Source organism: Arvicola amphibius, chromosome 8, assembly GCF_903992535.2.
Source record: "Arvicola amphibius chromosome 8, mArvAmp1.2, whole genome shotgun sequence".
Classification (NCBI taxonomy): domain Eukaryota; kingdom Metazoa; phylum Chordata; class Mammalia; order Rodentia; family Cricetidae; genus Arvicola; species Arvicola amphibius.
In genome coordinates, this window is record NC_052054.1 from 64,162,820 (window position 1) to 64,306,998 (window position 144,179).

Below are 144,179 nucleotides of genomic sequence, written 5' to 3' on the forward strand. Positions count from 1 at the left end.
TAAAGACAAATCCAGATAAAAAGACCTCTGAAAGGGTCACAGTGTTGAATAAATATATGTAGGCTTGAAAGAGAGAAAAAAGAGTATATCAAGCTGTTTTTCCCAAACAGGGACTTTGTGAAAGAACTTTCAGTGTTTAACCAGAAATTCCTATTTTATGAGTCCTTCCTGAATCACTGTTGCAAGTCTCAATGTGGATCATCAAATAAAATCTACTGACATAATTTCTAAAGCATTAACGTAAAAACATAAACAGAATGCTCAGGAAGTCCTGGGACCAAATTTCCTGAAAATGGCATCCTCCAAAGAGCCTTAATTTCCACAAATATGAATGATGTCAATAAACTACATTAACTGTTCTCATATATACTTATCAACTAAATTTAATAACATGGGAATCAGGTGCAGAGCTTCAGGGAAGAAAATGTCTAAAATTCTTCCAGAGGTGAAAAACCACTTGGGAAAAAGGAAAGCATGAGTGAACAAGTAGCTTCTCCTTTGACTTCAGAAATAAAAGCAGGTGAGATTATAATGTGCTGATCTGAATAGCACTTCATCACACACACTGCACAGGCTCTGAGTAGGACAAAGATGTTCACTTTGATTTTCCTCTTCCTTCTCCTGAATATTCCACTTCTTATGCCCAGGTTCATTTATCCCACGTGCTTTTGGAGAATGAAGCAGAATAATGACAAAGATGCAGACTTGGTAAAAGATTGTACCTTCATCCTTACAAGTGTGCAGTGGCCTGTGGAGAGAGATTACTTCAACAACATTCTGAATATGCAGTAAGTTTCTTTCTACTGATGTAAATGTCATGATGAATATTTCATGGGTTATCAGAAGATGAGAATCAGAGCAATGCTTTAGCTCTTTTGTTCTTTTATTCCAATATGCATACTAAAAAACCTCCCCCCCATTCTTTTAGAGCCCCAATGCTATTTTTTACTTTTAATTTGTCCAGATAATGTTCTATTATTCTTCCTGTTTTCCTTCCACTTATAAGGCAGGAAACTAAGTGAAAATGGATCTCTATAACTTCTTCCATCACAGATAGCCTTCCTTTTGACAGGTTCTTCAGAAGAGTAGTCAGTGATATGTTGCCAAAAGAAACCCCATACTTCTCAATAAGTATCATAATAAATGGATGCAATAAATTGCTGTCAAGTAGAATCTGTGATGACTCTTTGGTCACCATGCAGCTTCAAATGCATATGCCAGAACTATTAATATTTGTGGAACCCATAGCTCCTGAGGTTTTATAAATAGATATTCATTTATTCTCTCAGATTCTCTGCATGTGGTCACACTGTGTCTTCTAATGCTGCATAAAGAATCGTAGTAGGAGACTTGCCCTCTGTGAACTTCTTAAGTGTTACAGTTTCTCTATACTTCATTTATATACATCTGTGACCATTGGCCTTTATTTTCTAAGTATGTTTCTCCATTCTCTATTTAGAATAAAGAAGGAATACACAGAGTATAAATGATATGTTTGCTTTCTTCGAAATATTAGGCTATTGCTAATTGTGGTGACTGCTTACTTTCCTTGCCACTTGCCTGAGTGAAAGCTGTGGCATGCGATACCTGGCAACACTTGAAAACAGTTATCTGTTATCTCTTCTTTGGCATTATTAAGAAGAACATGTCTCTCGCCTTTATGTAAAAACTGTTTATTCTCTGACATACTCTCACATTTACCACTTTATGTTTCTCTTTCAATAATTTTACTAATAATAGCTATACATTTTTTCAATTTGGACACTTAACACATTTTAATTTTGTGAATTATTGATAGTTATTTTGAAACAGCTTATTAGATCACTATCCCACTCTTACTGCTCAAGACATCGATGTTTCCTCATGGTTAGTGTGCAGGAGTTAGTGTTTGAGTTTCATAAGTTATATTCTCAAATTCCTGTTGAATTGGTGTAGGAGGGTCATCTATCTATGTGTTACTTTTATTGGTTAATCAAGAAAATGCTTTGGCCTTTTGATAGTTCAGCCCTTAGGTGGGTGGAGTAGACAGAACAGAATTCTGGGAGGAAGAATGCTGAGTCAGGCAGACAGCATGAAGCTCCAGCCCAAGATGGACATGGGTTAGAATTTTCCCAGTAAGCCACGACCCCGTGGTGATACACAGATTACTAGATATGGGTTAAATCAAGATGTGAGAGTTAGCCAAGAAGAGGCTAGATATAATGGGCCAAACAGTGTTTAAATGAATACAGTTTCTGTGTAATTATTTCTGGTGTAAACTAGCCGGGGAGCTGGGCAGCGGGAAGCAGCCCACTGCTCCTTCTACAATTGGCGCCCAATGTGTTTCTAGAAATTTCAATAACAATTCTATTTCCATATGGTATTCAAGAATATTCGAAGATTTTTTTAAATATTTATATTTATTTTTAAATTTTTAAAAATATCTATACTTATACATAAAGATACCACAGTGGTGAATTTATAATTGGAAAATTGATTATATTTAACTCTAAGTAAATCATTCAGAATGAAAGCATATGTTTGAATTTACTGTTTATTTGTCAGATAATATTTAATTTTAAGAAGACATAGGTGTTATTATTATTCCCTTAAACATAAACACAAGATGATATTGTTCACTACTAACTAGTTGACCATTTGTATTATCAAAATTCATAAATATTTTCCATATATTATACACTTAAACTCTTCTATTTCACAAAAATGCAATAGTGGCACAAATAAATCTCACTGCAATTGCCAGATGCACCTAGTTCTCAATTGCATGCTAGTGTTGTATGTTTTTAATTGGAAATGTAGACTAATGAGGCTCTCTACAATTTATGTTGGTCAGATATATCAAGTGTGATTGCATTGAAGACACCCATATAGGCAAAAAATAGGTGAACATTACTGGAATACATTCTTAATCTCTGCATTTATAAAATGAAACAGGTATATCACTGCACATTTGAGGTCAGTCCCATCTAAAGCCAAGAGTTATTCAAAACCATGGAATCCATTTCCCAAGTATGGCATAAATGAATATTTTTCATGTCCATACACACAGATGCATGTATTTATCAAGTGTACTCTGGTACTTAAATTTATTTAAAAATAAATCTTTTTTTAAAAGCCTCTTTCTTTTGCCTGCAGTATATAAAACAGAGAGAAAAATAACGATGAAGTACAGGAAGGGATATTCTAACTGTATTGCCCACCACATATAATGAATTATAAGTTCAGGAGCCAAATGTTGCTCCCGGAAGACTACTGTACACTCACCAATAATTCTTTGAATACCTTATCCAGATCAGTTTGATAAAAATTAACAGAATTATGGCTAACACATCACATGTATTATTTATATTACTCAATAAGTTCAAAAAGAAAATATTATCAGATTTACCATTTGGTCAATCTTTTGCCTTGTACTAACCTTCTGAGCAAGTACTCAGAAACCAGAGATGGACAGCCCTCTCAGGGAAAGATGCAAATAGTTCGTCGTATTCATGGGAGATGCACTCTCAGGAAATTTTAAAGCTTTTACAAGCTTCCAGCAACTTCTGTCATCCCAACATCACAATACAGGACATTTGTTTCAATCACTGAGGGAGGTTAGGAATAGTGTCCATTATAGGATAATCCTTCTGACTTCAAATGATCATCTGTATGTCTCTGTTCATAAAAAACACTTCCCTTTTATAGAAAACCAACTACAAACTACCAATTTGTTCTGGCCTTGGCTTTTTCCATTGATGATGTCAGCAGGAACCATGGTCTTTTACCAAATATATCTCTCGTATTTGAATTATTATTAGCAGGGTCAGTGTAATACTGTGTCAAAATAACACAGTCTCATTCATTTTTTTTCTTAACAAAATCATGAAACTTCCCCTAATTTTCTGAAATGATTGTTTCAGGTGTAAATTGGTGCATATAGGACCTTACTGGGCAACATTTTTCATAATTGGTTTAGTCATCTCCCTCTAAATCAATCTGAGTCATTTTGGGTGTTTGTAAGAAATCCTGTCTTCATTTGTAACATTCTGAGATGCTATGAAGAGTGTGAGAAGCAGAATGGCCTCACATTTATGTCACATGGTGTAGTTTAAGGGTACTATTCAGACACTTGATGAGGCTTGTGCTTTTCCTTTTGTGATATAGAGATTAGGATAAAAGTAACAGGTAAGGAAATTTTCTAGAACACTTGTCAGATGAGTATTTTTAAGTTCTTAGGAATGCATGGTACCACATGCTGCTCCATGCTTCCTAGGTTATTCAGCTTACCAATGCAGTGATCATGGTCAATTTCCCTATCTGTATCAGATGGTCCAAAAGATACTTCTCTATCTCTGTCCATGATCTCTTTGATGGTTCACTTAAACTGGAACTGATATTGTGCTGGCCAGCTCAGGATATTCCTTCTATTGACTACTCAGCATTGTCTGTAGATCTCTGTCAATACTAATCACTATACTCATTTACAGACCAACTGAAAACAACCAGTTTGCATTGGCCTTAGCTTTTTCCATCAATGAAATCAACAGGAACCCTGATCTTTTACCAAATATATCATTAGTTTTTCAATTCCCACAAGGTGGTTGTAAGAATATGTCACAATTACACCGTCGCTTGTATTTTTCTGAAGAAAATAATAATGATATTCTTCCTAATTATATCTGTAATGAAGATACTACATGTATAGTGTTGCTTACAGGACCAAACTGGGAAACATCTGCAATGGTTGGGACACTCATAAATCTCTACATATCTCAACAGGTAAGATTTTGTGTTGTGAGCTTGCAAGAAATACTGTATCTGTTGTTATAATTCCTACAAGCAAGAAGATTGTGAAGAGGATACTAGATTCATGCTTTTGTTAAACAGTGTAGTTCAAGGTTACTATTCAGAGACTTGTTGGGGATTTCCTTTTTTCAAATTGAGATGAGGGAAGAAGTAACAAGTAAGGTGTTTTTTAAGAAACTCTTTGCTGAAAGTGTGTTTGCCAGTTCTTGTGAGAGCATGCTACCTCACACTGCTCCCTGTGTCCTAGTTACTTCAGCTTACCTATGGACCTTTCCATCCCTTCCTGAGCAATCGTGAACAGTTTCCCTTTCTGTATCAGATGGCTCCCAAGGACACATCACTAGCCTTGGGCATGGTCTCTTTGATGCTTCACTTTAACTGGAACTGGATTGGAGTGGCCATCTCAGACAATGATCAGGGTACCCAATTTCTCTCACATTTGAGGAGAGAGATGGAACAAAACAAAATATGCTTTGCCTTTTTGAATATGATCCCAGTTGAGATGCATTTATTCAGGGCAAGAGCTGAAGTGTATTATAACCAAATAATGACATCATCCACAAATGTAGTTATCATTTATGGTGACACAGACAGCACTCTAGCTGTGGGCTTTAAAAGGTGGAAATCTCTAGGTATACAGAGACTATGGATCGCTACCTCACAGTGGGATGATACTACAATTAAGGCAGACTTTACACTTAATTCAACCTATGGGACACTAGCTTTTGCACACCATCATGCTGAAATTTCTCATTTTAAAAGTTTTGTTCAGACATTGAACCCTCTCAAATACTCAAATGAATACCTGGCAAGACTGGAGTGGATGAAGTTAAACTGTGACATCTCTGCTTCTAAATGTAAGACCCTGAAGAATTGCATATCCAATACCTCAGTGCAATGGTTAAAGGTACAAAGTTTAGACATGGCCTTTAGCGATAACAGTTATGACATATATAATGCTGTATATACTGTGGCCCATGCCCTTCATGAGATGATTCTTCAAGTATATAACCAACCAATGGATAATGGGAAAGAATATTATGATCACTGCTTGAAGGTAGTGTTTCTTTTTTCAGATGAAATCTGATGTTATTAATGTCATATTCTTTAAGCATCCGTCAAATGCCTCAATTCCCTGGATTAGGAAATATTTTATAAAATAAGAAAGATTACTGGAATTTTGTACTGGTAAAGATGTAAAGCTATTAGGTATACATTATAATGCAAAACAATAGAGTAGAGGACTCAATTTATCAGAGGAGATGACTGATTTTGTTACAGAGCAATTGAATTTTATCACACCTGTTCTAATATTGTAAATATAACAGTTCTTCGTCATTAATCCCGTCCATCATGAAAAGATGAATTCTTCTTCATTATGCCAAATATGTGGTAATCAGTATATTAGATAGTTTTCACAACTGTTATCACCTGCTTCATTGCCACTGTAGGCTCTGGAGCCCTCATTTCACATTCTGAGTGAGAGTAATTATGTAGCAAATATGCTATTTTTCAGGTAGGACACACATGTGTATCCCTGTTGTAAATGAATGATTCTAACTGGGTATGGGTTTATGCTCGTGTGTTTCTTTGTATCTGTGTGTGTATCAGTTGTGCTGTGTATATATGTGTTTGTGTCTATCTGAATATCCATCTGTCTGTCTGTAGAATTAAGCATAAGTTTGTCTGGTGTATATCTTTCAGGATGGGTATTTGTTCCTGTGACTATTGTCTTGTGTATATCTGTCTGTTGTGTTTTTATTACACATATCTATATATCTGTTTCTCTCTCTCTCTCTGTGTGTGTGTGTGTGTGTATGTGTGTGTGTGAATCTGTCTTTTGATGTGAGTATAAATCTGTCTATGTAAGTGTCTCTATGTGGGTATTTCTATCTGTGCATGTCTCCCTGTGAGTATTTGTTCATGAATGTATGCATGTGTGTTTGTGGGGAGGGCTGTGTATGTGTTTTGCAATTTTCTCTTGGTCTTTGAATGCATATGTCTATATGTGTGTGACTTTATTTTCCTGTGTGTGTCTTGACACATATGAGCATATAAAATGTATATAGCTTTATTGTTTATGTCTATATGGATATGAGCCTCTGTCTCTCTCTGTCTCTCTCTCTCTCCCTCTGTATTTTTCATATCAGTGCTTGGTGACTGCAGATTTGTCTGTATTTCTGTTCTGTAGTTTCCTCTGAATAGATTTAAATTTAATTCTAGGAATATTCTGGTAATTTTATTAGTCCATTTGAATTATTGATATTTCTTCTCTGGACACCTTCATTAATATTAACTTCAAGATGAAATCAGAGTGCATTTTCTGACTTCAAGAAAGGGCTCATACACTATAAAATGGTGTGTCTCTTTTAGCTGAACTCCTTTCTGAGGAAAACCCACTTCATTAATCCTGTTGGGGAGAGAGTGAATATGAACCAGAAAGAAAAATTGCAGGAAGAGTATGATATTTTCCAGATTTGGAATTTCCCATATGGTGTTGGACTTAAGGTAAAGATAGGAGAGTTTAGCACATATTTTCCACATAATCAACAGCTGCATTTATATGAAGACATGATAGAGCAGTCAACAGGAAGAAGACAGGTGGGTCTGACCTAACTGTACTCATTTCCATTACAAAGTAGTAACACTATCAAAGGGGTTTATTTGTGTTGTCTTTTAAGTACTGATCACATAATATTAGAAAAGAACTTTCCAATGACATATTTTACTTAAAATTTGAATTATAAAGGTAAAGAAATGAAATTGAAGGCTGCAGGAGTGAAACCCATTTACAGAGAGGCACTTTATAGACAACATCAAATTCCTTCATGTACTCTTCTAAAATGGGAGGGTATTGGTGATGCAATTCAAGCAGTCAGAGACAATATTTCCAAGCAAAATTACTATATCTAACATAGTCATCCTTTATAATGAAAAGAAGTTGTAAGATCTTCTTATACTTAAAAATTTGACTACAGCCGGGCGGTGGTGGCGCATGCCTTTAATCCCAGCACTCGGGAGACAGAGGCAGGTGGATCTCTGTGAGTTCGAGACCAGCCTGGTCTACAAGAGCTAGTTCCAGGACAGGCTCCAAAGCCACAGAGAAACTCTGTCTCGAAAAAACAAAAAAACCCAAAAAAACAAAAAAAAACAAAAACAAAAACAAAAAAATTTGACTACATCTGGAATTTATTAAAACCCAAAATTTATGTTCTCTGGGATTGTGAATTGTAGGCCGATTTTTTTTTGCTTTATATCTAATAGTCACTTATGAATAAATACATATCATATTTGTCTTCCTGGGTCTGGGTTACTTCACTAGAGAACCTAGATAGCATAAAGGACACTAAGAGAGACATACATGGGTCTAATTACATGGGAGATAGAAAAAGATAATAACTCCTGAGAAAACTGAGAGTGAGGGGATTATGGGAGAGAGTAGAAGGGGAAGAGAGGAAGGAAGTAGAGAGGAGAAAAATACCTAGCTCAATAAAAGCAAACAAACAAACAACCTCCCCAAAACAAAAAAAAAAAAACAAAAGTAGAGAACATAATTGTGAAATATTTTTTATTTTACTTAAAGTAGAAAGATAAACTTATGATCCAGATCTTTGAGATAAGAAGACATGCCTTATATCATGTGGTGCATGTCTTTATTCCCAGCACTCACTGGCCAGAGAAAGGTGGCTCTCTGAGTTTGAGGCCATACTCTTCTACAGAGCAAGTTCCAGGACAGCCAGGGCTAGAAAGAGAAATCATGTCTCTAAAACAAAACCAGAAACTTAGGGAAAGATGGAAAAGGAAGTCTTGCCTTTAAATGACATCTTTTTATTTGAGAAAAGACATATATCTTATCTACGTCTTCAGGTGGGAAGACACAACTTTAACCTACATCTTGTGATCTTTATAACCATCCTCTAAAATGGGCTACACACTCTGCTGGAAGCCTATATAAGGAAATAATAAAAGGAAACTTGTGCTTTTGTTTGCTTACTCTCACCTTGCTAGCAAGTCCATTCCTTCACTGTCATTAGAACCTACATCTTTGGGACTCATGTGTTCATTGAAGATCAGCTGAGACATCAGCATCATATACTGAGAAGTGTCCATATTCTTACCTAGTAGTTGTTGAATTAATTAGACCACATCTTAAAGACATCCTAATAAATTGATATATATATATATATATATATATATATATATATATATATATATATATGTGTGTGTGTGTGTGTGTGTGTGTGTGTGTGTGTGTGTGTGTGTGTGTGGAGTGAGAAAGAATTATAGAGACAGAGAAACAGAGACAAAGACAGAAACAGAGAGAAAGATAGATTCATTATGTAAGTTCTGTTACTCTAGAAAACCCTAACTAATACAGGGATAGACCAATGTTCAGTGATGTATATAAATCACAGGAATTCATAACCACGTGAAGAGTACTATAGAAGATGCTTGAAGAACCCCTAGACACTGAAAAGTAAAGAGCATATATGTGGTCATGGAAGACAAAGATAGCACTAAAACACCAGACAGAAAAATGACTTTTAGAAAAGTATCAAATATTGCAATAACAAAATGAACAATAATTAGCAAACAATTATCAAAACAAATGTTTATCTTCACATTGTCTAATCATATGTCACAAACAAAATTAATTTGTAAAACCAACATTCATTTTTGCTTCTAACAACAAGCTTCACTTACAAACATAAAGAGATCCTGTCTATAAATATGGGGGGAAGGGATTTTGAGGAACTGGAACATAATAAAAAAAATGAGAGACTAAACCCTTGATACATATGGATGGAAAATTCTCATCTAAAGACTGAAAAATGCAACTGAACTTGACAATAGAAAGATCTCTCCCTGTGATAAGTATACATCATTGCAGGATTACAAAGATGGTTCACCTTATACAAATCAGTTAAATAAATGCGGCACAGAAATGCAATCAAGCAAAGGACTGAATGATTGTATAAATATGTGCAGAAAGGTTCTTAGGAAAGTTCAGCATGTATTCAGAGCTAAAATAAAAAAACCAGAAATTCTAACACAGTATAAGGAACACATCTTGATTTAATAATGTTTTTTTATTAATCACTAATTTTTTTCTAAGCTGATCATATTAAAAAGTTTTTCTATGGCAATAATATTGACAACATTGTACTAAAGGAAGAGAAATTCATAGAACTTTCAATAAAATTCTAACAGAGGCTAGGCGTATGTGGTCATGATTATCTTTTAGTAAAACTCCTGGGAGCCAGAGATAGAAAACTCTGTCTGTTTGACCAGTCTGGCCTGCAGAGTGAATCCAAGTGAGCTAGGGTTGCATATAAAAACCCTGTATCAAGAGAAATGAGCAGAAATTAGACAAGAATATTTTCTTTACTCTGCTTGAAACAAATCCTTAATATCTCACCAAATAAGTAAAAGAAATGGCAAGCATTAATTTTTACAGAAAATGAGGAAAGAAGTGTTCCCTTTGGTAGCATGCATCTTTAATTCCAACATTCAGGAGGCAGGAGAAGTAGATCTTTGTGTGGTCTATGTTAACCTAGTCAATATAGGGAATTGAGGTCAACCAACACAACGTTTTGAGACCCTGTTTCAAGAAAACCACAACAAAAAGGAATATTCGTAGTTAATCATATTGTGGAGAACATGAAAGAGTCAAGCCAAAGAGACACCCTTGTTTTGACATAGAACTCAATATTGAACAAAAAATGTAAAGTGACTACCCAACCATCAGAAGGTATCTAAAACTGTATATAGGGCTTGATCACCAGGTTTTTTGATTATGCAATGATTTTTATCATTAAACTTTAAGAAATCTCTCAATGAATTTAACCTTTATTCAGATTTCCCAAGTATTTGCATCTTTGTAAATCACTTCACATCAGGAAACACTACACCTTCCCTCTTAATATAATCAGTTCAACACTTCCCCATCACAAATACACAATGCTCTTCCCATCTAGCTCTTTCTCTTTACAGACTGTTTGTCAAGCTTTGCAGAGATGTTTTTGCAGTTCATATGTGCTAACTGAGATGTGAGGAAATATTTTTCCTCTTTCAGATGTCCATTTTTCTGAACTTTCAGAGCTTTTGCTGTGATTATACACAAACCATAGTCAAATTGAGGAGAAGGTTTGATTTGGCTCATGGGTTACAGTAAAGGGATGACAAGGCAGGAATCTGGAGACTATAGCTAAAGGATAGAGCATAAAAAAACACTGCTTACTGGCTCTCTGTGGCTGAGTTCTTACACAGAGCTGCCTAGTGAAAGCACTGCCCATAGTAGGCTATGCAGTCCTACATAAATTACCCATTAATAAAATGCTCAAAAAATTTGACAGCGGGTAAATCAATGGAGTTATTTTAGTTCTCTCTAACTTTGCAATGTACTTTGAGTCAAGGTGATAAAAATTAAGTAGAAAAATCATTTTGCAAGCGCAATAGTGTTTGCCCATAGCAAATAACTCATTTTTCTTCCTTAATTTCTGTGACTGGAAAGCTACTCAACTTTATATCAGTTTGTTTCCATACAATTGCATTCTTGGCATTATAAAACACATTATGTTTAATATGGTTACTCATTTGCTGTGTATAAAATAAACTTATTGATATTTGAACATAATATAAAATACTTATAGAAAGAGTAGGTAAAACTTCTGATACGAGCATGTATCTAATTTTCTTCAGATGCCACCCTCTGTGTGCAGTGCTGATTGTGGTCCTGGATTCAGAAAATTCTGGCAGGAGGGAATGGCAGCCTGTTGTTTTGATTGCCACAGTTGCCCACAAAATGAAGTTTCTAATGAAACAAGTGAGTATTTTCTTCTGAGGGAAATCCTTCACATAGATCACCCTCTCCCAAACACACTGGGATAATCACAGGGTCTAAAAGGCCACTGCAGAAGTAAAATACGTCACTTTTCCAACTTACTTTTATTTGGCTAGGATCATTAGCAATGTCACATTAAGTAACCACCTTATGCCATGACATGCATATTTGACATATTGAAAATTCATGGTCATTTTACTGGTCATAACCCAAAGGGCCATGATTTGACAAAGGATCAGTATGTCTGGTTTGGTGGTGTCGACCTGGACTTCTGGGTTGTTGTCCTGGTTGGCCAATCCATTTCTGGCTAGCTCAGTCAGTAGAGCATGGGACTCTTAATCTCAGGGTCTTGGGTTCGAGCCCCATGTTGGTACCATTCTGCAGTGAGGAGCAGTGGGCTGCGTTCCAGCTGCCCCACTCCTAGCCGCTTGGCTAGCTTATAACCCAAAATAACAACACACGAACTGTATTCATTTAAACACTGCCTAGCCCATTAGTTCCAGCCTCTTATTGTCTAATTCTCACATCTAGATTAACCCATTTCTAATAATCTGTGTAGCACCACAAAGTGGTGTCTTACTGGGAAAGATTCAGCATGTTTGACCTGGTGGCTGGCTTCATGGCGACTGTCCCAGAGAGGAGAGGTGGGGCAATTGTCTGAGCCATCTACCTCACTTCCTTCTTCCTGTTCTGTCTACTCCACCCACCTAAGGGCTGGCCTATTAAATGGGCCAAGGCAGTTTCTTTATTAACGAATGAAATCAACACAAACAGAAGACTCTCCCACATCAGGTGATTTTTCTTAAAGAGACAGTTTTGATAATCAAACTATAGTGGGAGTGAATTCTAGAAAAGGTCTGTAGTTGTGATTAATCTCCTCTGAAACTACATGTAGATTTGATTCCTGTCATGAATCTTTAATGATATTTATTTTTATTTGCATATCTGTATGCATCACTACATAAGTTTATAGGGACCATATAAAGCAGGAATCAATTTAGAACAGAAAAGAACATCAGCTTCATTGAACTCAGTTATGTATGTGATAGGAACCAAACCCTATTCCTCTGTAGGATAAATGAGGAAGGAAAATCATTACTTCAAAATTATCAGATACTGTTACATATTAGAAGACTTCAAGCAATATCCAGAGACACCATTTTCAAAGGATCAACATGATTTGAAGTCTAGGAAAGTGTGAATAAATATTGATACAATATGTAGAAAATATGGAGTCCTATAATCAATATTTTATATATAGTACTGTTAATAATGTCTTAAAGTAGAAGATTAAAATGGTTTCATATGAAAGCAACTAGCTACAGTTATCCAAATGGTATTGTCTTCTACAAAGCCAATATTAGTCAAATGATAATTTGTTTAGAGTCAGTTACATAAAAATTGCAGATAGATATTTTATCTCTCCTGTTGCCTGTCATCCCATATAATCAAAATGCTTAGAGAACATTTATTGGCAATAAGATGGCACAAAAGTTATATCCCTTGCTACTAAAACTGATGATGAGCTCATCCTCATAAACCATGTAGTAGGAAGTGATTGCCAACTCACACATACTACATATTCCAAATTAATTTAATAAGTATAATGAAATTGTCTTAAATGTAAAAACATATAAGAATAAAGGTTATTTACAACAAAAATTAAACAAAAATAGTTTATTATTTCTTTAAATGCATGTCGGGGGCATCCTGTAGCATAAGGAATAAAAACCCAGAGATTTATATTGTGGTTGAACCTAAAAAGCAGAAAAGCAAAACACCTAAACCATAAGAGAAGTTGGTGACTGCAGACTAAGCAGTAGGGCTTCTCTCTTCTCCCATTTTATATTCCCTCTACTGCTGGAATTAAAGGTATGTGATTCCTTGGTACTTGGACTTAAAGAGTGAACCATGGCCACCTGAATTTGTTTCTGATTTGATCTTTGTAGGCCAAGTGTGGCCTTGAACTGACAGAGATCCATCTGCCCCTGTTTTTCAAATCCTCAAATTGAAGTTATTTGCCACCACTCCATGACATCTTGTGGTTTATCTTTTCCCTTCTGACCTTCAGGGAAGCTTTATTTATTTAAAAAAAAAACAAATAAAGTAACATTGCATTTTCTTTTTTATCTAAAATAAAAAAGAAGGCTATAACTAATTATAAGAAAAACCTTATATAATAAGTAAAATGACTATATACAATATATACAGATAATAAATAAACCAACAATGTCTAGTCCATGTGCATTTGACAAATTTATAAAACATCATATCTATCCTACCTTGGTAAGTCCAAAGTCTTCTACCTAATTTACTTTCTATCATAACTTGCTTTCTGCATCAGGTAAACAAGGAAAACTGTATCTGTTTAGTCTTCAACTCCCTCAGAGACCCAAGAAGAAAATAGTATTAACTGAGAAATGTAGGCAGAGGACACTTGTTCATTCCCAGCTCATTCATTCATTGCCCAGATCCCCCAAACAATTCTTTAGAAAATATATTATTTGCAATACTGTTTTGCCAATAGTTTAAGCATCATTTTAGCTAGCTCATATCTTAAATGAATCCATATCTATTAATCTGTGTATCACCATGTGATTGTGGCTTACTGGGCAAAGTTCTGCCCCCCCGGGTCTATCTCTAATGGGGCTACATGGCATCTCTCTGATTCTGCCTTCTTTCTCCCAGCATTCTCTTTAGTCTTCTCCACCTAGCTCTAATCTGCCCTATCACAAGGCAATACAGATTCTTTATTCATTAATCAATAAATGCAACATAGTACAAAAGGACTTCCCACATCATTTACCCTTTTCTGTTTAAATAAAAAGGAAGGTTTTAACTTTAACATAGAAAAATTACATATAACAAAATAGTTATAAAGCAAGAATTATAGTTATAATATTTATATCTACTCTATCTTTTATCATAGCTAAGGAAAGCTATAATTATAACTATCTGTTCTTCAACTCCTTCAAAGACTGCGAAGGGATTTAATATTACCTAAGTTAAAAAGAAGTGCATTTTAAGCAACTTTCAAAACTCTAGAAATGACAGAGACATCTTACTACCTTGACAGTCACCCAAAGTTTTTCTGCAATATTTTTCTAGGCATCCATCTGAAGCCTACAAGCCCATAAAATCTAGAAGACTTTTCCATGATGCAGGAAAGTTCAAAGACAGTTCCACCTATATTGGCAGTTTGCCAGTCACTTTCTTCTATGTTCTGAAGAATGTCTATATTACATTTGCTATCTATTTACTCCCAATCCTACGTACATTTTTTAAAATACAATGCATCTTGTTTTGAGGTCTTTTAATGTCTGAATCTGGAGAGATGGCTCAGCCATTAAAGGCTAGTCTCACAACCAAAATATCAGAAGCCATGCTTAACACTGTTCTTTTGTGTCTAGAATTACTTTTTAAGCTTTCTCAGGTTTTATATGGATATAAGAAGTGCAAGCAAGTGACTTCCAAAAAAGTGTGAGAAATGACAGAAACAGCTGGCTGCCTGGACAGTCTCCCAAATTTACTTTGCAATGTTGGGGTGTCTAATTTCAGCCTACAGGACATGCATATCTGACAGATGTTTCTGTGAAGCAGGACATTCTGAAGGATGGTCCATTCTTGTCTTGACAATGTTTGGCAATCACATTCTTTTGTGATCTACATGTCCAATTAGGATATCATACCGTCAGCAGTTGAGGCAAGAGCATTTTCTAGCGCAATAACTTACTTTTGTCACAAAGAAAGTAAACTCCTTGTGCTGTTTCTTTGATTCCCATTCCTGAAGTAGAATCATGCTACTAGGAGTAGAAATGCATCATTGTCATTAAGAAGACTCTATGTTATTAAAACATCTTAAACGCCATATTATGTAGATCTCTGAAGTGTTTGAAGATGACCTGTTTATCTACAATATATCTTTGCTTAACTTTGAAAACTTATCTACTGTGACTACAAGTTCAATTATAATAGGTGACGAATTACTTACTCTCTGTTTCCATATTATCCTAAACAGTTGATAATAACTTTCAAAGACTAGAAATTTACATTATAATGTTAAATAAGATGTATAGATACAATGCTTTGAACAAGATTAAAAAATGTATGTACTATATATTTTATCAAAATCTCAAATTTGTGTCAATATATAAAATTTGTATTCAATATAAAATGTCCAATCAAATGTATAACTGATAAAACTACTAGTCACTTTCTAAAGGTAGATTTAGCAATCTACCTTTTTATCTTATCTATATTCTCCCATATATTTTTCAGAGTAGACTCAATGAATCTACAATTTTGTCCTATCCTATCTATATTCCACTCTTTTTTTCAAATCAAGAATCTTTAATTTTCTTTGTTTAGCTTTTTTCCTGACCATTATCAATAATTACTTCTAACCATTTAAAGAATGACAAATATTCATATCCCATTGAATGACCTAAAATCACCCATCCCACTTCTTGGTAAAATGGGTGTTGTATTCTTAAATTACTTCCTGCTTTTGGGGGGCAAATGTTATTTAGGAGATTCCTAAAAAGAAGAATTTGGGTTAATTATCAAGTCCTGTGAAAGGTAGCCCCCCCCAAAGCCAGTATGTGTAGTAAAATCCAAATCCAGTGCCATTGTCCTTGGTTTCTCAGCTGGCCTCATTGTCCGCCATATTCAGAGAGTCCGGTTTTCTTCCGTGCTTTTTCAGTCTCAGTCCAGCTGGACTTGGTGAGCTCTGATTAGATCAGCCTCACCATCTCGGTGGGTGGGCTCACCCCTCGCATTCCTGACTTCCTTGCTCATGTTCTCCCTCCTTCTACTCCTCATTTGGACCTTGGGAGCTCAGTTCAGTGCTCCATTGTGTGGCTCTGTCTCTATTTCCATCCATTGGCAGATAAAGGTTATATAGTGATATGCAAGATATTCATCAGTATGACTATACGATCTGGCCTTTTCTGGCTCCCTCTCCTCAGCTGCCCAAGGAACTAACTGGGGGCATCTCCCTGGATACCTGGGAACCCCTCTAGAGTCAAGTCTCTTGACAACCCTAAAATGGCTCCCTTAATTAAGATATATGCTTCCCTGCTCCCATATCCACCCTTCCTGTATCTCAACCATCCCATTCACCCAAGCTCTCCCCATCCTCCCCTTCACAATTTACTCTCCCATAACCCCTTACCCCCATCCCACACTGCCTCAAGGTTCCCAATTTTTGCCTGGCACTCTTGACTACTTCCAATATCCAGGAGGATAACTATCTGTTTTGCTTTGAGTTCACCTTCTTATTTATCTTCTCTAGGATCACAAATTATAGGCTTGATGCCCTTTATTTATGGCTAGAAACCAATTATGAGTGAGTACATCCCATGTTCATCTTTTTGGGCCTGGGTTACCTCACTCAGAACAGTGTTTTCTATTTCCATCCATTTGCATGCAAAATTCAAGATGTTATTGTTTTTTACCGCTGAGTAGTACTCTAATATGTATATATTCCAGTTTCTTCATCCATTCTTCCACTGAAGGGCATCTAGGTTGTGTCCAGGTTCTGGATATTACAAATAATGCTGCCATGAACATAGTTGAACAAATGCTTTTGTAATATGATAGGGCATCTCTTGGGTATATTTCAAAGAGAGGAACTGCTGGGTCCTGGGGTAGGTTGATCCCGAATTTCCTGAGAAACCGCCACACTGCTTTCCAAAGTGGTTGCACAAGTTTGCACTCCCACCAGCAATAAATGAGTGTACCCCTTACCCCACAACCTCTCCAGCAAAGGCTATCATTGGTGTTTTTGATTTTAGCCAAACTGACAGGTGTAAGATGGTATCTCAAAGTTGTTTTGATTTGCATTTCCCTGATAGCTAAGGAGGTTGAGCATGACCTTAAGTGTCTTTTGGCCATTTGAACTTCTGTTGAGAATTCTCTGTTCAGTTCAGAGCCCCATTTTTTAATTGGGTTAATCAGCATTTTGAAGTCTAGTCTCTTGAGTTCCTTATATATTTTAGAGATCAGAACTTTGTCTGTTTGCGTGGTTGATGAAGATCTTTTCCCAGTCAGTAGGCTGCTTTTTGTCTTAGTGACAGTGTCCTCCTTTGCTTTACAGAACCTTCTCAGCTTCAGGAGGTCCCATTAATTGAATGTTGCCCTTAAAGTCTGTGCAGCTGGGGTTATACATAGGAAGCAGTCTCCTGTGCCCATATGTTGTAGAGTACTTCCCACTTTCTCCTCTATCAGGTTCAGTGTGTTCAGATTAATATTGAGGTCTTTAATCCATTTGGACTTGAGTTTTGTGTATGGTGATAGATATGGATCTACTTTCATTCTTCTACAGGTTGACATCCAGTTATGCCAGCACCATTTGTTGAAGATGCCCTCTTTCTTCCATTATGTACGTTTTGCTCCTTTATCAAAAATCAGGTGTTCATAGGTTTGCAGGTTAAAATACGGGTCTTTTATTCGAATCCATTGGTTGACTTCTCCGTTTTTATGCCAATACCAAGCTGTTTTCAATACTGTAGCTCTGTAATAGAGTTTGAAGTCAGGGATGGTAATGCCTCCAGAAGTTCCTTTATTGTATAAGATTGTTTTGGTGATCCTGGGTTTCTTGTTTTTCCATATAAAGTTGATTATTGTCCTCTCAAAATCTGTGAAGAATTTTGTTGGGACCTTGATGGGATTGCATTGAATCTATAGATTGCATTTGGTAGAAAGGCCATTTTTACTATGTTGATCCTCCCAATCCACGGGCAAGAGAGATCCTTCCGTTTTCTGGTATCCTCTTCAATTTCTTTCTTCAAAGACTTAAAGTTCTTGTCAAATAGATCCTTCACTTCCTTGGTTAGAGTTACCCCAAGATATTTTATGCTATTTGTGGCTATCTTGAAAGGTGATAGTTCTCTGATTTCCTTCTCTGCTTCCTTATCCTTTGTGTATAGGAGGGCAACTGATTTTTTGGAGTTGATCTTGTATCCTGCCACGTTACTGAAGGAGTTTATCAGCTTTAGGATTTCTTTGGTGGAGTTTTGGGGTCACTTATGTACACAATCATATCATGTGCAAATAACAAAAGTTTAACTTCTTCCTTTCCAATTCGAATCCCATTGATCCCCTTATGTTGTCTTATTGCAATTGCTAGAACTTCAAGCACTATATTGAAGAGATAGGGAGAAACTGGACAGCCTGGTCGTGTTCCTGAATTTAGTGGGATGACCTTGAGTTTCTCTCCATTTAATTTTATGTTAGCTGTCGGCTTGCTGTAAATAGCCTTTATTATATTTAGGAATGACCCTTGTATCCCTAATCTCTCCAAGACCTTTATCATAAAGCGGTGTTCAATTTTGTCAAATGCTTTTTCAGCATCTAATGAGATGATCATATGATTTTTTTCATTCAGTTTATTTATATGATAGATTACATTGATACATTTTCATATGTTGAACCAGCCCTGCATCTCTGGGATGAAGCCTACTTGATCGTAATAGATAATTTATCTAATGTGTTCTTGGATTCAGTTTGCCAGTCTTTTATTGAGAATTTTTGTGTCAATGTTCATGAGTGAGATTGGCCTGTAATTCTCTTTCTTGGTTGAGTCTTTGTGTGGTTTAGGTATCAGGGTAACTGTAGCTTCACAAAAGGAATTTGGCAATGACTTTTCTGTTTCTATATTATGAAAAACCTTAAGGAGTATAGGTATTAGGTCTTCTTGGAAGTTCTGATAAAATTCTGCATTGAAACCATCTGGTCCTGGGCTTTTTTTGGTAGGGAGGTTTTTGCTAACAGTTTCTAATTCTTCATGACTAACAGGACTATTTAGATTGTTCACCTGGTCCTGGTTTAACATTGGTATATGGTACTTATCTAAAAAAATGTCAATTTCTTTTACATTTTCCAATTTTGTGGCATACAGGCTTTTGTAGTAAGATCTAATGATTCTCTGACTTTTCTCTGTGTCTGTGGTTATGTCCCCCTTTTTATTTCTGATCTTATTAATTTGTGTGTTCTCTCTCTGCCATTTGATTAGTTTGGCTAGGGCTTTGTCAATCTTGTTGATTTTCTCCAAGAACCAGCTTTCTGTTTCATTGATTCTTTGGATTGTTTTCTGTGTTTCTATTTTGTTGATTTCTGCCTTCAGTTTGATTATTTCCAGTCTTCCACTCCTCCTAGGTGAGTCTGCTTCTTTTTTTTTCTAGAGCTTTCATGTGTGCTGTTAAGTCACCAATGTGTGCTTTCTCCATTTTCTCTAAGTGGGCACTTAGTACTATGACCTTTCCTTTTAGCACTACTTTCATTGTGTCCCATAGGTTTGAGTATGTTGTGTCTTTATTTTCATTAAATTCAAGAAACACTAATTTCTTTCTTTATTTCTTCCTTGATCCAGGTGTGGTTTAGTAGTTGACTGTTCAGTTTCCATGAGTTTTTAGGCTTTCTGGGGGTAGCATTGTTGTTGAATTCTAATTTTAATCCATGGTGATCCTATAAGACACAGGTGGTTACTAATATTTTTTTGTAACTGTGGAAGTTTCCTTTGTTACTGAGTATGTGGTCAATTTTCGAAAAGGTTCCATGAGCCGCAGAGAAGAAGGTATATTCTTTCCTATTTGGGTGGAATGATCTATAGATGTCTGTTAAGTCCATTTGGTTCATTACTTCCATTAAGTCTTTTAATTCTCTGTTAGGTTTCTGTCTGATTGACCTGTCCATTGGTGAGAGAGAAGTGTTGAAGTCTACTACTACTACTGTGTGTGGTTTGATGGCTGCCTTGCATTCTAGTAATCTTTCTTTACCACAGTGGGTGCTTTTATATTAGGGGCATAGATATTCAGGATTGAGACTTCATTCTGATAGATTTTTCCTGTTATGAGTATAAAGTGTCCCTTTCCATCTCTTCTGATTGATTTTAGTTTGAGGTCAACTTTGTTAGAAATTAGTATGGCCACACCCACTTGTTTCTTAGGGCCATTTGCTTGATAAACCTTTTCCCAACCTTTTACTCTGAATAGGTGTGTGTCTTTGTGGTTGAGGTGTGTTTCTTGTAAACAGCAGAATGTTGGATCCTGTTTTCGTATCCAGTCTCTTAGCCTGTTCCTTTTTATAGGTGAATTGAGTCCATTGATATTAAGTGATATTAATGACTAGTGGTTGTTAACTCCGGTCATTTTTTTTTGTAGTAGAGTTTATTTGTTTCCCTTTTTCTAGTTGTCCTGGAGAAGGGTCGCTAGATGTCTGAGTTATTGTGGGCATTGTTGGACTCCTTGGTTTGTGATTTTCCTTCTATTACTTTCTGTAAGGCTGGATTTGTGGCTACGTATTGTTTAAATCTTTTTTTGTCCTGGAATATCATGTTTTCTCCATTGATGGTGAATGCAAGCTTTGCTGGGTATAGTAGTCTAGGCTTGAATTATGTTCCCTTAGTGTCTGTAGCACATCGCTCCAAGACTTTCTGGCTTTCATGGTTTCCATTGAGAAGTCAAATGTAATTCTGATAGGTTTTCCTTTATATGTTACTTGACCTTTTTCCTTGCAGCTCTTAATATCTGTTCTTTATTCTGTATGTTTTGTGTTTTGATTATTATATGGCATGGGGATGCTTTCTTTTGATCCAGTCTATTTGGTGTTCTGTAGGCTTTTTGTACCTTCATAGGAACATCTTTCTTTAGGTTGGGGAGATTTTCTTTTATAATTTTGTTGAATAAGTTTTCTGGGCCTTTGATTTGTAATTCTTCTCCTTCTACACCAATTATTCTTAGGTTTGGTCTTTTCATGGTGTCCCAGATTTCCTGGATATTTTGTGTTAAGAATTGTTGGATTTGTTTTGTTCTTTAATCTGTGAGTTTATTTCCTCTATAGTATCTTCAAAGTCTGAGATTCTTTCTTCCATCTCTTGTATTCGGTTGGTAATACTTGTCTCTGTAGTTTCTGTTCATTTATTCAGAATTTCCCTTTCCAGTCTTCCCTCAGATTGTGTTTTCTTCATTACCTCCATTTCATTTTCAGGTCTTGAACTGTTTCCCTTACCTGTTTGATTGCTTTTTCTTGTTTTTCTTGGGTATCTTTGAGAGATTTATTTATTTCGTCTACCTTTTTGTTTGTCATCTCCATTTCTTTATGGCAGTTTTTTACCTCCTGTTTAAGGTCTTCTATTATTTTCATAAAGTACTGTTTAAGGTCGGTTTCTTCTATTTCTTCTATAGTAGAGTGTTCAATTCTTGTTGTTTCGGGATGCCTGGATTCTGGTGATGTCATGTTGCCTTTCAGGTTGTTGGAGGGGTTCTTGCATTGGTGCCTGCCCATCTCTTCCTTCAAATGGAGCCAGGAGAGACTTGTTGTCTTGGTCCAATCTTTGCTGTGACTGAGTCTTGTTGGATCTCCTCAGTGCAGGAGCAAGAGGTATTCCTGACTGGATGAAACTCCTCAGCACTGAATCAGGGATGCTGGTAGCCCAGGGATGCCACAGGGACAAATGAGCAAAGGTGGGTGCAGGGCGGGGTGGAGTATCACACAGTGAATCTCGGAGCACAATCTAAAGGAGCCCGCACTCCCTTGCTGGAATCCTCAGAACTGCCTGGAGGGTAGCCTCTCACCCCTTTGGGTGGATGGCCTTGTTGCAGGAGCAGGACAATGGTCCTGAGCCCAGGACCTTGAATACACTAAGGAAGGCTTGGGAGAAGCAGGGACGTGTGTAACAAAAACACCCCTGGACCAGGAGCTGGGGGAGGGTGCCCGTACTCTCTTCCAGGGCCGGTAGCCCCAGCATAGCACACACTCACTTGTCCAGATGGAACTCCACAGCACTAATTCTTGTCTTTTCTTCTTTAGCCATCTAGATATCCAAGGTCTCTTCAGTTCTCAAAGATGGGTAATTTATATTTTCCTGCAAAGACAAGAAAAAAATCTGCTCCAATCTCTGTGATGTTTTCATACATCTTATAGGATTGTCATCTTTGTGGATGAGCTGTCATTTCTCTTTATCAAGATGATTCTCTTTTTTAAAATGAATCTTTTTAATTTTGATGGTATCCATAACTTCTCTTCTCCTATGGAAACAAGAGTGAAATTCCCTTCCCCAATTTAGCATATATCCTGTTTTCCATTCTGAGGTCAACACATCCTTGAAGTATACCAGCTGTCTTAATTCAGAAGATTTTACTATTGTTGAAAGTCTCTCTGTAGCTCTTGTTTCTGTCTCATTAACCTTAAGAAAATCAAGGTTAATAAAGCATTATGTAATTTATTTCTGGGTGTATTTATCATCCCTTTCTGTTTATTTAGCATAAACTTTATAGTTTGACTTGATGTTTCTAGAACTGCCTGATCAATAGGATTGTTTGCAATACCTGCCATATGCTTCATATTACAATATGTAAAAATTCATTTTCTTAGAGACATATGCTGAAGCATTGCCTGCCTTTATTTGTTCAGGTATACCCATGATGGTCATAACTTCCAGTAAATGTGTTATCACTGAATGAGCCTTTTCCTAACTCAAAGCAGATGCCCATTAAAAACCTGATGAGAGATCAATGGCGTTGAGTAAAAACTTTAATTTTCCTAATTCTACAAATGGAGTATATCCATTTTCCAGACTATATTCCTTTGAGTACCCTTTTGATTAATTTCTGCTGTTTTTTGGTTATATAATGAACAAGTAGGACATCTTATAATTTTCTTGGCTTGTTTTCATGTGATGGAGAAGTTCCTCTTTAAACCTTTCCTCTGTAAATGAAGTATTGTTTTAAATTCTGAGGCCTTCAGCACATTTACAGTTAATATTTAATGTATTTCTATATTACCTTGTACTAGAAGATCTAGCAGACCCATATGGGATCAGATGTGTGTTATGTATATGAGATTATATCGATTTCTGATTATGTCTTATACCTGAATACATAATAAAGTCAATTTTGTATCATCTACAAAATATTTAGACGTTTCAGTATATAAAACAATTCTTTCTGCATATTGCAAATCAACTTTAAAATTCCTCAGTACCATGAGAGTGGCATGTATTCTCAGTTTTGGACGGAATTATAAGGGCCTTCTTACATTTTACTTAAGTTTTCTGATTTATAACTTGCCTTTGTTAATTTATTTGTATCAGTATAGAATGTATGCGTTCCAGTTATTGGTGTATCCCACACAATGTGAGGAAGGATCCAATTAGTTCTAGTTACATGTCAAATTCTCTTGCTTTTGGGATAGTTATTGTTAATCTCTCCCCCAAAATTTCTATAAGGTCTTTTCTAGGGTTTACATTCTTCCCATAAGTTGTCAATTTCATCATTATTGAGTGGTGCTACAATTTCTCCTGGGCATATTCCTGCTAATTGATGAAGTCTCAGTTTTCATTTTAAAATGAACTCAGAAACTTTTTCCACATAAATTTTTAATTTTTTGCTCAGTTTATGTGGTAAAATGTTTTATTCTAAGATAATAGCTTTCCTATGCATTAAAATTACTGTACAGGAGCATTTTGAGGGTAAATACAACCAGAATGAAGATAAAATTTCAATCCATGTGGTCCACAGGCCTCATGTCATTTCACTTCAATCAATGTCAATTCTCTCTCTTATTCAGCTGATAATTTTCTGGGACTATTTAAGTTCTTGTCATTATGAAAAGATTCTTTAAATTAATCAGTTCATCAGGTTTGATCCCAATAATGGTGAATGGGCATGGTCGACCAGTAGTCAGAATTAACCAGACCAGCTCAAAAACAAGGAATATAATTTTAATAATTGGGAGCAAGAGAAACTCACACGACCAGGATCCAGTGAGAATCACGCATGCCGAATGAATAGAAAACAAGGAGCGGGCACGGGGAAGCCCAGGTCCTTCTTTCGTCACCCCAAGTGGCCACACCCTAGCTAAATGTGGTTGGCTGAGCTTCCCCATCATAATGGACCATAGGGTAGACATGTCTCCTGGCAACCTTTGGATGTCATTAAGTGTCTGCAATCATGGTTGGGAGGTGTTGGTACATGGAAATAGAGGTAGGCAGATTTCTGTGAGCTTGAGGCCAGCCTGTTCTACAAGAGCTAGTTCCAGTATAGCTAGGGAGATTACACAGGGAACCCTGCCTCAAAAAAAAATTAAAAAGAGTCTGCAATTGATCTCTACTAATTTGTACCTTATGGGGTCTACTTTTCTGTAAACCTATTTTACAGAAAAAATAATTAATAAAATCGGCTCTGTATTTTTTCAGGAACAATTTGAAATCCTCAAAAGGCAAAATTTTACTTACTTCTTTAACCATTATTTCCAAAGTATCTATATATGAATCAGATATTAAAATGTCAACCATGTAATGGTAAGCTATAGATTCATAAAATTGCTTAGTCATCATTTCCAATGGCTAATTTACAATATATTCTCACGGGGTGAGACTATCAAAAATTTCCTATGGGAGAATCTTATATTGATATCTTTCAGCAGGTTTACAATAATTAAAAGAAGTCACTGTGAAGGCAAAAATTTCTCTGTCTTTTTCTTGTAAAAAGGAAGAAACAATCTTTTAATTCAGTAAGTATAAGAGAACATCTTTTATGTCACAGGAAAGGCAAAGAAATTTCAGATTGTAGAGAACTTATTTGCTGAATCATCTTATTAGCGGCTCTTAGATCTGTTATCATTTTCTAGATTTCTTTTCTTTTTATTATTTATTAATATATTTTTTTTAAAAACAAACTCTCTTTTTTTCATTTTAAACACCAATCCCAGTTCCCACTCACTTCCATCTTCCCTTTCCCTCCACCTACCCGCCACCCGACCCCCATCCACTCTTTAGAGACGGTAAGGCACATTGCTTTGGAGAAGGTTCAAGGCCCTCCCTACTGTATCTAGCCTGAGCAAAGTAATCCATCCAAAGAGAATAGGTTCCAAAAAGTCAGTGCAAACAGTAGGGATGAATCCTGGTGCCATTGCTAGTGACCCTGCAGTCTGTCACAGCTGTATAACTATCACGCACTTTCCGAAAGACTAGTTTGGACCTATGCTGTTTCCTTCCCTATCCAGTTGGAGTTGGTGCGCTCTCATTAGCTCAGTTAGACTGTTTCCGTGGTGTACCCATAATGGTCTTGATCTCCTTGCTCATATTCTTACTCCCCCAACTCTTCAACTGGACTTTGGGAGATCAGTCCAGTGCTCTGATGCAGGTTTCTGTCACTGTTTGCATCAGTTGCTGGATGAAAGTTGTATGGTGACATTTAAGATATTCATTAGTCTGACTACAAAGCAAGGTCAGTTCAGGCACTTTCTTCCTTATTGCTTAGGGTTTTAACTGGGGTCATCCTTGTGGATTCCTGGAAATTTCTTTAGTGTCGGGTTTGTTGCTAGTCCCATAATCACTCCCTCAATCAAAATATCTCTTTCCCTGTTCTTGTCTCTGTCCTTCCTCCATCTTGACTATCTGGTTCCCTCTTTTTCTCCTCCCCTCCCCTTCTCCTTTAATCTTTCCTTTTCATGCTCCATATTCTCCATATCCCCATACTCCCAGTTTTGTCAGACAATCTTGTCTATTTCCCCTTTCCAGGTGGATCTATGCATATTTTTCTTAGGGTTCACCTTGTCACTTAGCTTCTCTAGGATCATGCACTGTAGGCTCAATAACCTTTGCTTTATAGCTTTATTACCCCCATGCTGACCATAAGACCCTGCAAAGAACAATTCCCACCCCACTTACAAGCCCTCCTATCACCCACAACCTCAGTGGTACTCTGAAACACAATCTGCTACTACACAGGGAGGACCAAGAGATGAGTGACCAGTCACCTGGCGGGATACCCCACTCTCTAGCCTTTCCAGATTTCTTTTAACAGCAAATACAAGAGAATTACAAGGACTGGTTCATTCTTCAATATGCTTAGCATTTGGCTGCTCCTGTGGCAGCTGTTCTAAAGCCTGCCGTTTCCCTATTGTTAAAGACCATTGGTTAACCCTTGTAGCTTTGTCCATCAACCATTTTACAGGTACAGTTATTGGTTGCTCTGAGAGTTCATCATGGTTGTTTTGTGTTTTTGTAGTACCTGAATGGTAAGTGTCTTTTTTTTATAATACCTTATTATATTCTTCCCCAAAACATGAATTGGTTTGTGGTCCATTTGTGAGACTGTAGGAATGTTAATCTGGGTATTCCATTGTTGTAACAGATCATGACCATATAGATTCACTGTTATATTACTAACATATATGTTAATATTCCTTTCTGTCCATATTCCCCTATGCATTCAACCTGTCTCTTGCTTTGCTTTTACCTAAGATAGGGTTTCAATTCCTAGATATTAACCATCTGCCTCCTGATGTGGCTAATTCCTAAGCCAGTATTCTGGTGTCCTAATGATCACATCCATATCTGTGTCTAATAATCCTTCAATTATAATGTTATTTATTCATACTCTCAGCTTTGGTCTTCAATCACTTACATATGTCTGCCAAAATATACATTTTGTATTTTCCATTGGGATTTTTTGATGCATTTTTGCATGGTTATTCTATCATCCAGAACAGTATGGTTTTTGACCATAGACCTTGGATTTTCAACTTTTACTGGGAAGGCATGTCCTCCTCAGTGACTGGAAATGACTAAATCATTTTTGTTCTAGGGGTCTACAAGAGGCACTCCAAGGAGTTTCCTAATGTTAATTGTTTGCCTTGTTTGTCCCTTTTTGATCTACATTTATTGGTTCAATGTATGCCTTTGCTGCATCATCTGCATAATTTAGAAGTTTAGGGCTTTCTATTAGAGTTATTCTCAGAAGAAACATTATTTCTAAGAATGCCCTGTCTGCAATGCATTTCAGATGATCTATTGTACCACAATTAAAACATTTAATATTTTATGTTTATTCATGTCTTTGGATATCATTTCTTCTACTGAATGAAGGTTCTATGGTAATATTTAATATATTCATCAGTCTGGCTATAAGGCAAGTCAAGATTAGAGCCCTCTTATATTGCTTAGGGTCTTAACTGGGGTCATCCTTGTGGATTCCTGGGAATTTCTCTAGAGCCATATTTCTGCTAAACCTCTCATGGCTCCTTTAATCTTTCCTTGCTCTCATCTCTGTCCTTCCTCCATCTTGACTATTCCATTTCCTCAAATTCTCCTCAACCCTTTCCTTTCACCCCCTCTTCCTTTTATACCCTCCCTTCTTTCCCCATTTCAATGCTCCCAGTTTTATCAGGCAATCTTGTCTCTTTCCAATTTCCAGGTCGGTCTATATGTTTTTCTTTGGGGTCACCTTATTACTTAGCTTCGCTAGGATCATGAACTATAGGCTCAATGTTCTTTGTTTATAGCTAGTATCCACTTATGAGTGAGTACATACCATATTCATCCTTTTGGGTCTATGTTATCTCACTCGATAGTGTTTTCTAATTTCATCCATTTGCATACAAGTTTCAATGGCAAGCTTCAGGGACCAAGGGAGATATAGGAAGTTGTGAGTGGGGCATGGGAAGTTAAGTGTCTGCTAGGCAGGGTTTCAGCAAGCAACCAGTGCCACAGGAAGACGTGAGCAGATGGACAGGATAGAAGTGGAAGCAAAGCCAGAGTAGAAAGGAGTTTAGAGTGCTAGTATTTTTTGCAGAACTCAGGTGGTTAGGTTTGTGTCTAGCTCTTGCCTGTGCTGGGGACTAAAAAGCCTAGGATTTTTTCTTGAAATCATGCCCCAAACATTGATGCTAAATGCAGCACAAACAATAAAATGCCAGAGACAGATATTGGGGGGTCAATCTAAAAATCAGAAAACAAAACAGTCAAGACACAAGAGAAACCTTTTCTCTACCAAGGCTAGGTGATGGAAGAATAAGCAGCAGAACCTCTCTCTCCTCCAATTTTATATTTCCTCTAGTGCTGGGATTCAAGGTGTGTGACTCCCTGGTACTGGGATTAAAGGTGTGAGACAACATCACCTTGATTTGTTTCTGCATGGATCCTGTGTAGCCCAGGGTGGACTTGAACTGACAGAGATCCATATGCCTCTGTCTCCCAAATTCTGGGATTAAAGATATGTGTCACCACTGCCTGACCTTTAGTGGGTTAGCTTTGCCCTTCTGATCTTCAGACAAGCATTATTTATTAAAATACAAATGAAATATCACTACAACATCCAATGACCCTGTAGCTAGAGTTACAGACATTTGCGAGACCCATGAATGACATGGGTCCTGGGAACTAAACTCAAGTTTACTGCAATAGTAGTACATTCTGTTAACAATTGGAACAAATTTCCAATCCCTTAAACAAACTAAATGCATGTGTCCAAATGCATTATTCTAGATAAAATGACATAAAATCTAGAAGCACATCATCACTTTCTGCAATTATCCAACGATTCAAAATGATTCAAATCACTTTTCTTAAATTTGCCATAGTAGGCATCCCAATTTGTGTGGGGTTTTGTTCCTATGCTCATGATGTTATATCAGTACCTTCTCTACACCTGAATACACTCACAAAGTCTCGGTCTCACAGAGATGGAAATTAGGGAACAAGGAAGGTATTTGCCTTCTCTTAAAGGTGATAGAATCAAGAGTCAGGGCTTTTTAATGCTAAGTACTTTCAGAGGTTTCTACATTCAGGATAAGGTTACTGCTTCTTAATAACAGGATTCAGGGATAAAACATTCCTACTGCCGATGAGGACACAACTGAAGATGTATTTTTTTGTTTTATTTGGCTATATTTTGCATTTTAAAACATAAAATATATTTGTATAACCTTTCTTCTCTCATTCTCACCCTCCCACGTCCCTCTTATGTACCCTATCACTCTTATATTTGACTTCAGTTGCTACATTTACATATTCACCCATATGTAAATATGCACACATACAACTTACTGATTATGAAGTGAGTCAAGCCTACTGGAGTGTGGCAATTGTGGCTCTCACAAACCCTGCCCTCCTCTCCCATTCTCTTTACCTTGGCTAAGATCCATTAGGTTACAGTAATGGTTTGAAAATGGATGGTAATTTGCTCTGTGAGGAGATGTGACCTTCTTGGAGAAAGTGAGGTCTTATTAGAAGTGTGCCATGGTGGAGACAGACTTTGAGGTCTCACTTATGAAAAGACCGTATTCACTGAGACAGTTTATTTTCTGTGACCTGTGGATCAAAGGTATAGAACATTTAGTTTCTTCTCCAGCACCATAAATGCCTGATACCAGCATGTCCCAGCATGATGATAATAATGCTTTATAAGAGCTAACATGGTCATGATTTCTCTTCATAGTAACAGAAACCCAAACAAGGTTACTATTTTCTGAAAGATAGCCACCAAGCCATATTCCTTTATTTGGCCACTTCCTCCTCCTGAGACTGGCTATCAAAGTATTGAAGTCCAGCAAATAAAATCTCCCATGCAGCTATTAAACTATACAAACAAATAAAATTATTCATCCTTACATGGGGTTCCCCCCTTTATCTTTTTAATTTACTATTATCCCCAGGACACATTTGTCTCCCTCTATCCAGAGGCAGTTCTTTGTCTTCTTTGACCAAAAGCTCCTTTCCCTCTCTCTTGTTGCTTTACCTTTTCATTCATTCTCTGTCTCCTATCTTTGCCTCTTATTCCCTACCCACCACCTTTTGTGGAAAATCATTCTCCTACTTTTTGAGAACTTGGTCTTGGCATGTCATGTACTGAATCCAAGGGTAGCTACAGATTCTGTTTAGTGTTTTTTATATGTCAATGTATTTGAGCTGGTGAATTCAAACTAGAAAATTTATTAATTGAGTTGTCCCAATAGAAGACACTGTCTCCATCCATTTCTGGGGGAGTATTCCTAAAACAGACAGAATTACATGAGGAGGCACAGAAACCATGGGATCTGATATTTTAAAAATATGCTTTTACAATACAATGCTTAATTATTTTAACATCTTTCAATTCACCAGTTTAAGTCATTTCACCATAGCATTCAGAATTTACAGAAAGTATCTGTACTTTACAATAACATAACAAATGGCATCATCAACACACAGTTTAATAGAAAGCATAATGATTGCTTCATCTATTTTTACCAAAATAATAATGAATGTGTATTATGAAATGGAAGCATTGATATTCATCAGCAACCCTCAACTACAACCTCAGCAACAAATGCAAATATTGCAGCATTTCTTCAACATATTTAATTGAAATATCCTGCCAACAAATGGTTAAAGTTGCACTAATCATGCTTTCCTTTCTCCATCAGATGTGGATAAATGTGTGAGGTGTCCAGAGGACCAGTATGCCAACAGAGAGCAGAAACAGTGCATTCCAAAAGCTGTGGTTTTTCTGAACTACAAAGAACCCTTGGGGATGGTTCTTGCCTTAGTGGCTTCGTGCTTCTCTGCGTTCACAACTGTGGTTCTTGGGGTCTTTTTGAAACACCATGACACTCCCATTGTGAAGGCCAACAACCAGAATCTCAGCTACATCTTGCTTATCTCACTCATATTTAGTTTCCTGTGTCCCTTACTCTTCATTGGGCATCCTAACTCAGCTACCTGTGTCATGCAGCAAGTCACATTTGGAGTTATATTCACTGTGGCTATTTCTACTGTATTGGCCAAAACAGTGACTGTGCTGTTGGCTTTCAAAGTCACAGCCCCTGGAAGAAGGATGAGGTACTTCCTGGTTTCAGGGGCACCCAACTACATCATTACCATCTTTACCCTCATCCAAATTATTTTCTGTGTAATCTGGTTGCGATTTTCTCCTCCCTTTATTGAAAATGATGCACTGTCTGAGCATGGCCAAATCATCGTTGTGTGCAACAAAGGCTCAGTGAATGCATTTTATTCTGTCTTGGGATACCATGGCTTCCTTGCCTTAGCAAGCTTCATTGTGGCTTTCTTGGCCAGGAATCTCCCTGACACATTTAATGAAGCCAAGTTGCTGACCTTCAGCATGCTGTTGTTCTGCAGTGTCTGGGTCACTTTTATCCCTGTCTATCACAGCACCAAGGGTAAGGTCATGGTGGTTGTGGAGGTCTTATCCATCTTGATTTCCAGTGCAGGTCTACTGGGATGTATCTTTATCCCCAAGTGCTACATAATTTTGTTAAGACCTGAGAGAAATTCTGTTCAAAAGATAAGGAAGAAAACACCATTTTCAGCACACATTTCATAAATTTTAACTGACAACTGCAGTGTACCATACAGTGCAAGATGTATCCATTAGCTAACGACTCTCATTGTTTCATCTAATGATGATGCCAGAAGTGTCACCTATACTACTGTTCTGTACACTGTGACCTAATATCTTCCACTCAGCCTATAAGACTTAATTCTTCAACATTAGTGTATAGGAGATGTGTTCCTTACTTTCTCTAATGCACAATAGAAGTTGAAATAAACTCATAATAATTCTTTAGATATCTGTGTGAATGTATGACTTTGAATATAAGACAACACAGAGAAACTTTGTATTAGAGTGAATGAATATTTACAGATGATAAAATTAATTTTCCCTTTGAGGGGGAAGAAAAGAGAATCCCGTTTCATACTGGAAGTTAGAGGAGTAGAACTTAGCAGAGAGAGGAATGTTTTGATAAATAGAAAGAAAAAAATCTTTAGAAAGATGGAGAGGTATCCCAGTATTTAAAACTAAGTTTGGCTTTGTCAGAGAAGATGAGTTCCAATCTCCACATCTTAAAATTCACACCCACCTATAACAATAGTTCCAATAAGTCAGATGCTCTCTTCTTGCTTCCAAGAAACCCTACACTCAGATGTTCACATCATAACATACTCAAAAGCCCAAATACCATAATTGAAATTAAATGAATTTTTTTTACATTGAATTTTGCAAAACACGGTGCAGGGAAGAAGATATCTTAATTAAGGGAGCCATTTTAGGGTTATCAAGAGACTTCACTCTAGAGGGGGGCAGAGGTATCCATGGAGATGTCCCCAGCTAATTCCTTGGGCAGCTGAGGAGAGGGATCCTGAAATGGCCCTTTCCTATAGCCATACTGATGAATATCTTACATATCACTATAGAAGCTTCATCTGGCAATGGATGGAGATAGAGACAGAGACCCACACTGGAGTGCAGGACTGAGCTCCCAAGGCCCAAATGAGGAGCTGAAGGAGGGAGAACATGAGCAAGGAAGTCAGGACTGTGAGGGGTGCTCCCACCCACCGATATGGTGGAGCTGTTCTAATCAGAGCTCACCAAGGCCAGCTGGACTGGGACTGAAAAAGCACGGGATAAAACCGGACTCCTTAAATGTGGCGGACAATGAGGGCTGCTGAGAAGCCAAGGACAATGGCACTGAATTTTGATCCTACTACACATACTGGCTTCGGGGGGGGGGGCTAGCCTGTTTGTATGCTCAGCTTCCTAGACCTGGATGGAGGGGGAGGACCGTGGACTTCCCACATGGCAGGGAACCCTTACTGCTCTTCGGACAGGAGAGGGAGGGAGAGTGGAGGGGGGAGGGAGTGGTAAATGGGAGGAGGGAAGGAGGCAGAAATTTTTAATAAAAAAAAACCCTGTAGAAAAAAAATAAGTACATAAATAAAGTATTGAATTTGTTCTCTGTTCCTGGAAAAGACTCCTTGTGTCACATTATTTTCTATCCACATCTTTGCCCACCATGACACCTCATCAAAAGAATGAACTTTTTAAATGATTTTTAAATGTGAAGTAAATGCCAGATGGGAACACTAGTCTTGTTTTCCTCATCTTAAATGATAAGTAAGTAACAAGAGAAAAGACTTGCCCTACTTTTTGCCTGCTTTCTTTGCAGACCATATTTATGTGTGCATCAGCTCCCACTCAACAAATGGTTCTCACACCGGCATTGCAGGGTCAAGAATGCAAGCAAAAGTAGAGGAAAAAATGGTATTAGAGGAATGTATACATTGGACCCAGGGTCACTGTGCAGTTTCCATTTGCTTTGTAGATACTCAATAAGATTTCTTTGCAGCTACAACTGGAATCTAAAATGAGAAAAACACTGTAGGAAATCAGTTGAAGCAGAACATATTGGTCAAAACAAAGAATTCATCTATGAGGACTGAGGATTGGGGAGGGATTTTCTATTTCAGTAATCATATATTCACCTTTTCTTCTCTATACTAATGATTGGTTGGTATAAGGAGTGAGCAATCTCATTTAGTATTTGAAATGTTCGACACAAAATATCTATGGAACATGTTGAATATTCAAAAAAACATTTTTATGTGATGCTGTAACTGTAACAGTGGTTCTGTGATGAACTGGATAGTTTAGAACAACAGGATTCTGTAAATTTTGGAATTTGGCCGGATTATTGCTTCTCAAGACAATGGAAGCACAGGATTTGTTTTAAATATTCTATAACTGTCACTGTTTCAATATAGGCCCCACTGTGCATCTTGTGTAAAACTCAATTGCTCTCAACATAGAGGTATTTTTCAAGGATAGGGACTTTGTGAAAGAATTCCAACTGTGTAACCAGAAATTCATACTTGTGAGTCCTTACTGACTCATTAGTGCATGTCTCAATGTGGATCATGTAACAAAATCTACTGACATCATTTCTAAAGGCACTGGCACAAACAGAATGCTCAGGAAGTCTTGGAACCAAATATTCTCAAAATGGCATCCTCCAAGGAGCCTTAATTTCTGCAAATATGAATGATGTTAAGAAACTACATTAACTGTCCTCATATATATTTATCACCCAAATTTAGACACAGGGACATCAGGTGCAGAGCCCCAGGGAAGAGACTGTCTAACATTCCTCCAGAGGTAAAAATCCACTTTGGAAAAAAGGAAAAATTCTCTCCTTTGGTTACAGAAATAAAAGAGGGTAGGAAAAATATATGGGTGCCAGGGTAATGTATTGTTCTGAATAGTACTTCACAACACACACTGCCTAGGCTTCAAGTATGACAAAGATGTTCACTTTGATTTTCCTCTTATTTCCACTTTTGCCCAGGTTCATTCATCCTAGGTGCTTTTGGAGAATGAAGCATAATAAAGACAAGGATGGAGACTTGGCGAAAGATTGTGCCTTCTTCCTTGCAAGTGTGCAGCAGCCTGTGGAGATGGATTATTTCAAGCACATTTTGAATAAGCAGTAAGTTTTTTGTATTTTCTACGTTATATAATTTGGGAACAGAAGATGAGAATCAGAGCAATACTTTGAGTCATTTGTTCTGGTGCAGCTGTAGGAGTTCTTTGGTAGAGTTTTGGGGGTCACTTATGTATACTATCATATCATATGCAAATAATGAAAGTTTGACTTCTTCCTTTCCAATTCGAATCCCCTTGATCTCCTTATGTTGTCTTGATGCTATTTCTAGAACTTCAAGCAATGTGTTGAAGAGATATGAAGAGAGTGGACAGCCTTGTCTTGTTCCTGATTTTAGGGGAATCATTTTGAGTTTCTCTTCATTTAATTTGATGTTAGCTGTCGCCTTGCTATACATTGTTTTTTATTATATTTAGATATGATCCTTGTATCCCTAATCTTTTCAAGACCTTTATCATAAAGGGGTATTGAATTTTGTCAAATGCTTTTTCCACGTCTAATGAAATGATCATATGGTTTTTTTTCAGTTTATTTATATGATGGATTATGTTGTTAGATTTTCATATGTTGAACCAGCCCTGCATCTCTGGGATGAAGCCTACTTGATCATAATGGATGATTTTTTGATGTGTTTTTGGATTCGGTTTGCCAGTATTTTATTGAGAATTTTTGTGTCGATGTTCATGAGTGAGATTGGTATATAATTCTCTTTCTTGGTTGAGTCTATGTGTATTTTGGGTATCAGGGTAATAGTAGCTTCGTAAAAAGAGTTTGGCAATGACTCTTCTTGTTCTGCTCTGTGGAACACATTAAAGAGTATAGGTATTAGCTCTTCTTAGAAGATCTGGTAGAGTTCTTCTCTAAAAACATCTGGTCCTGGGCTTTTATTGGTTGGGAGTTTTTTGACAACAGCTTCTATATCCTTGTGACTTATAAGTCTTTTAAAATTGTTCACCTGTTCTTGGTTTAATTTTGGTATATGTTATTTATCTACTAAAATGTCCATTTCTTTTACATTTTCCAATTTTGTGGTAAGACCTAATGATTCTCTGAATTTCCTCAGTGTCTGTTGTTATGTCCCCCTTTTCATTTCTGATCTTGTTGAGTGTTCTTTCTCTGCCTTTTGATTAGGTTGGATAGGTGTTTGTCAATTTTGTTGATTTTCTCAAAGAACCAGCTCTTTGTTTCATTGATCCTTTGGATTGTTTTCTGTGTTTCTATTTTGTTGATTTCAGCCCTCAGTTTGATTATTTCCAGTTTTCTACTCCTCCTGGGTGTATCTGCTTTTTTTCTAGAGCTTTCAGGTGTACTGTTAAGTCTCTAGTGTAAGCTTTCTCCATTTCCTTATGTGGGCACTTAGTGCTATGAACTTTCCTCTTAGCACTGCTTTTATAGTGTCCCATGGGTTTGGGTATGTTGTGTCTTCATTTTTCTTGAACTCAAGACTCTAATTTCTTTCTTTATTCTTTCATTTACCCAGTGGTGATTCAGTAATTGTTCAGTTTCCTTGAGTTTGTAGGCTTTCTGGGGGTGGTATTGTAAAATTGTACTCCACGGTGATATAATAAGATACAAGTGGTTACTCCAATATTTTTTTGTATCTGTGGATGTTTGCTTTGTTACTGAGTATGAGATCAATTTTCGAGAAGGTTGCATGAGGTGCTGAGAAGAAGGCATATTCTTTCCTCTTTTGATGGAATATTCTATAGATGTCTGTTAAGACCATTTATTCATTACATCTTTTAGTTCTCTTATTTCTCTATTAAGTTTCTGTCTGGTTGACCTTTCTGTTGGTGAGAGAGGAGTGTTGAAATCTCCTACTATTAGTATGTGTGTGTGGTTTGATGTATGATCTGAGTTTTAGTAATGTTTCTTTTACATACATAGGTGCTTTTATATTAGGGGCACAGATATTCAGGATTGAGACTTCGTCTTGATGAATTGTTCCTGTTATGAGTATAAAGTGTCCTTCTCCATCTCTTCTGATTGATTTTAGTTTGAAATCAATTTTGTTAAATATTAGGATAGCCATACCCACTTGTTTCTTAGGTTGGTTTGATTGGAAAACCTTTTCCCAACCCATTACTCAGAGGTAGTATCTGTCTTTGAGTTTGAGGTGTGTTTCTTGTAAAAAGCAGAATGCTGGATCCTGTTTTCATATCCATTCTCTTAACCTGTGCCTTTTTATGGGTGAATTGATTCCATGATATTAAGCAATATTAATGACCAGTGGTTGTTCACTTCACTTATTTTTTGGTGGTAGTGTTTGTGTGTTTCCCTTCTTTGAGTTGTATTGGTGGAGAGTTATCCGATGTCTATTGTCTTCTGGGTATTCTTGGCTTCCTTGGGTTGAGGTTTTCCTTCTAGTAATATAAGGCTGGGTTTGTGGATACATATTGTTTAAAACTATTTTTGTCATGGAATATCTTGTTTTCTCAATCAATGGTGAAATAAAGCTTTGCTGGGTATAGGAGTCTGGGCTTGCATCCATGGTCTCTTAGTGTCTGCAACACATCTATCCAAGACCTTCTGGTGTTTATGGTTTCCATTGTGAAATCTGATGTAATTCTGATAGGTTTACCTTTATATGTTACTTGACCTTTTTCCTTTGCAGCTTCTCATATTCTTTCTTTATTATATATGTTTTCTTCATTATATGGTGAAGGGATTTTTTTGATCCAGCCTATTTGGTGTTCTGTAAGCTTCATGTACCTTCACAGGAAAATCCTTCTTTAGATTGGGAAAGTTTTCTTCTATAATATCTTTGAATATATTTTCTGGGCCTTTGAGCTGGAATTCTCTTTCTTCTACCCTTATTATTCTTAGGTTTGGTCTTTTCATGGTGTCCCAGATTTCCTGGATATTTTGTGTTAAGAATTTGTTGCATTTGATATTTTCTTTGATTAATGAGTCTGTTTCCTCTATAGTATCTTCAGTGCCTGAGGTTCTTTCTTCTATCTCTTGTATTCTGTTCGTTATACTTGTCTCTGTAGTTCCTCTTTATTTACCCAGATTTTCTGTATCCAGACATCCCTCAGTTTTTGTTTTCTTCATTACCTCCATTTCGGTCCTCAAGTCTTGAACTGTTTCCTTTACGTGATTGATTGCTTTTTTCTAGGTTTTCTTGGGTATCGTTGAGGGATTTTTTCATTTCTTCTTTTTATTTGTCTTCTCTTCCATTGCTTTAAGGGAGTTTTTTACTTCCTCTTTGGGGGGTCTTCATTTTCATAAGGTTACACTTAAAGTTGATTTCTTCTACTTCTTCTGGGATAGCATGTTCAAGTCCTCCTGTTGTGTGTGCACTGGATTCTGGTGTTACCATGTTGCTTTTCAGGATGTTGGAGGAATTCTTACATTGGTGCCTGCCCATCTTTTTCTTCAAATGAGGCCAGCAGAGTCTTGGCATCTTGGACCAATCTTTGCTGTGGCTGACTGTGTACTTTGGAGTTTTTCTTGGTCTGCCCTCTCTTAGGTCCCCTCAGCACTGTAACAGGCTCTCAAGTCCCCTCTGCCCTCCCAAATATTGTTTATAAATGTTTGCATTTAAAGGGGGTTATACTATAAATATTTGAATTGGTACAGATCTTGGTTTATTGATACAGATTTAAAGTCAATTTTGTTATACTATATATATATATATATATATATATATATATATATCTTGATTAAGGTATTGTGTTTGTATAGATCATTTAAAAATATAATGTATAATTAATAATTGTAGATTAATAGATAATCATTTATAATATTCAAGCTTGTAGTCATGTTAGTTAGATTTTCTAGATGGACAGATATGTATTTCAGATGAATAGGCATTCTTCAAACCTATCAAAGACTATATAGTATGACATTTAAAATGTTTTAAGAATTTAGAAATTTTATGACAGTGAGACATATCTGCTTCTGCCAGTACCAAACAGCTTCAAGAGGAAGACAAGCATTGAAGAGGCTTCTTATGGAGTTTGCTAGCCATTTGAGCAAGAAACTACTCTTGCCTAGACTGCTTGATAGGACATGCAGGACCCACAGAAAAATGACTGCTGAATTTGCCTAAAAATGAGATGGTCTTTTGGGGTTCCTGCTTCATGAAAGAGTCTGCTACAAACTGTCATTATAGGCAGAACTATATTTATACTATGGGCCTATAGACTGAAGATGGATGCCCAATAATACAGAACTTGGATGACTGTCCAGGCAGTGTGATGTCTCCGTCAATTCTAGAGTTTTGAAAGTCGCTTACAATGTACTTCCTGTTTACTTAGGTAATTTTATATCCTTCTTGATCTTTGATGGAGTTGAAGAATTTATAGTTATAGTTTTCCTTAGTTATGATAAAAGATAAAGTATATATAAATATTGTAACTATAGTTCTTGCTTGATACCTGTTTTGTTATATGTAATTTTACTATGTTAAAGTTTAAACCTTCCTTTTTATTTAAAAAGAAAAGGGGAGGTGATGTGTGATTCCCCTCTGTATGTGGTGAGTACCATTTGTTAATAAAGAAACTGGATTGGTCTGATAGGGGTGAATAGAGGTAGTTGGGGAAAACTAAACTGAATTCTGGGAGAAAGAAGGAGGAGTTAAGAAGGTATGTAGCTCCACCAGAGACAGACACTGGAACTTTAGCCGGTAAGCAACAGCCAGGTGGCAATATACAAATGAATAGAAATGGGTTAAATTAATATATGAGTTAGCCAATAAAATCTAGAGCTAATGAATCAAGCAGTGATTTAACTAATACAGTTTCTTTGTGGTTCTGGGTGGCCAGAACAAACAAGCAGGCTCCTTCCAACATTTTTTGTTTCCTCTTTATATGTCTCCATTATCCTCATAAAGTTACATTTAAAACAGTTTTCTTTTGGGTTAGGATGATCAAGTCTTCCTGTTGTATAACCACTGGGATGTAGCATTACCATGTTGCTTTTTAGGATGTTGGATAAATTTTTGCATTGGCACCTACCCATGTCTTCCTTTACTTGGTGCCGTCAGTGTTTTTGACTCTTGGTCCAATCTTTACAGTGGCCGTCTATGTCTTTGGAAGTTTTGGGTGTCTATGTCTTGGTCTGCTCTGTATGTCACTGTTTGTGTCTCAGGGAACCTCTGAGGTCTCTCTGGGAACTCTCATGTGGCTTGCTCTCTTGGCTCACTCTATTGGTTCACTCTGCATTCACAGCTTATGCTTTGTGTTTCTTTCTTGATCCTCTTTCTTGGTTCTCTCTGTGTAGTTGCAGCTTGTGTTTCAGCATTCCTCTGATGTTGCAGGCAGTGTGTAGGAGGGTTTGGGTGAAAAGTGGTACTTGTAGATTTCAGGGTCCAATGGATGGGATGGAGTTATTGGAGCAGCCTACCTGCAAGAAACTCACCTGCTAACTGGCTAGAGCAGTCTTGGCAGGTGGGGGAGTTTTCTGGGGTTTTACCCCAGTATGGAGAGCCTAGAGAATGGGGTGTTCCATCAGGTAGCTGGTCACTCACTGTTTGCTCTTTTCTGTGTAGTAGCAAGCTGTGTTTCAGAGTTCCACTGAGGTTGTGGGTGAATAGGATGGTTTGGGGACAGAGTTGGACTTGTAATTTGCAGGGTCAGATGGATGAGGTGGAGGTATTCAACCAGCCTACCTACAGGAAACTTGCCTGCTGACTGGCTAGAGAAGCTAAGGCAGTCAGGCAAGGAGTCTGGGTTTTTGACCCCAGTATGTAGTGCCTTGAGAGTAGGGTGTCCCACAACAGGGTTGGACAATGATCTCTTGGTCATTGTGTTGTAGCAGGCTGTGTTTCAGAGTTCCATTGGGGTTGCAGTAGGGTATAAGAGGGTTTGGAGGCAGAGTTGTTCTTACAGATTTCAGTATCCAATAGATAGGATAGGGGTAATTGAGTAGCCTACCTGAAGGAAACTCACCTAGTGACTGGCTAGAGAAGCTGAGGCAGGTGGGAGAGGTTTCTGGGTTTTTGCCCCAAATATGGAAGGCATAGAGAGTGTAGTGTTCCACTGGGTGGCTTGTCACTCTCCTCTTGGTCCTCTCTGTGTAGTTGTAGTTTGTATTTCAGAGTTCCTCTGAGCTTTTGGTGAAAGAGGAGGGTTTGGGTACAGAGTGGGACTTGTAGCTTTCAGGGTCCTATGGATGGGATGGAGGTCTTGGAGCACCCTACCTGCAGGAAACTCCACTCATAGAATTTTGAAAGCTTCATTTTATTAATTACCACACTGAAATATATTCACTGATTTTTTTCTTTCTCGTTTTTTTGAGGTTTCTTTGTGTAACAGTCCTGACTGCCCTGAAACTCATTTTGTAGAACAGGCTATTATTGAACACACAGAAATTTGCCTACTTCTACTTTCTCAGTGCTGGGATTAAAGATGTGTGCCACCACTGTCCAACCAAAGTGCATTTTATCTAAACCATAATGCTGATTTCAGAGACGTTGAAATAAATAGTTTGAATGTAATTCATAAAGGATTGAAGCCAGCAATAAAATTAAATAAGATAACTGGGTACAGAATCCTCTCAGGCATATTAGAATTCTGATTAAAGGATCCCTGGATTTATATACACATAATTGTCCCCAACCTGAAAGAATTAAGTGTCATTGGGTAGAAATTGGGTATGGTGTAGGATGTCATGATACTAACTAAAAAGAGACACTCCCAAAATTCAGAATTTTCATAGATGCTAGATGTACTAGTGCGTGTCTCTGTGTGTACATACAGACACCTTTTCATATGAAAGTAGGGGAGGAATTATTTGAGAATTGAAGGCCTGAAGGAATTGGGAATGACATGACAAGTGAAGCCAGTATGAAGAAAATATCACATTTTATCATAAATTGTACATGCACACAGATGTCATATAGCGAAAATGAAGCTGTTTGAACTAAGATATGAAATCGGTAGTTAGGTGAGATAAAGCTGTGTGCGACAGATGGAAAAAATCACAACAAAGACATGCAAAATGTGTGAAGTGACATAATAAAACAATTTATGATAAATTAATTAAAACAATTATTATGCACATAACAAATCTGGATATCATCCTGAATCTGGACCACTTGAATTTTTATTTGCACTTTCTAATAAAGGAAATTTGCTCTGTCTTCTTATGAAAGAATCTTCCTTTCACTTTTCTCCATATTTATATCATAACTTATCACAGAACAAGAGGTCATGCACATTTTAAATGTTTATTTTTAAAAGTACCATAAGATCCATAGCAAAACAGTACTCCTGTTAACCTCATCAAAAATACTAAATAAGACACATTACCACCAATAGCAAAAGCTTGCCCCATATTTTCTGACATTTTCTGCAGTCTATATCCACTGAAAGAGACTCATCAGAGTACACTCATCAGAAAACTCTCCCATTGACAGTACAGGTTCTAGAATAGAATAAATATATTACTAAAAAAAGCTCACCAAGGCCAGCTGGACTGGGACTGGAAAAGCATGGGATAAAACCGGACTCCCAGAACATAGCGGAAAATGAGGGCTGCTGAGAAGCCAAGGACAATGGCATTGGGTTTTGATCCTACTACATATACTGGCTTTGGAGGGGCCTAGCCTGTTTGGATGCTCACCTTCCTAGACCAGGATGGAGGGGGGAGGACCGTGAACTTCCCACAGGGAAGGGAACCCTTACTGCTCTTCAGACTGGGGAGGGAGGAGGGGAATGGGGGGAGAGGGAGGGAAATGGGAGGCGGGGAGGAGGTGGAAATTTTTAATAAAAAAAGATGGTATCAGAAGGTGACTTCTACCTGGTTAGTGGTGGCACATGAGTTTAATTTCACCATTAGGAGGCAGCGGCAGGTGGATATCTGTGAGTATGAGGACAGCCTCATCTACAAGAACTAGTTCCAGGACAGGATCCAAATCTATAGAGAAATCCTGTCTTGAAAAACCAAAAAAAGAGAAAAAAAAAAAGAAAGAAAACTGATTGTTACCACTATTCTGTATTTTTCCAGTAAAGTGAGCCATATTCTTTTGGTGCTTTTCTGATTACTACAAATTGATTTTCTTTTTGTTGAACCTTAGACACAAGAGCTGAAAGGCTGAGGCTAATTGTAAGGGAGAAGCAAAGTCAACACACAGAAATCATTAATTTTTGTTATATAATTTGCTTTAAGTCTTTTTTTTCTTTTTTTTCTCATTTTTTTTATTGAAAATTTCCTTCTCCTCCCTTCCTCCTCCCCCTTCCCTCCCCTCCCCTCCACCCATACTCCCACTCCTTCCCTCTCCAGGACAAGGAGCCATCAGGGTTCCCTACTGTATGTTAAGTCCAAGGTCCCCCCAACTCCCCCCAGGTCCAAGAAGGTGAGCAACCAAGCTGACAAGGCCCACACAGAGCCGTCCACGCCTTAGAATTCAAGCCCATCGCCATTGTCCTTGGCTTCTCAGTCAGCCTCCACCGTCGGCCACATTCAGAGAGTCCGGTTTGGTCGCATGTTCCATCAGTCCTGTTCCAACTGGAGTTGGTGATCTCCCGTTAGTTCTGTCCCACCGTCTCCATGGGTGAACGCACCCCTCACGGTCCTGACTTTCTTTCTCATGTTCTCCCTCCTTCTACTCCTCATCAGGACCTTGGCTTTAATTCTTTTTATGAACACGTCCTAAATTGCTAACATCTCTAACCATACATCAAGATGATACCTGCACGACCCATTTATATAACCTATGATTCATGTCTTTGTTCGTTCTTTCCATCTTTCTTTTTTCTTACAAGTGTGTATGGTGTTTTGTCTTTGTATGTGGCTGTGCAACACTCATATGTGTGGTGCACATGAATACTAACACAGTAATTTGGATCTGTGGGAATTGGAGACAAAGTGTGCTAAGAAAAATACTTGGGCCTCGTACATAAATGCCAATTGTTATTGACACTTGAGTCATTTCTTCAGCCCTGAAACATATCCTGTTAAAGAAATTGCTCACAAGAGAAACATTGCTAGGTCCCATAAATTCTTTTAGATTTCACTTAAACTAAAAAATGTCTGTCTAGTTTCCTAACAGTGTAGGGAGGAGGTATTGGTATCAAAAGACATGAATTATGAATATTTATAATGATGAATTCCGTTATGGGTCTAAGGATTATTATAGGTGTGAATTTATCTGACGTGGCTAGTTTGAAGGGTCAAATTTCTCTGGTATAAAATAACATGAAATTTCAAGGAGTTACATTTAGGAAATTCATAAAGCTTAATCTGAAGTTTTATCTCAGGTGGCTAATATAGTATAAAATCTACAAAAATATTTTTTCTCACAGTGAGAAGGAGCGTTATCAGTGAAAAGGACATATGAGCTTGATGTATAGTTACTTAATTATGTATCCATTTAAGGAGCAGCAACACTTATTACATGTGTGCTTTTACCAAGTCTCACTTGAGCATAACACAAACATCCACTGGAATAATACAGAAGATTAAGAACACTGCAAGCCGTGCTCTACTCCCAGATATGCAAATCTGAATTAAATAACAAATAAAAAATATAAAGACATCAAAAAACACAAACCCAAATGTAATAGTTATAGGATAATTTGAGATTATATTCAATGACATACTAAAGAAAGAATTCAAAAAATTATCATAACAGTATTAAAAATATCAAAGAGGACACAAATCACTTCCAGGAGATGGCAGTGAAATCACAAAAATTTGCATACACTAAAAAACTGAGTGAGCATGTGACAAATGCTTCCCAAAATGTACAAAATAATGAAAATAATTCAAGTCAAAATATGTGAATAAAAAACAAAATAAATACAATTAAAATCACAGTGAGAATTCTCTTTAAGGGAATATTGACAGTTGAATCCAGGATATCATGGCTTGAGGAAATGGCAGAAGGACTATTTAAACTATGATAAAGATAAAAAATAAGGACAATTGAAAGATATATGAGGCAAGGGGGGACACAATTCAAGAATCAAATTCACAAAATTTTGGCAGAAGGACTCACTGATGAAACAGCAGTATAGTAAATAAAATGTGATAGAAATTTCCCCAAATAAAGTGAGACATATGGCCACTTAGGGACAGGAGGTATTTAAATACTGAACAATTAATATTAGAAAAGAACTTTTCTCCGATTTATTTTATTTAAAAAATTTCTCATTCAGGTAAAGAAAGAAAATTCAAAGTTACAGAAAGCCACCTTCTAGATAACAGCATATTCCTTCGTGAACTCTCTTAAAATGGAGAGTATCAGTGATACAATTCAAGAAGTTAGAGAGAATATTACCAAACATAATCACTATACCTGACAAAGTTATCTTTTATAATCAAAGGAGGTTGTGAGGCCTTTTCAAGGTTATAAATTTGACTACAACTGGAATTTATTAAAATCCAAAAGTGGAGAGCACACTCCTGAGATATTTTTATTTAATTTGAAGTAGGAAGATCCACTTGTGATTCTGATATTTGAGATAGGAAGACATGTTTTAAAACATGTGGTGGTGATACATATCTTTAGTCCCAGCACTGAGGGATCAGAGAAAGGTGAATATCTGAGTTTGAGTCCAAACTCTTCCACACAGTAAGTTCCAAACAGCCAAAGCAGAAAAGAGAAACCATATCTCTAACACAAGACAAAAAATGAGGGAAAGATAAAAGAAAAAACCATGCCTTTAAATGACATCATTTCATATGATAAAAGACATATATCTTTATCTGGATCGTAAGGTGGTAAGACTCAATTTTAATCTAGGTCATATGATCTTGAAAACCACCCTCTAGTGTGAACTACACTCTCTGTTGGGAGTCTATATAAGAACTTAATAAAAGGAAATGTGTATTCTTTGTATGCTTGCTCTCACCTTGCTAACAAGTCCATTCCTTCACTGGCATTAGAGCACAACTTTGGGATTCAAGTGTTAATTGAATATCAATGTAGACATCAGCATCATGGACTGAAAAATAATTATAGTCTTAGTTTTTGTATTCTTATATAGCAATTGTTGAATTAACTAAACCATATCCTAATGCTCACACATGCACACACACATATATGCAAAGAGAGAGATTGAGAGAGAGAGAGAGAGAGAGAGAGAGTCAGAGAAACACAGAGAGACAGAGAAAGATTCATTCTGTAAATTCTGTTACTCTAGAAAACCCTATCTAATACATAGGCACGGAAATGTTTAATGATGTATGTAAATTATAGGAAATCATAACCACTTTAAGAGTATTTTGAAGGACATTGGAAGAACTCCAACACACTGAATTGTAAGGTAAATATATGTTATCATGGAAGATGAAGACAGCACTAGAATATAAGACAGAAAAACAACTATTAGGAAAGTATCAAATATAGCAATAACAAAAATTAGCAGTATTAGGAAATAATTCTCAAAAACAAAATTTATTTTTACACTCTCTAATCATAATTCACAAATAAGATTGGTTTGTAACACCAGCATTTATTTTTGCTTCCAAAATCAAATGCTACTTACAAATATGAAAAGATTCCATATAAATTTGGGGGTAAGTGATTTTGAGAAAATAAAACATAACAAAGAAAATGAGGTGCTAAACACTTAATGGACGTGAATAGAAAATTCTCAACTAAAGGCTGAAAAATATAACTGAACAAGACAATAGAAAGATCTGTCCCCATGATAAACATAATTTCATTGCACAGTTACAAGGATGGTTCACCTTATGCAAATCAGTTAAATAAATGTGGTACTGAAATACACTCAAGCAAGGTACTATATAACTATCCAAATATGTCCAGAAAGATTTTTAAGCAAATTTTAGCATCCACTCAGAGTTAAAATTTAAAACAAACAAAATCCTGATACAATGGAAGGACCACAATTTGTTTTCTTCTTTATTAATTACTATTTTTTTCAGTCTGATCATATTAAAAAGTTTTTCTAAGGCAATTGAACTGATAACATTGTACTACATGAATAGATACTCAAAGAATTTTCAATAAATCCAAAGTGAGGCCAGGTAAATGTTGTGGCGCATGTCTTTAATAAAAAATCTTGGGAGGCAGAAGTAGGCAAAACCCTACCTGTTTAGTCTGGCATGCTTAGTGATTCCAAGTGAGCTAGGGTTGAATTTAGAGACCCTGTCTCAAGAGAAATGAGCAGAAAATGGACAAGGAAGTTCTCGTCTCTTCATCCTTAATATCTCAGAAAGTACAGAAAACATTAAATATATAAAAGAAGGAAAGAAATGTACCCTTTGGTAGCATGTAGGCATCAGTAGAGGTAGAGTGTTTTCTAAGTTGACATACTCTATATAGGGAATTGAGGTCTATCAACACAACTTTTGGAGACCCTGTTGAAGCATAGTTAATAAAAACTCAGAGACAGAAATTAAGGTTCAAACTGAAGACCAGAAAACAAAGCACTCAGCCACTGATTCTTACCTTAACTTCAGTCCAAAAAATGGCGATAGTCCATCTAGGAAACCTCAGAATGTGACTGAGACTGAGATTGTCTCCTCCTATTTTATAATCCTATTTTGTTCTGGGATTAAGTGCATGCACCATTACTGCCTGGTTTCTATGCAATCTAGTGTGGCTACTAGGATTAAAGGTATGTATTTACTTCGGCTACGGGGATTAAAGGTGTGTGTCATTGCTGGCTAGAGTCATCTGTAAGGCTGCGCAGTGTGGTTGTTCTAATTTTCTGATTTTAAAGCAAGCTTTATTTATTAAAATGAAAATAAAATGTCATTATATTTTTTTTGTCTAAAATTTAAAAATGCTATAACTGATATAAAAACCATATACAATAAGAAAAATAAGTATATTCAATATATACAAGCAATAAATACATCAACAGTGTCTAGTCCATTTGCATTTGGCAAATTCAAAGAAAATACTCCATATCTTTCTTATCTTGGTGAGTACAAATTATTGTACCTACTTTACTTTCTATCATAATTTGCCTTCCTTGTCAGGTAAAGAAGGAAAGCTATAAATATAACTATCTCATCTTCACCTTCATCAGAAACCCAAGAAGGATATAATATTAACTGAGTAAACAGAAAGTGCAAGCAAGGAACTTTCAAAATATATGAGTAATGACAGAAAGAACTGGTTACCTTGACATTCACCCAAAGATCCCTTGCAATGTAAGGGCATCCATCTTGGGCCTACAGTCCTAGCATATTAGACAGACTTATCTGTTAAGCAGGATATTCTGAAGGGTTGTCTGTTGGTGGGGACTGTCTCTCCTTGTCTTGGCAATGTTTGTCAGTCATGTTCTTTAGTCTCCTGCTTTTCCAATTAGGGCAGCATACTATCAGCAGTCTTTTTCTTGCCCAGCAGCTTCCTTTTGTCACAAAGAAAGCAAACTCCGTGTGGAGTTTCTTCGATGTCCATTTTCTTCTCTGAAGTTAATTGGCGCTGCCAGGAGCACACATGCCTCATTGTTATAAAAAAGATAAACCTGGGTTATTAAAACATATTATGTGCTATATTCTATAGATTTCTGAAGTGTTTGAACTTGATCTGTATATAATATATATCTTTTTTTAGAGCTTGAAAGTGTACCTAATATGACTACAAGTTTATACTAGGTGATTAACTACTTAAGTGCATTTCATCATTATTCTAAACAGTTGGTAATGATAATTTTCAAGGAATAGTCCTTAAAAACTTGCATTACATTGTTAAATGACTTATACAGGTGTAATACCTTGAACAAGAGTAGAAATGTATGTACAGCATTTTCTAACAAAATTAATCTCAAATTTGTATCAACATACAAAACTTGTATAAAATGTATAACAGTACAATCCAATTTTAAATATTTAAAAGTAGTAGTTGCTTTTCAGAAGTAGATTCAATAATCTACTTTTTTACATTATCATTTATCTACCCCTATGTTTCTTTTCAGAGTATATTTAATAATTTACCCTTTTATCCTATCATATCTATAATATCCATATACCAGTGAATGATCAAAAACCACCTACCCAACCTCTTGGGAAAGTGAGTGTCACATCCGTAAATTTACTGCCTTCTATCTGGGACAACAGTATCTTTAGGGGATCCTGAAAAATAAATTGAGTTAATTGTTATGTCCTGGGAGAGGTAGCTGAATTATTTCTTGACCAGTCTAAGAGTAATGGTAAGATGTAGGGCTTGTCTCAGGTTCTGGCTAGAGTAGTCTGTGATGCTGAATCATCTCTAGATTGTATTGAGAAGTTTGAAGTTCAAAACTGATCTTTAAGTGGTTTCATCAGCTGAATGACATTATATGAATCAGGTGGAATCATTGTTGTGGGACCCCATCTTTTTCCTAGAGACTTTAAACATTACTGTGGGAAAATTTATTGTTCATTGTGGAAAACTTAAACATTTCTCTCATCACAATAGAAAGTTTGTATTTCAATAGATATTCAAATAAAGATTCCATAGAGATGAAAGTAGATATGGGGAGAAGTAAAAATTTTAAAAGCATAGTTTTTTATTCCTAGATTTTATGTTTGTTTAGGTACTGAGATTTTACCCTGAAGAGGATAATGACATCATAAGTCAGGTTTCTCTATGCTTGGTGATTCTTTCTAGATAGCTATCTTTTTTTCTTTAGGCATGTAAATGTCTGAAGATTCTTGACTTTTCGAAGATGGATATTTTCATGCGAAATCAAGAACAGAATCCTTCCCCAACCCTTGAGATTTCCTTACAGCATGTAGAATTGTCACTTCTGTGAATGAGTGGTCATTTCCCTTTATCAAGAGGTTTCCCCTTTTCAAAACAAATCTTGATTAATTTTGATGGCATCCATAGCTTTTCTTCTCCTGTGGTAAAAGGAGCAAAACCCCTTAGCCAATGTAGCACATCTCCTGAATCTTCTGAGGTCAACACATTCCTGAAATACACTGGCTGATTTAATTCAGAAGTTTATTTTCTATTGTCCAATGTCTTTCTGAAGTTGCTGCTCCTTATCAGTATTAAGAAAGTTCAAAGTCAATAAAATATCATGCAATCTCTTCCTCTGGGTTTTTATCATTCCTTTCTGTTTGTTTAACATATCCTTATAGTTTGATTTGATCTTTCTATTATAACTACCTAACCTGTAGGACTGTGTGGAATATCTGTAATAGGCTTTGTATTATAAGTAAAAAACGGTTTCATTTTCTTAGACATCTGCTGGAGCATTGACTGTCTTTATGTGTCCTGGTAATTCATGAGAAACCATTGTTTGATTAATTTCTTTTATATCACTCATATGTATTGGTTCCCATGTATATTCTTTGACTTCCTTAGAGTACTTTGTGCTAGATGGTCTTTCAGAGAAAATTATCAGATATGCAGTTAATACTCTGTGTAAGTCATCTCAGGCTCTAACATGAACTGATGAGGCTAAATCCCATCCTTGTACCTTCTGTCCCTGATTATCAATTTCAATAAATTTCTCAATTGTTTCAATTCTTTTTACTACTCTTTTTGTAAAGTCTGAATCTTCTGTCCAGTGTTCTATTCTTTTGCCATCATTGAGGATATCAAGGTATGAAACTTGTCCAGTAAAAATAACATCTCATCCTTGAACATAATTTTGATGGTGTTTATATTATTTTCTTGGAGAGATACCTTATCCATTAATCTGTCATAACTTTTCAATAAACTCTGATTGTTAAATTCAACAGCACAAATTCTTTCAGATATTTCTGTCAAATTGATTCTATCCCTTCCATAGTATTGATCTTCTCAACTAGCTGTCCATTATTAGTCTGTAAAGACTGTATTATTTCTAAAAGTGCCTCATTTTTTGACCCTGTTATAAAACCATTTTTAATGAGACAATATGAAAAACAAAACTAATTCTTAGAATCAAATAAAGGGATGTAGAATGAAAATTACATAAACCTTGCAGAATACCATTCATGGTATAATCAAAATGGTTATTGAACTCCTGGATAGTTATGCTACCAGTAATTTTTGTAGTTTTTCAAATCTTACCTGTTGTAAAGCAATTACAATGAATTGGAGAAGGTGTAATAATCATTACTGGCCAGCAGGTGTTGTGGTTGCAGTTGTGTCCAAGAGATGCTAGTAGCAGTGACTAGCGTGACTAGCACATGTTGCTCACTTAGGTACTAAAAGTATACTTTGTTTAACAAAATAAGAGCAATTATTAAGGCAATGAAACAATTTGGAGAGTTGGGGCCCAGGATAAAGAGAAAACCCATAGTTTTCCATTAGTGCAAGCTGCAGACTGCGTGTACCTCAGGGACCACAGGTAGCAGCGTGTGGGCCAGCATGTAATGCATCAAGAAGCAATGTGTGGATTGTGAGCCAGGAAACACTGAGCAGCCATCTGAGTGATAGCTGGAGATATGGGCAGGAAAGTCAGTGCCCAATGTGCCAACTGATACCAAAAAGAGTGGACTCGTCCCAATGTTTGGGTGCCAGATGATAATGGAAGTACAAAATAATCCCACACTAGTTAAAAATATGTATAATAAAGAGTTATTTATATAGGGGTAAATTTACAGGTCACAGTCCTAGATCACAGTCCTCTGCATGAACAGGGAACAGGAATGGAGTCTAGCAGCTGGAAGTAAGAGCTCGAAGCAAGAGAGTGAGTAATTTCTATTATAAGAGACCACACCCAAGTGGGCTGGTATCTTAAAGACTATTAGCTGAAGGAGCTCCCACAGCAGGTTTTTAAACTTTTGGAAGAGGATATTATCTGCCATTATTTATGAGTGGTTTACAAATAGGAAAGAATTATAGTTATCAGATGACTTTCTTCTGATAAAATCATGTTTTAGTTGAGTCTTTTAAGTTATAATAATGATGTAGCCAGTTAAACATGTGGATTTTCTAAACATAACTCAAAACTAACCTGAAGAGAAATTTGTGAAAGAAACACCAGTCAGGGCACAGCAGTTGCACGTGGGTCATAGGAGTCAGGGGAAGCTATAGTAGCCACCTGGGAGTAGCACACATTTAGGGCTTGGGGTAAGCAATGCAACTGCAGGAGCCACAGGCAGCTACCAGGGGCCATGGAAAGCCATATAGATGTCCAGTGGAGTGGCAGAAATGATGGGCATGGCAGTCAAGAAAGCTAAGCTGGGCTGGATGGAAGCTAGAATCACTAGTGCTTCTCCTGAACCCCAGTGGCAGGATTTGGGTTCTAATTCTTAGAGCTAGAATTCCAATCCCATCTCTGCATGGGGCTGGTTTCCATAAAGACTCAGGCAAACAGATATGTTTTATGAATTAGTGCCCCTAAATTTGGGCACTAAAATGAAACACAATTATTAAAAACTCAGAGACAAAAGTTGGTGTTCAACCTGAAGACCAGAAAAACAAAGTATCCAGTCACTGACTCTTATTTCTACCAAAGTCCAAAAATGGTGATCCTGCCTCCAGGCAACCACAGAATGAGACTGAGACTAAAAGCCGTCTCCTCGCATTTTATAATCCTCTCTAATTCTAAAATTAAGGACATATACCACTACTACCTGATTTCTATGGCAAGCTAATGGGTTTACTGAAGTTAAAGGTGTGTGTAATTGTGTCTACTTTAATTAAAAATGTTTCATTGCTGCTTGGTCTGTAAGTCTGGCCAGTGTGGCTGTTTTATTTTTTAATTTTCAGGAAACCTTTATTAAAATACAAATGAAATGCCACTACATATTGTTTTAGGATAACCACAAAAAAAAGTAAGATTTGTAGTTAATCATACTGTGGAGAGCATGAAAGAGCCCATACAGAGGATACACAGAACTCAATATTGAACAAAGTATGCAAAGTGACCACCCAATCATCAACAGCTATCTGAAGCAGTATATAGAGCTCTATTATGTGGGATTCCCCTCTATATGCTGTGATTACCATTGATTAATAAAGAAACTGCTTTGGGCCTCTAGCTGGGCAGAGCAAAGGTCAGGGAAACCTAAACTGAATGCTGGGAGAAAGAAGGTAGAGTCAGAGAGAAGCCATGGAGCCACCATTGGAGACAGACATAGGCTGCTAGCCAGAACTTTGCCAGTTGGTCACAAGCCTGGTGGTAAAATAGAAAGTAAAAAAAGTAAAATATAAGAGTGAACTAGAAATATGCATAAGCTAATAGTACAAGAAGTGTTGTAATTAATACATTTTCTGTGTGGTTATTTGAGTCTGGACAGGTTTTTTTGATTATATAGAAATGTTTACAATTACATTTTAGGAAATCCCTCCTAAATCTAAACTTTATTCAGATTGTTTAAATATTTGCAACCTTTGTAAAGCAGTTTTACATCAGGAAACACTCTTTCTCCCAGCTTACACACATCAGTTCAGCAATCCTCACCACAAATGCACAATGCTCTTCTTATTTAGCTCTTTTTTTTCTTTACACTCTGTCATGCTTTGTAGTGCTATTTTGGAGTTCATGTGTTCTAGCTGAGATTTGAAGAAATATTTCTTCTGTTCCAGATGTCCAGCTTTCCTAGTTTTTCATGCTTTTTATGTGACTCAACACTAATCATAGTCAAATTGAGGAGGAGGTTTGATTTGGCTCATGGGTTACAATAAAGAGATGAGAAGGCAGGAATCTTGAGACTACAACTAAAGCTTGGAGCATGAAGGAAAAATGCCTGCTGGCTTTCTATGCTTGAGTTCTCATACAGCCCTTCCAATGGACATCACCGCCCAAAATAGGTTGGGCAGTCTTACTCAATTACCAATTAACAATATGCTTAAATAATTTGGCAGCAGGCTAGATCAATGGAGATATATATTTCAGTTAAGGTTCCCTCTTACTTTGATGTGTACTTTGTGTCAAGTTGATAAAAAAAAAACTAAGTAGAAAAACAAGTTTGCAAGCTCTATAGTGTTTGCTGACAGCAAATAACCTAATCTTTCTAAATTTCTAGGATTAGGAAGCTACTCAACTTTACATCAGTTTCTTCACATATAATCACATTCCTGGCATTATGAAACATATTATGTTTAATGGGGTTACTCATTTGGTGTGCATAAAATAAAATTATTGATAGTTCAACAAGATAAAACAATACAGTTATAGAAAGAGTAGGTGAAATTCCTGATACCAGCATGTGTCTAATTTCCTGCAGATGCCACCATCTGTGTGCAGTGCTGATTGTGGTCCTGGATCAAGAAAATTCTGACAGAAGGGAATGGCAGCCTGTTGTTTTGTTTGCCATCCCTGCCCACAAAATGAAGTTTCTAATGAGACAAGTGAGTATTTGCTTCTAAGATTGTAGTATGGAGGAGTGGGTCCTTTGTTTCATCTTGCCCAGCTCCTGGCTGCCTGGCCGCCTGGCCGCCTGGCCGCTCGGATTGCCTATACCCGAAATAACCACACCAAAATTGTATTTATTTAATTACTGCCTGGCCCATTATATCTAGCCTCTTCTTGGCTAACTCTCACATCTTGATTCAACCCATTTCAAATAATTTGTATAACACCATGAGGTCGTGGCTTACTGGGAAATATTCAGCATGTCTGACCTGGCAGCTTCATGGTGGGTGGCTCTCTGACTTTGCTCTTTTTCTCGGCATCCAGTTCTGTCTTCCCCGCCTACCTAAGTTTCTTCCCCATCAAAAGGCCAAGGCAGCTTCTTTATTTAACCAATGAAAGCAACACAAATATAGAAGGACCTCCTACACCATGAGATGAATGCCTCACATAGATCATCCTCTCTGAAATGCACTGGGATGATCATAGTATCTAAAAGGCCATTGCAGAAATAAAATATATTACTTTCCCAAGTTTGTTTACATAGCACTGTGATTATTAGCAATGCCACTTTAATTAACCACCTTATTCCATGACATACATTTTTGCCTCACTGAAAATCAATAGTATGTGGTCTTTTCTCAGAAAAAAAACATTTTTGATAATCAAATTAGAGTGTGAGTGAATTTTCAACAAGATCTTTAATAGTGATTAATCTCCTCTGAAACTCCATGTAAATTTTATTTCTTTCATGAATCTTTAATGGTATTTATTTTTTCTATTAACATATGTGTTTGTGTCACTAAAGTTAATAGGCACCATGTACAAGCAGGAATCAATTTAGAAGAGATCAATTGAACGTAGTTATGTATGTGCTAGGAACCAAATCCAAATTCTCTGTAAGATAAATAAGGAGAGGTAATCATTACTTGTAAAATTATCAGACATTGCTACGTATTAGACAGATGGCCTCAAATAAATTCCAGAGACACATTTTTCAGAAGATCAAAGTGATTTGAAATTCAAGGAAATGTGGATACAATTTGACACATGATGTAGAAAATTTGAAGTCCTTTAGTAAATATTTTTATATAGAGCACACAGCTAGTAATGTCAAAACACAGAAGATTAAAATTGTTTCCTATGAAAGCAACTAACCACAGTAATCCAAATGGTGTTGTCTTCTACACAACCCATATTAGTCAAATGATTATTTGTTTAGTGTTGGTTTTATAAAGATGGCAGCTTGATAGTTTTTCTATCCTACTGCCTGTCATCCTATATAATGAAAATCCTTAAAGGACATTTATGGGTGGTAAGATGACACAGAAGTTATATTCCTTGCTACTAAACCTCATGATGAGCTCATCCCAAGGACCCATGTAACAGGAAGTGGTTGCCAATATGTAGAGTTGTGTTCTGATCTCTATGTCCTCTCACATACCACATATTTTAAATTAATTCTTAAAAATTTTAATAAGATCATTTTAAATATAAAAACAAATGAGAGTAAAGTTCATTTACAACAATAAATACAACAAAATTTCAAAATTTTTTATTATTTATTTATATATATGTATATAATATGTGTGTACAATTACAGGTGCGCATGTGATAAACATCCTGCAACATGAATAATAAAATCTGACAGACAGATATTAGGATTCAACTTAAAAACTAGAAATCAAAGCAGACAAGTCACTAGAGAAGTCTTACTTCTAACAAGGTTGGGCAACTGCAGACTAAGCAGTAGATCCTCTCTCTTTTCCCATTTTATATTCCATCTAATTCTAGGATTAGAGGTATGTGACTCCCTAATACTCAGATTAAAGGTGTGAGCCACATCCACTTGGATGTTTCTGCATTGATCTTGTGTTGCTCAGGGTGGCCTTGAACTAACAAAATTCATCTGCCTTACTCTCTTATATACTGGGATTAAAGGTGTATGCCAACACTACCTGATGCCTAGTAGTTTAACATTGTACTTATGATCTTCAGGCAAGCATTTTTTTTATTAAAATACAAGTGAAATGTCACTGTAACAACCAATGATCCTGTAGCTAGACTTACAGATACTCATGAGATCCATGTCATGGGTCATGGAAACTGAACTCACATCTACTGCAAGAGTAGTACATTCTCTTGACAACTAGGACCAATATTTAGTTCCTTAAGCAAACTAACTAATTACTTGTGTCCATAAATGCATTTTCCTAAATAAAAATGATGTAAAATCTAGAAGTACATCATCACTCTGCAATTCAATACAATTGCAATTACATTTCTCATATTTGACTTGGTAGAGATTACTGTTATTACTTCCAAGAAGACCATCATGGACCCACACTTCCAAATGCAAAACCAAGGTTTTGTTTATTAAGTGCAGGTTAGCATGGGTCCTCTGCCTCACGGTCTGACATAGCAGATGGAGGGAGAAGGACCCTATCTACTACTGTAAGGGGTTTATAAAGACAAAATCCAAAAAAAAATCATAAGGTTACAGTTTCAAAATACAAAATTGCATATCCTATATCATAATTGGCTAAAGTTGAGGTAAAGTTCAGTAGTTAGTTCCTGATAGGCTGTTAGTATCTAAAGTGGATAGCAACAGTCCCCCTGGTTACATCCTTCAGACATCTGCTAACACTGTGCTAACTTCAGGGGTTTGCTTGATATATTTCCCAGCTTATATCATCCAGCTGATAGGGGAAGTTAGGTGAGGGAATGGGCTGTAGCCAATAACTTTATGTAACTAACTTAAGCTCCTCCATTAGCTAAGGAGGGGTTCTACCTACGGCCTTCAGCTTATTCTGGGTGCTGGAGGCAGCCTTCAGCACTTCTGCAGCCTTCAGGTTATCCTGGGAGCTGGGGTATAGGTCAAGATCCCAAAAGGGCCCAGCACAGAAATGGAATCTTTTTCTGGTCTTTCATTACTCCCTAAGAGTTCTATGTGGAGTTCAATCCTGAACTCAGATTCTTCAACCGGATGAGAATAACTTGCAAATTCTATTTCACCTTCTTTGGAAATGGAATAATAGGCAGAACAATATACATTATTATTAGTATGCATAACCATAAGCTGAATGGTATTAAGCCTTTGTTTTACAAACTGTACCAATCTGTTGATTATATATGGGCAAACAGCTAAAATAAACAACAAAACCAATAAAAATCCTATAACAGCAGAAATAAGGATAGTTAACCAAGGAAAGCTATTCAACCAGGATTTAAACCATCCTAGTGGAGCTGGAGAGATGGCTCAGAGGTTAAGAGCACTGGCTCTACTTCCAAAGGTCCCAGTAACCACATGGTGGCTCACAACCATCTGTAATGAGATATGGTGCCCTCTTTTGGCTTGCAGGGAAATATGCAGGCAGACCACTGTATATTTAATAAATAAATCTTAAAACAAAACAAAAACATCCTAGTGAAGAGTCCAATCCTTTTTTTTTTTTTGACTTGGCTAATCTTTCCCTAACTATAAAAGAGCAGAAATAAACTCATACCTTTGAGTCCTAGCAATAAACATAGATTTGGGTTAAAAGTATGCAAACTTATATTTAGAAGACAACCAAAAGAAATTTAAAACCCTAAGCTTGTGACCCAAACAGTAAATAGTCATTGCTCTATTAGCTTATCAGAACTATAACCGAAGGGGAATGAAATCTGAAAAATTTTTATATTTTAATTATTTATTTATATTGTTGTAACCTACATTTATATCTTAAATTTTTGATGCTGTCAAGTTAACAAAGCTACATCTAGTCTAGCCATCAATACTGTCAGGGATCTCAGAAGGATAAATAAATTATTTTAAGTAGACACCAAACAACTTTTAAATCTATTAAAAAATGACAGGGACCAGCCAATATACAGTCATACCAAGGTCTCCACAGCATTGCAGGCAGAAGTATGAGAGCAGCAGGGTTTACCAGGTCCATAAGGTGAGATGTTCCTACGGAGGGACATGTAAAATACTGATCTTATTTTGTCTAGGCAAAAGTGGTGCAATCAGTTCTTCAGTGTCCACAGTCTGGGCTAGGTCCTGGCAGCAGGTTGAACCATTGGAGTATCTTGCCCAGAGATCAGCATCATCATTATCCAGGTGGAGACATTGTGGTGTTCCACAATTTTCTTTGGAGACCTTGGGTCATTGCTAGGATCTGGGAGTCTCTGTCTGATAAATGCCACATTCCACTGATCGCTGATGTAGGGATACCCAAGTATATCTGATTAGACAAACTTTGCTACAAATTACTTGTTTTAAGCTTGACTTTAAAAACATATCAGGAAACTAAATAAGACTTATCCCTGTAATTTTATTAATACTTTAAGGATGACTGATTATTAACTTGTATTTCTAACAGTCTATAATAAGTTTGCACCCTTAATAGGACTAGGACTTTATATCATATTTTTATCAGATTTAACCTTTAAATTAATGACTATAGATTGAAGCTAATAAAGAAACCAAATTAGTCATTCTGAGGGTAAGAAAATAGAACAAATTTGTATTATATTGCCATATATTAATGGAAAAGCTACTAGTTCTTTTTAGTATATATGACTTAGTTTATCCAAACAGCTTAATCTTACCAAAGTTAGCAAGGACAATGAGGCTATACATACATTTTTAAGACTGGTTAGACCTTAACTAATGATAGATATTTTAAAACCATTGTTTTTAACTTTTTAAAATCTAAACATTAACAACACAAAATATTTTATAACCACAAATGTTCCATAATGTATGTAATTTTATTGTAGCTGATGTTTTTGATGACTATCATCTGGCATTGGTGTTTCTAAAACTATTAAAGTCCATTCTTGCATCTGGACTTTTTTGGGGACTCTTATGTAGTCTCAACTTTCCCCTGTGATTTTATTATGTTTTTACCTGGGTGACTCTTGAATTACAAGGTTTAACTGACAGAGAAAGGTACATTCTTGTGTATAAAATCATTGAGGTGCGGCTTTTCAATAAAGAGCAGCATAAAACAGTTTTAACATTATCTACATCAAAAAGACATCCAAATTCTTGCTAACCAGAATCTAGTGACCAGAGCTCAGAGAAAAATTATAAATACAAAACTTATAATTACCACAAACTAATTTTTCAACAAAACAAGCATACACAATTTTCTCAATAAATAGACATGACCCTTTAACAAGCAAACAAGACTTTTTAAAACCAGAATTAACCTAATATGTCAAACATTCAGCTTATTTTTATCTTTTATTTTTAAATTTAGTATTTGTAGGTATGAGAAACCACAGCAAACATAGTTCACATCCTCTGACCTTTCACACTTTTCCACAACTTTTTACACATCTTCTACAATTTTCGATATACCTTATGCAATTTTCAGGTCTGGCTCTCCATCTATCTCTGATCCATTGGTTTAGTCAGACATTTTTAAAGAAACTCCTTTTTTTTCTTATCTTTCCTTTATTATTTTAGTATCCTGCTTTCTTTTGCTTTCCAGACAACATTAAAACCTCTATCACAGTTTTTGTCTTTCCTCTCATTTCCCAGACAATATGTAAATTTCCAACAAATTTTTTTTCTGAGATTTCATCCAGCAGAACATTGCATAGATATAACATTTAAAGCAAAAGCAAAAATATATATCTTAATCAATAATAACTTGTATCCAATTTCATAAAAAGGGAATAAGTATTTGTAGCTCAATGTATATAAAGAATAAAAATCCATATATTTTTCTTTTCCTGGGGAAACAAAAGCATATTTTTCCAAAACATTATGCATCTTTGATGTTTACTTTAAAAATTAGCACTCCACAAAGTATGCAGGTTGGTATAATTTAACATTTTTTATAAGCAGTATAAGAACAGAAAAGGGTTAAGATGGAAAACTGCTGGCCAGCACAAGAGACCTTGAATATTATCACAGTGAAGAACTTGGTTTAGGAAAGAAATCAGGGGATTGGGAGCCCTGGTGGGCACAGCGTGCCCTTGGTTGACAATATTTCTTAAAAAAAAAAAAAAAAAAAAAGTTAACTTTTTTTCTGGCCATAATCTCAGATTCTCTGTTTTTCATTCATGCAGTTTTTCAATTGTAAGCAGTCAATTCCCTACGCACAGGTGTAGGTCCCTTTCTCAAGATACCTAGACAGGGCCTGCAGAGAGGGGCATGGAGGAAAATATTCACTTCCCAGGCTGGGCTCAGATGGCTCCCTAGCTGTAAGGCTCAGCTGTGCCCTGGTACTGTGGCACTTCTTAGACTGCTGCAAGTTGCAAACCCCCAGGCTTCTTGTAGCCTGTTTTCTCCTCCCACCAGGGCTGTTCTGATCTGCACACCTCTGCCCTCGCCCCCAGTGGGTGCAGCATGCCAACTTCGCCACCTGCTCCATCCCAGACACTGCTACTGTTATTGGAGCCCTGTGGGCCCCACCACTGAGCCCTGCCTGAGGGACCCCAGAGTGTGCAGGGCATGCTTCCAGCATGCACGGAGCTTGTCACCTTGTGGCAGAGGAGCTTGTGGTCCTCTGCCACATTGCACGCAGTCTTGGCTCTCAGCACCCAGGAAGTGTGTTCTCTGCCATCAGACTGGGCTAGGGGTGTAGACCCTAGACTGGCAGCAGCCGAGGTGCTATTATTCCTGTTATGCACTCCCTTTTTCCTCCACACATTTAGGCCAGTCCTCGTCAGTCAAATCTTAAACACAATAGACAAAGAAACAACCAACCATCAGAAACCAAATAAAAGCAACAGAAAGAAAACAGCGAGGCTTCAAAAACTCAACCAAAGGTCTGATGTCCTGGTTATGTTCCCTGACTTGAGATACAGCCAAGATTCCAAAGACCATATGAACCCAGGCTCCCAGTGGAGGCTCTGGATTACTGAGGACTTAATATCCTCCAGATGGGGTTCCAAACCCTCCAAAAGAGGAAGCTGATCAGAAGCAGCTTCCCCATTCTGCAAAGATTCCAGGCTTCTTGGGGGGCTATGGACAATGAGGAGGAACCTCCAGACGGGAGCCTGCTCTCCCAGTGGGCTCCAGAACTGTTTTCTTTAGATGCCTGTGATCCCGGCCCTACTGACACATCTGTCAGTTGTTCCAGACATTGACCATTATGGACCACCTCACAGCTTCAGACATGGCATGCCGCTACAGACACCAGCGTGGGCTGTTTTAAAAGGAAAAAGAATTTCCAGCCCACAAAGAAAGGGGAACTCCTTGCTAGAGGAAAAAAAAGGATCTGCCTGCTAACATGCTACCAGATTTACACATAACAGACAGAAATCACAAATCACAGCTACAAATGGCTACAAACATCTGACAGACAGTATTACTCACTGGTGGTCCAACAACCTTCGGGATAAGGGTCTGGGGGTTCTTGGGTCATCCCAGGTGAGCCCCCAAATGTTGTGCCTGAGACCTAGAACCCCCAAGAAGACCACCATGGAACCACACTTCCAAATGCAAAACCAAGGTTTTGTTTAAGTACTGGTTAGCACAGGTCCTCTGCCTCACAGTCTGACAAAGCAGGAAGGAGAAGGATCCCACCTACTATTGTTAGTAGTTTATAAAGACTAAAGCCACACAACAATCACAAGGTAACAGTCTCAGAATACAAAATTACATATCCTATATCATAATTGGCTAAAGATGAGGTAAAACTCAGGTGTTAGTTTATGATAGGCTAAGGGGGATAGCAACAGCCCCCCTGGTTACATCCGCGTCTGCTGACCCCTTGCTAACCACAAGGACTGCCTGATATATTGCCCAGCTGATATCACTCAGTGGATAGGGAAAGTTGGGTGGGGGAATGGACTGCAGTCAGCAACTTTATGTAAGTTAGGCTTCTCCATTAACTAATACTTCCCCCAAGGAGAGGTCCTATGACCTTCAGCTTATCCTGGGAGCCTTCGGCTCTTCTGAAGCAAGTCTTTAGGTTATCCTGGGGACTGAGGTTCAAAAGAGCCCAGCACAGAAATGGAATCTTTTCTAGCCTTTCAATTACAATTTATGTGGGGTGCTATACCTCAAAATAAACCTTCTGTATTATCACTCTGCATGGGTATTCTTGTGCTATTGTGCTCATGATATTACATTAATATCTTCTTTACCCCTGAGTACATTTATAGAGTCTGGCCCTCACAGAGATGGAAAGAGGAAGGAAGAAAGACATTCGTTTGTTCTCAAAGGTGATGGAATCAAGAAGTAGGGCTTTTTAATGCTAAGTATGTACAGAGATTTCTACTTTCAGGATAGGGTTTTGTTTTTTATGAACAAGACTCAGGGATAAAGGATTCATACTACCAGATGAGGACAAAATGAAAACTCATTTTTAATTTAATTTAATTATATTTTTCATTTTAAAACAAAAATTATATTTATATAATTTTCATCTCTCATTTTTCACTCCTTCATCTCCCCCATAAACCTAATCACTCGCATATTCAGCTTTGTTGCTACACTTATATGTACACACTCATGTAAATAATACAAGCACATATAACTTTCTGATTATCAAAGGACTTAAGTCTTCTGGAGCATGGCAAACATGGATCTAGTAAGTATTGCCCTTCTCCCTCATTCTCTTCGCCTTGCTAACATCCATTAGATTGCAGTGATAGTTTGAACAGTCACAATAATTGGCCTTATTAGGAGGTATGGCCTTGTTGGTACAGGTATAGTCTCATTAGAAGTGTGTCATGATGGAGACAGACTTTGAATTCATGCTAATCCAGGGCTCGCCATTCATCTTCATAAATTTTTATTTTCCTACAGGTCACATCTGTCTCCTCTCTATCTAGAGGCAGTTCTTCATCCTCCCTAATCAAAAACCCTTCCCCTCTCTCTTATTGTTTTACCCTACTCCTCCATTCTATATCTCCTGTTATTGCCTCTTATTCCCAACCCACTGTCCTCTGTGACAAATAATTTTCCTTTTATTGAGAACTTGGTCTTGGCATGTTATGTGCTGACTCCAAAGGTCCCTACAGATTCTCTTTAGTGTTGTTTCTCAGTCAGTGTGTTTGAGATGGTAAATTCAAACTAGAAAAGATATCAACTGACTTGCCCCAATAGAAGACACAGTCTCCATCTAGTTCCAGGAGAGTATTCTGAAAACAGACAGAATGACATCAGGAGGCAAGGAAACCATGGGATCTAATACTTTAAAATATTCTCTGTGTAATGCAATGGTTAATTATTTAAACTTCTGTCAATTCACCAGTTTAAGTTTTTTCATCATAACATTTAGAATTTACAGAAAATGTCTGTGCTTTCTGATAATATAATAAATGGCATCATCAACAAACAGTTAAATAGAAAATATAATGATTTCATTTCGTTACTCAAAATGATAATGCATGTGTATTATGAAATGGAAGCATTGCTATGCAACAGTGTCACTCAACTACATCCTCAGCAACAAAAGCAGATAATGCAATGTTTCTCCAAAGCAATTAATTGAAATATCCTCCCAACAAATGGTTGAAGTTGCTCTAATCATGCTTTCCTTTCTCCATCAGATGTGGATAAATGTGTGAGGTGTCCAGAGGACCAGTATGCCAACAGAGGACAGAACCAGTGCATGCCAAAGGTTGTGATCTTTCCGAACTACAAAGACCCCATGGGGTTGGCTCTTTCCTTAATGGCCTTATGCTTCTCTGAATTCACAGCTGTGGTTCTTGGAGTATTTGTGAAGTGTCATGACACCCCCATTGTGAGGGCCAACAACCAGAATCTCAGCTACATCTTGCTCATTTCACTCATGTTTAGTTTCCTGTGTCCCTTACTCTTCATTGGACATCCCAACTCAGCTACCTGTGTCATGCAGCAAGTCACATTTGGAGTTGTATTCACTGTGGCTGTTTCTACTGTGTTGGCCAAAACAGTGACTGTGCTGCTGGCTTTCAAAGTCACAGTCCCTGGAAGAAGGATGAGGTACTTCCTGGTTTCCAACTACATCATTGTCATCTGTACCCTCATCCAAGTTATTCTCTGTACAATATGGTTGTGATTTTCTCCTCCATTTATTAACAATGATGTGCACTCTGTGCACGGCCAAATCGTCATTGTGTGCAACAAGAGCTCAGTGACTGCATTCTACTGTGTCTTGGGATACCATGGTTCTCTTGCCTTAGTGAGCTTCCTTGTTGCTTTCTTGGCCAGGAATCTCCCTGACAAATTCAATGAAGCCAAGTTGCTGACCTTCAGCATGCTCTTGTTCTGCAGTGTCTGGGTCACTTTTATCCCAGTCTACCACAGCACCAAGGGTAAAGTCATGGTGGTTGTGGAGGTCTTATCCATCTTGGTTTCCAGTGCAGGCCTACTGGGATGTATCTTTATCCCCAAGTGCTACATAATTTTGTTAAGACCAGAAAGAAATTCTGTTCAAAAGTTGAGGGAGAAAAGATCTTTTTGAACACAAATTCATAAATTGTAACTGACAACTGTAATATTGTTATAGAGCCACCTATTACAATGCAGTGCAAGATATATCCATTAACTAGAGATTCTCATTGTTTCTTCTAATGATGATGTCAGAAGTTCCATGTATACTACTTTTCTGTACATTGTGACCTATAGTCTTCTACTCAACATATAAGACATAATTATTAGCCATTAGTGCATAGGGGATATGTTCCTTACATTTTCTGAAGTGCAATAAGAGTGAAAATAAACCTCAAATGTAGAGGCCCAAAAATATGAGCCTATTTTTACCTTGTGTGATTGGTCAGAGAGTTTGGAGGTTGCTTAATATTTAACAAGTAGAATTATGCATCATCACTCAGGATATGGCTATTTGTTATTTTTTTCAGCTAACTGAGTTCTCCTTTGTATCACGTTAAAGAAGTCTTTTGTTGCCTTCTTCCCTTTTGTGTTTTGGGTTAAAAAAGTGCATGGAAAATTAATCATGGGTGATTTAAATATTCACTGAAACTCCCTTACAATACTATCCTATATATTTATTTTATTATTATCACTCTTGTCTTTGTATTCTTTACTAACTTTACTTCCTCCCCTCCTCCCATTCCCCTTCTGCTCCCCCATTCACGCTCCTCCTTCCCCCTCCCTCCTTAAGAGAGGGCAGGGAACCCTACCCTGTGGGAAGTCCAAGCCCCCCACTCCCACATCCAGTCCTAGGAAGTTTTGTATCCAAATAGACAAATAGAGTAGGGTCCCAAAAAGCCAGTACATACAGTAGAAACAAGTACCAGTGCCTTTATCAATGGCTTCTCAGTCAGCCCCCATTTTCAGCCACATTCAGAGAATCCAGTTTGATCTCATGCTCATTCAGTCCCGGTCCAGCTGGATTTGGTGAGCTCCCTTTAGAACAGGTGGGTGGACCAACCCCTCGCAGTCCAGACTTCCTTGCTCATCTTCTCCCTCCTTCCGATCTTTTTTTTATTTAACATATTTTCTTTATTAACTTTTTCTTCTCATTTTTATTATTAAAGATTTCCATCTCCTCCCCTCCTCCTCCCCCTTCCCTCCCCTCCCTTCCACCCATACCCCCACTCCCTCCCTCTCCAGGTCAAAGAGCCATCAGGGTTCACTTCACTATCTTAAGTCCAAGGTCCTCCCAGCTCCCCCTAAGTCCAGGAAGGTGAGCAACCAAACTGACAAGGCTCACAGTGAGCCCATCCATGCTGTACAATTCATGTTCATTGCGGTTGTCCTTGGTTTCTCAGTCCTCCTCCACCGTCAGCCACATTCAGAGAGTCCGGTTTGGTCCCCTGTTCCATCAGTTCCATTCCAACTGGACTTGGTGGTCTCCCGTTAGATCTGTCCCACCGTCTCAATGGGTAAACGCACTCCTCACGGTCCTGACTTCCTTGCTCATGATCTCCCTCCTTTTGCTCCTCATCGGGACCTTGGGAGCTCAGTCCAGTGCTCCTATGTGGGGCTCTGTCATTTTCTCCATCCAATGCCAGGTGAAGGTTCTATGGTGATATGCAAGATATTCATGAGTATGGCTATAGGAACTGGACATTTCTGGCACCCTCTCCTCAGCTGCCCAAGGACCTAGCTGGGGGCGTCTTCCTGGACACCTGGGAACCCCTCTAGAGTCAAGTCTCTGCCAACCCAGAATGGCTCCCTTAAGTAAGATATATAATTCCTTGTTCCCATATACCCCCTTCCTATATCCCAACCATCCTATTCCCCCAAGCTCTTCCCATCCTCCACTTCACACTTTTCTCTCCCCATCCTCCCCTCTCCCCATCCCACCCCACCCCCATATTCCCATTTTTTGTCCGGCAATCTTGTCTACTTCTAGTATCCAGGAGGATAACTATATGTTTTTCTTTGGGTTCACCTTCTTATATAGCTTCTCTAGGATTTTTTTATGAATTATAGGCTCGATGTCCTATATTTATGGCTAGAACCCAATTATGAGTAAGTACATCCCATGTTCATCTTTTTGGGTCTGGGTTACCTCACTCAGGATGGTGTTTTCTATTTCCCTCCATTTGCATGCAAAATTCAAGATGTCATTGTTTTTTACCGCCGAGTAGTATTCGAATATGTATATATTCCACACTTTCTTCATCCATTCTTCCACTGAAAGGCATCTAGGTTGTTTCCAGGTTCTGGCTATTACAAATAATGCTGCTATAAACATAGTTGAACAGATGCTTTTGTAATATGATTGGGCATCTCTTGGGTAAATTCCCAAGAGTGGGATTGCTGGGTCCTGGGGTAGGTTGATCCCAAATTTTCTGAGAAACATCCACACTGCTTTCCAAAGTGGTTGCACAAGTTTGCATTCGCACCAGCAATGAATGAGTGTACCCCTTACTCCACATCCTCTCCAGCAAAGGCTATCATTGGTGTTTTTGATTTTAGCCATTCTGACAGGTGAAAGATGGTATCTCAGCGTTGTTTTGATTTGCATTTCCCTGATTGCTAAGGAGGTTGAGCATGCCCTTAAGTGTCTTTTGGCCATTCGAATTTCTTCTGTTGAGAATTCTCTGTTCAGTTCAGTGCCCCATTTTTAAATTGGGTTAATTAGCATTTTAAAGTCTAGTCTCTTGAGTTCCTTATATATTTTGGAGATCAGACCTTTGTCTGTTGCGGGGTTGGTGAAGATCTTTTCCCAGTCAGTAGGCTGCCTTTTTGTCTTAGTGACAGTGTCCTTTGCTTTACAGAAGCTGCTCAGCTTCAGGAGGTCCCATTTATTCAATGTTGCCCTTAATGTCTGTGCTGCTGGGGCTATACGTAGGAAGCGGTCTCCTGTGCCCAAATGTTGTAGAGTACTTCCCACTTTCTCCTCTAACAGGTTCAGTGTGTTCAGATTGATATTGAGGTCTTTAATCCATTTGGACTTGAGTTTTGTGCATGGTGATAGACACGGATCTACTTTCATTCTTCTACAGGTTGACATCCACTTATGCCAGCACCATTTGTTGAAGATTCTGTCTTTCTTCCATTGTGTGCTTTTAGCTCCTTTATCAAAAATCAGGTGTTCATAGGTTTGTGGGTTAAGATCTGGGTCTTCTATTCAATTCCATTGGTCGACTTCTCTATTTTTATGCCAATACCAAGCTGTTTTCAATACTGTAGCTCTGTAATAGAGTTTGAAGTCAGGGATGGTAATTCCTATGGAAATACCTTTATTCTACAAGATTGTTTTGGCTGTCCTGGGTTTCTTGTTCTTCCACATAAAGTTCATTATTGTACTCTCAATATCTGTGAAGAATTTTGATGGGATCTTTAAGGGGATTGCATTAAATCTATAGATTGCCTTTGGTAGAATTGCCATTTTTACTATGTTGATCCTCCCAATCCAAGAGCAAGGGAGATCCTTCCATTTTCTGGTATCCTCTTCAATTTCTTTCTTCAAAGACTTAAAGTTCTTGTCAAATAGGTCTTTCACTTCCTTGGTTAGAGTTACCCCAAGATATTTTATGCTATTTGTGGCTATCTTGAAAGGTGAAGCTTCTCTGATTTCTTTCTCTGCTTCCTTATCCTTTGTATATAGGAGGGCGACTGATTTTTTGGAGTTGATCTTGTAACCTGCCACGATACTAAAGGAGTTTATCAGCTGTAGGAGTTCTTTGGTGGAGTTTTTCGGGTCGCTTATGTACACTATCAAATCATCTGCAAATAATGAAAGTTTAACTTCTTCCTTTCCAATTCGAATCCCCTTGATCCCCTTGTTTTGTCTTATTGCTATTGCTAGAACTTCAAGTACTATATTGAAGAGATAAGGAGAGAGTGGACAGCCTTGTCGCGTTCCTGAATTTAGTGGGATGGCCTTGAGTTTCTCTCCATTTAATTTGATGTTAGCTGTCGGCTTGCTGTAAATAGCCTTTATTATATTTAGGAATGACCCCTGTATCCCTAATCTCTCCAAGACCTTTATCATAAAGGGGTGCTGAATTTTGTCAAATGCTTTTTCAGCATCTAATGAGATGATCATATGGTTTTTATCCTTCAGTTTATTTATATGATGGATTACATTGATAGATTCTCGTATGTTGAACCAGCCCTGCATCTCTGGGATGAAGCCTACTTGATCGTAATGGATAATTTTTCTAATGTGTTCTTGGATTCTGTTTGCCAGTATTTTATTGAGAATTTTTGCATCGATGTTCATGAGTGAGATTGGCCTGTAATTCTCTTTCTTGGTTAAGTCTTTGTGTGGTTTAGGTATCAGGGTAATTGTAGCTTCATAAAAGGAATTTGGCAATGACTTTTCTGTTTCTATATTATGAAATACCTTAAGGAGTATAGGTATTAGGTCTTCTTGAAAGTTCTGGTAGAATTCTGCATTGAACCCATCAGGTCCTGGGCTCTTTTTGGTAGGGAGGTTTCTGATAACAGTTTCCAATTCTTCGCGACTAACAGGACTATTTAGAGCATTTACCTGGTCCTGGTTTAACTTTGGTACATGGTACTTATCTAAAAAAGTGTCCATTTCTTTTACATTTTCCAATTTTGTGGCATACAGGCTGTTGTAGTAAGATCTAATGATTCTTTGGATTTCCTCTGTGTCTGTGGTTATGTCCCCTTTTTCATTTCTAATCTTATTAATTTGTGTGTTCTCTCTCTGCCGTTTGATTAGTTTGGCTAGGGGTTTGTCAATCTTGTTGATTTTCTCCAAGAACCAGCTTTTTGTTTCATTGATTCTTTGGATTGTTTTCTGTGTTTCTATTTTGTTGATTTCTGCCCTCAGTTTGATAATTTCCAGTCTTCTACTCCTCCTAGGTGAGTCTGCTTCTTTCTTTTCTAAAGCTTTCAGGTGTGCTGTTAAGTCTCCAATGTGTGCTTTCTCCGTTTTTTTTTAAGTGGGCACTTAGTGCTATGAATTTTCCTCTTAGCACTGCTTTCATAGTGTCCCATAAGTTTGAGTATGTTGTGTCTTTATTTTCATTAAATTCAAGAAAGACTTTAATTTCTTTCTTTATTTCTTCCTTTACCCAGCTGTGGTTCAGTAATTGACTGTTCAGTTTCCATGAGTTTGTAGGCTTTCTGGGGGTAGCATTGTTGTTGAATTCTAATTTTAATCCATGGTGATCCGATAAGATGCAGGTGGTTACTAATATGTTTTTGTAACTGTGGAAGTTTGCTTTGTTACCGAGTATGTGGTCAATTTTCGAAAAGGTTCCATGAGCCGCAGAGAAGAAGGTATATTCTTTCCTGTTTGGGTGGAACGTTCTATAGATGTCTGTTAAGTCCATTTGGTTCATTACCTCTATTAAGTCTCTTAATTCTCTGTTAGATTTCTGTCGAATTGACCTGTCCATTGGTGAAAGAGGAGTGTTGAAGTCTCCCACTATCAGTGTGTTTGGTTTGATGGCTGTCTTGAGTTCTAGTAATGTTTCTTTTATATAAGTGGGTGCTTTTGTATTAGGGGCATAGATATTCAGGACTGAGAGTTCATTCTGATAGATTTTTCCTGTAATGAGTATAAAGTGTCCCTTTCCATCTCTTCTGATTGATTTTAGTTTGAAGTCAACTTTGTTAGAGATTAGTATGGCCACACCGGCTTGTTTCTTAGGTCCATTTGCTTGATAAACCTTTTCCCAACCCTTTACTCTGAGTAGATGTCTGTCTTTGTGGTTGAGGTATGTTTCTTGTAAACAGCAGAATGTTGGATCCTGTTTTCGTATCCAATCTCTTAGCCTGTGCCTTTTTATAGGTGAATTGAGTCCATTGATATTAAGTGATATTAATGACCAGTGGATGTTAACTCTGGTTGTCATTTTTTATTTGGTAGTAGAGATTGTGTGTTTCCTTTCTTTGCGATGTGCTGGTGAAGGGTCGCTAGATGTTTGAGTTATTTTGGGCAATGCTGGACTCCTTTGTTTGTGAATTTCCTTCTATTACTTTCTGTAAGGCTGGATTTGTGGCTATGTATTGTTTAAATTTGTTTTTATCCTGGAATATTTTGTTTTCTTCATTTATAGTGAATGAAAGCTTGGCTGGGTATAGTAATCTGGGCTTGCATCCATGGTCTCTTAGTTTCTGCAAAACATCTATCCGGGACCTTCTGGCTTTCATGGTTTCCATAGAGAAGTCAGGTGTTAGTCTGATAGGTTTACCTTTATATGTTACTTGACCTTTTTCCTTTGCAGCTCTTAATATTCTTTCTTTATTCTGTATGTTTTGTGTTTTGATTATAATATGGCGAGGGGATGTTTTTTTTTGATGCAGTCTATTTGGTGTTCTGTAAGCTTCTTGAACCTTAATAGGAATATCTTTTTTTAGGTTTGGGAAGTTTTCATCTATAATTTTATTAAATATATTTTCTGAACCATTGAGCTGTATTTCTTCTCCTTCTTCTACGCCTATTATTCTTAGGTTTGGTCTTTTTATTGTGTCCCAGATTTCCTGAATGTTTTGTGATGAGGATTTGTTGGATTTGCTGTTTTCTTTGATCAGTGCATTTATTTTCTCTATGGTATCTTCAGAATCTGAGATTCTTTCTTCTATTTCTTGTATTCTGTTGGTTATGCTTGTTTCTGTAGTCTCTGTTCGTTTACATAGATTTTCCAAATCCAGTTGGCCCTCGGGTTGTGTTTTCTTCCTTGCCTCCATTTCAGTTTTCAAGTCTTGCACTGTTTCCATTATCTGTTTGATTGTTTTTTCTTGGTTTCCTAGGATATCGTTTACGGATTTGTGGAATGTCGGTGGTCCCTCTCCGGGCAGCTGCCTCAGTTCGGGCACTCACTCCTCACTCACCCCAAAGAATGATGGATCCTCTGGCAGACTGTCAGGTCCCCTTGCAGGCCAAGCAGCTCTCTCGAATTGCCATTTTTACTATGTTGATCTTACAAATCCAAGAGCATGGGAGATCCTTTCATTTTCTGGTGTCCTCTTCACTTTCTTTCTTCAAAGCCTTAAAGTTCTTGTCAAATAGATCTTTCACTTCCTTAGTTAGTATTACCCCAAGATACTTTATGCTATTTGTGGCTATCGTAAAAGGTGAAGTTTCCCTGAATTTCCTCTCTGCTTCTCTTTCCTTTGTGTATAAGAGAGCTACTAATTTTTTTGAGTTGATTTTGTATCCTGCCACATAAATGAAGGTATTTACCAGCTCTAGGAGTTTTTTGGTAGAGTTTTGGGGGTCACTTACGTATACTATCATATCATCTGCAAAAACAAAACTTTGACTTCTCCCTTTCCAATTTGAATCCCCTTGATCTCCTTTTGCTGTCTTATTTCTATTGCTAGAACTTCAAGCACTATATTGAAGAGATATGGTGAGAGTGGACAGCCTTGTCTTATTCCTGATTTTAGTGGAATCACTTTGATTTTCCCTCCATTTAATTTGATGTGAGCTGTCGGCTTGCTGTATATTGATTTATTATATTTATATATGATTCTTATATCCCTAATCTCTCCAAGACCTTCATCATGAAGGGGTATTGAATTTTGTCAAATGCTTTTCAGCATCTAATGAAATGATCAAATTGTTTTTCTTTCAGTTTATTTATATGATGGATTACATTGATAGATTTTTGTATGTTGAACCAGCCCTACATCTCTGGGATGAAGCCTACTTGATCGTAATGAATGATTTTTTTTTGCTGCGTTGTTGGAATTGGTTTGACAGTATTTTATTGAGAATTTTTTAATTGATGTTCATGAGTGAGATTGGTCTGTAATTCTCTTTCTTGGTTGACCCTTTGTGTGTTTTTTTAAATCAGTGTAACTGTCGCTTCATAAAAAAAGCTTGGCAATGACTGTTCTACTTCTTCTATTATGTAGAACACATTGAGGAGTATAGTTGTTAGCTCTCCTTGGAAGTTCTGGTAAATTTATGCACTAAAACCATCTGGCCCTGGTCCTTTTTTGATTGGCAGGTTTTTGATGACAGCTTTTATTTCCTCGTGACTTACAGGTCTATTTAAATTGCTCATGTGGTCTTGATTTAATTTTGGTATATGGTTTTTATCTAAAAATTGTCCATTTCTTTTGCATTTCCAATTTTGTGGCATAGAGGCTTTTGTAGTAAGATCTAATGATTTTTGGGATTTCTTCAGTGTCTTTTGTTATGTCCCCCTTTTCATTTCTGATCTTGTTAATTTGAGTGTTTTCTCTCTGCCTTTTGATTAGTTTAGATAGGGGTTTGTCAATCTTGTTGATTTTCTCAAATAACCAGCTCTTTGTTTCATTGATTCTTTGGATTGTTTTCTTTGTTTCTATTTTGTTGATTTCCACCCTCAGTTTGAATATTTTCAGTCTTCTACTCCTCCTGGGTGAGTCACCTTCATTTTTTCTAGAGCTTTCAGGTATGCTGTTAAGTCTCTAATGTGAGCTTTCTTTATGTGGGCAGTTAGTGCTATAAACTTTCTTCTTAGCACTGCTTTCATAGTGTCACATAGGTTTGGGTATGTTGTGTCTTCATTTTCATTGAATTCAAGGAAGACTTTAAATTCTTTATTTTTTTTCCTTTACCCAGGTGTGGTTCAGTAGTTGACAGTTCAGTTTCCATGAGTTTGTAGTATTTCTGGGGTTGGAATTGTTGTTTAATTCTACCTTTACTCCATGGTGTTCTGAGAAGACACAGGTGGTTACTCCTATATTTTGGTATCTGTTGATATTTGCTTTGTTACTGAGTATGTGATCAGTTTTTGAGAAGGTTGCATGAGATGCTGAGAAAAAGGTATATTCTTTCCTGTTTGGGTGGAATGTTCTATATATGTTCGTTAAGTCCATTTGATTCATTACATCTGTTAGTTCTCTTATTTCTTGGTTAAGTTTATGTCTGGTTAACCTGTCCATTGAAGTGAGAGGAGTGTTTAAATCTCCTACTATTAGTGTGTTGGGTTTGATACGTGATTTGAGTTCCAGTTATGTTTCTTTTATATTAGGGGCATATATATTCAGGATTGGGGCTTCATCTTGATGAATTGTTCCTGTTATTAGTATAAAGTGTCCTTCTCCATCTCTTCTGTTATATGTATAATTGTGCTCTTAATTAAGGTATTTTGTTTGAACATCTCATTTATAAATGTAATTTATAATTAAAATATAGCTTAATAAAGAGTCATCTATAATGGTCAAGATTGTAGTCATGTTAGTTAGATTTTCTAGATGTACAGAGATGTATTTCAGATGGATGGGTATTCTTCAAATCTTTCAGAGTCCTTCAGAATATGGCATTTAAAATGTTTAAATAACTTAGGAATTTTCATGACAATGAGACACATCTGCTCCTGGTACACCTGCTACTTCAAGAGGAAGATGGGCATTAAAGAGGCTCCTTATGGAGTTTGGTAACCATTTGGGCAAGAAACTATTTGGGCCTGGACTGCTGATGTGGACATGCAGGACCCACAGAGAAATGACTTTTGAACTTGCCTAAAGGTGAGGCAATGCTTCAGGGTTCCTGCTTCGTGAAAGAGTCTGCCAGATATTCTTCAGGCTACAACAGAAATTTAATGACAAACTACCAATAGAGGTGGACCTGTCTTTAAAATTTCCTGCTTCATGAAAAAGTCTACTGGATATTATGGGCCTGTAAGCTAAAGATGAATGCCCCAATGGTACAAAAGAACTTTGAGAAACTGTCCAGGTAGTAAGGTGTCTCTGTCGATTCTAGAGTTTTGGAAGTTACTTACAATGCACTTCCTGTTTACTTAGGTAATATTATACCCTTCTAGAGTCTTTGATGGAGTTGAAAAATTGTTAGTTATAGTTATAGTTTTCCTTAGTTATGATAAAAGATAAAGTACATGTGAATATTGGAACTATAATTTTGCTTGATACCTATTTCTATAAGTAATTTTACTATGTTAATGTTAAAACATTTCTTTTTATTTAAACAGAAAAGGGAAGGTGATGTGGGATTGCCCTCTCTATGCTGTAATTACCATTGATAAATAAAGGAACTGATTTGAGACTTTAGCAGAGCTAAAGGGGAACAGAGCTACGTGGGGAAAATTGAGCTGAATGCTGGGAGAAAGGAGGCAGAGTCAAGAGAGAAGCAATGGTTCTGCCACCAGAGTCAAACAAGCCAAAATTTTACCTGTAAGCCACTGCCATTTGACGATACACTAATTTATAGAAATGGGCTATTTTGATATGTAAGAGTTAGCCAATAAGAAGCTAGAGCTAATGGGCCATGCAGAGATTTAATTAATATAGTTTCTGTGTGATTATTTCAGTTCTGGGCAGCAGGGATGAACAAGAGGTCTCTGTCCTACACTATATTGAAAAATTATATAGACTTTGGAAAACCTTGTCTTGTTCCTGAATTTAGTGGAATTGATTTGAGTTTCTCTTCATTTAAGTTGATTTTAGCTATAGGCTTGCTGTACACTGACATTGATTTGTTGGTGTATGTGCCTTGCATCCTTAATTTCTCCTGGACTTTTATCATGAAGATGTATTGGATTTTGGTAAAGACCTTACTGTAGCTCATAAAATGATGCTATCCTTTTGTTTTGAGTTTTATGTAATACATTTATTGAGTATTTTACACTGAAATATCATGGAATTTTTGGGATGACTTCTACTTGATCATAATAGTACTTTGCGTATGACCTTGGATTTGATTTGGATATTCTTTATTGAACATTTTTTGTATCAATGTTTTAAAGATAAACCAGTCAGTAATTTTCTTTTGTCATTTTGTTGTAATGTGATTTGAGTGTCAAGATGATTGAGGTATCATGAGTTGAATTGATTGATGTTTCTTCAGTTTTCCTGTTTAAGAACAATTTAAGAATATTGGCATTAGCTCTACTTTGTAAGTGTGAAATTCATTGCTAAAACTTATCTGGTTATGGAATTTTGGCTTAGGAGAATTTTAATCACTTATTCTATTGTCCTAACAGTTACTCTTGTATAAATTGTTTTTATGACATTGATTTAAGACTTGTAAGTGTAATACATTGAGAAAATATGTATATGGAAAACTGCAGTTAAGATGAGAGTGCTGTATTTCAAAGAGAATGAATAATTTAAAATGACCAAACAAGTTAATTAGCATGTAAGAGTTGTGGGAATTCACATGAATTTTGTGTTTGTAATGTGAATAGAAACTGAAGGCCCCATTGTGGTAAGCATATGCAGCTAATTCAGTCAGTAAATATAGAAATGCCTTATGGTTCAAGCATACCTCTCATGGTCCATTCTTGAAGTGAAAGTCAGCACAGCAAATAGACACTTGCATTTATGTATTTATTACATCATTATTCAGATTATACAAGACACAGAATGAGCTCTGCTGAATCTCAACAGATGAGTAATTAAAGATATCATCTAAATTTTTGCGATTTTATGTTCAAATCTACAAATATTCATTTATTTTTCAATTCATTTCAATTCAATTCATTCTTAGAATTTTGAAAATTTAATTCAATGAATTACCACATTTTGGATATATGCAGAGAAATTTTTTTTCCAGTTTATTTATTTTTTATTAAAAATTGCCATCTCCTCCCCTCCTCCTCCTCCTTCCCTCCCCTCCCCTCCACCCACATCCCCACTCCCTCCCTCTTGAGGCCAAACAGCCATTAGGGTTCTCTACACTATGTTGAGTCCAAGGTCCTCTCAACTCCCCCCAGGTCCAGGAAGGTGAGCAACCGAACTGACAAGGCTCACACAGAGCCCGTCCATGTCGTAGAGACCAAGCCCATCGCCATTGTCCTTGGCTCCTCGGTCAGCTTCCACCATCAGCCACCCTCAGAGAGTCCGATTTGGTCGCATGTTCCATCAGTCCCATTCCAAGTGGACTTGGTGGTCTCCCATTAGTTCTGTCCTGCCGTCTCAGTGGGTGAACGCGTCCCTCATGGTTCTGACTTTCTTTCACCTGGCATTGGATGGAGAAAATGACAGAGCCCCACATAGGAGCACCGGACTGAGCTCCCAAGGTCCCGATGAGGAGCAAAAGGAGGGAGATCATGAGCAAGGAAGTCAGGACCGTGAGGAGTGCGTTTACCCATTGAGACGGTGGGACAGATCTAACGGGAGACCACCAAGTCCAGTTGGAATGGAACTGATGGAACAGGGGACCAAACCGGACTCTCTGAATGTGGCTGACGGTGGAGGAGGACTGAGAAACCAAGGACAACGGCAACGAATGTGAACTCTACAGCATGGACGGGCTCACTGTGAGCCTTAACCTTCACCTGGCGATGGATGGAGATAGAGACAGAGCCCCACATTGGAGCACCGGACTGAGCTCCCAAAGTTCTGATGAGGAGCGGATGGAGAGAGATCATGCAGAGAAATTTTTAACAAAATGTATATACCAATTTTTATAGAAACCTTAGTAAATAGCTACTATGTAATTCATAAAGTATTGAAACCAATAACAAAATTAAACAAGATTGTTGGGAACAAATTTTTCTTAGACAAACAGGAAATAAGATGAAACCCTCATAGGATTTATATGCACATAATAGAGTTGTTCTGATCATGAAAGAGTTAAGCAATGTCATTACAAAGAATTGGGGAGAGACTAGGAGGTTATCATGTTAATTGAACAGACTCTGGAATTTAGATTTTTCACAGACTCTAAATGTAACTGTGTTCTGGTATGTATAGATATGTGTGTGTGTGTGTGTGTGTGTGTGTGTGTGTGCTTATGTGTGTATGTGTGCATGTATGTGTACATATGTACATGTAGTTTAAATCAGAGAAAGTAAGAAATGTATTTTGGGGCACTTGAGTGCTTGAAGGATTTGGGCTGTAGTACCTTGTGAAACTAGTTTGAAGAAAGTATACACTAGCTCATATATTGAACAAGCCCACACACATAATAAAATGTGCTGTTTGAATTGAAGAATAGAATTGGTAGTAATATTAGCAAACGATGTAGTTGACAGAGTGGCAAATAGCACCAAAGGACATACCACACATGCATGAATGTGATGTAATAAAATTCATTGTATATTAATTAAAATAATAATAATTATTATTACACATAAAACAAAATTGAATACCATACTCAAACTGGAATACTGGCAATTTCTTTACACTCTTAAAATATAATTTCTCTGAGTCTTGAGGTAGACCAATTCCCAATTTTCTGAGAAAGGGGCTCTCTCAAACTCCTTCGCAGGACTTTGAGATGCTACTCTTCATACTGGGTCATCTTGACCATCCTTAATACGAGGCAAGATGATTAATCTTACTGCAACTTGAAATGAGATCTCATGTTTATATCCATGGGAGGGCTGACATTTTTTGAATAGAAATAGAGAAGGAGCCTATTGGGAAGGGTAGAGGCAGAGGCAGATGGAAGTGGGGAGAAAGATGAGAAAAGAGGAGGGAAGTGAAACTGAGTTGGTATGCAAAATAAATCATACATGAATAAAAAGTTTATTCTGTTCTGTATACTTATGAAAGACACTACTTGTCACATTTCTCTATATTCTCTATATCCATGTCTTATCCCTCCAGGACAGTTAATCACCAAAACAGAGGTCAAGCACTTTTAAAATGTTGTTCTTGGGCCCAGCAGAAGTGCGTCTCCTTGAGGCAGTGGAGTCCTGCTTGAGCAGGTCTCCTTAGCGACTGGTGGCGGTGGTACGTCCTTGCTCAAGCGCTTCGACTGTGGCATCTGCCTGATGGCACCAACTCCAAGACTTGGAAATATTGGATATCTAATTGACTCCAAATTGTAAGCCACGGGATGAGTACTCAGTGGGCATGAGAGATTGAGAACATTCCACCTCCCCATAAACCTTGGTGTATGTCACTTGCTTTTCTGTGGATTGAAGCCAGAGAGCACAATGAGTACAAGAAATCCTCAAAGAAAGCGGTGTGGTAGAACAGTAAGTTCTAGACAAGCCCAGAAGCGAACTTGGGAAACAACTTCAACTCCTAAGATTTCCTTGGAAACAGAACCCATAGAACTCGTGGAATCTGCTAGGGATGAAATCGTGGACCTCACCTGTGAATCCTTGGAACCTGTGGTTGTGGACCTCACTCACAATGACTCTGTTGTGATTGTTGAAGAAAGGGGAAGGCCACGAAGAAATGGGAGAAGGTTACGCCAACACCATGCTGACAGCTGTGTGGTGAGCAGCGATGATAAGGAACTGTCTAAGGACAGAGATGTGTATGTGACTACCCATACTCCTCGAAGTACCACGGAAGAAGGAGCTACAGGACTCAGGCCCTTTGGTTCTGTCAGTTGTCCAATCTGCATGGATGGATACTTTGAGATTGTGCAGAATGGATGCCGCATTGTTTCTACAGAATGTGGACGTCTTCTGTAGCCAGTGCCTCAATGATTCCCTTAAGAATGCTAACACTTCTCCCAGTCAATAGGTAGCCTTTTTGTCTTAATGACAGTGTCCTTTGCTTTACAGAAGCTTCTCAGTTTTAGGAGGTCCCATTTATTCAATGTTGCCCTTAATGTCTGTGCTGCTGGGGTGTTACGTAGAAAGTGGTCTCCTGTACCCATGTGTTGTCGAGTACTTCCCACTTTCTCTTCTATCATGTCCAGTGTGTTCAGATTGATATTGAGGTCTTTAATCCATTTGGACTTGAGTTTTGTGCATGGTGATAGATACGGATCTATTTTCATTCTTCTACAGGTTGACATCCAGTTATGCCAGCACCATTTGTTGAAGATGCTTTTGAAATGGCCTTTTCCTATAGCCATACTGATGAATATCTTGCATATCACCATAGAAGCTTCATCTGGTGAAGGATGGAGATGGAGACAGAGACCCATATTGGAGCGCTGGACTGAGCTCCCAAGGCCCAAATGAGGAGCTGAAGGAGGGAGAACATGAGCAAGAAAGTCAGGACTGCGAGGAGTGCACCCACCCACTGAGACGGTGGGGCTGATCTAATGGGAGCTCACCAATGCCAGCTCCACTGGGACTGAAAAAGCATGGGATCAAACCAGACTCTCTGAACATGGCAGACAATGAGGGCTAACTGAGAAGCCAATGGATTTGGGTTTTGATCCTACTGCATGTACTGGCTTTGAGGGAGCCTAGTCTATTTAGATGCGCACCTTCCTGGACCTGGATGGAGGGGGGAGGACCTTGGACTTCCCACAGGGCAGGAAACCCTGACTGCTCTTTGGACTGGAGAGGGAGGGGGAGGGAAATGGGAGGTGGGAGGAGGCGGAAATTTCTAATAATAAAAAATAAAAATAAATAAAAAAAGAGAAAAAAGAAGAAAAAAAGAATGCTAACGTGTGCCCAACTTGTAGGAAAAAGATCAACCGTAAACGGTGGCACCCCATTTATATATGAAATGTTCAGAACTGCTCAGGATAGATCAATGGACAGACAGCCAGGCTAAGCTTTCTGCGTGGTATCTGCCTCCAGTTTTCGGAGCTAAAAAAGACTTTCAAAAATCAATGTCTGGTGTAAACTGCTCTTTTGTTTTCCAACCCCTTAGATCTTTTGTTTTCTCCAGTTTGATGCTATGGAGCAGGATCCAGGGATCCTCCCAGGTCAACTTAGCATCTTTGCTCCTGGGTATTCTGAGCCGGGAGTAGGAGAAAAGGAGTCAGGCGCATTGCAGTGTGAGTATTGTGGCTCCAGCCTCTTTGTGGAGCTTACATGTTGGCCAAGACGTTTCCCTGTTGGGAGAGTTTGCCCCAACTCTTCTGGGTACAGAACCTTCCTAAGGTATCTGCCAGTTAGCTATTCTGCCTGCCACACAGTGACCTGGCCAGACATAGTCCGTCCAACCCAAGGATCCCAGTACAGAAGCCGCCCGTGAAAAGCCCTGCCGGTGGACTTTTTTTTTTTTTCATGGTTTATTTTTTTTTTATATTTAAAAATTTCCATCTCCTTCCCTCCTCCTCCCCCTCCTCCCTCCCCTCCTCCTCCCCCTTCCCTCCCCTCCTTCTCCCCTTTCCCTCCCCTCCCCTCCCCTCCACCCATACCTCCCCTCCCTCCTTCTCAAGGCCAAGGAGCCATCAGGGTTCCCCACTCTATGCTAAGACCAATGTCCTCCCAACTCCCCCCAGGTCCAGGAAGGTGATCGATCAAGCTGAGAAGGCTCCCACAGAGCCCGTCCATGCAGAAGAATCAGAGCCCAGAGCCATTGTCCTTTGCTTCTCAGTCAGCCCCCGCTGTTGGCCACATTCAGAGAGACAGGTTTGGTCGCATGATCCATCAGTCCCATTCCAACTGGAGTTGGTGATCTCCCATTAGTTCTGTCCCACCGTCTCCATGAGTGAACGCACCCCTCTCGTTCCTGACTTTCTCCCTCATGTTCTCGCTCCTTCTGCTCCTCATCAGGACCTTGGGAGCTCAGTCCAGTGCTCCAATGTGGGGCTCAGTCACCTTACCCATCTGTCGCCAGCTGGAGGTTCCCTCACGGTCCTGACTTTCTTTCTCATGTTCTCTCTCCTTCTGCTCCTCATCAGGACCTTGGGAGCTCAGTCCGGTGCTCCAATGTGGGGCTCTGTCATTTTCTTCATCTATCGTCAGGTGGAGGTTCTATGGTGATATGCAAGAAATTCATCAGTATGGCTATAGGAACTGGCCTTTTCAGGCTCCCTCTCCTCAGCTGCCCAAGGAACTAACTGGGGGCATCTCCCTGGAAACCTGGGAACCCCTCTAGGGTCAAGTCTCTTGACAACCCTCAGGTAGCTCCTTAAATTAAGATATATGCTTCCCTGCTCCCATATCCACCCTTCCTATATCCCAAGCACCCCATTCCTCCGAGCTCCCCCTGTTTCTTTGGATAGCAGAGGTGATCTGTGATTCTACCTGTACCTTATCATTAATGTGCGGTGTTTTTTGCAAATCAAGAGACCCTCTGCGGGGCAGCCATGTTTCCTAAGAATGAGAAAGTGCAATAAAGCCCGTTCTTCACCTGCTCTTCAGCAATCCGGAAGATGTAGCACTGCTAGTGTCTTCAGCCCAGTGTTGCCTATGGGAGCAGTGCCCATCGCACCCCATCTCTGTTCACCAACTGTTCTCAGGAACCCTACCCGTGCTCCAAAGTTCTTTGCCTGGCACAGAGCATTCAAGGCCAGTAGGACAAGCAAGTTTTTGAGTGTCCTCTCTTTTCTGCTATGTCCTGTGTTGTCCACAGTTCTCTCCAGCCCTCAGTTTTTCACTTCCCACTGCCTAATGTCTGCTCAAGCATAGATACCAGGAGGTGGTAGCAGTAACAGTGGCCTTATCAGCTGTTCGCTTCCACGCTTTTACCCAAGTCACTGTTGCCCTTGTTTCAGAGGTGTTGCCCTACTCAGCCTGCCACTACCCTGGCTTTCCCACAGCCCTTGAGTAGATCTATTATTTCCAAAGCTGTTCTTCTGGCCGATGGGGCTTCGATCCTCTGGACTTTTGACTGCTTTGTAGGATTTGATCTGCAAAGCATGGTGCCTCTTCCTTCCCGTGGCACCACATAACAATCCCCGCTCCACTCCATATGTGTGAGAGCCTCTGGTGCTCTCTCGAGCCTCTGGAGGCAGTGACATGGTAAATTGCCCCTGGGGACACAAGGCACAGGGTGGCTCGTAGAGGCTAGGCCTTCAGTGCCAGCCTGCTCCACCTCCACGCTGTTTCCTCAGAGGGCTCCAGACCAAACCAATAGCCTTTTTGTGTGAAACATCTCTGAGGTGGGACAGGGACCAGTGGAGCTTTGCTAGCAATAAATTACCTTCAGTTTACTGTTCTGATGGAGCAGGGACTCCGCACAGAACTCACTTTAAATGGAGCTGAAGGAGTGTCCCTCCTCTATGTGAAAAGAAAATACTTTTATTCTTTACTTTGACTATTTAAACTGTTTGACTTCCAGTTAGTTTGAATGAGAGTAGTAATTTTTCTACATGGACTCAGAGGGTAGGAGCATTAGCTCTCATCATTGTGATGTGTGGAGTGTGCCCTCCCCTTGGATATCACAGCCACTGAGTTCCCTGTGGGCCTCATGGACTTGCTCTTGTTAGTTCTAATGATAGCCACACTTAAAGGAATCAAGGTGACCATACAGCCAGTTCATGGGTAAAGATGGTGACACCCATTTAAAAATTCATTTTCTCCTTAAAGACAGTTTATGAAGTTGATCATAAAAGTTCTATTACTTCATCCTAAATTTAATTGAAAAAAAATATGTATTTAGTTCTACTAATCAGAAGCTGAATTAATAGGAAAAGGTTGGTATAGAAAAATCCCTTTCCTTTTTCCTTAATGTATATAGTTTAACTCTTTCTTTGTTACATTTAAACTATGCTCATGGATATCAGTCTGTTTTGAACTCCTGCTAGTGTTAAAAATGGGAATAAAGCAATTTGAACCAAAAAATGTTGTTCTTAAGATGTACAGTAACTTCCAGATGAAAACACTAGTCCTGTTTGCCTCATCTCAAATGCTAAGTCTTATTACAAAGTACAAAAAGACTTGCTGGTGTTTGTTGTGCTTTCTCTGCAGTCCATATTCACTGAAAGAGGCCCAACAGTTCACACTCATCAAAATGCTTTCACCCTGGCAATGTGTGGTCTAGAATGCAAGCAAAATAGATGAATAGGAAAATGGTATAAGCAGAATTTATATATTGAACCCAGGGTCATCTCCCAGTTTCTATTTGTTTTGTAGATTCTCAACAAGACTTCTTCACAGCCACAACTGGAACCTAAAATGAGAAAAACATTGTAAAAAATCACAGATAAAGCAGAGTATATTGGTCAAAACAAAGAACTGGCTGGGAAGAGATATAATGTTTTAGAAATCAAATTTTACCTCATCTTTTTTTAATAGTGATTGGTTGGAAGAAGGAATAAGCGATATTATTAAGTTTTTGAAAAGTAGGATACATAATCTCTATGGATTATGTTGAATATTTAAAAAGTTTGTAATGCTGTATATGACAGTGGTTCTGTGTATATTTTGGAATTTGCCCTGATTTTTCACTCTTGAGACAATGGGAACACAGGATTTGGTTAGATATTCTATAACTGATACTGGTGTAGTATTTGTTCCCACTGTGCATGTGGAACTTAATTTCTCTAACCATGGAGCTGTTTTCCCTGACAGGGACTCACAACAGAATCCTAATGTGCAAATAGAAATTCTGACTTTGTGCATCCTTCCTGAAACATTACTGCATATCTCAAAATGGATCATCTAACAAAATCCACTGACATCATTTCAAAAGACATTGACATAAACAGATTGTTCAGGCATTCCTGGGACTAAATTTTCTCAAAATAGCATCCTCCAAGGAGCCTTAATTTCTACAACTATGAATGATATCATAAAACTACCTGAGCTCTTTTCATATATATTTATTAACCAGAGTTAATCACATGGTTATCAGGTGCAGAGCCACAGGGAAGAGCATGTCCAAGATTCCTTCAGAGGTGAGGAACCACCTGGGAAATAAAAGAATATTGAATACACAAATATCCTCTCCTTTGGTTGCAGAAATAAAAGCAGGTGGGAATATATAGGTGCCCATAAAATATGCTGATCTGAATAGCACTCCACAACATACTCTGCCCAGGTTCTGAATAGGACAAAAATGTTCACTTTAATTTTCCTCTTCTTTTTCCTGAACATTCCACTTCTTATGTTCATTCATCCCAGGTGCTTTTGGAGAATGAAGCAGAATAAAGACAAGGATGGAGACTTGGTGACAGGTTGTATCTTCTTCATTACAGAAGTAGAGTGGCCTGTGAAAAAAGATTATTTCAACCACATTCTGAATATGGAGTAAGTTACTTTGTATTTTGTATGTAAATATCCTCATAAATATTTCATATGGTATCAGAAGATGAGAATCAGAGCAATGCTTTAAATTCTTTGTCTTGTTATTCCAAAATGCACATTACGAAACAGCAAGAAATTCTTTTAGGGACCCAATGCTATTTTTCTACCTTTAATTTGCCCAGTGTTCTGTTATTCATCCAGTCACCGTGCTGCTTGTATGGCTAGTATCTGAGTGAAAGGGGGACTCTATAACATGGTCCATCACATATATCCCTTCTTTTGACAGGTTCCACAGCAGGCTAGTCAGTGATGTCTTACTGAAAGAAACTCCATAAGTCAGTGAATAACATGCTAAATGGATGCAACTCCATTGCTGTTGATTAGAGTCTGTGATGATACGTTGGTCACCAAGCAGCGTCTAATGCCAGGGCAACTACTATTTGTGGCACAACTAGTTCCAGAGCATTTCTACATAGGTATTCAGTTACCCTCTCAGATGTTCTGCATGTGGTCATCCTGCGACTTCTATAGTTGCATCAAGGTTAAAAGTAGGAGTCCTACCTACTGTGAACTTCATATATGTTTCTGTTTCTTCATACTTTACTTATATTCATGTATAACCACTGGCTTTTATTTTCAAAGTATAGCTCTTCACTCTCTCTTTAGAGTAAAAAAGGAATACATGTAGTATAAATGATATATTTGCATTCTATGAAATATGAGTCTGTCAATAATAGTGGTGACTGCTTACTTTCCTTGACACGTGCCTGAGTGACAGCTTTGTCATTAAATACTTGGCAACATTTAAGAATTTTTACCTACTAGCTCACATTTGCAATTATTTAAGAAGCATGTGTATCTTCTATTAATATCTAATCATTTTTTTTCTCTGAAACTTGTACCACATTTGATTTTTATGCTTCTTCGGCCACTTTAACAGCTCAAGCCATTGATGTTTCTTAATGTTTAATGCAGGAGTTAGTGGTTGAGTTTCATAAATTCTAATCTCAAATTCCTGTTGAGTGTTACAGAAAATTTCAAAGACAGTTTACATATGATAATAAACAATATTTTATGATTGTTTTATTCAAAAATGTATAGAAAAATTCACAGTGGTAAAATTCTAATTGGGAAAATTATTGGATTTAACTCTTTAGAATGAAAGCATATGTTTGGAGTTGATGCTTATTATCCAGATGATAAGTAATTTGTAAGTTATATTACAAATAGTAGTTATTATTCTTCCCTTAAACATAAATACAAAATGGTCTTGTTCTATTTTTACTAATTTGTTGACCATTTTTATTATCAAAATTCTTAAATATTTTTCACAAATTGTATACTTTATATTATTTCATTTTACAAACATATCATACCAACACAAACAAATCTCACTGCAATTTCCACATGTACATAGTTCTCAATTGCATGCCAGAGTTGTGAGTTTATAACTGGAAATGTAGACAGAAGGTGCTCTGTATAGAAAATTTATGTTGGCCAGATGTATCAGGTATGATTATATTAAACATAGCTGTGGAAATATTAAATGGATGAATATGACTAGGATACATGTCCTTAGTCTCTCTGCATTCATGAAATGAAGCAGGTATATAACTGTACATTTGAGGCTAGTCCCATCTAAATCCAACTGTTATTCAAAACCATGGAATCTATTGCCCTTTTTTGGCCTATATGAGTATTTCTCATGCCATTACACACATATACATATATTTATCAAACATACCCTGGTATTTACATTTATTTAAAAATATATCTTTTAGAAAACAGTTTGTACCTTCAATAGATAAACCAGAAAAAAATTAATATTATGATTGGCATGAGAGAATATGTTAAATATGTTGTCTACTAAATATAACATATATTAGTGCAGGAGCCAAATGTTGCCCAAAACATCACTGTGAACTTACCAGCCATTCTTCAGATGCCTTATCCACTAAAGTTTGTTTCATAAAACTTACCATAATCTTGACTAGTATATTGCATGTATATTTTTATTGCTCAATATTTTCAGAATGAAAATATGGTCATGTTTACTGTTTGTTAAACTCTGTACCCTTGTATTTACCCTCTGTGCAAGCACTCAAAAACCAGAGATGGGCAACCCTCTCACTGAAAGTTGTAAAGGGCTCATCTTATATATGGACAATGCATTCTCATGAACTTTTAAAGATTTTTAAAACTTCCAGCAACTTCTGTCATCCCAACCTCAGAACAAAGAACATTTCTTTCAGTCATTGAGGGAGGCTGGGGATACTGAACAGTAAAGGATAATCCTTGTTCTGGCTACAAATGATCATCTGTAAATCTCTGTCCATAATAAATACTGTTCTGTTTTATAGAACACCAAATAAAAACTAGCAGTTTGTCCTGGAATTGGCTTTTTGCACAGATGATGTCAGCAGGAATCCTGATCTTTTACCAAATATGTATTTAGCATTTGAAATACCAATAGGGGAAGTTTAATATTATGTCACAATTAGAGAGTCTCATTCATATTTCTGAAAAAAATATGAATCTTCTCCTAATTCTGTCTTGATAAGGAGATCAGGTGTACTGTGGTTCTTAGATGACCTTACTGGGCAACATCTGTCATTATGGTTTAGTCATGAACCTCTGAAAATTTAAGCATGTGAACATTTTGGGGGGTTTGCAAAAAATTCTGTCTCTGTTTATACCATTCTCAAATGTTAATAAGTGTATAAGGAAGATAATGTCAAACTGTGTACTTCAAGGGTATTATTAGAAGACATGATGGGGCTTCTGAATTTCCTTTGGTGAAACAGAGATGAGGTAAGAAGTAACAAGAAACGGAGTTTTCTATAACACTTGGCAGAACAGTGTTTATAAGCTCTTAGGAGTACATGCTGCTTCCTGCTGCTCCCTGCTCACTGGGTCCTTCAGCAGACTTATGGACCCTTTCATCCTATCCTGAGTGATGGTGATCAGTTTTTTTTCTCTATCAGATACATCTCTAACTCTAATCCTATCATGTTTCCCTTACACTGGACCTGTATTAGGCTGGCCAATATAGACAATGAAGATGGTATTCATTTTCTCTAACAATTGATGAAAAATATGTAGTCAGCTTTGACTTTGTAATTATTATCCCTGTCCAAATATATTTAAACATGTCTAGACCTGAGGTATAAATAGCCAGATCATAACATTATGAACAAATGTAGTTATCATTTATGGTGACACAGTACTTTGGCTATGTGCTTTCGAATGTTGGAATCACTAGGTAAACAGAACTATGGGCCACCACCTCACCAACTCACAGAGGGACATTACTACATGTAACAGAGACTTTACATGACTAATCCATTGGGATGCTAGCTTTTGCACACCACCATGCTGAGAGTTCTTGTTTTAAATTTTGTGCAGACATTGACCCATCTCAAATACTCAGATGAATACCTGACAAGGCTAGGGGATGAATTTAGAAGGCTCAGTTTCTAAGTGAAAGACCCTGAAGAACTGTTCATTCAATTCTTCATTGGATTGTCTAATGGTACAGCCTTTTGACTTTTGACATGGCCTTTAGTGAGGGAAGTTATGATGAATAACATGCTGTGTATGTTGTGGCCCATGCCATGCATGAGATTCTTCTTCAAGAATAAGATAATCAGTCAAAGGACAATAAGAAAAAAATGACATTAACTACTTGAAGGTGGTGTTTCTTCTATTGGATGATATTTGGTATCATCAATGTCATAGTTCTTAAGAGGATCTCATGTGCCCAAATCTAGTATTTTAAGAAATATTAACCAAATAGAAAGATTTCTGAACATTTTTTCCTGCTGTGGAAATAAATCTACATGTTAGTATAAATTCCTACCACAAAGGCAATGGAGTAAAAGAACCTATTTAACAATGAAAATTAGTGATTATGTTACAAAGCAAATAAATATCATCACCCCATCTTAATACCAAAAACATCAGTCTGTAGTCACTAATTTCCTTCATGCTGAGATGAGCCTTCACTTAGCAATTTTCACATATGTGGTAATCACTGTACGGGATGTTTTTCACAATTGTCCTTAACTGATTCTTCCACCACTGTAGGCTCTAGGGACCTCACTTATAATTATGAGAGTAATTACAGAAGAAATTGTGCTTTGATTCACTTCAGTATATGAATGCATATTCATTTATGTGAATGGATGTTTCTCACTGTATATGGGATGTAATTTTGTGTGTTTCTGTGTACCTATATATTCGTGTTGCTATATGTATATACGTATGTATGCATCTATATGAATACATATATTTCTATATTTCTGTATATCTATCTGTTTGTGGAAGCGATCATAAATTTGCCTATTTCAATATCTTTCTGTATGGGTGCTTGTTTTGTATGTATCTTTCAGCCTGTTTGTTCAGTATATGTGTCTTCATCTGCCTGTGTATATGTTCTTCATATGTATGTATATCTGCTTGCACATACAAATTTCTGTGTTGCTCTGTGTGTGTGTGTGTGTGTGTGTGTGTGTGTGTGTGTATGTGTGTGTATGCTGGTATGTCTTGTGTGGTTGTTTGTATCTGTGTATTTCTTTCTTTGTATTTTTGTCTGAGAATATGAATGTGTGTGACTGTGTATCTACTCTGCATATTTGTCTTTCTTTGTGTGTATATGTCTCTCTATGTTTGCCTTTATGTTTATTTGTGTATCTTTGCATGTATGTGTATATGTACAAATGAGTATGTGACTGTATTATGTATGTACCTCTTTATTAATGTATCTCTGTGTGTAACAGTTTCTGTGTGCCTGTGTGTGTGTGTGTGTGAAGTTCACATATATGTTGGATCTGCTAACCTGATATGGCAGTAGCTGAAGAGTGGTGTCCAGAAAAAGCCTACAACTTATGGGAAGGAAGAGCTAGCCAATTACAAGTGGATTCAGACATGTGCAAAGTAAGAACCTGTTTCAGGATGTGAAGGAATGGGGCTCTCTCTTGGCAGATTAGGCCAGTGGTCAGTCACTAACTATAATTACATTTAGAGTCCAGGTGCCTGTGGACTTAGGGCCTGTGGAGTTTGGGCCCAAGTAATGAGTAGCAGTTTGGGGCTGCTGTAGAAAGGCAAACAAAGGAAGATAACAGACTTGTTCAAAGGCTGCAAGCCAGAGAGAAAAAGTCACCTGCGGTGGCAGTGAACAAAGGAACTGCAAAGCCCAGGTGACTGACTAACTTGATTTTGTGCTAGAGTTGGATGTGTTTATCTAATTATTATTTATCAATAAAAATTCAGGAGTCAGATATCAGGGAAAAGCCTGAGTGATTAGAGTAGTAGCTCAGTAGCAACAAGTGATCTCCTATCTCTTTTGTTACCCCACACAAAAGAGCCTTCTATAGACCCACTGCTACTTCTTGTATCTATCTGTCCTCACGCTAGTAGCCAATTATGATCTCCGACTCAACACAAACTATATAGTCAATCTCAGTCACATTGAATGTAACTTGATATTTTAAATGCAATCAAAATATTATACAATGTAAGTCTTTCATTTACTTTATAGAGTAACCCAGAGATATTTTACATAATTTCTGACTATCATAAAAGGTGCCATTTCCTTTATTTTTCTTAGTCTCATTGGCATTTGTTTATAGGAGGGCTACCAGTGTGTTTAGTACCATTTTAGGTATTGATCATCTGTAGGAGTTCTGTGCTAGAATTTTTAGATTCACATATATATGCTATCATAACTTCTGCAAATACCTGTATGTTAAGTTCCTCCTTTTCATTTTGAAATCTCTTGATTTCCTTTGACAGTCTTACTGTTCTTGGTATAGCTTCAAATACTATATGGAATATATTTAGAGTCAATTGGCAGCCTTGACTGGGTCCAGATTTTAGTGGGAAAGTTGTGAGTTTCTTTCCATTTAATTTGATGTTGACCCTGGGACTTCTGTAAATTTCTTTTATTATGCTGAGGTATATCACCGGTATTCCTACTTTCATATTTTATCATGTAGGGCTGCTTGATTTTGGCACAGGTATTGTAGCATCTAATGGAATTATCATGTACTATTTTTCTTTTTGTTGTTTATATGGTGTACTTATTGATGGATTTTCTTTTGGTGAAACACCCCTCACTCTCTGGGGAAAAATGTATTTGGTCATGATGGATGATTTTTCATTGTGTTCTTTGATTCAACTTTATATTTGTGTTCCTAATGGGAAATCATTTGTAATTTTCCTTCATGGTTGATTTATTTGTGCTTTGTATGTCAGATGATTGTGGCTTCATAACATGAAGTTGGAAATATTATTTCTGCTTATAATTCATGGAATACTTTAAAGAAACCTGGTGTTAGCTTATACTGAAATATCTAGTAGAATTCTGCCCTAAAACCATCTGGCTTTGGGCTTTATTTGGTTGGGAGATTGTTAAAGACTGCTAGTGTTTCCTTAGGAATCATAGTAGTATTTCAATTGTTTATCTGATATTGATTTAGCTAGTAAATCTATTGAGAAATAATCCATTTCTTTTAGACTTTTCAATTTTGTTAATTGCAAGCTTTTAAAGTATGATGTAATGATTATTAATATTTCCTTGATGTCCATTATTATGTCTCTCCTTTAATTTCTGATTTTGTAAATTTGGATATACTCTCTATCATTTAGTTAGTTTGGATAAAGGTTTGTCTATCGTGTTGATTTTTTTTTCAAAAAACCATTTCTTAGTTTCATTGAGTCTTTTTATTTTTCTCTTTTACTGCTCTTATTGTATACAGACATCAGGTTGATTATTTCTTATGTTTACTCATCTTGGATGTCCTTACTTCTTTCTGTCCTAGTGTATTCAAGTGTGTATTAAACTGCTAGTATGAAATCTTTCCATTTTTTGTAAAATAATCCTATTTTTTGATAAATGAACTTTTTTTACAACTGTTGTCACTTTGTCTCATAAGTTTGGGTGTATGTTTTAATTATGCTTATTTAATTCTAGGAAGCCTTTAATTTCATTATTCTTGTGTTGATTCCCTAGTAATTCATTTGAGAGTTGCTTGTTTTCCATAAGTGTGAAAGCTTTCTGTTTTTCTCTTATTGTTGATATTAAGATTCAATCTGTGGTAGTCTGACCAGATTCATGGGGTTATTACAGTTTTCTTGCATCTGTTGAGACATGATTTTTGACTGATTATGTAGTCAGTTTTGGAGAAAGTTCCATGAGGTCCTGAAAAGAGGACATATTATTTGTGCTTGGGTTCAGTGTTCTGTAGATATTTGTTAGGTCCTTTTATTAATAAAATCTATGATCTGGTGTATTTTTTGCTTTGCTTTTGTCTGGATGACCTGTCCGTTGGAGAGTGTGAAATATTGAGATCTCCCACTCTCAATGTATGAATGGCAATGTATGACTTAAGCTTTAGTTATGTTTCTTTTACAAATATGAGACCCCTTGCATTTAGAGCATAGATGTTAAGAATGAAATATTATCTTTATGGATTACTCATATGTTGAAAATATAATATCCTTTATCATCTGCTTTGATTAATTTGGGTTTAAAGTGTATTTTTCTAATGTTAGGAAGGCTTCAGTATTTTGTTTTCTATGTCATTTTTCTTATTATTTCCATTTATTAACTCTGATATATAACTATCTTTGATTCTGAGGATTTATTGTCATTTCTAGAAGGATGGATACTGTTTCCATATTCATTCCTTTATTCTGTGTCTTTTTGTTTTGAAGCTTAAATCACTGTTATATCAATGATCAGATATTGTTAATTTCTATTTTCTTGATTTTTTTGTTTCTGTTCCTGATAGTGGTAGTAGTGGTATGTGTGTCCTTTCCTTTGGTTTTTCTGGTAAGAGATTATTTACTTCATATGTTTTCATGGGTGTAGTTAAACTCTCAGGTTTGAGTTTTTCTTCTAGTACCATCTGTAATGCTGTATATGCAGATAGATATAACTTATATTTGAATTAATCATGGATATCTTCTCTCTGTCTCTGAGTATTGAAAGTTTGCTGGGTATAGTAGTATGGGATGGCATTTGTGTCCTCTTAGCATCTGGAGGAAAATTTAATACATCATTCTAACTTTTATAGTTACCATTGAAAAGTCCGGTGAAATTCAGATACGTCTACATTTATATGTTACTTGACCTATTTCCCTTGCAACATTTAATATTCTTTCTTTGTTCTGTAATATTTTAATTATTACTTTGTGAAGGTGTTTGTTTTCTGTTCCAATCTATTTGACATTTTGTAAAATGTTTTGTATTTTTATATGGTTCTCATTTTCTAGGTTAGGAAAATTTTCTTCTACAATTTTTGAAAAATATTTTCTGGGTATTTGTGATGGAATACTCCTGATTCTTATATTCTTATTAGTCTTATGCTTGGTCTCTTCATAGCGTTCCTGAATGTCTTGTGTCATGACTTTTTTAATATTTAATATTTTTAATAATTATTTCTATTTCATCTCTCATATCTACAATTCCATCTCTTTATTCTATTGGTTACATGGTGCAGGAGAATTGTCTATATTCTGTAAATTATGTTTTAAATAAAAGCTGATTGGCCAGTAGCCAGACAGGAAGTATAGGTAGAACAACCAAACAGGAAGTATAGGTGGGGCAATGAGAACAGGAGTATTCTGGGAAGAAGGAAGCTCTTTTCGCAGTCCTGTCCAGACACCAAAGAAGCAGAATGTGACTGAAAAAGGTAATGAGTCATGTGGCTAACATAGATAAGAGTAATGGGTTAATATAAGTTATAAAAACTAATACAAAGCCTGAGCTAATGGACCAATCAGTTTATAACTTATGTAGACCTGTGTGTGATTTTCTTTGGGATTTACTGGCTGTAGGAACTGGGAAGGACAGAAACCCCAACAAGCAGGCCCTCGTGTTACAGAATGATGCTTAATATGTAGACGACTGCATCCACATAAAGCCTGATGGTGCTTGGGAAGTAATTCTAAACAGAAAAGAATAGAGTAAAGCATGGCTTCTTAATAGCAGCATTTTATCAGGTGGGCTCTGCTTGCTAGACGCAAGCACTCTGATTTAAGAGAGGCTTCCTGACTCAGTTTTAGCTGCAAAACCTTGCAGCTCTCTAAAGAGGTCCTGCCACTAAACACTTAAATGGTGTTGACAAAAAGCTGACCCTATGCTTTTTTTCATTTTTTTTATTAAAAATTTCCATCTCCTCCCCTCCTCCTCCCACTTCCCTCCCCTCCCTTCCACCCATACCCTCACTCCGCCCCTCTCCAAGCCAAAGAGCCATCAGGGTTCCCTTCACTATGTTAAGTCCAAGGTCCTCCCAGCTCCCCCTAAGTCCAGGAAGGTGAGCAACCAAACTGACAAGGCTCACAGTGAGCCCGTCCATGCTGTAGAGTTCATGCTCATCGCCATTGTTCTTGGTTTCTCAGTCCTCCTCCACCATCAGCCACATTCAGAGAGTCCGGTTTGGTCCCCTGTTCCATCAGTCCCGTTCCAACTGGACTTGGTGGTCTCCCGTTAGATCTGTCCCACCGTCTCAATGGGTAAACGCACTCCTCATAGTCCTGACTTCCTTGCTCATGATCTCCCTCCTTTTGCTCCTCATCAGGACCTTGGGAGCTCATTCCGGTGCTTCTATGTGGGGCTCTGTCATTTTCTCCATCCAATGCCAGGTGAAGGTTCTATGGTGATATGCAAGATATTCATGAGTATGGCAATATGATCTGGACATTTCTGGCACCCTCTCCTCAGCTGCCCAAGGACCTAGCTGGGGGCGTCTTCCTGGACACCTGGGAACCCCTCTAGAGTCAAGTCTCTGCCAACCCTAGAATGGCTCCCTTAATTAAGATATATAATTCCTTGTTCCCATATCCACCCTTCCTATATCCCAACCATCCTATTCCCCCAAGCTCTTCCCATCCTCCACTTCACACTTTTCTCTCCCCATCCCCCCATCCCACCCCACCCCCAAGTTCCCATGTTTTTGTCCGGCAATCTTGTTTACTTCCAATATCCAGGAGGATAACTATATGTTTTTCTAGGAACTCAAGAGACTAGACTTTAAAATGCTAATTAACCCAATTAAAAAATGGGGCACTGAACTGAACAGAGAATTCTCAACAGAAGTTCGAATGGCCAAAAGACACTTAAGGGCATGCTCAACCTCCTTAGCAATCAGGGAAATGCAAATCAAAACAATGTTGAGATACCATCTTACACCTGTCAGATTGGCTAAAATCAAAAACACCAATGATAGCCTTTGCTGGAGAGGATGTGGAGTAAGTGGTACACTCATTTATTGCTGGTGGGAATGCAAACTTGTGCAACCACTTTGGAATGCAGTGTGGCGGTTTCTCAGGAAATTTGGGATCAACCTACCCCAGGACCCAGCAATCCCACTCTTGGGAATTTACCCAAGAGATGCCCAATCATATTACAAAAGCATTTGTTCAACTATGTTTATAGCAGCATTATTTGTAATAACCAGAACCTGGAAACAACCTAGATGCCCTTCAGTGGAAGAATGGATGAAGAAAGTGTGGAATATAAACATATTAGAGTACTACTCGGTGGTAAAAAACAATGACATCTTGAATTTTGCATGCAAATGGATGGAAATAGAAAACACCATCCTAAGTGAGGTAACCCAGGCCCAAAAAGATGAACATGGGATGTACTCACTCATAATTGGTTTCTAGCCATAAATAAAGGACATCGAGCCTATAATTCGTAAAAAAAATCCTAGAGAAGATATATAAGAAGGCAAATCAAAAGACCCCATGCTTTTTTGGGTTTTAGCTGTAGCAGAAAAAAAAAGCACCATTTTTAAAATGCTGGCTTTCTGGGCCTTCCTCCCACAGCAAACGCTGACTCTTTGAGGCAGGAGGTCCAGCTACAGAGAGAGCATTTGAATGATTTTTGTGGATACACTGTTGCAGCTTGCTTTCTGGCAGGGACCTTGAAATGCGATAGAGTTGTGCCAATAAACGTGGCTCCTGCTGGTACATCTTCCATGAGGCTAGAATCACAGAAAGCCAAGCAATGGGCTGGATCCAGCCATCAAAGCCGTGGCTTCAATCCTACATATTGCTTAGCAAGTTATAGACTCATGTGGTCAGAAAAAGAGAAAAATACAGTAAAGAGAGATTCAAAGATGAAGAAAACCTCTAAATGGTTTACAATGTGTTAAAAGTATATGCAGGCTTGAAAAAAAGGTTAAAGTCCTTAAAAATAAAAAAGAAAGAAAGAGAGTATTTGGGTGTAGTGGTACACACATTTAATCCCAATACTTGGGAGACAGAGGTAGACAGACCTCTGTGAGTTCAAGGTATGGTGGCACATGCCTTTAATACCAATGTCTGGGAGGTAGAGGCAGACTGATCTCTGTGAGTTCAAAGTGTGATAGCACACACCTTTAATCCCAGCATGGGGGAGGCAGAGAGGATAGGATCTCTTTGAGTTCAAAGACAGCCTGGTTTACACAGTGAGTTCCAGGACAGCCTGTTTTACACAGTGAGTTCCAGGACAGCCTTGTTTACACAGTGAGTTCCAGAACAAAGATACACAACAACCCTGTCTCAAAAAGCCAAAAATTAAAAATAAAAGAAATAGAGTTTAAAATAAAGCCATACAAAGATGGAAATACACAGAGAATCTGGATACTGTATGTTATTATTCTCTCTTTGAATTGTTTGAATGCTGAGGAAGGAACAACAGCTGTAAAAGATATTTGTTTATAAATGCTGCTGAACTAATCCAAGATAGGTATTTTGAAAATACCTTAACTTCAAAATTGAAGTAAAAAAGTGTGTTACTTTGGAGAAGAGATTTTGCTTTTGTTTCCACAGGAAATGAGAGACTGTGGATTCATTCTGACTTAAAAAAAAAATCAGATTTGGTCAAGGAAGACCACCTGGGAAATCTCCAGTAGGAACAGATGGCCCAGTTGTTAGAGTTTTATATCTAGAACAGGTTCAAGACTTCTGCTTGAGATGATCAAGAATCACAGGATACTCTAGTCAGGACTTGATCATAATTCAAAATTTTCTTTAGGTCCCCGTAATGTTATCAGTGCCCCCAACCAGCAGAAGTAGCCTGAGATACTACACCCACATTCCCAAAAAATAAACTATGGATATTTTCCATTGTTTAAAAAAAAGAGGAGGAAGAGGTGCAGGAGAATTGTCTATATTCTTTCAATTATGTTTTAAATAAACACTGATTGGCCAGTAGCCAGGCAGGAAGTATAGTCGGGACAGCAAAACAGGAAGTAGAGGTGGGGCAATGAGAACTGGAGTGTTCTTGGAAGAACACTCTTTCCACAGTCCTGTCTAGACATCAAAGAAACAGGATGTGACCTGCCCTACTGAAAAAGGTACTGAGCCGTGTGGCTAACATAGAGAAGAATAATGGGTTAATATAAGTTATAAGAGTTAATAAGAAGTCTGAGCTAATGAGCCAATTAGTTTATATCTAATGTAGGCCCTCTGTGTGATTTTCTTTGGAGCTAAATGGCTGTGGGACCTGGTGGGAGGACAGAAACCAGGCAGGACAGAAAACCCAACAAGCAGGTCCTCATGCTAGCTCAGACAGTAGAATATGAGACTCTTAATCTCAGGGTCATCGGTTCAAGCCCCACATTGGACACCAGATGAAGGTGTATGTCACAAAACAATCCCACACCAGTTTGGAATTATGATTAATAAAAGGGCTATTTATTTACAGGGAAAAACTTACAGATCACTATCCTAGCCAACAGCCCTCTGCACAACCAGGAAAGGAGTCTAGCAGCTGGAAGTGGAGCCTGAAGCAAGAGAGAGAGAGATAGAGAGAGAGAGAGAGAGAGAGAGAGAGAGAGAGAGAGAGAGAGAGAGAGAGAGCATGGCTACCGCTCCTTTTTAAAGCAAAAGAGACTACACCCAAGTGGGCTGGTATCTTAAAGGTTATTGGCTGAAGGAGTGGAAGAGGCTCCTTCAGCATCAATGCTTGTGTCTGTAGTTCCTGTTTGCTTACCTAGATTTTCCATTTCCAAAATTTCCTCATTTTGTGTTTGCTATATAGTTTCTATTACCTTTTTAGTTCTTAAACAGTTTTATTCATATCTTTCAACTGATTTTTTTCTTTGCTTTCTTTAAGGGATTTATTCATTTTCTACATTTTTTTGTTTGCACTTTCCTCAATTTCTTTCATGGATTAATTAATTTCCTCTTTAAAGTCCTTAACCATCTGCCATATAGTTTGGTCTTAAGGTCCTTTTTGGTTATAGCTTCAGCTGTGCTGGAACTGTCGTGCTTGCTTAGTAAGGTAGCTAGCTTTCGCAGGGACATATTGCCCCAGCTCTTGTTGAATATTTACACTGATGTTTAGGCATCTGAGATTTTTGTTATTAGAGGCCTAAGTGATTATTTATTAATTTATATTCTTTGGATATGTGTTTTCTTCCTTTGTTTCTATTTTCTTTTTTGTCATCTGACCAGTGAGCCCTGAGAATCTTTATGGCATATCCACTTGAGTTGGAGGATGAATGTCTGGTGGCCAGATTGGTCACTGTCCACCAGTGGGACTCTCCCTATGTTATGGCTGGAGTACTTCAATGCATAAGTGTTTGGGATTGTGTCTATAGTTGGAAGCACCAAAATGTGGTATAGAATAGAGATCAGTCCCCAAATGTCAACCTCTAACAGTCCTGTGCATATTGCTGGTCGATAATGAATCTCTTACAGTGTTGATCAGCTGGAGCACTGTATGATCTGGAGGGTTTGAGGTGAAGAATAATAGCGATGGGACATGGACAGTGGTGGAGGTTCAAGGTTGGATGGTCTACCTAGAATTCTAGAGGCCATTGTAGTCTCTGGTATAGGTAGGAGACTCTGCAAAAGTGGGGACTGGGATAACCTAGAAAGGGGAAATTAAAAACAAGTGATAGAATGAGCTGGCACTGAAAGAGTAGAGATTTGCAGAGTTCAATAGAAAGTGTCCTACCTGGGACTCATGTTGGCAGCCAGTGTTCCCAGGTAGATACTTGGTAAACCAATGTAGAAATTGGCTTGAATAATTGACTTGTTCTGCCACTGATATTTTATCTTTGGTGAATAGTCATTTGTTAATTGTTAATTAGCCCAGAGAAAGGTTACATAATGCTCAAAACACATGAGGTAACAGTAAAACTTTTCTGAACAGGCAATTAGGAAAAAGTAAGTAAAAATTAAAATAAAAGTACTCAGATGCTTTTTTACAGTGCTTACCAAGTTGCATCATGGGACTGTAATGCAGCCTATCTTGTAAACATACATCAAGCATATTTTACAACTCCAAATTACACAACTGGCAGTTGAGTGAAGAATGGACTCTCTGCCTTGTTCCATCATTTATAGCCCTCTTCTTTACAGTTTTCATAGCACAGTAGCAGGTATTGACTTATTAAATGAAACCGCATTGTTTCATTTAGCATCATTAAAAGTGGGTACAAGCAAATGGCCATAGAGTACAATAAGCTGATGAACATATATTAATATGTAGGTCTTAATGCAAGTTTTAGTTCAACTAATATTTGTGGCAAAACTAGCTGCAGAAAAATTTTCACATAGATATATAGTAATTCTCTTCAATACTATGCACATGATCACAAAATGTCTTATAAAGCTGCATTGAGAATGGAAGTAGACCAGTCCATTGTGAAGATCATATGTTTCCTATTGTGAAGATCATATGTGTTCCTATTTGTTCACACATTGCTTTTATAAAAGTACAGTCACTCTCCTTTGATTTCAAATTCCAGTTCTTCACCCTTTCTTCAGTAAAGAAGGGATTATTTATTCTTTACTAAAGAGAGATATGATTGAATTAATGAATAAATTATTCCTTCTTTATTAGAGATATGTTTGAATTCTTTGAATTGATTAAAAGATATGTTTGAATTCTTGAAAAGTAAGGCTGTCACATCCCTTGTCACTTGGCCTAAGCGACACCTGTGGCATGTGATACTTGGTAACACTTGAAAATGGAAAGAGAGGAGTTACCTACTAACTCTTCTTTGCCATTAGTTAAGAATCATATGTCTTCTCTCTTTGTATCTAAATTCTTTATTTTCTGACACTTCTAACCCATTTGCCTCTTATTTTTTTGCTTGATAAATTTACTAATTATAGCTGCATATTTTATGAATGTGAACACTGTAAAACTTTTGATTTTGTGGATTGTTGAGAGCTGTTATCAAACATAACACTTTAGTTCACTGGGCCACTCAAAGTATACAAGCAATAATACTCCTTAATGGTTAGTGGCAGGAATGAGTTTTTGAGCTTCACAAGCTCTATTTAAAAATTCTTGTTGTGTTTTTCTAAATTTTAAATGATGTCTTTTTCTGTGTGATAATAAAGAATATCCTAAAATTATTTTTATTTTTAAAATATACAAATAAATACATAAAAGACACAGCGTGGTATAGTTGCTAAGTAGGAAACATACTGTATTTAACTCTGAGTGAATCATTCAGAATTAAGAGGTATGATTGATAGTTACTGGTCAGATAATATGAAATGAATAGAAAGAGAGAGAAGTTGTCATTCTTTCCAAAACATAAAAACAAATTGGTATTATTCATTCCCAACTTACCTGTTACCCATTTTTTTATTACAAAACTTCCTCAAAACATTTTTCTTACATTTTATAAAGATGTTATGCTGATATACACAAATTTATTTAGGATCCTATTTTTGTGTTAGTGTAACTGAAAAGGTAGTCAAAGCTATTTTGTAGAAGAAAAAGTATGCTGGTAAGATATATGCAGTATGAATATATAACATGTCTGTATAATCATAAAATAGGTGAACAGTATTGGAGAGTTAGCAAATGGCCTTAATCTCTGCACTAAGAACCTAGAACTGGTGTATTTCTGTACATTTGAGGCCAGTCTAGTAAATAGAAAATGCAAAGTAACATTTGAAACTTTGAAATTCATTTCCTGTTTATGTAATTTATAAGCATTGGTGAACACATACATACAACTTTATTAAACACATCTCTGGTATTTGAATTTAATTAAAAATAAATCTTTAAAAATATTTTACACCTGTATTAGATAAACTAGAGTGAAAAAAGAACAACATATGAGGGCATATGTTAACTATAATGCCCATTGGTTATAAGGAATTGAAAGCACAAGAGTCAAATGCTGCCCAGACCATTATGTGCTCATCAGGCATTATTTAACTGCCTTAGCCAATTCAGATAATTTCATAAGAAATACTCACATTTCACATGAATTTTTCATATTGTTCAATGATTTCAAAATAAATACATAAGTAATTTTACTGTTTGGTCAAAACCTCTGCCATTGTCTTTATCTTTAGTGTAAGTACTCAAATACCAGAAATAGACAACACATTACTTGGAAGATGAAAATGATCCATCTTACATATGGCAGATGCATTGTGATGAGCTTTTAAGCTTTTGCAAGCTTGGCAGCTTCTTATGTCATTCCAATCTCACAGCATAGACAATTTGTTTTAGTATTTGGGGGTGGTTGGGAATACTGTCCAGCTCAGGATAGTTCTTCTTTTTTTTACTATTGAGGATCATCTGTAGATCTCTGTCCATACTTATTGTCATACCCTTTTACAGAACAACAGCTGAACACAACCAGTTTGCATTGGCCCTAGCTTTTTCCATGGATGAAGTCAATAGGAACCCTGGTCTTTTATCAAACACATCATTAGTATTTGATTTTCAAGAAGGTGGCTGTAAGAATGTGTCACATTTAAACAGTCTCTTGCATATTTATGAAGAAACTCCTGATATTCTTCCTAATTATTACTGTCAAAAGGAGCCTATATGTATAATAGTACTTTCAGGACCAGACTGGGCAACATCTGCGATGTTTGGCACAGTCCTAAACTTCTACAAATCTCTACAGGTGAGATTTCGTGTTGCAGGTTTGCAAGAAATTCTGATTTCATTGTTACAATTCCTAGATGCTAAGAAGATTGCGAGGAGGATACTAGCTTCATTCTTTTGTTAAACAGTGTAGTTCAAGGTTACTATTCAGTGACTTGTTGATGAGGGAAGAAGTAACAGGTTTTAAGGGTTTTTAGGGTTTTAAGAAACTCTTTGCTGAAAGTGTGTTGTAAGTTCTTAAAAGTGCATGCTATCTCATGTTGTTCCCTGTGCCCTAGGTCCTTCAACTTACCTATGGGCCTTTTCATCCCATCCTGAGCAATCATGAACAATTTCCCTATCTGTATCAGATGGCCCCCAAAGACACATCTCTAGCCATTGCCATGGTGTCGTTGATGCTACAATTCAACTGGAACTGGATTGGACTGGCCATCTCAGACAATGATCAGGGTATTCAATTTCTCTCACACTTGAGGAGAGAGATGGAAAAAAATACAGTTTGCTTTGCCTTTGTGAATATGATTCCAGTCGAAATGCATTTAATCTGGTCAAGAGCTGAAATACATTATAACCAAATCATGACATCATCCACAAATGTAGTTATCATTTATGGTGACACAGACAGTACTCTAGCTGTGAGTTTTAGAAGGTGGCAATCTCTAGGTATACAGAGAATATGGGTCACCACCTCACAGTGGGATGTCATCACAAGTAAGAGAGACTTTCCACTTAGTTCATCCCATGGTATATTAGCTTTTGCACACCACCATGCTGAGATTTCTAGCTTTAAAATTTTTGTTCAGACATTGAACCCTCTCAAATACACGGATGAATACCTGGCAAGTCTGGAGTGGATGAACTTGAACTGCGAACTCTCAGATTCTAAGTGTAAGACCCTGAAGAAATGTTTATCCAATGCCTCATTGCAATGGTTAAAGGTACAGACTTTTGACATGGCCTTTAGTGATGACAGTTATGATATATATAATGCTGTGTATGCTTTTGCCCATGCTCTCCATGATATGTATCTTCAACAAGTGCATAATTGGAAAGGATATTATGTTCATTGTTTGAAGGTAGTGTTTCTTCTTTTGGATGAAATTTTATGTCATAGTCTTTAAGCATCTGTCAAATGCCCAAATTTACTTGATTAAAAATATTTTATAAAATAGAAAGATTCTTGAATATTTCCTGGTAATAATGTAAATCTGGAGGTTGTTATGAATCTTAATGCAAAAACAGTGGTGTGAAATAAACAATTTATCAAGTGAGATGACTTATTTTGTTACAGAGCACCTGAATATCATGGTACCTGTTATAATACTGTAAACTTAATAGTTCTTCCTCATTAATCCTGTCCATGATGAGAAAATGAATCCTTGCTCATTTATTGTGGTAATAAATGTATGAGATGGTTTTTGCAAGTTTTCTGAACTGCTTTATTCCTGCTTTAGGCTCGGCCAATCTCATTTCACCTTCTGAAAGTAGTTACATAGTAAAGAGTACTTATTCTTCAGTTTAGGGTATACATGTATATTTATGAATGTAAATGGGTGGTTCTCACTGTGTGTGTGTTTGTGTGTTTCTGTGTATCTCTGTGTATATCTGTGTTGCTCAGTACTTATTATGTATTCTTGTCTATTTCATATCTATCTCTCTGTGTTATCTAGTATAAATTTGTCTTTTGTAAATGTCTTTCTGTATGGGTGTTTGTTTCTGTAAATATTTTCTTGTTTGTTTTTCAGTGAATGTGTTTACTTGTATCTATCTTATTGTGTTGTGTATTGCATGCACATGTGTATATATCTGTTTCTCTCTCACTGTGTGTGTGATGTGCATGTGTATATCTGTCTGTCTGTCTTTCCATAAATTTATCTTGGGATATGAGCACAAATCTGTCTATGTCAATGTCTCTGTGTGGGTCTTTCTATTTGTGTATATCTTTCTGTGTGTATTTGTCCATGAGTGTATGAATGTGTGTATTGGATTGTGTATGTATTTTTGCAGGTTTCTGTTTCTGTGTATCTATTTTGGTGCATATGTCTATGTGTGACTTTATTTTCATGCAGGTGTCAAAGCTTAAATGTGTGTATGAAATGTATGTCTATACAGATGTGAGTTTTTCTGTATGTCTCTCTCACTCTCTGTATTTTCATATCAATGTTTGGTGTCTGCATATATGTCTGTGTTTCTGTTTGGTAGTTTCCCATGAAAGAACTTAAATTCTAGGAACTTTATGATAATTTTATTGATGCACTTGATTTATTGATATTTCTTCTCTGGAAAACTTCAATAATATTGACTTTAAGATGAGCTCAGAATACATTTTATGACTTCAAGAAAGGGCATATACACTATAAAATGGCATGTCTCTTTCAGCTGCACTCATTTATGAGGACTACCCACTTCATTAATCCTGTTGGGGACAGAGTGAATATGAACCAGAAAGAAAAACTTCAGGAAGAGTATGACATTTTTCATATTTGGAATTTTCCATATGGTCTTGGATTTAAGATAAAGATAGGAGAGTTTAGCACGTATTTTCCACATGGTCAACAGCTGCATTTATATGAAGACATGATAGAACAGTCAACAGGAAGTAGACAGGTGGGTCTGACCTAACTGTATTCATTTCCATTGTACAGTAGTAACATTGTCAATGGGTCTATTTGTGCCTCATTTGGAACCTAGTGCAAAGAAATGGATTTTAAAATAGGGAATATTTATTTTTTTATTTGACGTGTTTTTAATCCTTAGAGGATTTCAGACATGCATACAGTGAATTCTTATTATTCCAGACATATTTATTGTTTTAATACAAAAATAAACTTCATTTTACCACTATTCTATATTATTTACAGTAAAGTGAGGCATAGTCTCTTGTGGCCATTTTGATTACCACATAGTGATTTTTGTCTTTTCTATTAAGCCTTTAATAAAGGGACTAAAAGACTATGATAATTGTAAGGGAGAGCAAAGAAAACACATTCAAATCATTAAGTTTTATTATATAATTTACTTTAAGCATTTTAACAAACATGTTAAATTGCCAACATCTCTAATGGTACAGTAAGATGATGTTTGCATGACCCATTTAGATAACCATGAATTATAATTTTGTTCTTTCTTTCTCTCATTTTTCTTTTAAGTAGCTTTGGGTGTTTTGTCTGTACAAATTTCTGTGCAAAACTGGTATATGTAATACATATGAATGCCAACACAATGATTTGGATATCAGGGATGTGGAGACAGCATAGTGGCAGACTAAAAAACAAAACCAGGGCCTTAGACATAAGCAGCAATTGTTATTTACAGCTCTACCATTTCTCCAACACTGAAATATATCCTGTTATATCCTGTTAAAGAAATTGCTCATTAGAGGAACTTTACTTGGTCCCATAAATTCTTTTATATTTTCACTCAAACAAACAACTATGTGTCTAGTTTCCTTATCTGTGTGGGGAGGACATATTGTTAGTAAAAGAAATGGCTCTTGAACATTTAGAAATGATGACTTCCGTTATGAGTCTAAGAATTGCTATAGTTGTGAATTCTGATGTGACTGGTTTTAAGGTATCCAATTCAAGTTTTTCCAGTAAAAATTGACTTGAAATATCAAGGTGTTAGGTTCAGAAAAGTCTTTAGGCTTGATCTAAAATTATATCTCAGGTATCCAAGATAGTATAAATTCTACAAAAATATTCTTCCTTAGAGTAAGGAGGATATTCACACCCTGAGTGTATATTATTGAACTATATATTCACTAAGGGATATATAGTTCATTCATAATCAAATTATTTTTCAAGTGTGCGCTTACCAAGTCTCACTTGGCCATTACAAAACATCTCCTGAGGCTAAACAGAAGATTATGAATATGACAACCAATACTCTACTCCCAGAATTCGAAAACAAATGAACAAAAATATAAAGACATCAAAGCAATACAACTCCATTGTTATAGTCATAGGCTAAAATAAGATTATTCTTAATGACATACTAATAAGGTAATTCAAAGAATTATTATAGCAATATTTCCAAATATCAAAGAGGACACAAATCCTCCAGGAGAAGGCAATGAAATCGTTAAAATTGGAATGCTATAGGAAACTGAGTGACAGATATTTTCCAAAAGGTACAAAATAATGAAAAAATCAAACTAAAATATGTAAAGAAAAGACCAAACAAATCCAATTAAAATTATAGAGAGAAAACTCACAAATGGAATATTTCAAGTTGAATAAAGGATGGTAAGTATTGAAGGATAGAGAGAAGAGCTAGAAAACTGAAACTATGACAAAGATAAAAATAAGGACCACTGAAAGATATATGAAACCAAGGGTATATGATAAAAGAATCAAATTTGCAAAAAAAATGGATAGAAGAGAAGAACTCACTGAGGTATCAGCATTATATCCAATAAAATGTAATAGTAATTTCCCAAAATGCAGTGACAAATGTGGTTATTTAGAGACAGAAGCCCTTTGAATACTAAACATATAATATTAGAAGAGAACTTTCCCATGACATATTTTACTTAGAATTTGACATATACTGATAAAGAAAGGAAATTGAAGGCTTCAGGAAAGAAAAACATTTCATAGAAAGGTGCCTTATTGATAAGGCATGGACTCTTTTTTATTACTTTATAAATAATACCAATCAAAATTTCCACTTCCTTCCCTCCTCCTACTTCCCTCCTGCTCCCCTCACACACCCTCTTCCCCATGCCCTCTAGTCTTAAGAGAGGGCAAGGTACACTGCCCTGTGGGAAGTCCAAGGCCCTCCCCCCTATATCCAGGCTTAGGAAGGTATGCATCCAAATTGAACAGGATCCCCAAAAGCCAGTACATGTAGTAGAGACAAATCCCCATGCCATTATCATTGGCTCCTCAGTCTGCCCCAATTGTCAGTCACATTCAGAAGGTCCAGTTTGATCCCATGCTCATTCAGTTCCAGTTCAGATGGATTTGGTGAGTTCCCATTAGCTCAGGCACACTTTCTCACTGGGTGAACCAACCCCTGGTGGTCCTGACTTCCTTGCACATATTTTCCCTCCTTCCACTCTTCAACTGGACCTTGGGAGCTCAGTCCAGTGATCCAATGCTGGTCTCTGCCTCTATCTCCATCCATCGCTGGACAAAGTTTCTATAGTGATATTCAAGATGAGTCTGACTGAGGGACAAAGCCAGTTCAGGCACCCTCTCCTCCACTGCCCAGGGTCCTAGGTGGGGTCATCCCGGTGGACTCCTGGGAACCCTCCAAAGGCAAGCCTCTTGCCAACTCCAAAATGGCTCCCTCAATTAAGATATCTCTTTCCCTTCTCCCATATCCCTCCTTCCTCCATCCAACCATCCCACTCCCTCAAGCTCTTCCCAATCCTGCCTTTCTTCCCTCTCTCTCCCGTTCTCCCCTTTCCTCTACCCTCCATGCTCCCAACTTTTGCCTGGCAACCTTGTCTTCTTTCAATTAGACTTCCTTCATGGGCTATTAAAAGTGGAGATTATCAGTGATGCAATTTGACCAGTGAGAGGAAATATTTCCAAACACAATTACCTGCTTATCAAAATTTTCATTTATAATCAAACAAGGGTATAACTGCTTTATGGTTATACATTTTTACTATATGTGTAATTTATTCAAACCCAAAAGAAAATAGCACACTTGTAAAATATTTTCACTTAATTTGAAGTAGGAAGATCCACTTGTCATTCAAATCTTTGAAGTAGGAAGACATATCTTACATTGTATGATAATGATACATACCTTTAATGGAAATAGATAGATATAGATATAGATAGATAGATAGATAGATAGATAGATAGATAGATAGATAGAAAGATAGATGATAGATAGATGATAGATAGATAGATAGATAGAGATAGATATAGATAGATAGATAGATGATAGATAGATAGATAGATAGATAGATAGATAGATGATAGAAAGAAAGATAGATGATAGATAGATAGATAGATAGATAGATAGATAGATAGATTTATAGATAAATAGGATTTTCAAGAAGAATGGAGAAAATTTATATTCTTTTCCAATTTCTCTCCATTTCTCTGGAGCCAGGATTTCTATATGCAACCCTAACTCACTTAGACTTGCTGTGCAGGCCAGGCTGGCTATAAAGAGAGAGGATTGGAGAGTCAGAGAAGCAGAGAGAGAGGGACAGAGACAGATACATTTCACATAAGTTCTGTTACTCTAGAGAACAGTAACTAATACAGAGACAGACCAATGCTCAATGATGTATATAAACTATAGGAATTCATAACCACACTGACAGTACTATAGAAGACACTTGAAGAACCCCTACACACTGAAAAGTAAGGTAAATAAAAGTGGTCAAGAAAGACTAATAGAACACCATATGGAAACTCAGCTGCTATAAAATTATCAAATATAAACCCAGAAGTGGTGACATGTGTCTTTAATCCTGGCACTCAGGAGACAGAGGCAGGAAGATCTCTGTGAGTTTTAGGCCAGCCTGGTCTACAAGAACTATTTCCAGGACAGGCTCCAAAGCTACAGAGAAACCCTTTCTCAAAAACAAACAAACAAAAAGTATCAAATATAACAATCTCAAAAGTGAAAAATAACTAGCAAATAATTCTCAAAAACAAATGTTAACCTTCATATTCTCTAATCATAGTAAACAAGCAAAAAGATTGGTTTAAAAAATCAACATCAATTTTGGCGTCTTAAAACAAATGCCAATGGCAAACATGAAGAGATATTTTATATAAATATGGAGGGAAGGGATTTTGTGGAAATTGAACAGAATATAAAAATGATAAACTAAACACTTTGGTAGGAATGGATTGAAAATTCTCAACTAAAGACTAAAAGATGTAGCTCAACAAAACAACAGAAAGATCTGTTGCTATGATAAACATAACTTCATTCAAGGGTTACAAAGATGGTTAAAAATATATAAATCAGTTAAGTAAATGTGCCACAGAAATAGACTGATGTATAAGACTTCATGGTTATCCAAATAGGTACAGAAACAGCTCTTAACAGCATTACATTCATTCAGAGTTAAAATTTAAAACAAACAAAATCCTGGCACAATAGAAGGAACACATCTTGATTTAATAATGTTTTCTTTTTTGTAATTACTGATTTTTTTCCAGCCTGATCATATTAAAAAGTTTTTTTTCCTATGGCAATTATTTTGACTAGATTGTGCTGTATGAAGAGAAACTGAAAGAATTTCCAATAAAAGCATAAGTGAAGCATGTGTATGTGGTTGGTGTAGGAGGTCCTTCTGTTTGTGTGTTGCTTTCATTGTGGTTGAATAAAGAAACTTCCTTGGTCTTTTGTTAGGGTAGCACTTAGGTAGGCAGAGTAGGCAGAACTGAATTCTGGGAGTAAGAAAGCAGAGTAAGACAGAGAGCCAATATGGAGATGCCATGATTCTCCTGCCTGAGATGGATGTAGGTTAAAATCTTACCGGTAAGCCACAGTCACATGGTGATACACAGATTTAATAGAAATGGGTTAATCAAGATGTGAGAGTTAGCCAATAAGAGGCTAGAGCTAATAGGCCAGTCAGTAATTTAATTAATGTAATTTCTATGTAGTTATTTTGAATGTAAGCTAGCAGGGTGGCCAGGACCAAAAGCAGGAGCTCTCACACAACATGTGGTGGTGAATACCTTTAAGTAAAACTACTGGGAGACAAAAGTAGACAAAATACTAGTTCTTTTGGACAGTCTGGCCTGCATAGCAAGTCCAAGTGAGTTAAGGTTGCATATAGAGACATGAGCAGAAATTGAAAAAGGATATAATTTTTCTCTGTTCTTCTAGAAAATAATCTTCAATATCTTACTAAGTACAAAAATGATAAGCATTAAATGCAATAAAGAAGGGATGAAATGTATAAACTGTTAGCATAAACGTTCAATTGCAGTATTCAGGAGGCATGCAAGACAGATTTCTATGTAATAAAAGACACACAATCTTTATTTAGGGAGTTGAAATCTAGTAACACTATCTTTAGAGATCCTGTTTCAAGAAAAGAATAAAAAGAGAAGATTTGTAGTTAATTATATTGTGGAATACATATAAGAGCCCATGTGTAATAGAATGAAGATGTATGCTAGAAGGAAATCCCACACTAGCTCAGAATTGAGTATAATAAAGGATTATTTATTTAGGGGTAGACTCACAGATCACAGCCCTCTGTAGGAAAGAACAGGAACCAAATCCAGCAGTGAGAAGAGAGAGCAAGCACATGATTTACATCAACATTTATAGTATAAAAAGCCACACCCAAGTTGGCTGGTATCTTAAAGGTTACTGGCTGAAGGAGCTTCTACTCCAGGAGACACTGATTTTTGACACATAACTAAATACTGAAGAAAGAAATCAGAGTGAGCACCCCAAAATCATAAGCAATCTAAAGCTGTATATAGATCACTATCCTGAGGATTTTGATTATAAAAAGCTTTTTTTTATTTTAAACTTTAATAAATTCTTCAATTAACTTTAATAAACCTAACTTTTCTTCATTTCCCCAAGTATTTGCAGTCTTTCTAAAACACATTGATGTCAGGAAATACCCTAACTTTCAGCTCAATACACATCAGTTCAACACTTCCTCACCACAATTGCACCATGCTCTTCCTATTTAGCTGTTTTTCTCTTAATATTCTGTTTGTCATGCTTTGCAGTTCTATTTTTGGAGTTTATTTGTTCTATCTGACATTTGAAGAGATATTCCCCCTGTTTCAGATGTCCATTCATCCTAGATTTTTGTGCTATTGCTGTGATTAAACACTGACCATAATCAAATTGAGGAGGAGGTTTGATTTGGCTCATAAATTACAGGAAACAGTAACATAACATGAATCTAGAGACTGCTCCTAAATCATACACCCTGAAGTAACAATACTTACTGTCTTTCTTTGCTTTAGTTCTCATATAGCCCTGCCTAGGGATAGCACCGACAACGATGAGTTGGCCAGTCCTACATCAATGACCCACTAATAAAATGCTTAAGTTTTTGACAGCAGGCTAGTTTGATAGAGAAATAATTTAGTTAATTTTCCCTCTAACTTTTTCTTGTACTTTGTGTCAAGGTGATGAAAATTAAGTATAAAAATCAGTTTGCAAGCTATAAAATGTTTGCCCACAGCAAACAACTCGTCTATACAATCATATGATTGGCATTATATAATACGTTAAGTTTAATCTGGTCACTCTTTTGGTGTGTATTAAATAAGTTTATTGATATTACAGCATGACAAAATAATATAGTTATAGAAGGAGTAGGTAAAACTGATACCAACTTGTGTCTTATTTTCCTCAGATGCCATACTCTGTGTGCAGTGCTGATTGTGGTCCTGGTTTCAGAAAAATCTGGCAGAAGGGAATGGCAGCCTGCTGTTTTGATTGCAGTCCCTGCCCACAAAATGAAGTTTCTAATGAAACAAGTGAGTGTTTGCTGCTGAGATAAATCCTTCACATACTTCATCCTCTGTAAAATACACAGGGTTGATCAAAGGAACTTAAAAGGTCACTGCAGAAATAAAGTATATCACTATTGTGTTAGTTTTATAGAACTATAATCATTAACAATTTTAATAAGTAACACATCATGTCATACACCTTTTACTTTACATAACACATTATGGCATACATCTTAAACTCATTGTAAATACATGGTAGGCTTGATTTCCTCAAAGAAACAGTTTTGGTAATCAAAGTACAGTATGAGTAAATTAAAGATCTTGTATACAAGTTCTTTAATGGTGATTGATATTCACTGAAACTACATGTAGATTTGATTCAGTAACGAATCTTTATTAATATTATTTTTTCTAATCACATATCCATATGTGTCAATGTAAAAGTTTTTAGCCACTGTGTAAAAGCAGGAATCAATGTAGAAGAGAATAGTGCATCAGATCCTTTGAACTTTTCTATATGCACGTAGGAACAAAATCCAAGAGTTCCGTAAGATTAATGAGGAGGAGAAATCAATACTAGTAAAATTATCAGAAGGTTACCTGTTTAGTTAGAAGACTTCAATCAATATTCATTGCTCCCTTTTATTATTTATTTATTTATTTATTTATTTATTTATTTATTTATTTATTTATTTATTTTTAATTGTTTTTAACAGAGCTGTGTATTTTTCTCCACTCCCCTTTCTTCCTCCCTGTTTCTATTCTACCCTCTTCCATGATCCCCAAACTCCCAGTTTACTCAGGAGATCTTACCCTTTTCTACTTTCCATGTAGATTATATTTTTGGGTCCTCTTTGTTGTCTAAGGTGTCATCAGTGTTTTTTAATCTTGGCCATTATTACAGGTGCAAGATGGAAACTCCGAGTTGTTTTGATTTCCATTTCTCTGAGGCCTGAGGATACTGAGCATTTTCTTAAGTGTCTTTTAGCCATTTTAGATTTATCTGCTGAGAGTTCTCTGTTTAGGTCTGTACCCACTTTTCATTGCATTATTTTCTCTTTGATGGCAAATTTCTTGACTTCTTTGAATATTTTGGAGATTAGCCTCCTGTCCAATGTGGGCTTGGTGAAGATCTTTTCCAATTCTGTAGGTTGTCATTTTGTCTTGTTGACCATGTACTTTCCATTGTAGAAGCTACTTAGTTTTAGGAGGTCCCATTTATTCATTGTTACTTTCAGTGTGTGTGCTACTGGTGTTATATTTAAAAAGTAGTCTCTTGTGCCAATGTGTGAAACTGTATTTCCCACATACTGCTCTATGAGGTTCAGTGTGGTGGGATCCATTTGGACTTGAGTTTTGTGCATGGTGATACATATGGATATACTTTCATTCTTCTACCTATTTATATCCAGTTATGCTAGCACCATTTGTAGAATATACCCTTTTTTTCATTTTGTATATTTTTGTCTCTTTGTCAAAAATCAAGTGTTCATGGATTGATATCTTAGTCTTTGATTCTGTTCCATTGGTCCTCCTGTAAGTTATTATGCCACTACCAGCCTGTTTTCATTACTGTAGCTCTGTAGGAGAGTTTGAAGTCAGGGACTGTGATGCCTCCAAAAGTTTTTTTTTTTTATTGTACAGGATTTTTTTGCTATTCTGGGTTTTTTACTTCACAATATGAAGTTTAGTTATTTCAAGGTCTGTGAAGACTTCTGCTGGGATTTTTATGGGCATTGCACTGAACCTGTAGAATGCTTTTTGTAAGATTGCCATTTTTAATATATTAATTCTACTTAACCAAGATCACGGGAAATCTTTTCATTTTCTGGTGTCTTCCTTGATTTCTTTCTTCAAAGATTTAAAGTTCTTGTCATTCAGATCTTCCACTTGTTTGGTTACAGTTACTCCAAGATATTTCATGTTATTTGTGGTTATTGTGAAGGGTCATGTTTCTCTAATTTTTTATCAGCCCATTTATCATCTGTGTAAAGACTGCTACTGATATATCCATGTTAATCTTGTATCCTGATAGATTACTGAAGGTGTTTCTGAGTTGTAGAATTTCCATGATAGACTTTTTGTGATCACTTATGTAAACTATGATAGTATCAGTTAGTAGTCTTTTACTTCTTTTTTTTCAATTTGTATTATCTTGAATTCTTTTTGTTGTCTCAGTGTTCTTGCTAAAACCTCAAGTACTCTATTGAATAGATATGGAGAAAGTGCACAACCTTGTCTTTTTCCTTACTTAAGTGTGACTACTTTGACTTTCTGCAGATTTAGTTTGATGTTGGCTGTTAACTTGCTGCATTTTGCCTTCAGGTGTATTTCTTGTATCCCTGCTCTCTCTGAGACATTTATCTTGAAGGGATGACTAATTTTGTTAAAGGCTTTTTCAGCACCTAATGAGAAAATCAGGTGTTCTTTTTTTCAGTTTGTTTATATGTTGAAGTACAGTGACAGATTTTCATATGTTGAATCATTTCTAAATCTCTGGCATGAAGCCTGCACGGTCAAGGTGAATGATTTTTCTGATGTGTTCTTGGATTCAGTTTGCCAGTGTTTTATTAAGAATTTTTGCATCAATGTTCATGAGGGAAATTAGTCTATAAGTCTCTTTCTTAGCAGTGTCTGTGCATAGTCTGGGTGTCAGGGTAATTATAGCCTTTTAAAAAGAATTTGGCAGTGTTCCTTCTGTTTCTATAATGTGGAACAATTTAAGAAGTACTTTAATTAGTTCTTTGAAAATCTTGTAGAATTCTGTGTTGAAATCATCAGGTGCTGGGCTTTTGTGGTTGGGAAATTTTGATGTCTGTTTCTATTTCTGTAATAGTTATAGGTCTTTTTAAATTGCTTATATTATCTTTATATAATTTTGGTAATTTATCCAGAAAATTGTCTGTTTCCTTTAAATTTTCCAATTTTGTGGAATACAGGTTTTTAAAGTATGATCTGATGATTCTCTGTATTTCCTCCACGTCTGTCCTCCTTTACATCTCTGATTTGGTTAATTTGAATATTCTCTCTGGGTCTTTCTGCTAGTTTAGATAGGGTTTGTCAATTTTGTTGATTTTCTTAACCAACTTTTTGGTTCACTGATGCTTTGTATTGTTTTCTTTGTTTCTATTTTGTTGATTTTGGCTTTCAATTTGATTATTGCCTGCTATCTCATCTTTCTGAATGAGTTTTTTCTATTTGTCCTAGAGTTTTCAGGTGTTCTGTTAACTCACAAGTGTGGAATTTTCTGGCTTCTTTATATAGGTATTTAGTACTATGAACTTGCCTCTTAACACTGTTTTCATTGTGTCTTATAGACTGGGCTATGCTGTGTGGTCATTTTCATTAAATTTTAGGTAGTCTTTAATTTCTTCCTTTATTTGTTCCTTGACTTACTGGTGATTTAGATGAGCATTGTTTAATTTCCATACATTTGTGAGCTTTCTGAAATTAGTGTTGCTGTTGAATTCTAATTTTATCTGATAAGATACATGGGGTTATTCTAATTCTTTTATATTTGTTTATGTTTGTCTTGTTACTTAGTATGTGATCAATTTTTGAGAAGGTTCTGTGAGGTACTGAGAAGAATATATATTCTTTTATGTTTGGATGGAATGTTCTATAGATATTGGTTAGGTCCATTTCAGTCATAACAACTTTAGTTCCCTTATTTCTCTGTTATGTTTCTGTCTGTTCTCTGCTGAGAGTATGGTGTTGAAGTCTCCCACTATTAGTGTGTGGGTTTTAATGTGTAATTTAAGCTTTAGTAGTGTTTCTTTTACATATGAGGGTTCCCTTTTATTTGGGGCATAGACGTTCAATACTGAGATTTTCTCTTGATGGATTTTTATTGTGGATAATATAAAATGTCCTTATTTGTCTATTCTGATTTATTTTTGTTTAAAGTCTATTTTGTTAGATATTAGGATAGTTACACCAGTTTGTTTCTTAGGTTCACTTGACTGTAAAATTTTTCCCAAACTTTACTCTGAGGCAGTGTCTGCATTTGAGGTTGTGGTGTCTTTCTTTTATGTAGCAGAAGGATGGACTCTGTTTTTGGATCCAATCTGTTAGCCTATGTCTTTTTTTATTTAATATTTTAAAAATTTCTATCTCCTCCCCTCCTCTTCCCCTTCTCTCCCCTCCCTTCCACCCATACCCCCACTCCCTCCCTTTCCAGGCCAAAGAGCCATCAGGGTTCCCTACACTATGTTAAGTCCAAGGTCCTCCCCCCCCCCCCCAGGTCCAGGAAGGTGATCAACCAAACTGACAAGGCTCACACAGAGCCCATCCATGCTGTAGAGTCCAAGCTCATCGCACTTGTCCTTGGTTTCTCAGTCAGACTCCACCGTCAGCCACATTCAGAGAGTCTAGTTTGGTTGCATGTTCCATCAGTCCCATTCCAACTGGTCTTGGTGATCTCCTGTTAATTCTGTTCTACCGTTTCAGAGGGTAAATGCACCCCTCACGGTCCTGACTTTCTTTCTCATGTTCTTCCTCCTTCTGCTTCTCATCAGGACCTTGGGAGCTCAGTCCGGTGCTCCAATGTGGGGCTCTGTCTCTATCTCCATCCATCGCCAGATGAAGGTTCTATGGTGATATGCAAGATATTTATGAGTATGGTTATAGGATCTGGCCTTTTCTGGCTCCCTCTCCTCAGCTGCCCAAGGAACTAGCTTGGGGCATCTCCCTGGATACCTGGGAACCCCTCTAGAGCCAAGTCTCTTGACAACCCTAATATGGCTCCCTTAATTAAGATATATGCTTCCCTGCTCCCATATCTGTAGTGATGAGCTGCGGCGGGCTATGTTCCTGCTGCCCAGCTCTCGGCCGCCTGACTAGTGTATGCCCCTAAATAACAACACACAAATTTTGCCCTATCAAAAAGCCAAGGCAGTTTGTTTATTAGCCATTGAGAATCCTCCATCATTTCCCCTTTTTCTGTTTAAACTAAAAAGAAAGGCTTTAACATTAACGTAGTAAAATTACATATAACAAAACAGTTATCAAGTAAGAATTACAATTACAGTATTTATATCTACTTTATCTTTTATCATAACTAAGGAAAACTATAGCTATCTATCTATTCTTCAACTCCATCAAAGCCTCCAGAAGGATATAATATTACCTAGGTGAACAAGAAGTAAGCTACTTCCAAAACTCTAGAAATCACAGAGACATCTTGCTGCCTGGACAGTCACCCAAAGATCCTCTGTACCATTGGGGCATCCATCTTCAGCCTTCAGGCCCATAGTTTCCAGCGACATTTCCATGAAGCAGGAAATTTCGAAGGCAGTTCAGTCAGTATCTGTTGTGTCCTGCAGAATGTCTCATAGACTCTTTCATGAGTCAGGAACCCCGAAAAACCATCTCACCTTTAGGCAAGTTCAGCACTCCTCTCTCTGAGGGTTCTCTGTGTCCAGTTTATGCAACAGTCCAGACAAGAGCAGTTTCTTGCCCAAATGGCTATCAAACTCCGTAGGTATCCTCTTCGATGCCCATCTTCCTCTTGAAGTAGCTGGTGCTGCCAGGAACAAATGTGTCTCATTGTCATGAAAAACTCTAAGTTATTAAAACATTTAAATGGAATATTCTGTAGTCTTTGAAAGATATTAGGAATGCTATCTAACTGAAATATATCTCTGTTTATCTAGAAAATCTAACTAACATGACTACAAGCTTTACTATTATTGATGACTACCCATTAACAACCTATATACATTACATTTTTAAAATGAACTACACAATCACAATACCTTAATCAGTATCAGAAATACATATACATAAAATAAAATTGACCTTAAATTTAAATCACTAAAGCAAAATCCATATCAATGCAAATTATTCATATCTATATCATATCCCCCCTTTAAATGTAAAAGAACATTTATAAACAATATTTGGAAATATGGGTGCAGTTACTTCTCTCCAAACTGCTTCCTGCTGAATGGGGGCGCTGCTAATCAGATCTTTCATGGTGTAACCTGTGTGCCAGGTTCATCTCAGGCATCAGTTGGGTAAAGTAATTTTCTCAAGGTGTTCACAGCAACCTTTCAGGAGGGTGTGGTCTATCATACCATATTGGGATAGAAGCAATCCACAGGGTCTCATTTTCTGTAAAAATGAAAGAAGAATCTCTTTTCCAAAGTATCATATCCTTAGATCCAAATCCTGAAGTCAAGGTATTTTCAAGGTATCTTTCTTGGATTAGTTCAGCAGCATGTATAAACAAATATCTTTTAGCAGCTGTTGCTTCTTCCTCAGCATTCAAACAATTCAAAGAGAGCATAATAGTATACAGTGTCAAGATTCTCTGTGTATTTTCCATCTTATACGACTTTATTTTAATCTCTATTTCGTTTATTTTTACTTTTATTTTTTGAGACAGGTTCTCTGTATATCTTTGTCCTGGAATAACTCTGCAGACTAGGCTGTCCTTGAACTCTCAGAGATCCATCTGTCTCTGCCTCCTCGGTGCTGGGATTAAAGGTGTGTGCTGCCACACCTTGAAGTCACAGAGGTCAATCTACTTCTGCCTCTCAAGTGTTGGGATTAAAGCTGGGTACCATCACACCCACATTATTCTCTTTTTCTTTTTTACTTTTAAGAACTTTAACCTTTAGCCTGCGTATATTTTTAACACATAGTAAAACATTTAGACATTTTCTTTGACTTTGAATCTTTCTTTTACTGTATATCTCTCTTTTTGTGACCACATGAGTCTTTAATTTACCAAACAATATTGATAGGACTAAAGCCCTGACTTTGACAGCTAGATCCAGCCCATTCCTTAGCTTTCCAACCTCATGGCGGAGGTACCCACGGTAGCCATTTTTATTGCCACAACTCTATGGCATTTCAAGGTCCCTGCCAGCAAGCAAGCTGCAAAAGTATGTCCACAGACAACACTCAAGTCCTCTCTCTGTAGCTGGCCCTCCTGCATCAAAGAGTCAGAGTTTGCACTGGCAGGACAGCCCAGAAAGCTGGCATTTTATTTTTTTTTTTCATTTTTTGTGGTTTTTCGAGACAGGGTTTCTCTGCAGCTTTTTTAGAGCCTGTCCTGGACCTAGCTCTTGTAGACCAGGCTGGCCTCGAACTCATAGAGATCCACCTGCCTCTGCCTCCCAAGTGCTGGGATTAAAGGTGTGCGCCACCACCGCCCGGAAAAGCTGGCATTTTAAAACAGCACAGCTTTTTTCCTGCTATAGCTGAAAACCAAAAATTACACGTTTAGCTTTTCATCATCAACACCATTTAAGTGTTTTGTGGCAGGACCTCTTAAAAGAACTGCAGGGTTTTGCAGCTAAAGCTGAGTCATGAAGCCTCTCTTAGATGAGAGCGCTTGCTTACCTCTAGCAAGCAAAGCCAAACCCGAAAAATAGCTGCTACCGAGAAAACATGCTTTACTCTATTCTTTCCCAAGCTTTCTCAGGCTTTCTGTGGATCTATGTTGGCGTCATTCTGTAGTGACGAGCTGCAGGCTGGCTTCCCGGCGCCCTGCTCCAGTATGCCCGAAATATCAACACACAAACTATATTCATTTAAACACTGCCTGTTCCATTAGTTTCAGCCTCTTACTCACATCTTGACTAACCCATATCTAATAATCTGTGTAACACCTCAAGTGGTGTCTTACCGAGAAAGATTCAGCACGTCTAACCTGGTGGCTGGCTTCATGGCATCTCTCTTCCTGAGGAGAGGCTGGAAGTGTGCCCCAGAGAGGAGAGGTGGAGCAATTGTCTGAGCCATTTACCTCACTTACTTTTTCCTGTCTGTTTACTCCACCTCATCTAAATTTTTGCCCTATCAAAAAGCCAAGGCAGTTTGTTTATTAGCTTATGAGAATCCTCCATCACATATCCACGCTTCCTATGTCCCAACCATCCCATTCCCCCAAGTTCTCCCCATCCTCCCCGTCATGCTTTTCTCTCCCCATCTCCCCTTGCCCCCATCTCACCCCACCCCCAAGTTCCCAATTTTTGCCCGGCAAACTTGTCTACTTCCAATATCCAGGAGGATAACTATATGTTTTTCTTTGGCTTCACCTTCTTATTATTTCTCAAGGATCACAAATTATAGGCTCCATTTCCTTTGGTTATGGCTAGAAACCAATTATGAGTGAGTAAATCCCATGTTCATCTTTTTGGGTCTGGGTTACCTCACTTAGAATAGTGTTTTCTATTTCCATCCATTTGCATGCAAAATTCAAGATGTCATTGTTTTTTATCGCTGAGTAGTACTCTAATATGTATATATTCCACAGTTTCTTTATCCATTATTCCAATGAAGGGCATCTAGGTTGTTTCCAGGTTCTGGCTATAACAAATAATGCTGCTATGAACATAGTTGAACAAATGCTTTTGTAGTATGATTGGGCATCTCTTGGGTAAATTTCCAAAAGTGAAATAGCTGGGTACTGGGGTAGGTTGTTCCCTAATTTCCTGAGAAACCGCCACACTGCTTTCCAAAGTGGTTGCACAAGTGTACATTCCCACCAACAATGGATGAGTATACCCCTTACTCCACAACCTCTCCAGCAAAGGCTATCATTGGTGTTTTTGATTTTAGCCAATCTGACAGGTGTAAGATGGTATCTCAACGTTGTTTTGATTTGCATTTTCCTGATTACTAAGGAGGTTGAGCATGACGTTAAGTGTCTTTTGGCCATTTGAACTTCTTCTGTTGAGAATTCTCTGTTCAGTTCAGCGCCCCATTTTCTAAATGGGTTAATTAGCATTTTGAAGTCTAGTCTCTTGAGTTCCTTATATGTTTTAGAGATCAGACCTTTGTCAGTTGCAGGGTTGGTGAAGATCTTTTCCCAGTCAGTTGGCTGCCTTTGTGTCTTAGTGACAGTGTCCTTTGCTTTACAGAAGCTGCTCAGCTTCAGGAGGTCCCATTTATTCAATGTTGCCCTTAATGTCTGTGCTGCTGGGGTTATACATAGGAAACGGTCTGCTGTGCTCATATGTTGTAGAGTACTTCCCACTTTCTCCTCTATCAGGCTCAGTGTGTTCAGATTAATATTGAGGTCTTTAATCCATTTGGACTTGAGTTTTGTGCATGGTGATAGATATGAATCTACTTTCATTCTTCTACAGGTTGACATCCAGTTATGCCAGCACCATTTGTTGAAGATGCCCTCTTTCTTCCATTGTGTACTTTTGGCTCCTTTATCAAAAATCAGCTGTTCATAGGTTTGTGGGTTAAGATTAGGGTCTTATATTCAATTTCATTGGTCAACTTCTCTGTTTTTATGCCAATACCAAGCTGTTTTCAATACAGTAGCTCTGTCATAGAGTTTGAAGTCAGGGATGGTAATGGCTGAAGAAGTTCCTTTATTGTATATGATTGTTTTGGTTATCCTGGGTTTCCTGTTCTTCCATATACAGTTGATTATTATCCTCTCAAGATCTGTGAAGAATTTTGATGGGACCTTGATGGGGATTGCATTGAATCTATAGATTGCTTTTGGTAGAATAGCCATTTTTACTATGTTGATCCTCCCAATTCAAGAGCAAGGGAGATCCTTACATTTTCTGGTATCCTCTTCAATTTCTTTCTTCAAATACTTAAAGTTCTTGTCAAATAAATCCTTCACCTCCTTGGTTAGAGTTACCCCAAGATATTTTATGCTATTTTTGGCTATCGTGAAAGGTGATACTTCTCTGATTTCCTGCTCTGCTTCCTTATCCTTTGTGTATAGGAGGACAACTGATTTTTTGGAGTTGATCTTGTATCCTGCCACAATTCTGAAGGAGTTTATCAGCTGAAGGAGTTCTTTGGTGGAGTTTTTCGGGTCGATTATGTACACTATCATATCATCAGCAAATAATGAAAGTTTAACTTCTTCCTTTCCAATTCGAATCCCCTTGATCCCCTTATGTTGTCTTATTGCTATTGCTAGAACTTCAAGCACTATATTGAAGAGATAAGGAGAGGACAGTCTTGTCATGTTCCTGATTTAGTGGGATGTCCTTGAGTTTCTCTCTGTTTAATTTGATGTTAGCTGTCGGCTTGCTGTTGATAGCCTTTATTATATTTAGGAATGAGCCTTGTATCCCTAATCTCTCCAAAGATCTTTATCATAAAAAGGTGTTGAATTTTGTCCAATGATTTTTCAGCATCTAATGAGATGTTCATATGGTTTTTATCCTTCAGTTTATTTATATGATGGATTACATTGATAGATTTTCGCATGTTGAACCACCCCTGCAACTCTAGGATGAAGCCTATTTGATAGTAATGAATAATTATTCTAATGTGTTCCTGGATTCAGTTTGCCAGTATTTTATTGGGAATTTTTGCATCAATGTTCATGCATGAGATTGGCCTGTAATTCTCTTTCTTGGTTGAGTGGTTGTGTGGTTTAGGTATCAGGGTAACCGTAGCTTCATAAAAGGATTTGGGCAATGACTCTTCTGTTTCTATATTATGAAATACCTTAAGGACTATAGGTATTAGGTCTTCTTGGAAGTTCTGGTAGAATTCCGCATTGAAACGATCTGGTCCTGGGCGCTTTTTGGTAGGTAGGTTTTTGATAACAGTTTCTTTTTTTTTTTTTTTGTATTCTTTTATTTTTTTTCTCATGGTTTATTTTTTTTTATATTTAAAAATTTCCATCTCCTTCCCTCCTCCTCCCCCCTCCCTCCCCTCCTCCTCCCCCTTCCCTCCCCTCCCCTCCACCCATACCTCCCCTCCCTCCCTCTCAAGGCCAAGGAGCCATCAGGGTTCCCCACTCTATGCTAAGACCAAGGTCCTCCCAACCCCCCCAGGTCCAGGAAGGTGATTGACCAAGCTGAAAAGGCTCCCACAGAGCCCATCCATGCAGAAGAATCAGAGCCCAGAGCCATTGTCCTTTGCTTCTCAGTCAGCCCCCGCTGTTGGCCACATTCAGAGAGACAGGTTTGGTCGCCTGATCCATCAGTCCCATTCCAACTGGAGTTGGTGATCTCCCATTAGTTCTGTCCCACCGTCTCCATGAGTGGGCGCACCCCTCTCGTTCCTGACTTTCTCCCTCATGTTCTCGCTCCTTCTGCTCCTCATCAGGACCTTGGGAGCTCAGTCCAGTGCTCCAATGTGGGGCTCAGTCACCTTACCCATCTGTCGCCAGCTGGAGGTTCCCTCACAGTCCTGACTTTCTTTCTCATGTTCTCTCTCCTTCTGCTCCTCATCAGGACCTTGGGAGCTCAGTCCGGTGCTCCAATGTGGGGCTCTGTCATTTTCTTCATCTATCGTCAGGTGGAGGTTCTATGGTGATATGCAAGAAATTCATCAGTATGGCTATAGGAACTGGCCTTTTCAGGCTCCCTCTCCTCAGCTGCCCAAGTAACTAACTGAGGGCGTCTCCCTGGAAACCTGGGAACCCCTCTAGGGTCAAGTCCCTTGACAACCCTCAGGTAGCTCCTTAAATTAAGATATATGCTTCCCTGCTCCCATATCCACCCTTCCTATATCCCAAGCACCCGTAACGTGGCAGGTTACAAGATCAACTCCAAAAAATCAGTCGCCCTCCTATACACAAAGGATAAGGAAGCAGAGAGGGAAATCAGAGAAGTATCACCTTTCACAATAGCCACAAATAGCATAAGATATCTGGGAGTATCTCTAACCAAGGAAGTGAAGGATTTATTTGACAAGAACTTTAAGTCTTTGAAGAAAGAAATTGAAGAGGATACCAGAAAATGGAAGGATCTCCCCTGCTCGTGGATTGGGAGGATCAACATAGTAAAAATGGCAATTCTACCAAAAGCAATCTATAGATTCAATGCAATCCCAATCAAGGTCCCATTAAAATTCTTCACAGAGATTGAGAGGACAATAATCAACTTTATATGGAAAAACAAGAAACCCAGGATAGCCAAAAAAATCTTATACAATAAAGGTACTTCTGGAGGCATTACCATCCCTGACTTCAAACTCTATTACAAAGCTACAGTATTGAAAACAGCTTGGTATTGGCATAAAAACAGAGAAGTTGACCAATGGAATTGTATAGAAGACCCGGATCTTAAACCACAAACCTATGAACACCTGATTTTTGATAAAGGAGCCAAAAGTACACAGTGGAAGAAAGAGGGCATCTTCAACAAATGGTACTGGCATAACTGGATGTCAACCTGTAGAAGAATGAAAGTAGATCCATATCTATCACCATGCACAAAACTCAAGTCCAAATGGATTAAAAACCTCAATATTAATTTGAACACATTGAGCTTGATAGAGGAGAAAGTGGGAAGTACTCTACAACAAATGGGCACAGGGAACCGTTTCCTACGCATAACCCCAGCTGCACAGACTTTAAGGGCAACATTGAATAAATGGGACCTCCTGAAGTTGAGCAGCTTCTGTAAAGCAAAGGACATTGTCACTAAGACACAAAGGCAGCCTACTGACTGGGAAAAGATCTTCACCAACCCTGCAACTGACAAAGGTCTGATCTCTAAAATATATAAGGAACTCAAGAGACTAGACGGTAAAATGCCAATTAACCCAATTAAAAAATGGGGCGCTGAACTGAACAGAGAATTCTCAACAGAAGAAGTTCGAATGGCCAAAAGACACTTAAGGTCATGCTCAACCTCCCTAGCTATCAGGGAAATGCAAATCAAAACAACTTTGAGATATCATCTTACACCTGTCAGATTGGCTAAAATCCAAAACACCAATAATAACCTTTGCTGGAGAGGTTGTGGGGTAAGGGGTACACTCATCCATTGCTGGTGGGAATGCACACTTGTGCAACCACTTTGGAAAGCAGTGTGGCGGTTTCTCAGGAAATTCGGGATCAACCTACCCCAGGACCCAGCAATTCCACTATTGGGAATCTACCCAAAAGATGCCCAATCATACAACAAAAGCATATGCTCATCTATGTTCATAGCAGCATTATTTGTAATAGCCAGATCCTGGAAACAACCTAGATGCCCTTCAGTGGAAGAATGGATGAAGAAACTGTGGAATATATACATGCTAGAATACTACTCAGCGGTAAAAAACAATGACATCTTGAATTTTGCAGGCAAATGGATGGAAATAGAAAACACTATTCTGAGTGAGGTAACCCAGACCCAAAAAGATGAACATGGGATGTACTCACTCATAATCGGTTTCTAGCCATAATTAAAGGACATCGAACCTATAAATTTGGGATCCTTGAGAAGATAATAAGAAGGTGAACTCCCAAAAAAAGATATAGTAATCCTCCTGGATATTGGAAGTAGACACGATCGCCAGGCAAAATTAGGAACTTGAGGGTTGGGCAAGACTGGGCCAAGGGAAGATGGGGAGAGAAAAGTGTGAAGGGGAGAATGGGGGGAGCTTGATAACAGTTTCTAATTCTTCGCCTCTAACATGACTATTTAGAGCATTTACCTGGTCCTGGTTTAACTTTGGTATATGGTACTTATCTAAAAAAACTGTCCATTTCTTTTACATTTTCCAATTTTGTGGCATACAGGCTTTTGTAGTGATATCTAATGATTCTCTAAATTTCTTCTGTGTCTGTGGTTATATCCCCTTTTTCATTTCTGATCTTATTAATTTGCATGTTCTCTCTCTTCCATTTGATTAGTTTGGCTAAGGGTTTGTCAGTCTTGTTGATTTTCTCAAAGAATCAGCTTTTTGTTTCATTGATTCTTTGGATTGTTTTTTGTGTTTCTATTTTGTTGATTTCTGCCCTCAGTTTGATTATTTCCAGTCTTCTACTCCTCCTAGGTGAGTCTGCTTCTTTTTTCTAGAGCTTTCAGGTGAGCTGTTAACTCTCTAATGAGTGCTTCTTCCAATTTCTTTAAGTGGGCACTTAGTGCTATGAACTTTCCTCTTAGCACTGCTTTCATTGTGTCCCATAGGTTTGAATATGATGTGTCTTTGTTTTCATTAAATTCAAGAAAGACTTTAATTTCTTTCTTTATTTCATCCTTGACCCAGGTGTGGTTCAGTAGTTGACTGTTCAGTTTCCATGAGTTTGTAGGCTCTTCTGGGGGTAGCATTGTTGTTGAATTCTAATTTAATCCATGGTCATCCCCTAACATGCAGGTGGTTACTAATATTTTTTTGTAACTGTGGAAGTTTTGCTTTGTTACCAAGGTATGTGGTCAATTTTGAAAAGGTTCCATGAGCCTGCAGAGAAGAAGGTTTATCTTCTTTCCTATTTGGGTGGAATGATCTATAGATGTCTGTTAAGTCCATTTGGTTCATGACCTCCATTAAGTCTTTTTATTGTCTGTTAGGATCTGTCTGATTTGACCTGTTCCATGCTGAGGAGAGGAGGGTGGAGTCCTCCTACTATTAGTGTTGTGGTTTGATGGCTGCCATTGAGTTCTTGGTAGTGTTTCTTTTACAAAAGTGGGTGCTTTTTATATTAGGAGGCATAGATATTCAGATTGAGACTTTCATTCTGATGGATTTTCCTGTTATGAGTATAAAGTGGTCTCTTTCCATCTCTTCTGATTGATTTTAGTTTGAAGTCAACTTTGTTAGAATTAGTATGGCCGCACCTGCTTCGTTCTTAGGAACGTTTGCTTGATAACCTTTTGCAACCCTTTACTCTGAGTAGATGTCTGTCTTGTGGTGAGTTGTGTGTTTCTTGTAAACAGCAGAATGTTGGATCCTGTTTTCATATCCAATTCTTAGCCTGTGGCTTTTTATAGGTGAATTGATTCCGTTGATATTCATTGATATTAATGACCAGTGGTTGTTAACTCTGGTCCTTTTTTTGTAGTAGAGTTTGTGTGTTTCCCTGTTCTAGTTGTGCTGGTGAAGGGTCGCTAGATGTCTGAGTTATTGTGGGCGTGTTGGACTCCTTGGTTTGTGATTTTACTTCTATTACTTTCTGCAAGGCTGGATTTTGGCTACGTATTGTTTAAATCTGTTTTTGTCCTGGAATATCTTGTTTTCTCCATCGATGGTGAATGTAACCTTTGCTGGGTATATTAGTTTGTGCTTGCATCCATGTTCCCTTAGTGTGAAGGGGAAGCCTAGCCAATCACCTTGTTTTTGTAAGAGGGCGTGTCCCCCTTTGGCCAAAGGCGTGTCCCCCTTAGGCTAATATTGACTTATAAAATCTTTGAGGGCCGTGGCCCACCTGCTCTTTGTTTGTCCTGTGCTCCTCGCTGGAACCTTGGATTTGTAAGTCCCTTTCTTTCCTTATTAAAACTGAATTATATATATATTAAAGCTAGTCTGGTGAATCATAACTGCAATCAACCACGCACCTTCATTAGTGTCTGTTAGCACATCTATCAAGACCTTCTGGCTTTCATGGTTTCCATTGAGAAGTCAGGTGTAATTCTGATAGGTTTCCCTTTATATGTTACTTGACCTTTTCCTTGCAGCTCTTAATATCTGTTCTTTATTCTGCATGTTTTGTATTTTGATTATTATATGGTGTGGGATGCTTTCTTTGATCCAGTCTATTTGTTGTTCTGTAGGCCTCTTGTACCTCATAGGAATATCCTCTTTAGTTTGTGGATATTTCTTCTATAATTTTGTTGAATATATTTTCTGGGCCTTTGAGTTGTAATTCTTCTCCTTCTTCTACCCCAATTATTCCAAGGTTTGGTGTTTTCATGTTTGTCCCAGATTTCCTGGAGTTTTGTGTTAAGAATTTGTTGGATTTGTTTTGTTCTTTAATCTGTGAGTTTATTTCCTCTATAGTATCTTCAGATTCTGAGATTCTTTCTTCCTTCTCTTGTATTCTGTTGGTAATACTTGTCTCTGTAGTTTCTGTTCGTTTTCTCAGAATTTCCATTTCCAGTCTTCCCTCGGATTGTGTATTCTTTATTACCTCCATTTCATTTTTCAGGTCTTGTACTGTTTCCCTAACCTGTTTGATTGCTTTTTCTTGTTTTTCTTGGGTATCTTTTAGAGATTTATTTATTTCACCTACCTTTTTGTTTGTCATCTCCATTTCTTTATGGCAGTGTTTTACCTCCTGTTTAAAGTCCTCTATTATTTTCATAAAGTACTGTTTAAGGTCGATTTCTTCTATTTCTTCTGGAGTAGGGTGTTCAATTCTTGTTGTTTTGGGATGCCTGGATTCTGGTGATGTCATATTGCCTTTCGGGATGTTGGAGGAGTTCTTGCATTGGAGCCTGCCCCTCTCTTCCTTCAAATGAAGCTAGGAGAGACTTGGTGACTTTGTCCAATCTTTGCTCTTACTGAATCTGGGTGGATCTCCTCAGTGCCGGAGCAGGAGCTATTCCTTGCAGCACAATCTGAAGGAGCCAGCACTCCCTTGCCGGGATCCTCAGACCTGCCTGGAGGGCAGCCTCTCACCCCTCTGGGTAGGTGGCCTTGGTACAGGGTCAGGACACTTGAATATGCTAGGGAAGGCTGTCCAGATTGAACTCTACAGCACTGAATCAGGGATTCCTGGTAGCCGAGGGAGGCCTCCCAGATGTGTCTTCTGGTATTAAGATCCAGTGTCTTTGTTCCCAGATGTGTCTTCTGGTACTAATATCCGGTGTCTTTGCTGGCCAGGTAGTTCGGAGAGGGCCTACCTTGCTGCAGGCAGGCTATTGAAACAAAGAAATTCCCACTTGCCAGTTGCACTCCCTATGCAGTCCCAGCACCCTGATTGGGCTGAGATGGAGATGTTATGGACCCAAAGAGAGGAGGAAGAAGGGACGGTTTTTCTGGGTGCAGGCTGGGTAGGCTAGGAAGAGAGAGGCAATAGCCAGGGAGACTAGCCCCAAACGGAAGACTAGGAAGTGTAGGGCATCAGGGGATTAGACTGTGTCTTTTTATAAGTGAGTTGAATCCATTTATATTAAGGGATATTTATAACCAGTAATTGTTAGGTCCTGTTATTTTAATTTTCATTGTCAGTGATGTTATTGTGTGTGTTTTTCCATTCTTTGGGATTTGTTATTGTGAGATCATCTATGGTCTGTGTTTTTGTAGATGTAGGTAACTTCCTTGTGCTGGAGTTTTCCTTCTAGTACTTTATGTAGGGCTGGGATTATGGTTAGCTATTATTTAAATCTGATTCTGTTATGGAATTTTTTTGTTTTGTCCATCTATGGTGGTTTAAAATTTTGCTGGGTATAGTAGTCTTGGCTGGCATCCATGGTCTCTTAATGTCTGCATAATGCTTTACTGAGACCTTCTGGCTTTCATTGTTTCCATAGGGAAGTCAGGTGTAATTCTGATAAATCTACCTTTATATCTTATTTGACCTTTTCGTTTCAGTTCTTGATATTAAATATTATTTCTTCATTCTGGATGTATAGTACTTTGATTATATGGTGAGGGGACCTTTTAGTCCAGTCTATTTGATGTTCTATAAGCTTCTTTTATCTTCATATGCATACCTTCCTTTAGGTTGGGAAAGTTTTCTTGTATGATTTTGTTTAATATATTCTTTGTGTTTTTGAGTTGGACTTCTTCTCTTTCTTCTAGTTTTATTATTCTTAGGTTTGGTCTTTTCGTTGTGTCCCATATTTCCTGGATATTTTATGTTAAGCTTTTGCTAAATTAAATGTTTTCTGTGTCCTCTATTGTATCTTCAGCACTTGAGATTTCTCTCTTCTATCTCTTGTATTCTGCTGTTTATGCTTGCATTCGTGGTTCTTGATCATTTTCACATATTTCCCATATCCAGAATTCCCTTGGTTTGAATTTTTATTGTCTCCATTTTAGTTTTCAAGTCTTGAATCATTTCTTTTATTTTTTGATTGTTATTCCTTAGTTTTATTAAGTATTTGCAGATTTCTTCTAATTTTTTATTTGTCTTTTCCGCCATTTTTTTAAGGAAATTTTTTTATTTCCTCTTTAATGGTCTCAAACATTCTCTAAAGTTATATATAGGTCATTTTCTTCTGTTTCATCTATATTGGTGTGTTCAGGTCTTGGTATGGTAGAGCCACTAGTTTTTGTTTCTGTCATATTGCTCTTTGTGGTGTTGTGTGTTCTTAATTTGCCTACCCATCTTTTCCTCTGATTGATGTCATTCTGGCTGTGTTTCTGGTGATCAATCTTCCAGATGACAGTGGATTCAAGTCCCAGATGGTTGATCCTTGTGGTACAGTAAGGGTGACAGTTGGAGTCACTCAGGAAGTTTCTCAGTGTTCCAGAGGTCACTTGGGTCTCCTGGTGGTCACTCTGTATTCCTAATTGTCATTTGTGCTTGGTTCTGTGTGAGGTCAGTTGCTTAGGCCTGCCTCCCGCTGAGGTTGCTGGCTTGGGCTTAGTCTAATTTTTCAAAAGGAAAAAAATGGGATTTGAAAACAGTAGTGTGGATTAGTGTTGGCACATAATGTAGACAATATGGGGGTCTATAACAGTATTTTTACATAAAGCAGAAATGGTTAATAATGTCAAATAGAAGATTAAGATGGCTTCCTATGAAAGCAACTAGCCACACTTATCCAAATGGTCTTTTCACTTACACAGTTCATATTAGTCAATTGATTGTTTGTTTAGAGTTGTTATATAATACATAGTTGGCAACTAGATAGATTTCTCTCTTATTGCCTGTCATCCTATATAATGAAAGTCCTTTAAGGTCATTTAGGGGTTGTAAGATGGTACAAAAGTTAAATTTCTTGCTACTAAAGCCGAAATAAGCTTATCCCCAGAATCCATAAGTAGAAAGGGCTGTGGTTCTAATTTCTATGCATTCCCACATACAACAAACTCCAAATTATAAAAATAAGCTCTAATGAAATTGTGTTTCATATGAAAAATATGAGTAATAAAGGACATTTACAACAATAAAACTGCAATAATTATACAAAAATATTTTTAACATTTTATCTTTATTAAATCTTTTTTCTTTTTTAATTTACTATTTTTTAAAAAGAAAAACAAAACTTTCTTTTTTCCTTGTGCGTACTAGTCCATGTTCCCACTTTCTTCCTCCTCCCATTCCCTCCACATACCCCTCCCACCCCACTACCATTCAGTTCTCAAAGAGGGTAAGGCCAATTGTCAGAAGGACCAAGGCCCTCCCAACTATTTCTAGGCTGAGCAAGGGTATCATCTAAAGAGAATAGGTAACCAAAAAGCCAATAAGTGCAGTAGAAATAATCCTGATACCACTGTAAGTGGCCCCTCATTCTTCCCAGCCATGCAACTGTCAACCACCATTCAGAGGGATTAGTTTGTTCCTATGCTTGTTCCTTTCCAGTCTGGCTGTGAGTAGGTAAGTTCTCATTAACTCAGAATCTTTCGGTGGGTTATACCCATCATTGTCATGCTCATGTTCTCTTTCTCATATTCCCATACATTCTACTCTTCAACTGGACTTTGGGAGCTCAGTCCAGTGCTGTGATGCAGGTCTCTGCCTCTGTTTCCATCAGTTGCTGGATGAAGGTTCTATGATGATATTTAATATATTCATTGGTCTGACTACATGTCAATGTCAAGATTGGACCCCCTCTCCTATATTGCTTAGGGTCTTAGAGGCAGTCATCCTGTGGATTCCTGGGAATTTCTCTATAGTCATATTTGTTTGCTAATACTACAATGGCTCCCTCAATAAAATATCTCTTTTCTTTCTCGCATCTTTGTACTTCCTCCTTCTCAACGATCCCATTCCCTCAAGTTCTCCTAACTCCCCCTACTCCCCCCCCTCTCTCCTTCCTCTTCCTTTCCACCCTCCCTTCTCCCAAACCCCCATGCTCCAATTTTGTGAAGCAATCTTGTCTGTTTTTACTTTCCAGGTGGATCTATATGTTTTTCTTAGGGTTCACCTTATTACTTAGCTTCATCAAGGCTGAATGTCCTTTGTTTATATCTAGTATCAAATTATGAGTTAGTAGATACCATATTCATCTTTTTTGGGTCTGGATTACCTCATTCAGGATAGTGTTTTCTAATTCATCCACTTGCATGCAAAATTAAAAATGTCATTTTTGTATCCCTGCGTAGTACTCTAATGTATAAATGTGCCACATTTTCTTATCCATTCTCAGTTGAGGGGCAGCTAGGTTGCTTCTGAGTTCTGGCTATACAAATAATGCTGCTATGAACATAGCTGAACAAATGCTTTTGTAGTATGATTGAGCATCTCTTTGAGTATATGCCCAAAGAATAGTATTGCTGGATCCTGAGGTAGTTTGATTCTCAGTTATCTAGAAACCACCATACTGATTTCCAAGCAGTTGTACAAGTTTACATTACCACCAGCAATGGAAGTGTTCCCCTTACTCTCACATCATGTCCAGCATAAGCTGTCATTAGTGATATTGATCTCAGCCATTCTGACAGGTGTTAAGATGGTATTTTAGAGTGAATTTGATTTGTATTTCCCTTATGGCTAGAATGTTGAAAATTTTCTAAGTACCATTTGAGATTCTTAAGAATTCTTTCTTTGTTCTGTACACCATTTAATTGGGTTATTTAGAATTTGATTTATAATTTTTTGGGTTCTTTATATATTTGGAGTTCAGTTCATTGTTTGACATGGGGGTAGGTGAAGATCTTTTCCCCATTCAGTAGGCTGCCTTTTGTTTTGTTGACTGTTCCTTTGCTTTACAGAAGCTTCTTCAGTTTTAGGAGGTCCCATTTATTTATTGTTGCCCTTAGTGTCTGTGCTCCTGGGGTTATATTTAGAAGTGGAGTCTTGTGCCCATGCATTGAAGACTATGTCCCAACTTCTTTTCTATAAGGTTTAGTGTGGTCAGATTTATCCAGGTCTTTTAATCCATTTGGACTGAGTTTTGTGTATGGTGATAGATATGGATCTATTTTCTTTCTTCTACATGATGACATTCCAGCATTATTTGTTGAAGATACTTTTTCATTGTATAATTTTAGCTTCTTTGTCAAAATCAGGTGTTCATAGGTATGTGGATTAATATCGGGGTCTGCAGGTCAATTCCACTGGTCAACCTCAATGTTTTTATGTCAGTACCAAGCTGTTTTTATTACTGTAGCTCTGTAATAGAGAGATGTCAGGGATGGTGATATCTCTGGGACTTCCTTTATTGTACAGGATTGTTTTGGATATCCTGAGTTTTTTGTATTTCCATATAAAGTTCATTATTGTTCTTTCAAAGTTTGTAAAAATTATGTTGGTATTTTAATGGAGATTGCATTGAATCTGTAGATTGTTTTTGGTATAATTGTCATTTTTACTATGTTGATCCTACCTATCCGAGAGCATGAAAGATCTTTTCATTTTCTATTATCTTCTTCAATTTCTTTCTTCAAAGACTTAAAGTTCTTGTCAAATATGTCTCTCACTTCTTTGATTAGAGTTATCTGTAGAAAGAAGCAGCAGGCTGTGTCCTGCCACCCAGCTAGCTTTGCCTAAAATAATTACACGGAAACTGTATTCTTTTAAATCAATGCCTGGCCCATTATCTGTAGCTCTTGGATTATGCTATTCTCACATCTTCCTTTAACCCATATTTAGTATTCTGTGTAGCACTACGAGGTGTGGCTTACCAGGAGAGATCTTAACCTGCGTCCATCTCGGAGAGGAGAAGCATGGAGACTCACTATGGCGACTGCCTGAAGCGTCTCCCCAACTCTCCCAGCATTCTGTTCTGTCTATTCTGCCTACCTAATTTTCTGTTCTCTTAAAGGGCCAAGGCAGTATCTTTATTAATAATGAAAGTAACACATAGACACTCCTCCATCAGTTTCCCCCAAGATATTTTATGTTATTTGTGGCTATTATGAAAGTTGATGTTTCTCTGATTTCCCTCTTAGCTTTATTATCATTGTATATAGGAGGGCTGCTGATTTTTTTGAGCTGATCTTTTATCCTGCCACATCACTGAAGGTATTTATCAGCTGTAGGTGTTCTCTGCTAGAGATTTAGGGGTCTCTTATTTATACTATCATATCATCTGCAAATAATGAAAGTTTGACTTCTTCCTTTCCAAATTAAATTCCTTCAATCACCTTTTTTTGTCTTATTGCTATAGCCAAAACTTCAAGTACTATATTGAAGAGACATGGAAAGAGTGGACAGACTTGTCTTGTTTCTGATTTTAGTGGAATTGTTTTGAGTTTCTTTCCATTTAATTTGATGTTAGCTGTTGGCTTGTTATATTTTGCTTTTATTACATTTAGATATGTTCCTTATATCCCTGATCTCTTTAAGATCTTTTCATGAAGGGTGCTGGATTTTGTTCAATGCTTTCTCAGTACCTAATGAAATGATCATGTGGCCTTTTTCTTTCAGTTTATTTATTTGATGGATTACATTGGTAGATTTTTGTATGTTGAACCAGACTTGCATCTCTGGGATAAAACTGACTGATTATGGTAGATTTTTTATGTGTTTTTGTATTTGGTTTGCCAGATTTTATTGAGTATTTTTGCATCATGCTCATGATTGAGACTGGTCTGTAATTCTCTTTCTTGATTGTGTTTTTATTTTGTTTTCTTGGTGTCAGGGTAACTGTAGCCTCAAAAAATAGTTTGGTAATGTTCTTTCTGTTTCTATAATGTGGAACACTTTGAGAGTATAGGTATTAGCTCTTCTTAAAGTTCTGGTAGAAGTCTGCACAAATTCATTTGGCCCTGGGTATATATTTGGTTGGTAGGTTTTGATGGAAACTTCTCTTTCCTTTGCAGTTTATAGGTGTATTTTAAATTGATTACCTGGCCTTTCTTTACTTTTCATGTCAATCTTCTTCCTCCCCTCCTTCTGGCTTCCCCCCATGTTCTCTCAAATCCATTCCCATCCACTCTTCTGACAGTGTAAGGCCTTCATAGGGAGTCAACACAATTTGCCACATCACCATTGATCTTACCTAAACCAAAATATTTTCATTAGTTTTCAAATATGCTTATATATGTGAGATGACTAATTATTTGTACACAATTGTATGTGCATATACGAGGCTTCCAAGCCCATGTAGTTAGAGTAACAAAGAATTGTGAGACTCATGAACATGAATGCTGTCAACTGACGCTAGTTTTGTCTGCAAGAGCAGTAATTCTTTTAACAATTGGGACAAATTATAGTCCATTAAGCAAATTAACTAATTATATTTGTCTATAAATGCATTGTTTAAAGAGACTTAAAATCTAGAAACACATCATAACTTTGTGCAGTTATCCAATGATTCAGAAAACTTGCAATCATGTTTCTTATATGTCCCATGGAGGAGCTTATAACATATGAATAGGGCACTATTCCTCAAGTCATACATTCTGTGCTATCATTCTTGTTTGAGTGTTTTTGTTTTGTCAAGCTCCTGGTGTTATATCAATATCTACTTAATACTCAAGAGCACTCACTGAGTCTGGGTCTGACATAAATGAAAAATTAGGGAGGGGAAAAGGTGTTCCAAGGAGCTGATAGACATTTAATTCTAAGTATGTGCAGAGATACTACCTTCAGGATAGGAATATTGCTTCTTATAATCAATAATCAGGGATAAAGCATCCATACTGCTAGATAAGGACACAATTGACAATTTGTTTGTTTATATTTTTCCTTTTAAGACATAAAAAAAATATTTTAAATTTTTTCTCTCATTCTCACCTTCACTTCCCCAATCACTTTCGTATTCAAGCTCTGTTGTTACTTTTTACATGACACATACATATAATATACACATACCACAGAAAACATACTTATACTCAATGGACTCTAGCCAGCCTGAGCATGGCATGGCAAACATGGCTGTAGCAAGGCTTGTTCTTCTACCCCAATCCCTTTGCCTTGCTAAAAAACCATTAGATTTCAGTGATAGTTTGAACAGTGATAGTAATTGTCCTGTTAGAAGGTTGACATGCTTCGAGTAGGTATGGTCTTCTGGAGGAAGTGTGTCATGGTGGAGGCAGATATTGAGGTCTTTTTATAGTCTTAGGTTATACCCAGTGAGAGAGTTTATTTCCTGTTGCCAGTAGATCAAGAATAGAATACTCAGCTACTTCTCTAGCACCATGTCTTCCTGCATATTTAACCATGTAACACCATGATGTTATGGACTGAGCCTCCAAACTATAAGACACCCAATTAAATATTTCCTTTATAATAGCTACTCTCTACATGGTTTTTATTCACAGCAATAGAAACCATAATGAGGCTTCTATATTCTTAAAGCTAGCCACCAACCTCTATTCCCTTATTTGGTCAGTTCTTTCCTCCTTAGATTTGATTATAAATGTCCCACTTATCAAAATATTGAAATTTAGCTATCAAAAAAACTCCTTTCTGGCTATTCTAATTAACCCATTGTATCAAAATTAATACTTCTTCCTAACATAGGGCTCCTTTTTTACATTTATAACTGCTATTTTCCTATAGCACATCTGTCTCCTCTCTATCCAGAGGCAATTCTTTGTCTACCCTGACAAATGATCTCTTCCTCCTGTCTCTTGTTGTTTTAATCTTCTCATTTTTATTATTTCTTGCCTTTGTCCTTTATTCTGTGCCCATTGTCTACTCTGGCAAATCTAACTCATTTTATTGAGAACTTGGTCTTGTCACGTGATGTACAGAGTCCAAGACTTCTACAGATTGTGTTAAGTGTCATTTCTATGTCAATGCATTTGGGTTGTTGAATTCAAACAAAAAAAAGACAGATCACATGTCTTGTTCCAGTGAAGACACAGTCTCAATCTACAATAGAGGAGGACCATTTGTAAAACAGACAAAATCTCACCAGACACTGCATTCACGAGGTCTGAGACTTCAAAATACACTCTGTGTAATATAATGTTTAATGATTTTACCCTCTGTCATTCATCAGTTTCAGTCTTTCATCATAGCCTTCAGAATATACTGAAAATATCTGTGCTCTCTGATAACATAACAAATATTATCACCAACACACAATAAAATAGATAAAATAATGATTTGTTGATTTCATTTCCCATAAAAAATAATAATGAATATATGAAATAAAAACATTACTATGCAGTAATGTCTCTTAACTGCATTCTCAGCAACAAATGCAAATACTGCAGTGCTTCTTCACAAGTTTAATCAAACTATCCTGTCAATAAATGGCTACAGTTGCACTAATCATACTTTCCTTTCTCTATCAGATGTGGGATAAATGTGTGAGGTGTCCAGATGACCAGTATGCCAATAGAGAACAGAACCAGTGCATTAAAAAATCTGTGATCTTTCTGGACTACAAAGAACCCTTGGGGATGGCTCTTGCCTTAATGGCCTTGTGCTTCTCAGCATTCACAGCTGTTGTTCTGGGAGTCTTTCTGAAGCATCATGACACTCCCATTGTGAAGGCCAACAACCAGAATCTCAGCTACATCCTGCTTATATCACTCATCTTTTGTTTCCTGTGCACTTTGCTCTTCATTGGGCATCCCAACTCATCTACCTGTGTCATGCAGCAAATCACATTTGGAGTTGTATTCACTGTGGCTGTTTCTACTGTATTGGCCAAAACAGTGACTGTGTTGCTTGCTTTTAAAGTCACAGTCCCTGGAAGAAGAATGAACTTCTTCTTACTTTCACAGGCACCCAAGTACATCATTACTATTTGTCTTTTCATCCAAATTATTCTATGTGCAATATGGTTGCGATTTTCTCCACCCTTTATTGACACTGATGCATACTCTGAGCATGGCCAAATCATCATTGTGTGCAACAAGGGCTCAGTTACTGCATTCTACTGTGTGTTGGGATACCATGGTTTCCTTGCCTTAGGGAGTTTCATTGTGGCTTTTTTGGCCAGAAATCTTCCTGACACATTCAATGAAGCTAAGATGCTGACCTTCAGCATGTTTCTGTTCTGCAGTGTCTGGATCACTTTCCTCCCTGTCTACCACAGCACCAAGGGCAAGGTCATGGTGATTTTGGAGGTCTTTTCCATTTTAGCTTCCAGTGCAGGTGTACTGGGATGCATCTTTATCCCCAAATGCTACATAATTTTGCTAAAGCCGGAAAGAAATTTTCTTCCTAAGCTAAGAAAGACAACATCTTCTTGAACACACATTTCATAAACTGCAACTGACCACTGTAGTGTCGGTAAAAAACCACCCATTATGATACAATGCAAGATGCTATAATAGTTTATGGTTCTTATTGTTTCTTCTAATGATGGTATCCAGAAGTGTCATGTATACTACTTTTTTGTACATTGTGACCTATAATCTTACTCTCAGCCACATATTTTATAAGACCTAGTTTTTGGACATTGGTGCAGAGTAGGTATGTCCCTTTCTTTTTCTAGTGCACAATAATATTTGAAATAAACTCTGAGTAATTCTTTTAATATCTGAGTGAATCTGTGACTTTTAGCATAAGAGAAAATACAGAAAATTTGTAATAGAGTGAATAAATGTTTGAAGATTATGAAACTACTTTCTGTAGGGGAAGACAACCAAATCCTATTTCATCCTATGAGTTAGAGGAGTAGAACTTAGGAAGGAGGGGTAAGTTTTGACATATAGACAGAAAGAATATTGAGAAGATGGAGAGATGTATCAGAATTTAAAATAATGTATGGCTTCTTCAGAGATGAGTGCACTACCCATTGCACAAAGCTTGCAATTCACAAGCACCTATCACAATAACACCAATGAATCAGGTGCCCTCTTCTGGCTTACAAGAATATCTACACTAAGATGTTCATATTGTAACACAATCAAAAAGCACACATATACATAAATGAAATTAAATGAACTTTATAAATTTAGTTTTACAAAGCACTATGGTGGAACACTGGATTTCTTTTATTTTTACTTTATTGAAAATAGATTTTTACACATAATATCTTCTGATTATATTTTCCCTTTCCTCTATTCCCCCCAATTCCTCCCATAACTCCTTCTATCCACCCATTTCTATCTCTCATTGGAAATCAATCACATTTCTATGGGATAGTAATATACTAAGGTAAAGAAAAACTAATGCATTCAAATTGACAAAAATGGGGAAGAGTAAGAAAAAGAGCCAAAGAAAATGTATGAGAATTAGACCCATATACTTGCACATTCAGAAATCCCTTAAGAAGTTAACTTGGACCCCATAATATATATGTTAAAAACTTGTAGGTTGAAATATGGGATATATATTATATATAAAATAATACATATACATATGCATATATATACATATATACATATATATATATATATATATATATATATATATATATATATATATGTAGTGAAGAGGCGGGCAGTCCTGTTTTTGTCCCGCCAGGCTCCTGCATGTCTGGCTAGCTTATGCCCCAAAATAACAACACACAAATTATATTCATTTAAACACTGCCTGGCCCATGCCCATTAGTTTCATCTTCTTATTGGCTAATTCTCACATCTTGCTTTAATCCATATTTAGTAATCTGTGTAGTACCACCAGATGGTCGCTTACCAGGAGTGATCTTAACCTGCGTCTGTCTCAGAGAGGAGGGGCATGGCGACTGACTCACTTCCCTTCTTCCCAGAATTTTGTTCTGTCTATGCCATCCACCTATGTTCTGACCTATCAGGCCAAGCAGTTTCTTTATTAATTAACCAATGAAAGCAACACATAGAAAGATGACCCTCCCCCATCACATACACATATAATTTAGGAAGCTTCTGTATTTGGTTTCTTCAGTACTCCTCATGTGACCTTTAATTTTAGCCATTTCTCCAAACTTTTCCTCATTCTTCTGTCCTCACTTTCCAATCTGTACTTGGTCATTTTTAATGTAGTAGTTTTAATCTGAATTTCCACTATGCCTAAAGATGTTGAACATTTCTAACTGTTATTCAGCACTATGTTTATTTATCTTCTGAGAACTCTTTTTCTGTACCTATTTAAAATTGGGTTATCTTTTTTTAGATTTTTTTATTGTTTTGCTTTCTAGATACTAATTCTTTATGTCTAATGTCCCAAAATTATTTGTTAAGCTGCTGTGTCTTTTCTATTAGATGTGTCTTAAACCTATCTAGAAGCTTAGTTGGCTATAGATGTGCAATCTAATTATAGCATTTTTATTCCACTGAAAGATTTGTATAGTGTAGTATCAGTATTATGGTCCTCTGTGACTATAGCACTAAAGTATAATGGTACATATGTACTATGATACCTCCAGCCTTCTTTTTTTTCCTCCATTGCCTGGTTCATAATATTAATTATACCAATCCCTAAGTGTTGTGGGACAATATTCTGTGCCTGTCACATGTATTTTAAGTAAATGCTGATTGGCCAGTAGTCAGGCAGGAAGTATAGGTGGGGCTATGAGAATTCTGGGAAGTGGGAAGTTTCAGTCAGCAGTCACCACCCAGATACAGAAGAAGCCAGACACAGAGCATGTAAGATGTGTCTGCCTTGCCAAAAAATGTACCAAGCCAAGTTGCTAACACAAACAAATGTTATGGGCTAATATAAATTATAAGAGTTAGTGAGGGAGTGAGTGCCCGAACCGCGGCAGCTGCCCGGAGAGGGACCACCGACTCTCCACAACTCCCCCTGCCACCAGCACACTTCCTGCTCTTCCTGCAGGGGTTATTCTCCCCGGATACCGCCTCTCTCTCCCTGTCCCTTCCCAGCTTGCACCCAGAATCCTCCCCCCCTCCCCCTTCCTCATCCTCCCGTCTTTGGGGCCACAAAATCCCACAGCTCAGCCTGTTTGGGCCCTGGGGACCTGGAATTGAGTGCACCCAGGCCGGTGGGAGGTCCCTTCCTTCATTTGACTGCCCGGAGCAAGGTAGGCCTTTGTCTGAGAGCTGCTTGGCCTGCAAGGGGACCTGACAGTCTGCAGGAGGATTCATCATTCTCTGGGGTGAGTGAGGAGTGAGTGCCCGAACCGCGGCAGCTGCCCGGAGAGGGACCACCGACTCTCCACAACTCCCCCTGCCACCAGCACACTTCCTGCTCTTCCTGCAGGGGTTATTCTCCCCGGATACTGCCTCTCTCTTCCTGTCCCTTCCCAGCTTGCACCCAGAATCCTCCCCCCCTCCCCCTGCCTCATCCTCCCGTCTTTGGGGCCACAAAATCCCACAGCTCAGCCTGTTTGGGCTCTGGGGACCTGGAATTGAGTGCACCCAGGCCTGTGGGAGGTCCCCTCCTTCATTTGACTGCCCGGAGCAAGGTAGGCCTTTGTCTGAGAGCTGCTTGGCCTGCAAGGGGACCTGACAGTCTGCAGGAGGATCCATCGTTCTTTGGGGTGAGTGAGGAGTGAGTGCCCGAACCGCGGCAGCTGCCCAGAGAGGGACCACCGACTCTCCACAACTCCCCCTGCCACCAGCACACTTCCTGCTCTTCCTGCAGGGGTTATTCTCCCCGGATACTGCCTCTCTCTCCCTGTCCCTTCCCAGCTTGCACCCAGAATCCTCCCCCCCCTCCCCCTTCCTCATCCTCCCGTCTTTGGGGCCACAAAATCCCACAGCTCAGCCTGTTTGGGCTCTGGGGACCTGGAATTGAGTGCACCCAGGCCTGTGGGAGGTCCCCTCCTTCATTTGACTGCCCGGAGCAAGGTAGGCCTTTGTCTGAGAGCTGCTTAGCCTGCAAGGGGACCTGACAGTCTGCAGGAGGATCCATCGTTCTTTGGGGTGAGTGAGGAGTGAGTGCCCGAACCGCGGCAGCTGCCCGGAGAGGGACCACCGACTCTCCACAACTCCCCCTGCCACCAGCACACTTCCTGCTCTTCCTGCAGGGGTTATTCTCCCCGGATACCGCCTCTCTCTCCCTGTCCCTTCCCAGCTTGCACCCAGAATCCTCCCCCCCTCCCCCTTCCTCATCCTCCCGTCTTTGGGGCCACAAAATCCCACAGCTCAGCCTGTTTGGGCTCTGGGGACCTGGAATTGAGTGCACCCAGGCCTGTGGGAGGTCCCCTCCTTCATTTGACTGCCCGGAGCAAGGTAGGCCTTTGTCTGAGAGCTGCTTAGCCTGCAAGGGGACCTGACAGTCTGCAGGAGGATCCATCGTTCTTTGGGGTGAGTGAGGAGTGAGTGCCCGAACCGCGGCAGCTGCCCGGAGAGGGACCACCGACTCTCCACAACTCCCCCTGCCACCAGCACACTTCCTGCTCTTCCTGCAGGGGTTATTCTCCCCGGATACTGCCTCTCTCTCCCTGTCCCTTCCCAGCTTGCACCCAGAATCCTCCCCCCCTCCCCCTGCCTCATCCTCCCGTCTTTGGGGCCACAAAATCCCACAGCTCAGCCTGATTGGGCTCTGGGGACCTGGAATTGAGTGCACCCAGGCCGGTGGGAGGTCCCCTCCTTCATTTGACTGCCCGGAGCAAGGTAGGCCTTTGTCTGAGAGCTGCTTGGCCTGCAAGGGGACCTGACAGTCTGCAGGAGGATCCATCGTTCTTTGGGGTGAGTGAGGAGTGAGTGCCCGAACCGCGGCAGCTGCCCGGAGAGGGACCACCGACTCTCCACAACTCCCCCTGCCACCAGCACACTTCCTGCTCTTCCTGCAGGGGTTATTCTCCCCGGATACTGCCTCTCTCTTCCTGTCCCTTCCCAGCTTGCACCCAGAATCCTCCCCCCCTCCCCCTGCCTCATCCTCCCGTCTTTGGGGCCACAAAATCCCACAGCTCAGCCTGATTGGGCTCTGGGGACCTGGAATTGAGTGCACCCAGGCCGGTGGGAGGTCCCCTCCTTCATTTGACTGCCCGGAGCAAGGTAGGCCTTTGTCTGAGAGCTGCTTGGCCTGCAAGGGGACCTGACAGTCTGCAGGAGGATCCATCGTTCTTTGGGGAAGAGATGGGCAGGCGCCAATGCAGGAGCTCCTCCAACAACATGAAAGGCAACATGACATCACCACAAGCCAGACATCCCGAAACAACAAGAATTGAACACCCTACCCCAGAAGATATAGAAGAAACCGACATTAAACAGTACTTTATGAAAATAATAGAGGACCTTAAACAGGAGGTAAAAAACTGCCATAAAGAAATGGAGATGACAAACAAAAAGGTAGACGAAATAAATAAATCTCTCAAAGATACCCAAGAAAAACAAGAAAAACAAGAAAAAGCAATCAAACAGGTAAGGGAAACAGTACAAGACCTGATAAATGAAATGGAGGTATTGAAGAAAACACAATCTGAGGGACGACTGGAAATGGAAACTCTGAGTAAACGAACAGAAACTTCAGAGACAAGTATTTCCAACCGAATACAAGAGATGGAAGAAAGAATCTCGGACTCTGAAGATACTATAGAGGAAATAAACTCACAGATTAAAGAACTAAACAAATCTAACAAATTCTTAACACAAAACATTCAGGAAATCTGGGACACCATGAAAAGACCAAACCTAAGAATAATTGGGGTAGAAGAAGGAGAAGAATTACAACTCAAAGGCCCAGAAAACATATTCAACAAAATTATAGAAGAAAACTTCCCCAACCTAAAGAAGGATGTTCCTATGAAGGTACAAGAAGCCTACAGAACACCAAATAGACTGGATCAAAAGAAAGCATCCCCACGCCATATAATAATCAAAACACAAAACATACAGAATAAAGAACAGATATTAAGAGCTGCAAAGGAAAAAGGTCAAGTAACATATAAAGGGAAACCTATCAGAATTACACCTGATTTCTCAATGGAAACCATGAAAGCCAGAAGAGCTTGGATAGATGTGCTACAGACACTTAGGGAACATGGATGCAAGCCTAGATTATTATACCCAGCAAAGCTTGCATTCACCATTGATGGAGAAAACAAGATATTCCAGGACAAAAACAGATTTAAACAATACGCAGCCACAAATCCAGCCTTGCAGAAAGTAATAGAAGGAAAATCACAAACCAAGGAGTCCAACATGGCCGACAATAACTCAAGCATCTAGCGACCCTTCACCAGCACAACTAGAAGAAGGGAAACACACAAACTCTACTACTAAAAATAACTGAAGTTAACAACCACTGGTCATTAATATCACTTAATATCAATGGACTCAATTCACCTATAAAAAGGCACAGGCTAAGAGACTGGATACGAAAACAGAATCCAACATTTTGCTGTTTACAAGAAACACACCTCAACCACAAAGACAGGCACCTACTCAGAGTAAAGGGTTGGGAAAAGGTTTATCAAGCAAATGGCCCTAAGAAACAAGCGGGTGTGGCCATACTAATTTCCAACAAAGTTGACTTCAAACTAAAATCAATCAGAAGAGATGTAAAGGGACACTTTATACTCATAACAGGAAAAATCCTTCAGAATGAAATCTCAATCCTGAATATCTATGCCCCTAATATAAAAGCTCCCACTTATGTAAAAGAAACACTTCTAGAACTCAAGGCAGCCATCAAACCACACACACTAATAGTTGGAGACTTCAACACTCCTCTCTCACCAATGGACAGGTCAATCAGACAGAAACCTAACAGAGAATTGAAAGACTTAATGGAGGTAATGAACCAAATGGACTTAACAGACATCTATAGAACATTCCACCCAAATAGGAAAGAATATACCTTCTTCTCTGCGGCTCATGGAACCTTTTCGAAAATTGACCATATACTTGGTAACAAAGCAAACTTCCACAGTTACAAAAAAATATTAGTAACCACCTGTGTCTTATCGGATCACCATGGATTAAAATTAGAATTCAACAACAATGCTACCCCCAGAAGGCCCACAAACTCATGGAAACTGAACAGTCAACTACTGACCCACACCTGAGTCAAGGAAGAAATAAAGAAAGAAATTAAAGTCTTTCTTGAATTTAATGAAAACAAAGACACAACATACTCAAACCTATGGGACACAATGAAAGCAGTGCTAAGAGGAAAGTTCATAGCACTAAGTGCCCACTTAAAGAAAACGGAGAAAGCACTCATTGGTGACTTAACAGCACACCTGAAAGCTCTGGAAAAAAAGAAGCAGACTCACCTAGGAGAAGTAGAAGACTGGAAATAATCAAATTAAGGGCAGAAATCAACAAAATAGAAACACAGAAAACAATCCAAAGAATCAATGAAACAAGAAGCTGGTTCTTGGAGAAAATCAACAAGATTGACAAACCCTTAGCCAAACTAATCAAACGGCAGAGGGAGAACACGCAAATTAACAAGATCAGAAATGAAAAGGGGGACATAACCACAGACACAGAGGAAATTCAGAAAATCATTAGATCTTACTACAAAAGCCTGTATGCCACAAAATTGGAAAATGTAAAAGAAATGGACAGTTTTTTAGATAAATACCATATACCAAAGTTAAACCAGGACCAGGTAAATGCTCTAAATCGTCCTGTTAGTCGCGAAGAATTAGAAACTGTTATCAGAAACCTCCCTACCAAAAAGAGCCCAGGACCAGATGGTTTCAATGCGGAATTCTACCAGAACTTCCAAGAAGACCTAATACCTATACTCCTTAAGGTATTTCATAATATAGAAACACAAGAGTCACTGCCAAATTCCTTCTATGAAGCTACAGTTACCCTGATACCTAAACCACACAAAGACTCAACCAAGAAAGAGAATTACAGGCCAATCTCTCTCATGAACATTGACGCAAAAATTCTCAATAAAATACTGGCAAACCGAATCCAAGAACACATTAGAAAAATTATCCATTACGATCAAGTAGGCTTCATCCCAGAGATGCAGGGCTGGTTCAACATACGAAAATCTATTAATGTAATCCATCATATAAACAAACTGAAGGAAAAAAACCATATGGTCATCTCATTAGATGCTGAAAAGCATTTGACAAAATTCAGCACCCTTTTATGATAAAGGTCTTGGAGAGATTAGGGATACAAGGGTCATTCCTAAATATAATAAAAGCTATTTACAGCAAGCCGACAGCTAACATCAAATTAAACAGAGAGAAACTCAAGGCTATCCCACTAAATTCAGGAACACGACAAGGCTGTCCACTCTCTCCTTATCTCTTCAATATAGTGCTTGAAGTTCTAGCAATAGCAATAAGACAACATAAGGTAATCAAGGGGATTCAATTTGGAAAGGAAGAAGTTAAACTTTCATTATTTGCAGATGATATGATAGTATACATAAGCGACCCCAAAAACTCCACCAAAGAACTCCTACAGCTGATAAACTCCTTCAGTAACGTGGCAGGATACAAGATCAACTCCAAAAAATCAGTCGCCCTCCTATACACAAAGGATAAGGAAGCAGAGAGGGAAATCAGAGAAGTATCACCTTTCACAATAGCCACAAATAGCATAAGATATCT

The 144,179-nt window shown here is 37.8% G+C and overlaps 2 protein-coding genes and 1 pseudogene across 3 annotated transcripts; all 3 read left to right on the plus strand.

Annotated features, from left to right (window-relative positions):
• Positions 1 to 591: 591 nt before the first annotated feature.
• LOC119820332 (vomeronasal type-2 receptor 116-like) lies at positions 592 to 64,181 on the plus strand. 2 transcript variants are annotated; one of them, XM_038338524.2, is made up of 8 exons: positions 592 to 788; positions 4,470 to 4,761; positions 5,036 to 5,845; positions 7,162 to 7,389; positions 11,491 to 11,614; positions 30,821 to 31,692; positions 42,660 to 42,675; positions 64,138 to 64,181. In XM_038338524.2, the coding sequence occupies exons 1-8, from the start codon at positions 592 to 594 to the stop codon at positions 64,179 to 64,181; spliced, it is 2,583 nt and encodes an 860-aa protein (XP_038194452.2). The 2 variants fall into 2 exon arrangements, with proteins under 2 accessions (XP_038194452.2, XP_041911438.1); XM_042055504.1 differs by having other exon boundaries at positions 30,944 to 31,692.
• Positions 64,182 to 77,830: 13,649 nt separating this feature from the next.
• Positions 77,831 to 78,496, plus strand: LOC119821751 (annotated as a pseudogene).
• Positions 78,497 to 83,665: 5,169 nt separating this feature from the next.
• LOC119820333 (vomeronasal type-2 receptor 116-like) lies at positions 83,666 to 136,011 on the plus strand. The gene is made up of 7 exons (XM_038338525.1): positions 83,666 to 83,856; positions 100,451 to 100,742; positions 101,002 to 101,799; positions 103,103 to 103,330; positions 110,046 to 110,169; positions 133,897 to 133,904; positions 135,106 to 136,011. The coding sequence occupies exons 1-7, from the start codon at positions 83,666 to 83,668 to the stop codon at positions 136,009 to 136,011; spliced, it is 2,547 nt and encodes an 848-aa protein (XP_038194453.1).
• The last annotated feature ends 8,168 nt before the right edge of the window (positions 136,012 to 144,179 follow it).

Bases quoted from the DNA above. Each gene is read 5' to 3' on its own strand.
- LOC119820333 (XM_038338525.1), top strand. From the start codon at position 83,666: ATGTTCACTTTAATTTTCCTCTTCTTTTTCCTGAACATTCCACTTCTT. The intron at 83,857-100,450 runs GTAAGTTACTTT...ACCCTTTTACAG, and splicing joins AACCACATTCTGAATATGGA to AACAACAGCTGAACACAACC. The intron at 100,743-101,001 runs GTGAGATTTCGT...CCTGTGCCCTAG, and splicing joins ACTTCTACAAATCTCTACAG to GTCCTTCAACTTACCTATGG.
- LOC119820332 (XM_038338524.2), top strand. From the start codon at position 592: ATGTTCACTTTGATTTTCCTCTTCCTTCTCCTGAATATTCCACTTCTT. The intron at 789-4,469 runs GTAAGTTTCTTT...ACTCATTTACAG, and splicing joins AACAACATTCTGAATATGCA to ACCAACTGAAAACAACCAGT. The intron at 4,762-5,035 runs GTAAGATTTTGT...CCTGTGTCCTAG, and splicing joins ATCTCTACATATCTCAACAG to TTACTTCAGCTTACCTATGG.